The 121,896-nt window shown below is 39.6% G+C and overlaps 1 protein-coding gene, 1 long non-coding RNA gene and 1 pseudogene across 3 annotated transcripts; 2 read left to right on the top strand and 1 right to left on the bottom strand.

Annotated features, from left to right (window-relative positions):
* Positions 1–917: 917 nt before the first annotated feature.
* GUCY2C (guanylate cyclase 2C) lies at positions 918–83,049 on the top strand. The gene is made up of 27 exons (XM_030939149.1): positions 918–1,349; positions 9,263–9,375; positions 11,096–11,160; positions 14,368–14,583; positions 16,056–16,177; positions 17,787–17,883; positions 20,578–20,695; positions 22,788–22,923; positions 24,591–24,676; positions 27,785–27,896; positions 36,770–36,851; positions 41,539–41,644; positions 43,711–43,773; positions 44,675–44,746; positions 45,192–45,296; positions 51,472–51,558; positions 53,360–53,492; positions 56,145–56,282; positions 57,413–57,501; positions 67,546–67,637; positions 70,449–70,607; positions 73,591–73,783; positions 74,561–74,735; positions 76,445–76,543; positions 78,986–79,080; positions 80,778–80,854; positions 82,443–83,049. Exons 1-27 carry the CDS (start codon positions 1,133–1,135, stop codon positions 82,615–82,617), a joined length of 3,222 nt encoding a protein of 1,073 aa, XP_030795009.1. The 5' UTR covers positions 918–1,132; the 3' UTR covers positions 82,618–83,049.
* On the bottom strand, positions 79,127–87,701 carry LOC115899974. Its single transcript, XR_004059614.1, has 5 exons — positions 87,673–87,701; positions 83,264–83,345; positions 82,808–82,855; positions 81,158–81,217; positions 79,127–79,216 (listed from the first exon to the last, which is right to left on the bottom strand). It is a non-coding gene; the product is annotated as an uncharacterized LOC115899974 (long non-coding RNA).
* A 28,279-nt stretch (positions 87,702–115,980) lies between these two features.
* Positions 115,981–117,692, top strand: LOC104666382 (annotated as a pseudogene). Its single transcript, XR_748547.2, has one exon. The product of XR_748547.2 is annotated as a heterogeneous nuclear ribonucleoprotein K pseudogene (transcript).
* Positions 117,693–121,896: the final 4,204 nt, after the last annotated feature.

Raw genomic sequence — 121,896 nt, 5'->3', positions numbered from 1 at the left:
ATGTGGAGAAATAGGAAAACTTTTACACTGTTGGTGGGAGTGTAAATTAGTCCAACCATTGTGGAAGACAGTGTGGCAATTCCTCAACGATCTAGAACCAGAAATACCATTTGACCCAGAAATCCCATTACTGGCTATATACCCAAAGGATTATAAATCACTCTACTATAAAGACACATGCACACATATGTTTATTGCAGCACTATTCACAATAGTAAAGACTTGGAACCAACCCAAATGCCCATCAATAATAGACTGGATAAAGAAAATGTGGCATATATAGACCATGGAATTCTACGCAGCCATAAAAAAGGATGAGTTCATGTCCTTTGCAGGGACAGGGATGAAGCTGGAAACCATCATTCTCAGCAAACTAACACAAGAACAGAAAACCAAATATCACGTGTTCTCACTCATAAGTGGGAGCTGAACAAAGAGAACACATGGACACAGGGAGGGAAAAATCATACACCGGGGCCTGTTGGGGGGTGGGGGGCTAGGGGAGGGATAGCATTAGGAGAAATACCTAATGTAGATGGCCGGGTGATGGGTGCAGCAAACCACCATGACATGTGTATACCTACATAACAAATCTGCATGTTCTGCATATGTATCCCAGCAACTTACAGTTGCTGCTTGAGTGACTGAAACACAGCTCTTCCTAGTTAAGGATTTCGTTTTGACGTGCAGCTAAAACCTAAGCACTAATAGTCCATTGTAGCTGTGTTTTCCTAAAGCCCTTTGACCTTTATTTTCCATTTCACAAAGTTTGTTATGTATGTGATATATTGCCCTCTTTCTCTTTTCCCTCTTCCCAGTGATGCGTCAAAAATTATTGCATTTTTATTGGGTGAGGCCCAGGTAATCTCTGTTTATAGCTCTGACCTTTCTGGGTGCAAACACAAAGTGAACTTTGGTTTATCTCCTGCCATAATGTAGCTGCTAATTACTGGCAAGCAGGCTGTATTCCACGGCCCATGTGACCAGTTGGGTATGATCAGAGAGAAGCGTGGGGAAGAGTGGGCTGAGGGACTCCACTAGAGGCTGACCATCTGGATTCCCTGCCTCCCGAGGAGCCTAACACAGCAAAGCAAGTAGGCACAAGGAGTATGGTTCTAACGTGATCGGGGTCATGAAGACGTTGCTGTTGGACTTGGTTTTGTGGTCACTGCTCTTCCAGCCCGGGTGGCTGTCCTGGAGTTCCCAGGTGAGTCAGAACTGCCACAACGGCAGCTATGAAATCAGCGTCCTGATGATGGGCAACTCAGCCTTTGCAGAGCCCCTGGAAAACGTGGAAGATGCGGTGAATGAGGGGCTGGAAATAGTGAGAGGACGTCTGCAAAACGCTGGTAAGAAAATGTTAATAGAATCCTCCTCCACTCTGTTACTACCTCTGGGGACAAAATGTTGCTAAGCAAAGACCTTGTGTTCTTTGTCTGATCACACAACTTTCTCTAAGGGCTGTCCCTAAACCCCTTTCTATTTCATGACAGTAGATCCTTAGAGAGAAGAATTTGAACCCTATTATGCTGTGCTCACTCACACTTCATCTTGCTCTGGGACTAGCCCTGACTCAGGAAATGTAAAGTGTTCACGGCAGTGAAATGTCCCAGTTAAAACTGGGTTTAGGCCAGATGTTGTGGCTCACGTCTGTAATCCCAGCACTTTAGGAGGCCAAGGAAGGAGGGACACTGAGCCCAGGAGCTCAAGACCAGCCTGGGCAACATAGCGAGACTCCATCTCTTCAAAAAGAAAATAAATAAAAATAAATTCAGTTTATTGCCTAGTTCCAGGAAGGCATCATGTTTCCTTCTGTACACAGAGGTAAGATTTGGTCTAGACCTAAGATTTCACAGGGATACTAATCAAGAAGATGAATTCAGACAGTCAGTTTCACATAGACACCAAATCTTTCTTTGGGCCTTTTATCCAGAGAAAGACATTTGTCTCTAGACTGTTCACCTGTTGTTGTTTTTTTTTTTTTTTTTTTTGAGATGGACTCTCACTTTGTCACCCAGGCTGGAGTGCAGTGGCATGATCTCGGCTCATTGCAAGCTCCACCTCCCGGGTTCACGCCATTCTCCTGCCTCAGCCTCCCGAGTAGCTGGGACTATAGGTGCCTGCCACCACGCCTGGCTAATTTTTGTATTTTTAGTAGAGACAGGGTGGCCTGTTCACTCTTTACATTTCCTGTGGCTGTCATTACCAGACATAGTTAATACAAAACATTTGCAATCAAATTCATTGTTGTAGTTCTTCACTGTATCTTTTAGTTATAAAAATAAATTTTATAACATTACATAAAATGTGTAAAATAAAGGGTGAAAAAAGCATCCATGATTCCCAGCCACCTGGAGGTTTCCAGTCTGTTTTCATGTGCTTCTTAGTTTCCTGTTTTTAAGAATGTGGTTGGTGATCACTATGGCATAGAAACAATTTTGAATCCTTCTGGTTCACTTCACATTATTGCACAAGTGACTTTCCTAGAGCGGCATGGCCTTTCTAATCATCACGTGAATTGATGTGTAATATCCACTGGATATTATAATATCAAGTATGTATCATATCCACTGGATATAAATTACCTAATATGTTAATATATATAATAATTCTCTGATGTAGGATATTTCATTTGTTTTAAACTTCTCATTATTTTTATAATACTTCAACAAATATTTTCATGTAGTTTTTCTCCATTCCCTGAGATTAGATTACCAGAAATAGACTTACTGAGTCAGTAAGTATTTAATGCATCTTAATGGTTATTTGTGGTTTTAAGGATGGTATGTCTTAATTTTCTCTATTTAAAATTCTGTGGAAGTAGGGCAGCTGTTCAGATATGAATAATAAGTTACTTCTGTGCACATACAACATCTCTGCAATTCTGAAACTAGATTCACACATAAGTGAATGGATCTGATCTAGAGCCATAATGGAACAAGGAGGTCATTTAGTAAAATCCCCTTATTTACCAAGGCAATGTGGTGCAATGGAAAGAACACTTGATTTGTCCTTTGAGGACCCGGATTGGGATTCCTGCCCCAAAGTTTTCTCTCTCTGTGATCCTGGGGTTAGTCTCCCTGACCTTGGTTTCTTCAATTACTAAGTACCTGTCATGGGGTAGCTAAGTTCTAGGTACTTCAATTACATCACCTCTTTAATCACCACCGCTGTGACGTTAGCATGGTTGACACTGGTTTCACAGCAGGAGTTCAACAACTTTGCTAAGGTAATGTAGGTTGTCTGTTTGAAGTGAAATTCAGACCCACATCTGTCTGATCCCAGGGAGTACATGGGTCACTCTTTGGAATCCATCGTAATATCTTTATCCAGTGTGAACTTTCTAACTAAAACAAGGCAGTGGAACATTATGGTTAGAAGCAGATATTTGGAACCTGACAGATCTTGATTTATTTTCCAGCCAGAGCATTCTATGACAGGTATGACCTTAAGCAGCTAAATTTTTGGAACCTGAGTTCCTACACCTATAAATTAGATAAGTGGTAGTTACCTCATATGGATAGCATGTGGATTCAATCAGAAAACTCATATAAAGTACCTCCTTCAGTGACGGAAACATAGTAGGAACTCAATAAATGGTAGTTTTTGTTGTCGTTGTTGTTATTGTTGAGGACGTTAATGTAGTTGTTTTTATTGTTGCTGTGCTGTTGCTACTGCTAGAACACATTACCAAGCACCTAAAATAATGATATAGTATATTAGTTAGAGCCTTGGTCCCTGACTCATACAACCTGAATTTGAATTCCTACTCCATTATTTACAGCTGAGTGACATTGGGTGCGTTGTTTATCATCTCCAGGTTTCACTCATGTCATTTGTAAAATACAGTTATTAGTGGGCAGGTTGTTAAATGGATCATTTAAGTGGAGAGCTCTATGGAGATGAAGGAATGAGCTGTGATGCCGAGACTTTTACATCTGTTAATGCATTTTGTTGGATGGATATGCATGCATAGTAAACACAAAAGGTACAGGTTTTGGGGGGAAAGATAGCTCATGTTCTAAACATGTTGAGCATCATTATTTGGGAAAAATTCTAAGACAATATATCTGAGGATTACATTGAAGAAAAGTAAAAGTTCAGGCATTATAGGTGATGTTCCAAGGGGAAATGATCAGTATTTTTTCTAGGAATCAGAAAAGCTTTGAGGATCTCGAAGAACATTCAGGAGCTAACGGGAAAGAACATGAAAAAAAGAGATTCCTTCGACTTCATGACATCACCTCCCTGAGGATGTATGGTTCCAAGGCTAATCGCATGACCCATACCCTGGGTGTGCTCCCTCATGCTGAGCTGGTCCCACTCCTAGACCCTAGCACAGAGGTTTCAGCTTCATGTTGGTCCATGTTGGTCCAACCCCATCCTTAAAGCCTTAGATAGAAAGAGAGAGTTCTGAGCTCACCCCATATTGTTCAGCTTTCCTATCCTCCCAGGAATGAGATATCATTGTGGGACGGACAGTGCCGGTAGGATGAAAAGTCGCAGTAGGGAAAATAGCTTATTTTAAAAGTAAACCTTTGATGTGAAGTTATGTCATTGTCTGAAAAATGTTTAGTATTTTCTAGAGAAATCACTTGAGTTCTGCAGTGATAAAAAGGAAGATATTACCCCCACCAAATTAAAAATAAGAGAAAATAGTAGACATAAAAGTAAAATATTGAGAGGCAGCATATTATACTATGCTCCATAGAAGCCGTTCTCAAATATTTTGGTATTAGGACCTATTTGTTTATTTATTTATTTTTATTTATTATTATTATTTTTTGAGACGGAGTTTCATTCTTGTTGCCCAGGCTGGAATGCAGTGATGCGATCTCGGTTCACCACAACCTCCACCTCCCAGGTTCAAGCGATTCTCCTGCCTCAGCCTCCCGAGTAGCTGGGATTACAGGCATGCACCACCACACCCAGCTAATTTTTTGTATTTTTAGTACAGACCGGGTTTCTTCATGTTGGTCAGGCTGGTCTTGAACTCTCGACCTCAGATGATCCGCCCGCCTCAGCCTCCCAAAGTGCTGGGATTACAGGCTTGAGCCACCGCGCCTGGCCTAGGACCTCTTTAAACTCTTTAAAATTATTGAGGGTGCTGAAGAGTTATGTTTATGTGTTACATGTCAGTATTGATTGTATTGAAAATTAAAACTGAGAAACATTTTAAACATTTGTTTATAAATTCATCAAAAATAATAAATAAATACCTGTAAACATAAATAATATTTTTATTAAAGAAAATCTATATTTCTCAAGCCAAAAAAAAAAAAAAAACAAGCGGGTGAGAAGGCTGGTTTACACTTTTGCAAATGTCTTTAATGTCAAGCTTAATGGTAGATATCTGTATTCTCATATTGGCTTCTACATTCAATCTGTTGCAATAATATATGTCATATAGCCTCTGGAGAACCCTATCATATGCTCATCAGAGAAAGAGAGTGGAAAAAGTAAGGAATGTCTTAGTATAATTACAAAAATAACTTTGACCTCATGGATCCCCTGAAAGGGACTAAGGGTACCTCAGTGGCTCATACTTGGAGAACTGCTATTCTACAGCATATCAAGTTCTAGAATTAGACTTCCCTAAGTTCAAATCCCTGCCCTACTACTTATTAGCTGTGTAGCCTTAAACAAGTTAATCTACCTCTCCAGACCTCCACTGTCTCATGTTTAAATAAGGATGACAAAATATTACCTTGAAGGATTCAGAGAGGATTAAGTGAAAAAATACCTGTAAAAAATCATAGCCCAAAGCTAGGCATATAGTGAAAGAGACCACCTGGCTCTATTCTGTTAATAAGTGAATGAGGAACTGGGGCTTCAGTAGGGAAGACACTTATCTAAGGTCACACTCAACAGATGTTGGTTCCCTTTTTCCCAGGCACTGTGCCCGAGTTTCTACTTCAGTTTAGCTGTGTCAGTCATGGGCTGCCTGGAGCACTGGATTATTAAAGTGTCATTTTCACTGTCCCTCATGGTGGTAGGAGAGAACAGAGCCCTCATAGAGACAGGAGGTCAAGAGAGAGGAGCTGCAAGTGTGGCCATCTCCCTGTGACTGTGTGCTATCCTCCACGTCACTTTCTGAGTCCTCTTGCAGTGTTCCAAGACCCTCTCCAACCCTATTTTCTATAGTTCCTCACATGCCCTCTGCCATTCCTCCAGGTGCACTATGGTCTCATTCATTCTGTTCTCCTCATTTCAAATTATCTATATCCTCTCTATTGGCATGAGAATTAAAGAAAATAAAGGGCATAGGGGGCTTAGTACTGAAGCTGGCTCATGGTTACACTCAATTAAGTGTGAATTGCTATTAAACCCATCACTCCCCTCTTCTCTTCCATTAAATATCCCTGACTGGTCTAATTATATTGACGTCTCCTATTTGGCTAGTCCTACCAAAGTACTGGCATCTCTCATTAAGCTCTCTTATAAATAAAGTATCAGGGTTTTCAAACTTAAAAAAGCAAGGCACGACTTGCACCCTAGTTAGTAGACATCTCTCAAGTGGCTGTAGAAGTACAAAGACTCCTCCATTCTTTGAAAGAACAAGTCTCTACCTTTTAAAAATTCTTATTTGTTCAGAAGAACAACTTCTATTATAGACACGCTTTGCTCTTTTAAAGGAGATTAAAAATTATCCAATTTTACAAACTTGGTTTAAACCTCATTTTACATGCGAGAAACTAAGTCAGAGAAATTAAAATGGCTTGTACAAGAACACATAAGAAATCACTCATAATCCCGGACTGTGGACTGAGGTTTCCAGACTCCTTGTGGACTTGACAAACTTAAGAACATCCCTGCTTCGGAATCAGACATTTCTCCTGATTATTTTTTATTGGAAGGAACCAAAATGTAATAGACAGATTGAGGTCAAATGGTTCTGCTATTACCTTCTAAAACCTGGTACCTAGCAATCCCCAGGGATATCACCAGCAAGACCTTTGCTTTCATCTAAATATGGGAGTTCTCCATTATACAAAGACCCCAAGCCAGAATGAACATAATTCACTTTGGCTTTGGGAGTAGCCCACAGAGGAAATACCTAACACCAGGAATGGTGTTCTGGTCAGTAAGGCCAGCCATCCTTGTGATCAAACAGATATTTCAAAGAGAAACTTGTTTTCGATTTATAAGAGGAGAAATGTGTGAGTCAGAGTGAAATCCAAACAAAACTCTCATCTAATTTAAGATGCTAATGAACACATTTTTGTTTTCTTTATCCTTGATGAAAAACATTTTAAAGTAAGAGGACGTATTTTAAAGACAAAGGGGTTTTCTGAAAATTTTGTAATGTTACACAATCTCCTTCCCTGTCTACCAAGAAAGAAAACAGAATTTTGCAGCACCTTCTTTGGGAAAAATAGATGACACTTAGACTGTTAACCACGTTCATTTCACGTGCGAAGTGTGGCCACGGCTGCAGGGAACTTCCTGAGGGCATGCGGGAAGTATTTTTCTCATCGTCTATTTACTCTGTATCTTGAATGCTCCAGGAGAGACGGGGCTAAAGATTGTAATACAGCAAGATTCGTCGAGAACAAATAATCATACCCATTGATAAATTTTGGATTTAACGCTTTGATGCATCACTAAGCTGGTAAAAGGCCATTCCCTCATGCATGAGTTTTGATTTGAGATATCAAAAATGTATAATTGGTTTAGGATGAGACAAACATGGCTTCAATTTCAGATCCCACTGTTTACTGCATATGGGACTCTGGTAAGACAAACTCAATAAAGCTTTTGTCTCAGGCTTTGATTTGTAGAAAACTGACCAAGACACCCCTTTTGAGCAAGAATGGTAAATCTGAGACACAGATGTGACAGCTTTTTATCAATAAGTATGATTGCATTAATAACTATTTCTGATGGGTATATTTCAACTGCTTAGTGTCCTCTCTATCTGGAAGTGTGACAGGCATCTCACACCTGACTTGTCCACCTCCATCACCACACACACCACATTAGCAAACCTGCTCTTCCCATGTTCTTTCTCATCTTGGTCAATAGGAGTTCCCTTCACCCACTTGCTCAGGTCAAAAATATTGGCGTTATCCTGAGTCCTCTTTTTCTCATATTTCATATTGCATTTATTAGTTTCCTACCTTCAAAATACATCCTAAATGCAACCATCTTTCTCTACTTTTGCTCCAACTACTGTAGTCCAATCTAACCTAGGTTATGAAGAGCATCTTCACTAGTCTCCCTGCCTCTGTTTCTGTTCCCCACAATCTATTCTCTGCATCAAGATCCAGAGATATCCTTTAAAAATAATAGTCAGAAAATATCATTTCTCTACTCAAAGTCCTCCAAAACTCTTATCCTGGAATAAACTGAAAGCACTTACAAACGCCTACATGGTCATGCACGGTGTGGCCCTCACTCTGACCTCACATCTCACCCATACTACCTCTCACTTACTCTGTGAGGACCACACTGGCCTCCCTGTTCTCCCTGAAATGCCAAGAAGGGTCCCGCCTGGGATTTTTGCCCTTGCTGTTCCCTCTGACCAGAGAAACCATGTATCGCATGGCTCAGTCTTCACACAGGTCCCAGTTCCCCCTAGGGCTTTGGTGACCACCCTATCAGAAATGCATTATTCTGAGTAACGCCCAAAGAAAATGTAAGCCTCTTGAAAGCAGGAACTTTTGTTCAATGCCGTATCATGAGCACAAAGAAGAGCGCCTGGCACATAGCAGGAACTTAGTAACTGTTTGTTGACTGGATGGATAAAGATCAGAGACCAAGGAAGACTGCAGCCTCCTGAAAGTTGGCAGCAACAGCATCTGGGGACCATGAAAGAACAGGTTATCATAATGTCTATGTCTTTGCTTCCCAACACTCTCCAGTCCATACAGGAGACTTGCTGCATCTAGGGTTGTGAAAAGATGAAGAGGGCAGTGAACACAATGAAAATGTTCTAAAACTGGACCATGTGGATGGTTGCACAACTATATATATTTACTAAAAGTCATTGCATTGTAAACTCAACATGTATGATTTTTATGATGGATAAATTATACCTCAATAAAACTGTTGAGAGAGAGAGAGACACAGATGCAAAGACATAGAGAGACAGAGACACAGAGAGGAAAAAAGTGACCCGGAGTAAAACAAGGGCCCAGGATGTAAATATTCCTAGGCCTGAAAATAGATATCCACTTTTTCCCAGAATGAATCTCGTGGCTGGTATAAATGACTGAAAAATAACACTAGTGTTCTATTTTCCCTCATCTCTGGATGACAGGCCTAAATGTGACTGTGAATGCTTCTTTCATGTATTCGGATGGTCTGATTCATAACTCTGGCGACTGCCGGAGCAGCACCTGTGAAGGCCTCGACCTACTCAGGAAAATTTCAGTAAGTATTTGCTTTTGTGGATGCAGCTCATGGCCTACGGGCACCGGATAATCTTAGTGTGAAATGTAAGCACATAACCATGAAGCAGCTCTCCCATCATTTCTAGCCATATAGCTGAATGAGTGGCCAAGTACCAGGCAGGAGACTCTGGCTTTATCCCTACAGATTACCCAAATGACAGGGCCCTCCATGAATCCAGGAGAGTGAGGAGAGCCTTGGCTATGTACTGTGTGTACACTTTCAGTTGTAAGGAGAGGAATTCTTTTGTTTTAAATTGTTTTTAAAATTTTGCTTTGTTTTGTGTTTTGGGTTGTTTGTTTGTTTATTTGTTTCCTGAGACAGGGTCTCCCTCTGTTGCCCAGGCTGGAGTGCAGTGGCATAATCATGGCTCACTGCAGGTTGAGCTCCTGGGCTCAGGTGATTGTCCCATCTCAGCCTCCCAAGATCTGGGACTACAGGCATGTGCTACCATGCTCAGCAAATTTCTTATATTATTTTAGAGACAGGGTTTCACCATGTTGCTCAGGCTGGTCTCGAACTCCTGAGATTAAGTGATCTGCCCCCCTTGGCCTCCCAAAGTGCTGGAATTACAGGCATGAGCCACTGCACCCAGCCAGTTTTTAAGTTTCTTTATTTAATAGTATAAACTGGTTTGCCTTTGTGTCCCTCAAGAAATAACTGAGAAATCATGTTTAAAAACATATTTCAAGGCCCCACACCAGAAATCTCTGTTTCAAGTCATTGCCATATGTCAGATCATAGTTAATTGCTTAAGGGTTGAATCTGACACCTAACTTAACGTAGTAACTGCAATGTCAAAGGATGGAAATGGGAAGAGGGATATTCTTGCCTACTTCCTCCTCCGAATCACCAAACCCCAATCCCAACCAGAGCTTTATGGAGATAAAGAGTATTACAAGCTCTCTAGAGACAAACAGATGTGCAATGCACCCCCTTACTACAGAAACTAAAGAAAAGGCTGTCTGAGCAGCAGAGCACTGGGAGTAGAGCCATGGCTCTAAACTTTAATCAATAATATCACATCAACCAGGCAGGCCACACTCCCATCAGGAACAATGGCTACCACAGCAGTGATTCTCAATCTTGGGAAGGTAAGGTGTGCACAAGCATAGTTCGATAAACTCCACATCACAATTTCAGAAATTTATGCTGCTTTTCTCTGCCTCCACAGAGAGAGGTATAACCTGGTTCTCCAAAACCAGCGAGGAGATGGTCCCAACCAGATTCCCCTTAAAAAATAGGAGAAAATAAGATCAATAATCACTCAATCAATTGCATAGCATTTTACTCACTTCAGCCCTGTTTTATAGTTCTCTCTACAACTGAAACTTGCCCTCTCCCTTCAAAGCACCTCCAAATCTCATCTCACCACTATCTGACCTACAGACACTACTAATGCTACAGCCTCCCAGTCCCTCTTCTGCCTCTTCCCATCCTGCACTGAGAAGGAAGGATTCACCTCCAGTCAGCTCACCTTTGTAAAATACCTTCCCTCCCTGTAGCATCTTTTCCCTCTTGAACCTCTCCATGCCTCAGTTGATCATTGTCCAGCTCAAGGCACCCTATGCTGCTCTGAGTTTGAGCATCTTGGGAGGCCCCACTTTCTAAACCTCTGGGAGCCTTCCCCTTGCTACTTCTTTCCTGTCTACTGAGTACTTTTCTTAGTTTTAGGAATTCATTGTTGTTTTCTCTCCTACAGAATGCAAAACGGATGGGCTGTGTCCTCATGGGGCCCTCATGTACATACTCCACCTTCCAGATGTAGTAAGTAATACTACTGTGAACTGAAGTCAGGACATGATATTGCAACTTAAAGAAACAACAGTCTAGTCAAGGCAACACAATCAGAGGTGTTGAGGTCTAGTATTTTGCCATCTCTCCATAACTATCATTCTCTTATCCAGGTAACTTCCCTTGCTCAGCATGGAGTGAATGTCTGTAGCCGTCCAGGTTCAGTCATTAACGTCTGACCTTGAGAGAAAACATGGTATGGGTAAAAAGTCAGAATTTTGAGCAAAGCAGGAAAGATAGTGAAATTGGATAATTTGAGGAGTTTAATAAATAAAATATTCACAAAAGTATGGGTAGAGGGCTGGGAAACACAAAACAAAGTGCAGCACCCCAGGTTATTAGTAGAGTTCTGTTCTATCCTGTAGGTCTGTGAAAGTGGGGAAAATAACAATATATTTAGTTCATGGGGTTATTTGAGGATTATATAAATGAGATGTTAAAGTCCTCTGTACAGTGCCCTTACTATCTCAGAACAAAGCTCTCAATATATTCTAGAACGAATATATTTTTCTGGCTCTGGGAAAATTACCCTCATCTCTTTCATTCATTTTACACAATGTAATTATCACCAAAATATACTGTGTTCTGCTAATTACACCTCCCTAATCAAAATCCTGCACAAGTTCCTTTTTTGTACCTGTTCAATCTGACCCTGAATCAAGAATCACCCTTCATCTGCACAGAGAAAACTTTGCAGAGGATCACTTGCAATGGATTTTGGAGGGTAAACATTAGACCTCTGAAAATTCTGTTGCGAAGTTTGCTTTTGTCACCTCACACCCACCATTACAATCAGTCTCAGATGCTCAGGCTCACTGAGCACTTTTTCAGCTTCTCTTCCATACCAAAATGCAGACAGATCCAGAATCTTACTCTTCCTTGCATTTGTTCCCAATTGTCATCTAACCTGATCACTTACTATATTGCTATAGAGTATGCTCAAAAGGAAAGGAGGATTGGAAAAACTGATTCATCATTTATGAAGACCTTCTACATGCAAAGAAGCATTTTAGCTGTTTCAGAGTAGAGAGAATTAAGTAAAACACAGCCCCTGCCCACCCAAATAGAGAAGGTGACAAGGACTCTCCTGATCAATACAAGGCAGTGAGATCAATGCCACCAGGGAAATAGAAACAGGAAATTGCAGAGGGCAGGGATCAGTGGCACCTGCCTGTAATCCCAGGGCTTTGGGAGGTCGAAGCAGGAGGATCCCTTGAGCCCAGGAGTTTGAGACTAGCCTAGGCAACAGAGCGAGACCTTGCTCTACAGAAAATTTAAAAATAAAAAAAATTAGCCAGGTGTAGTCATGCATGCCCAGCAATGTGGCAGGCCAATATGGGAGGATCGCTTGAACTGAGGGGGTCAAGGCTCCAGTGATCCAGGATCACACCACTTCACGCCAGGCTGGGTGTCAGAGTGAGACCCTATAAAAGAGAAAGAGAGAAAGAGAGAGAGAAAGAGAAGGAGAGGAAGGAAGGAAGGAAGGAAGGAAGGAAGGAAGGAAGGAAGGAAGGAAGGAAGGAAGGAAGGAAGGAAGGAAGGAAGGAAGGAAGGAAGGAAGGAAGGAAGGAAAAAGAAAGAGAGAGGAAGGGGGAGAGAGAAAAGGGAAAAGAAAAGAGAAGCTATAGAGTGCACAGAAGGGAAGAGTCACCTCTGTTTGAGGGGACTAAGCTTCAATGGGGGGAAGAAACCTCATGAAGGAGATGCAATTGTTTGCATGTTGAAGAATGGGTAAAACTTTAATGGGTAGAGAGATGAGGAGATGAGCTTTCTAGCCAGGCAGAGGGAGAAGTACGTTTAAAAGCAAACAAGCAGGGAAATGAAGAACTCTGTATTAACCAGAGTTCAGGAAATGTATAGGGGAACAATAGAGATAAGACTAGCAAAATTAAGTAGGACCATATTTGGAAGTTCATGGAAGGAAAGTCCAGGTGAAGGAAGTTGCATTTAATGAAATTCGCATCAGAAATCACTAAGGTTTTAAGCTTGGGAATGCCAAGAGAAGCAGCCCAACTTTCAGAAGAATGATTGACCACAGTGTATAGGAAAGACACTGATGACAGGAAAGTCAGCAGAGAAGGAGGGCCTTGATTAGCAAGAAGGAAGTGGAGATGGAAAGGGAGAATAACTGCAAAGATATTTGAAGGTAGAATCAATCAATAGTATGATGCTGGGCTGAGAGATGGAAAGTAGTCAAAGAAGCCTTTACAATCTCAAAACACTAAAATAAATGAAAAAATCTCAAAACACTAAAATAAATGAAAAACAGTTTGGAGGAACAGAAATGAAAGAGAATGCTGACTGGGAACATTGTAGTTTGAGATGCAAGCAGGAAGCTCACTAAAACCTTTTGATGGAGCACTGAAGAAGGAAGGGGATGTTGTTTTCCTTCCTTCGTTAAATATATATTAAGCACCTACATATGAGCCTAGCTGACTGGAGACACCAAGGTGAACAAGCCAGGCATGACCCTGCTTTCAGGGAGCTTACAGTCTAGTGGTAGAAACAGATATTAAATAGATACTCACCCAAATAGTGACCTGGTCTTAGGTACCATGGAAAGTTTTCCTGATAGATAAAGAGATACGTAATCTAGGAGTTGAAGAATGAGTAAGAATCAGTCTGGCAAAGAGGCAGACGAACATCATTCCTGGCATTTGTCAAGGCCCTGATTGGGAATGAAGATTGATAAGTTTAAGTAACTATGAAATGGTCCAGGTGTTGAGCAAGGGAAGGAAAGCTCTCAAATCCCCAGCTGATGTCTCAAAGGCAGTTCATTGCAGAGCTGGGAAGAAGGCAATGCATGGCAAAGTGTAGATGGCATCTTTTTGGCTTTACAACGATGGTGGCTGTGGTGGTCCATCCTTTTTCTGAGTCCGACTTCCCTAGTATCGCAGCCCAGATATCGTGACAACTCACTTTAGAATAAATCAAAATAACCCAGTCGCATATTCACAAAATTGCCTACAGGGTGCTTAGAACACAGCATATGCTCAATAAGTGTTTTTAAACTCAGTTTTATGAGAAAGACTCCTATATACATGAGAAATCTGCTTTAATGACCTGATTTCATTCTTACCATTCATATATACATGCTGAAACAGGTTAAAGAGGGATCTTATTTGTGCTACTAAAGTTAATCCTGATAATGGTTTTTTTTCCCTCAACCTCTTGACACAGCCTTGACACGGAATTGAGCTACCCCATGATCTCAGCTGGAAGTTTTGGATTGTCATGTGACTATAAAGAAACCTTAACCAGGCTGATGTCTCCAGCTAGAAAGTTGACATACTTCTTGGTTAACTTTTGGAAAACCAATGATCTACCCTTCAAAACTTATTCCTGGAGCACTTCGTATGTTTACAAGAATGGTACGGAGTCCGAGGACTGTTTCTGGTAAGGAGGATCATTAAATTTCATTAGCACTTGCCATGGAAAGAAGCCATAGGATCATGGAGGCCACCTAGTTATTATCAGATACACTTTCCACTGGTAACAGCATTGGGTATAGACACCAGTTCACTTTCTCACACGTAAATAAAAGCAAAGGGGATCAAGTGAATATACAGTTGTAAAAATAATCAGTATAGTTTGCATCTACAACACTCTTTACTGTTTTGAAAGTACATTCACATCAGTTTTATTGATTTCCTACAGTACGTTATCTGAAGAAAATAAAACAAGTAATAGAATCCCTATTTTACAGATAAGGAAAATGAAAGCCAGGAGTTTATGTTTTCACACTCCTGTGTAAGAAACAATACCAGAGAACACGCATCTTGCCTATTCCTACAATTAATTAGAAAAAGATGATCTCACACTTCTTCAGAGAAACAAGAGGTGGGGGAGAAACAGGAATAATGGGTATTGTATTAATAATAGTTTGTTTTCATACTGCTATAAAGAACTGCTCGAGACTGGGTAACTGATGAAGGAAAAAAGGTTAATTGACTCACAGTTCAGCATGGCTGGGGAGGCGTCAGGAAACTTACAATCATGACAGAAGGTGAAGGACAAGCAAGGCACTTTCTTCAAAAGGCAGCAGGAGGGACAAGTGCTAAGTGAAGAGGGAAGAGCCCCTTATAAAACCATCAGAACTCATGAGAACTTACTTACTATCACAAGAACAGCACGGGGCAAACCACCCTCATGGTTCAATTACCTCCACCTGGTCTCTCCCTTGACACGTGAGGATTATTGAGATTATGGGGATAACAATTCAAGATGAGATCTGGGTGGGGCCACAAAGCCTAACCATATCAGGTATCACTACTAAAATAAAATGGAAAGATTCATTCAACTCCAACAAAGGTGGTAGAGGAAATCTTCTGGCTGGGTTGCTGCCTGTACTTCCAGGATTCTGCTTAATTCTGCAGTCTCTCTCCACCTAAGTATGCAAAAGACTAAGATGGGATACCACCAGTGGTGCGCATCTAGGGACCTACAGGAATCAACCCACAGTATCTAATGTGAGGTTTAAACAAAAGCAGAAATTATTCCTATCAACTTTGAATTTTTGTACAGTAGATTCAAGGGTTTCAACTTATCTATGATAATGGGACTAGCTGATAAAGCAGAGTAGAACCCTCTTCCTGCAAGCAGCTGGAAGCCATCACAAAGGACTCACCAAATGTCTACTATTTACATGTATACGTGAAGATCCCTAAAAGCTCCCCCATCCTTTCACTAATTTAGAGCTTCACAATCTAAACTAGTGGTATCATGGTGTGTGCTGTCTATTGTGTTAATAGCAGAAATGAATTTTAGATGAACGAATCTCAGGATAGATCTGCAACAAAGAAGTGAAAGGCATGAAAGGCCATGAGGGAACTAAGCTGCTTTCTTAGTTTCTCTTTTTCCTGTTCCAGGTACCTCAATGCTCTGGAGGCTAGTGTTTCCTATTTCTCCCTCGAACTCAGTTTTAAGTTGGTGTTAAGACAAGATAAGGAGTTTCAGGATATCTTAATGGACCACAACAGGAAAAGCAATGGTAAGAAGACATGAAGATAATTTTTTTTTTTTTTTTTTTTTTTTTTTGCTGACTTCTTCTTTATGACTACCACCTCCTTTTAAGTCATTTCAACAAATCCTCCACTGCAGAGCTATCATCATTACTCCTACATATTTTGTATATTTTGGGAGATCTATAATTGCATACAACTTCATTATATTGTTCCTTTCATTGACTAAAAACCTTATCCTCTGAGAGAAAATCCACAAGTATTACTGAGTAATTATATTAACATAATAATGATAATGCTAAAATCCAGCTTTTATAAACCTAAATGATATTATGACCCACTCTCAGCAAACTCTTTTTTAAAATTCACCTCAATCCAACATATTATTGGATTTGTGACTAATCTTCACACATTCTGAGCCCCAGTCCTCCTGGTGACCAAGAGGATGAATTTACTGATTATGTAGCTTCATGCAAAATTATAAGGTAAGCAAAGATTATCTCACTTTCCTAATCTTTCTGTATCTTACCTGCCTAGTGATCTACCAGCTAGAGACCAAGTATGAAAGCCTAACTGGATAAAATTTATCCACAGATAAAAGACCACACATTGGGTACAGTGTACACTGCTTGGGAGATGGGTGCACCAAAATGTTAGAAATCACCACTAAAGAACTTATTCATGTAACCAAACACCGCCTGTTCACCCAAAAACCTATTCAAATAAAAAAAAAAAAAAAACTCATCCTCACTAAGATATTAGGGGATTTGTTGCACTTTCCACAGAATTCTGTCTACAAACAAGAATGTATCAGGGGCAAAGGAATCAATTGTGAGAATTTTCTACAAGGGAAGATACTTGCTTGGTGGGTTCCCTGATATTCAAATTATCATTTGTTATATTAATGACCTACCAGTTGCAAAAACATTAACCAAGATATGGTGGGAAAGAAATATGTGAGTATTTATGTCTCTAAAGACTTTACAATTCAACAGGGCAGCATAATGGCACAGCATCTAAAAAGATCTAATGAAGTCTCCCCCAACTCTTCTCACTCATAGAACTGTGCATTCAGGATAGCTGGCAGAAATTAGTGGTAGACTTCAGATTGGACTCTGGCATTGGAGTTACTAAGATGAAGTTTTGAGTTAAGAGGCTACAGATAAAGCCTAAGTTGCTTAGGGAGACTTTATAAATTCTTCTCCGTTCTCACTTTTATAATATCTTTTTCAACCACTTTTACAAATGGTGAGGTATACTTCACTTATCTATGCCAACATATTCTGTAATTACTCCAGCCTGGCATAATGGAATAAGAACTGAACTTGACTGTCACAGCTATCTTTGTCATCTACTAGTTCTTTGACCCTTTGGCATCTTCGCTTCAGCCTCCTTAAATCTATAAAATTAAAAGAATGATGGACTAGATGATTTTTTTAAAAAGATCCCATTCAGCTCTATTCTGACTCTATAATTGTAAATGAAAAAAAAAAAAGAAAGGAGGAATTTAAGAAATTGGAGTTTATCTTTAAAAAATTTTACATTAACATACTGGGTTCATATTCAGGCAACTGGTTCCCTCTCTGTTTGTCTGTAGACTGTCATATATTTATCTCCCTGTCTTACCTTCTCCTCCAGTGATTGTTATGTGTGGTGGTCCAGAGTTCCTCTACAAGTTGAAGGGTGACCGAGCAGTGGCTGAAGACATTGTCATTATTCTAGTGGATCTTTTCAAGTAGGTATAATATTTTGAAAAACCCTCCTTTTTTTCAAAAAGGAAGTATTCCAAGGATTTCCAAAAGGCATATTCTCTTTTCTCTTGCTTTGTACAACCCCCTATGGGGTTAAGTATGATGATAATATTTGAACTCCGTCACACCCTCATTCTTAGTTACCTAATTGTGGCTTTAGCAGAGATGCATTCCTTTGACACCTTCATCCTTTGTAAACATATAAGGTTTACTATAGCCCCATTAAACCCACATATCCATTTATGACTGAGGCCTGCTCAGTCAACATAGAATCCTGGCTGGGTATGGTCGCTCACACCTGTAATCCCAGCACTTTGGGAGACCCAGGCAGGAGGATCGCTTGAGTCCAGGAGTTTCAGACCAGCCTGAGCAACACAGTGAGACTCCATCTCTATTAAAAAAAAAAAAAAAAAGAAGAAGAAGAAGAAGAAAGAAAAAATATACAACCCTGATCTCTAGCCAGATTTTAAAGTCTTTGTCCAGGAAATAATAAATCAACTAAAGACTCAATAATATTGTTCCTGGTAATGCCAGCCCCATTTTTTTCCTTCAGTTGCTAATGGCCTTTGGTCCTAGATTACTTTTCCTTCAGCCACCTCTGATAAGCTTGAAGTTTCAGTTATCTGAGTCTGATATACACAATTATTCCTCACCCTCTGTAGTGTAGTCACTAGGTGGTGCTCTTTTCCTCCACATTTCTCTGGGCCAAGGAGAAAAAATGCTGGAGAGTAGAAAGCACCTTTGATCACATCCCATCTTTTTTTTAATCGCTAATTATCTGATATGGTTGGAGACCCCACTGACAAGCTGTGTCAAGGTAATATTTGAATCAAGTTAGGCTTGAAGAAAGTGTCACTGCCATGCCCATGCCCCTTGTCTCCAGAAGCCAGATCACATGACTTCAGTTATCTGACTGGACCATTAATCATTACCTGTCTATATTCAGACAAGAGGCTGTTACTGTCTAGATCTTTCCCGTATTTGCCTGATCATTTCACCCACACTAACAATACTTCTCACAGCATGAATGGAAATGAAGTATAGGAACTGCAGGCTTGTTTGATGGCTAGACGTTCATGAAAGTAATTTAATTAACCAACTAGACTCTTAACTACAGGAGTACAGGGAAGAGGGCAGAGTTACCAATATTTCACTCCAAGAACCTCATTGATTTCAATAGCTGCTTTGCCCCTGGAAGGAGCCCTTAGTGTAGCCAGGTTGGTGTAATTTTACTTTCAGAAGTCCTCAATAAACCACCAAAGTGCTGGCATTCCTCTGTCACTATTCCCAAAGGACACCTGGCTATGTTTTGGAAAGCTCATGAGACTAAATTAGACATAATATGTTCACATTCTAATTCTGACATTTCTGGTTGTTTTGACTCTTGGATTTTTGTTAGCATTTTGAGATTAAATCTTCTCATTTGTAAAATGAGAATTAAAATGTCTTCTTCATGGGGTGCTTCTAGGATTAATGTGATAATAGGAGTAAAATATCCAATACAGTTCTTAACATATAGTAGATGTGTTCAAATATTAAATATGCTGGGCACAGTGGTGCATGCCTGTTGTCCCAGCTGCTTGGGAAGCTGAGGCGGCAGGATGGATAGCTTGAATCTAGGAGTTCACAAGACCAGCCTAGGTAACGTAGCAAGACCTTGTCTCCTAAAAAAAAATGTTTTTAAATAAAAACATTAAATAATGGTCAGCCTAATTACAGCAGTTCAAACATATCAGATTCTTTTCAAACTTCAAAATAATAGGAAGCTTAGAAACTATAGCATTTGAGGCTGGGCGTGGTGGCTCACACCTGTAATCCCAGCACTTTAGGAGAGGCAGGCAGTTCACCTGAGGTCAGGAGTTTAAGACTAGCCTGACCAAAATGCTGAAAACCCGTCTCTCCTAAAAATACAAAAAAAATAGCCAGGCGTGGTGGTGGGTGCCTGTAATCCCAGCTACTCGGGAGGCTGAGGCAGGAGAATCGCTTTAACCTGGGAGGTGGAGGTTGCAGTGAGCCGAGATCATGCCATTATACTCCAGCCTGGGCAATGAGAGCGAAACTCCGTCTAAAAATAAAATAAAATAAAAAGTAAAAGTAAAAATAAACCATAGCATTTGCACAGCAATCTTAGACAGTACTGAGAGTCTACAATGTGCCGGGCATTGTCTAGGAGTTGAGGGTACAAGAATCAATAAGCTAATGTTCCATATATCAAAAAGCTTACCATGTTAGAGGAGAGGTTTAGTCTTTTTATGCTTATGTTTCATCATCTAAAACATAAGTTTAGTGATAAAATTTCTCTCTACCATGTCTCAATATCTCTAAATTGTTAAAAGCACTTAAGGAAAAGAAAGTTTCTACCTATAAACCAAGCCTTAAAAGCAAGCATGAGCTCACATGTCCACAGCCCATCAAAATCTCAAAGAAATCAAGAAATATCTGTATTCTCGTTTTCTTTTCCTTTATGTATGTTAACCACAATTGCTTAAATTCTCTTATTTAACCTAGCAAGCACAGAAGAAAACAATTCTATCTGGGGAAAGTAGAAAGTTTTGCAGATTAATGAAAAAATATGTTTTAAACTATTTTCAAGGATGATGATATAGTTTGTGTGAACTGTAGAAGATACATCTCTATTTTTCCTAATTTTCATGAGGAACCTGTGCTTTTTATTACAGTGACCAGTACTTTGAGGACAATGTTACAGCCCCTGACTATATGAAAAATGTCCTTGTTCTGACGCTGTCTCCTGGGAATTCCCTTCTAAATAGCTCTTTCTCCAGGAATCTATCCCCAGTAAGCTATTATTTTATGTTATAGTATAAATTATATATTATTATTTTCTTTGTCAAGGGTAAGATACTTTTTCTCCATTTAGGACCCAAATTCTAAAATGAGCAATTATTTTTACTTGCTCCAATTCACTCAACAAATGTTAACTGAAACCAACTACATGTACAGCATTTTGAAACAGCAGGGTCCCTATCAAAGCTCTTAACTGTAGGTCACTCTGCTAGACTATAGAACAGTCCAACAGCGGACACATGTGCAACATTGGCATGAAAGTAACAATACGGAAAGACAGGAAGAAGCCCTGCTAATGAGGGTCAGTCTTACACTTATAAGAGGTACGCATTAAACAATGTAAAATAAAGCAAGGGTTACGGGAAAGTTCCCTACGTCCTAAAGCAAAATTTTCCTGTCACTGATATTAAAATCCTCCCATTAGAAATGTGTATTCCTAGGTTAAGACTTTGTCTTCCATTATAATTAAGTTGACCATTGTCCAAATTTGCCCGGGAGAGTTTTGGTGTATTCCTGTTATCCCCCTATGCCATCTGGTTTAGCATTTGTGCAGAAAAAAGAGCCTCCATTTGGACACTAAATCATGGCCACCTTATTATAATGCAGGGCTCCTGATTCTAATAGTATATTGGGCTTTGTCAGTCCCTGTACTTTCGTACGATTAAATCTATTAGATACATTCTGCCCACAGAGACAAACCTTTAAGAGCAGGGATGGGAGGAGGAGGAAGGGGCAATGATGATGACATTAAAACAACTTTGGGATGGCAAGTCAAGGGCCAGGCCCAAAAAGCTGCAAAGAAAGATGGATACCTCTGGGGTGTCACAGTTTTTCCCAGCTAGAAGTCCCCCCATTTACAACCGTGCCAAGATTAAAGACTGCATCCTCTTTTGGAGCTGGGTCTTAACTGGATTCTTTTTACCTCGTGAAATGATTTCAGCAAAAGAAACTGAAACCAATGAAAGGGTTTTATTTTTCCAGCAAACATAATTCTGAGTGTCATATCTGGATACCACTTGACCCTCTTCATGGTTCTAGCAAAAATATGATTCTTTGCAAATGGGCAGTTCAACATGCCCGAGGTAATGGAACCCACTTGGTCTCAGTTCAGCAAGGGCTTTTAATTCATCACTCAGCCCTGTGAGGGTCACCATTCTCCAGCTGCCGAGGCACAGCAGTTCTGACCCTCTCCATTATTTTTCCCAGGGCAGGCATTTGGGGCATGAAATAATACCCAATCAGAATTGTATTCAAAGCAAGTTCAGTGGTATCATCCAATCACAACTGCTCATGTTCCATTCAGAATACTGAAATGCAGGGATTGTTTTTGGTTTCTGATTTTTGGGTTTCTCTTTTGCACTTTAATAAAAACAATCAACTACAAGCCAACATTATTTCTATATAAAATCTTATAAGAATCATGAAAATGCTTCATGTTGCCTTTCCTGGTTGCGTTTGTGTTTTTCATCATGGGAATGAAGTATAACTGCTTATAGTTACTTCCCTCATTTTATTGATTCCAAGAGAAGACAGAATTATGACATGGGATCATAAAGAACACTGACCCAAAGAAGAGTTTTTTTTCTTTCTTTCTCTGTTTCTTTTGTTTTATTTTTTGTTTTTATTTTTGTTCTTGAGATGGAGTCTCACTCTGTCACCCAGGCTGGAGTGCAGTGGGATCTCGACTCACTGCAACCTCCACCTCCCAGGTTCAAGTGATTCTCCTACCTCAGTCTCCTGAGTAGCTGGAATTACAGGCGTGTGCCACCACAGCCTGCTAATTTTTTCATATTGTTATAGAGATGGGGTTTCTGCATGTTGGCCAGGCTGGTCTCGAACTCCTGACCTCAGGTGATCCACCCACCTTGGCCTCCCAAAGTGCTGGGTTTACAGACATGATCCGCCTCACCCGGCCTCCAAGGAAGAATTTTCTAAAAGTCTCATTAAATAACATCCCTTCAATTCCCCTGATATCCCTTTAACTTTCCAGTTACCTTGCTGATCCTAACAACCTTTTGTTCTAGGCTCAAGACCAGATTCTTTTCTGAAGGACCCGTTTTAATATTTTCATTTTTTTATTTAGACAAAACGAGACTTTGCTCTTGCCTATTTGAATGGAATCCTGCTCTTTGGACATATGCTGAAGATATTTCTCGAAAATGGAGAAAATATTACCACCCCCAAATTTGCTCATGCTTTCAGGAATCTCACTTTTGAAGGTACTGGTCTACAAAGAGCAAATAACCCCAAGGTGAAGAAATATGGGCTTTCTGTGTGGATTTGGGGCAACAAAGAGGGTTTAGCAATAGATGATTCCACAGCTAAATCCCTTTAAACTCAACAGGATGCAAACATCATTACATAAACTTTGAGGGTGCTGTTATTGATAAGTGAACCCCAGGTTATGCTTCAGTCTTTTAGAATCTTTGGATGTCACAGAAAGGGCAGGTAGCGCAGGTTCTGTGCTTATGAACCAAGCTCATCATAAGGCATTTTGAGCAGTGATGTCCTGACTATGCTTGGAGACTAACAAAAGACTAAATATTTGCAGTTTGATTTGGGTCCTTCCATATCTCCTTTTCTATCCTTCAAGGATCTGGGACCCTGTGTTAAACCTTTAGCTATCAAAACTCCACAAAATAATACCTTCCAAAACAACATGAATCTCCTGAACTGCATGGATCAACGTTGCCCTTTCCTAAAAGTCCCTAGTGAAACTCCCATCTTTCATTTCCCAGATCTCATCCTGAGACTATGAAGAAATTTTCCTCTAAATGTAATGTATACTAAGTCAAAGAAAAATTATAGTGGCCTTTTCTAACTTGCCTCAGAGTCTTACTCTATGAAACCTTTATTTTACTGCAGAGTAAGTGACTTTCTCTGTAGGCTTCAGAGGGCAGCAGATGCCCAGCATTAGGACTGAGGGCTGCACCAGTGGCTATGGTGTATGACAGAGGTGGGAAGAGATCACTTCTGCTTCACTGAAGATGCAGCGAGGGAGACACAGTAATTTGTTGGTCATCCCATGTGTCCCAGGTTCTACCAGGCACTTTATATGCATTCTTAATTTCCTCACTTCCATGACCATGGTTGAGCATTTTAATGGATTAGCATGGGCTTAACATTTGGCTTAATATTTAAGAAACAAATAAATGTTTGTTCCCACCACCTACCAGCTATATGACCCTTAATATCTCTGACTAAATAAATTATTTCTCATCAAATATAACAGAGATAATAATAGTTTCTATATCATGATATTCCAGGAAGAATAGTATGATAATGCATATAATCACTTAGCACAGAGCCTGGTATATTGTAAACAGGAAATAAATGTTCATTGTTACGTTGAATCATGTGAAGTTGCTAATTTGATCACTTTTTTTTTTTTTACCTAAATAGGTTTATCTTACATTGCTATTTCATAGATGACAAAACTGAAACTCAGAAAACTTAAGTAATTTTCTTCAATGTCTTCAACAAACAAGTGATAGTGAAAAAATTTTGATCTTCCTACAATCTATGTTAAGATTGTGCAGTGACCCTATACACCATGCTAGGAGTTCAGGAAATATTCTTAGCAAAAATGTATCACTAATAATTGAGGGACTTATTGACTCATTACATTTAGTATCACCCTAAATGCAATGAAAAGATTTTTTGTTTTTTCTAAATAAATACATCTCCCATAAAAAATGCCCTCCAGAGATCTCTGGGCCAAGAAGCCAATCCAGGTGCCATCTGATTAGACTATTAATGTCAACAGTGCTTTCAGTACATTTGAAACAGAGCTATTTGAACCCGTTTTACACTCTCTGTCATGATCCAACTTATCTGTCAGGCAAAGATCAACAATGGCCTCTAACATACTCTGATCTTGCCCTAGGGTATGACGGTCCAGTGACCTTGGATGACTGGGGGGATGTGGACAGTACGATGGTGCTTCTGTATACGTCTGTGGACACCAAGAAAGTATGTCTCACTGCTTATAAGAAAATGCAGGGTGCTGTGACTGGGTGAGGAGGGATAACTTGGAAGAGGAGCACTAGCAAAGGAATTAGAGAAATTATGTTTAGAATCTAAAGACAGTTCATTTCAACTTCACAATTACACCTCACTTAGGGTAGTATTCCTGAAGCATTTTGACCCACAAAACTTCTTACTCAGAATATCCACTATATTTACTATTAATATATCTATACCTCTATATCTGTATCCATATAGATAGGTAAAAATATCCACCCAGAATAAATTATATAATGTAACAACCAGACTCTTGGTGAGATAGCAATGAGAGGATCACAAGTCTTTCCTAATAATTTTTTACTCATTTTCACAACTAAAGATTTCAATGAAATATTCCCTGTTATCTCCATTTGAACTCTCAGGAAAATCATTAAATGGGTACATCTGAGCCCCAAATAAACAGCCCTATAATGCTATGCTTTTATTCATATTATATTCATTTTTTTTTCCTCACCTACATAGTAGGTTCTTGAAAGAAAAGAAGTGGTCTACTCACCTCTCCATCTCTTCAGTGCATGGCTTCTTATCTGGCACACCATTGATGGCTGGTCAGCATTTAATCACAAAAAACAAACAAACAAACAAAACACCTGTCTTCATGTCATCCAATGTTGTATTCATCCAAACTATAAAAGCCACTGTTCCAGCTAACCAAGTGGTCAGTAAAAAGGTTTATATAGGAGGTCAGGTCCTAACACAACATAAGATGTATTCATTTTTTTAAATTTTCCAATGCGAGTGTTATGATACCCTAAGTCATATACTAAATGTGTCTATCAACCCAGCTTTGTAAAAGATATCTGCAATGGAAAATGTGAAAAGCTAGAGAAAAGATGTACAGGTTGAGAAAGCTAAACCAGAAATTTGCTAGCAGCATTCCATAAATGTAATTCATAGTTTCTAGATCCTATATTGAACCTTTAATATAATGTTATGTTTAGCATACATTCCATAAGAATACCTTAACATAAGATCCCATCAATACTTCAGTTACTAATAGCGATTACAAAGGTACATGCATCCCTTTCTGAGTTATTCACATCTGGGATGGTGCCCATGACCTTCATACACAGAGGCAGGCAGAAACATGTGAGATCTAATGTCAGTCTCATAACTATACTTCTAAATGGAAAATGTTGCTCTGTGCATTTATTCTCTCTATAAGGAATTTTCAGTTGAATTTTTCAATAATGTAATACCATCAGTTGTGCTATATAACATGTATATTTGGGGAAATGGGATCTTCTCAAAATGTAAGGTTAAAAGGATGATAATCTATATCCAGGATAGGTCTCAAGAGAGATTCAATATGCCACATCCTAATATAAAGGAAAAAGAGAAAGAAAGAGTAAAGTTATGAAAATATAACATTGGCTCACCCCTGTAATCCCAGCACTTCTGGAGGCCGAGGCAAGTGGATTATTTGAGGTCAGGAGTTCCAGACCAGCCTGGCCAACATGGTAAAACCCCGTCTCTACTAAAAATACAAAAATTAGCCAGGCATGGTGGTGCATGCCTGTAATTCCAGCTATTTGGGAGGCTGAGACAGGAGAGTCACTTGAACCTGGGAGGCGGAGGTTGCAGTGAGCCAAGTTCACACTACTGCACTCCAGTCTCGGTGACAAAGCAAGACTCTGTCTCAAAAAAAAAAAAAAAAAAAAAAAAATAGAAAAAGAAAATATAACATTGTTGTCTAGAACATTTTGAGGGTACAGTGGTAAATTTAAAAGGATGGTCATTGATATGGTTTGGCTGTGTCCCCACCGAAATCTCAACTTGAGCTGTAGCTCCCAGAATTCCAATGTGTTGTGGCAGGGACCCAGGGAGGTAATTGAATCACGGGGGCCGGTCTTTCCCATGCTATTCTCGTGATAGTGAGTAAGTTCTCACGAGATCTGACAGGTTTATCAGGGGTTTCTGCTTTTGCTTCTTCCTCATTCTCTCTTGCTGCCACTATGTAAGAAGTGCCTTTCACCCTCCACCATGATTATGAGACCTCCCCAGTCATGTGGAACTGTAAGTCAAATTAAACCTCCTTTTCTTCCCCAAAGAAGAGAACAATTTTTTTTTTCCCCAGAGGTTTCATGGACTCACAGTTCCACATGGCTGGGGAGGCCCCACAATCATGGTGGAAGGCGAAAGGCACATCTTACATGGTAGCAGGCAAGAGAGAATAAGAGCCAGTGAAAGGGGAAACCTCTTATAAAACCATCAGATCTCGTGAGACTTATTCACTACCACAAGAATAGCAGGGGAAAGACCTGTCCTATAATTCAATTACCTCCCCTGGGTCCCTCCCACAACACATGGGAATTCTGGGAGATACAATTCAAGTTGAGATTTTGGTGGGGAAACAGCCAAACCATATCAAGTCATCTTTCAGATCTCCCTTACAAAATTGACTCAATATATACAGCAGTAATTTAAGAATATATTAATATTTCCATTGGCAAATTACTTGAAAATGAAATCCTTTATTTTAGAAACTAATTAGTGTCATGTAGAAGAAAAGTATATTAGAGCCAAGGAATAGAAGAGATTAGAAAATTAAGTAACTGATAGAAGTTAAGAAGTGTAGTTATTTCAGGGCCCCTTGACATGTATCAAAATGACATAATGGATTTTAGCTCTGCTGCATTTTCTTGAGAGCTTTTTTCAAAAGCAACTTAATATTGTGGAAAACACTAGTATTTCATTTGTCATGTGACTTGGAGCTAGCCATTTAATATTTCTTGGCCTCTAGTTTAACATTTGAAAAATGAAAGACTTGAACTGGTTCACTAAAGGCCCACAGAATCTGTGCTGGACAGACAGGAGTTAATGGTGTAGTGTATGGGCATAAAGAAATAGGAAACTAATCGGTGCATCTGAACTTATATCTATGTTCATGCTGGGAACCAATAAACGATCCTAACTAGCTGGTTAACAGTTGCCTTTTTTCACTGAGAAGTGTTATGTAAATCAAGTGTCATTAAGTAGAATCATTAATCTCACCAGAATTTGTTCTAAAATGATTTACTGTTCATCCTTTTCCTTTTTTGTGCCCTGACACAGTACAAGGTTCTTTTGACCTATGATACCCACGTAAATCAGACCTACCCTGTGGATATGAGCCCCACATTCACTTGGAAGAACTCTAAACTTCCTAATGATATTACAGGCCGCGGTAAGATATCCCTAATGAATTTTCTTTCCCTGACACTGTTTTCCTGGTAAGAAAAGTAAACTCTATTGTTTATGTAATTAGCCTGTGCTTTTTGCTGTGTTTTGTCTGCTATCCCAGTTTGATTTGCTGGGTTTGTAAATGTGGTCTTTACTTCCCTGCACAATGAATGATATTATAGTTCTGATTCAACACTGATTTCTGGCCAGACGTGGTGGCTTATGCCTGTAATCCCAGCACTTTGGGAAGCCAAGGAGGGAAGACTGCTTAAGCCTAGAAGTTTGAGACCAGCCTGGGCAACATGGTGAAACCCTGTCTCCACCAAAAATACTAAAAGAAAAAAAAATTATCCAGGCATAGTGGTGTGCACCTGAGGTCCCAGCTACTTGGGAGGCTGAGGTGGGAGGACCACTTGAGCCCCGGAAATCGAGGCTGCAATGAGCTATCTTTGTTCTACTGCACTCCAGCCTGGGCAACAGAGTGAGATCCTGTCTCAAAAAAAAAAAAAAAAGGGAAAGAAAGAAAATATTCTTATTCTAATTTAGCTATACTTCTCTTTAAAATATGTCTTGCCATTTGACATAAATTATTCCACAGAAAACCAGGTTTCACAACTGGCAAAAATGAGCACAGAGACATACATTCTTACTCCAGTTACATTTTACTGCAATAAGCTAAAAGGTTGTGTATTTCAGCAAGAAATACTTGACATATCAGGCTGAGGGGTGACCAGTGATCCTGGCCTTTATAGTCTCCCCTGTTCCCTCCCTGGACACATATTTGGGTTGCAGTGATAGTTACCCACCTAATTAAGATTAGGTCCTATCATGTCATGAATAGCCCTAACATGACTTGGCCAGCTTTCACCCATGCAAGCTGCACACTGACCATCAGTAGCAGGCAGGGCCAGTCAGGCTCTCCCGGGCAACGAGGTCTCAGGAAAATCTGTCCATGACTGGCTCGGCCAGGGCCTGCCATAATGAGCAGTAATTCCATGTGACTAGGAAAAAGTCTTTAGGAAAAAGTCTTAAATCTGGACAAATATTTAGTCCAAAGATTAAAAAAAAAAAAAAAAGTAGAAACATCATCAATAAAATTATTTAGAGCCAAGTGTGGTGGCTCACGATTGTGATCCCAGCACTTTGGGAGGCCAAGGTGGGAGGACTGCTTGAGGCCAGAAGTTAAAGATAGCCTGGGCAACACAGTGAGATCCCATCTCTACAAAAATTTATAAATTAAAGCTGGGAGTGGTGGCTCATGCCTGTAATCCCAGCACTTTGGGAGGCTGAAGTGGGCGGATAACGAGGTCAGGAGTTCAAGACCAGCCTGACCAACATGGTGAAACTCTGTCTCTACTAAAAATACAAAAATTAGCTGGGCATGATGGCACGTGCCTGTAATCCTAGCTACTCAGGAGACTGAGGCGGAAGAATCGCTTGAATCCAGGAGGCAGTGGTTGCCGTGAGCCGAGATCACACCACTGCACTCCAGGCTGGGGAAAAGAGCGAGACACCGTCTCAAAAAAAGGAAAAATTATAAATTAATAGACATAGTGGTGCATACCTGTGGTCCCAGCTACTCAGGAGGCTGAGGTGGGAGGATCACTTGAGCCCAGTAAGTCGGAGCAGAAGTGAGCCATGATTGTGTCACTGAACACCAGCCTGGATGACAGAGCAAGACCCTGCCTCAAAAAAAAAAAAAAATTATAAAATTATAATATATTCACAAATGGAGCATCAGGCAACCAATTAAAATAATTATTTACAAAAAATGTTAAATGACATGAGAAAACTTATGATGTAAAGTAATAGAAAAATACAGCTTCTTATTTAATGAGATTCTAACTTTGTAAAACAATGTATAGAAATAAGACTGAAAGAAATAAGAAATAGAAAGAAATATGTTAAACTGTTAAGAGTGGTGTCCTCTGAGTGATGGGATCCTGGAAGATATTTTTTTGCTTTATTCTATTTTTCTGAATTTTCCAAAATTTCCACAATGACTCTGTATTACTTTATTATTTTCAAAAAGTATTAAAAATTATAAGCTACAAATATTTTTATACCAGCTCCGCTCTACAGCCAGAAACTCTGAAAGTTTGATCTCACATAAAGGGAATGTTTCTGGTTTGAAGGGCTTGCTTGTGTCAGAGCTATACCTACATTTCTAGTTTTCTTTCACTCTGAGTCAAATTTAGTCCAAAATGATTCCTGTACGTTTATCCAACAGGCATTAGCAGCTGATTAATGCAATGAGGGAGGGGGGAATGAAGCATTCTTCTAGACAATAAGCAATACTGAGCTGATTTCAGATTTATTGCTATGATTGCTTTTTAAAGTCAAGTTTTATTTAATAAGCTTTTAAAACTATTTCTGGAACCATCTTCAAGCTTTCTTGTTTTAAACCAAACTTGACTTCTGAAATATATCTCTTTTCTCATGGGCTTCTGCAACTCTCAACTTCTTCCTTTTGTAACTTTTTGAGTTCAAATTATGTTTTCTTTCTTCTTAATTATAACCGTCAGTGACAATGTTAGGTTTGTGTTTTTAATATATTTCCTCAAGTTTTTTGGTATTTTGGTTATTCAACAGGTCTGTGATCTGTAAAGTGCTGAACTTCTCAAAAAGTATTTTTTGAGAGAGTTCTCCTTACTTAAAACAGATTACATTAAATATTCATACTATATCCTACAGGGATGTTATATTATCCTGAGCAACTTTACTTCAGCCTCAGTTAACTAACAACCTCAGTTAACCAGAGCTTTTCAGTACTTAACTGTTACTTACTACATTTAGCTCTAAACTTTACCAATGAAGCGATAATATAGGAGTTAAAAAGAAATTATTTAGGCAGGTAGCGAGGGTACTAGAGTCCTCAGTCAGTAAGTCTTTTTCTTTTCTTTTCTTTTCTTACTCTTCTTTTTTTTTGGAGACATTGTCTGGCTCTATCATCCAGGGTGGAGTACAGTGGTGCAATCTTGGCTCACTGCAACCTCTCCCTCCCGGATTCAAGCGATTCTCCTGCCTCAGCCTCCCCAGTAGCTGGAATTACAGGTGCTTGCCGCCATGCCCGGCTAATTTTTTGTATTTTTGGTAGAGATGGGGTTTCGCCATGTTGGGCAGGCTGGTCTTGAACTCCTGACCTCAGGTGATCCGCCTACCTCGGCCTCCCAAAGTGCTGAGATTACAGGTGTGAGCCACGGTGCCCAGCCAGGCTTTTTCTTTTAATTGAAAACAGCCTCCAAACCATTTCTTTTCTAGCAAAAAGCAGCCTGAAAAGCTGAGCTGCAATCATAAATAAGCAAGCTGGAAGTTCGCATAGATGAATGCCCGCAGCTGTACTAAAAGCCAGGTCCACCCAATATAGTGATTTCCCCTCCCTTTTCTTTGTAGCCATGTGTGGGGGGTGTCGTTGTGCCGGCCAAGTAAAGCCACATGTGTGGGTGTCATGGCGGCAGCCAGGCAGAGGCCACATTTGCACAATACAAGATTAGGGTGAAAGGGCCAGTTTCTTCGTGGGCTATGTTAATGGCACACTGGTCAAACTAATCCCCTGAGCCCTATATAAATCAGACACAGCCTCCTCAAGCATCTCTATATAACCTACTGCTTCCCACCGCAAGCAAGGATTTTTCCCTTCAGAGCCTTCCTACCTCTCTACCGGTGAGCTGTTCTCTTCTTTCCTGCCTATTACACTTTCCGCTCCTTACCCCGCTCCGTGTTTGTGTCTGTGTCCTTAACCTTCTCGTCACGAGATGACGAACCTTGGATATGTCCCCAGACAATGAAGCCGCTTCAGCAACTCAACCTTTGAAATAGTATAGAAATAAAATATGCATGACTAGAACTTTCATCTGTGTGCACACAGCTACTAACTAAGTAACAAAACATTTCACCAGGAGATTACGCCATCCCTGTTCTTTCATTTATTTAACAAAGATGTTTACTTAATGCCAGACAATGTTCTGAGCACCTGGGAAACAGCAATAGACAATGCAGATTTGGTGCCCGTCCTCATTTCCAAGTCCTCAGCATCTGCTTCCTGTATCACAATGACGTCCAACTGACTTCCTGCATTAGTCCTGCCCACTTCCATCCAACCCATCCTGCTACCAGAAAGAAAGCACAAGTCCAGTCATGTCACTGCCCTGTTGCTAACATTTCAATTGGCAACTCTGCTTTACCTACAGAATACAGTCTAAAATACTTAATACAGCACAAAGTGCCCGTAATCTCCCTACTTCTCCAGCTTTATCTTTTGCTCGTCTATGCCTTCCCCATGCCCTCAACCTCCTCCCTACTTCCTTAAAGGGTCGTGCAAATTTATGCCACTGTGTCCTTATATATGCTGCTTCCTGTGAATAGAATTTATCACATCTCCATAGAGGTGGGAAACATCTACTCATCCTCAAGATTTAACTTGAATCTCATCTTTCCTTAGCTTTTTTTTTTTTTTTTTTTGAGACGGAGTCTTGAGTGTTGCCCGGCCTGGAGTGCTGTGGCGCGATCTCGGCTCGCTGCAACTTCCGCCTCCCAGGTTCACGCCATTCTCCTGCCTCAGCCTTCTGAGTAGCTGGGATTGATTACAGGCACCTGCCACCATGGCTGGCTAATTTTTATATTTTCAGTAGAGACGGGGTTTCACCATGTTGGCCAGACTGGCCTCGATCTTCTGACCTCGTCGTGATCCACCCGCCTTGGCCTCCCAAAGTGCTGGGATTACAGGCATGAGCCACCGCGCACCCTCAGGGCTTATTCTTTATTCATATCTCCTTGCCCCAACACAGAGCCTTGGAATGAATAAATGAATGAATGAATGACAACGTGAGATAACGGAGTATATTTCTACTCTGAACTCCAGTACTCATCTATACTCTGTTAATTTCAGTCAATTTATTTCTCTTTTCTAAGTGTGAGTTTCTTCCCCTATTAAATCAAGAAGTTTATCAGGTTGCTTCCAACCGTAATGTCATTTGACCTGGAGGTTATACTCTCTCATTCATTGTGAGATGAGTTAGTTAGAATGCGATAACTACAGCAGCCACCAGAAGGCAGCAGAAGCTTAACCTTGGAATTTAGATGGCGATACTGCGTTTATCTAAAAGGCAAAACTAAAAAGCATGTTTAATTAAAAATGACTACATTTACATAGTATATTTAAATACTATATATAAATATTATAATTATATCTAGTACAGTGAGATGTTCATACTATAGGAGGCAGAGAATTGAGGTAGGCTGAGGAGTGGAGTCCCCTTATTCCCTCCAGTTTATACTCTAGTCTAGGGGATGTGCAAATTTCATAGAATTTGATAGACCAGTGAGTGTTGAAAATGTATTTCTTGTACTCACTTTTGTTTTCTGTCTGGGGTTTAGGGCGTGAGAATGGTGGTAGTGGCAATGGTGGTGATAGTGATGGAAGTGGTGATTGTAGTGACAAATAGAATTCACCAGTTAAATGTGCCCATAATGCAAGTTCAACTCCAAAGTATGAATTTACTTCTGCTCAGTTGAGAGTAGAAATCCAAAGTTCACATTTTCACCATTGAAGATTTCCCCTGAACACAAAACAAGGTAATAGAGGCAAAGTCACATGTTTGCAAAGCATAAACCCTTCAAATTCAGCCCTTACACAAAGGAGTATTTACCCCAAGCTAAACCATCTACTTCAGAAGGACATAATGTGATTAAACAAAAACAGTTTTAAAACACACGTGACATGAGACCCCTAATGGCACAGGAGTCTTTCTATATGAATTTATTTATGTATTTTAATGTCCAAGCACCTTCTCCTTGCCTCTTCTCAGGCAGTAAGATGACCAGGGCCAGGTTTTTCTTCTATTATTTTTTATTAGCCATTTTTATTGATACTTTACCACATACCAGGTCTTGTGCTGGGTGCCAAAGGTATAAGGATGAACAGGAATGAATAAGTAGGACATGGACTGTACCCCCAGGAGTTTAGATTACGGTGCCATGATAGAGAATACAGCGTGAGGGTTTAGGATGCTACTTTCATAAAGAGATCCTAATACCTCCTTTTCAGGGGCACCTACATCAATTATATTTTAGCACAGAAAAATTCACATATGCCTGGGCACAGTGGCTCACGCCTGTAATCCCAGCACTTTGGGAGACCAAAGTGGGCGTATCACCTGAGGTCAGGAATTCGAGACCAGCCTGGCCAACGTGGTGAAACCCCACCTCTACTAAAAATACAGAAAATTAGCTGGACATGGTGGCGTGTGCCTGTAATCCCAGCTACTTGGGAGGCTAACGCAGGAGAATCTGAATCTGGGGGAGCGAAGGTTGCAGTGAGCCGAGATCGTGCCATTGAACTCCAGCCTAGGCAAAAAGAGCGAAACTCTGTCTCAGAAAAAGAAAAATTCACACACATGATTTTAAAATCCAGTAGCAGATGTGTTTCTAATGGAAAGTGAATGTGCCTGATCCTGCCTCTGCGCATCTCCGCTCTCTCAGTCATTTCTGCTTTTCGTGTTTTGCATATCTAAATAAGATGCTTCTATTTCTTGATGTATAAGCTTTAGCAGTTATCTATTAATTTTTTGTATTGATACATGAAGATTTAGCTCATCTTCGCTAGCCCTCTTTCTCACTTCTTCCCATATAGTTATATCTCTTTTGTCAGTACAATTATTGAACACCTTTTTCATTTTAATTAATATGCATGAGCTTCTAGTGTTGCCCCATCAGTTGTATATAAAATATCTTGCCTCCCACTTTGTAAGATGAAGATGTTAGTGCCACAATTCTTTCTTCTACCTCCTTCCCATCTCCAAAATTCTCCTATATTTTTCTTTGCCAGGGTTGATAATATTTATTTGGTAACCAAAATAAAGACCTCTGTTCTTTACCTATAACTTGATTCTATAAGTTGAAAACAAGGAAACATTTTCATTATGTATACATGATAACATCTTTCTTTTTTTTTTTTTTTTTTTTTTTTTTTTAGATGGAGTCTCATTGTGTTGCCCAGGCTGGAGTGCAGTGGCACAATCTTGGCTCACTGCAACCTCCACTTCCTGGGTTTAAGCGATTCTCCTGCTTCAGCCTCCCAAACAGCTGGGATTACAGGCACCCACCACCACATCCAGATAATTTTTTGTTTTTTTAGTAGAGACGGGGTTTTGCCATGTTGGCCAGGCTGGTCTTGAACTCCTGACCTCAGGTGATCTGCCCCTCAGCCCCTCAAAGTGCTGGGATTACAGGTATGAGCCACCATGCCTGGCCAACATCTTTCTATATAGCCCCAATGTCTCCCTTTTGTACCACAAAGGAAAATTGATTTTCTCTCCTTTTTAAATACCTAATTCTCAAAGTCAGGGCACATTTTACTTTGTTTCACTTTTGGACTATGCCTTCCAGGAACATTTTTTCCTTAGAATTCCTGATTGGGTTTCTCTTTTTTTTCCTTGCTATATAAAGAAACATGTCTTCTTCACCATATTCCTAATCACTTCCCAGCTTCTTACACATTCTGTCTATTGCTTGGAATCTATTCCGTTTTTAATTCTCGAACCTACTGACTTCCTAATAGGGATTCATTGCGGCCTATATGAACCACGACTTTGCCATGCAGTCTTATTGTTGCTGTCCTTCTCTGTGTAGGAGTATTCCTTTGCATACTCAGACACTGCTTCAGTGCTTCCTTGGGTTGGATCCACATTTTCCTGGATTCCACTTACTCTTCTGACAGGCTGTCAACTTATTCCATCTATACAACTCCACCCACACACTAGTGTTCTAGTAAATAAAATCCCATTCTTCATTGACTTCCCTCACTAACCCAGGAGAGCTTAGAAAGAACCGGCATGCAACACTGTCACTTAATATTCTATACTGACTTACTTTTCTTCCAGTGTGTGCTCTGTATTTAAAAACAAGTTGTCTCAGTTGGGTGTGGTGGCTCACGCCTGTAATCCCAGCACTTTGGGAGACTGAGGTAGGCAGATCGCTTGAGGCCAGGAGTTCATGACCAGCAACATGGCGAAACCCCATTTCTACAAAAAATATAAAAATTAGCTTGGCGTGGTGGCACACGCCTGTAATCCCAGCTACTCTGGAGGCTGAAGCAGGAGACTCGCTTTAACCAGGGAGGCAGAGGTTGCAGTGAGCCAAGATTGTACCACTGCACTCCAGCCTGGGTGACAGTGAGACTCCGTCTCAAAAACAAAAAAAACAAAAACAAAAACATGTCTCATCCTCTATGAACCCTTCTTAGGTATATTGGTTTCAAGGACACCAGGTAGACTTCTACCACCAACATTTTTTTGTGTGCTATGAACTATTTTATGTTTGTGTAACGTTTGGTGATTGCTGTTAGAAAGAATAGAGATGTATATGCTGTCAGAATAGCCAAAATGAAGCCACTTTCCCTGACTGTTCAGAGAGTAGAGACACGGGACTTATGTTATCAGAGAGAAATTAATGAAAGATAATTTTTTTTTTTTTTTCAAACGGAGTCTCGCTCTGTCACCCAGGCTGGAGTACAGTGGCTCAATCTCAGCTCACTGCAAGCTCTGCTTCCCGGGTTCACATCATTCTCCTGCCTCAGCCTCCCGAGTAGCTGGGACTACAGGCACCCACCACCACGCCCGGCTAATTTTTTGTATTTTTAGTAGAGACAGGGGTTCACCGTGTTAGCCAGGATGGTCTCGATCTCCTGACCTCGTGATCCACCTGCCTCAGCCTCCCAAAGTGCTGGGATTACAGGTGTGAGCCACCGCGCCTGGCTAAAAGATCAATTTTTTTAAAGGGTTCTCTTTTCCCTTCCCCAAATTACATTGTACAGCTAGAATCTTGGAAATGCCTTTGCTCTCTTGACAAAAGTCCTTCCTAACGCATTTTCCTCCACAGGCCCTCAGATCCTGATGATTGCAGTCTTCACCCTCACCGGAGCTGTGGTGCTGCTCCTGCTTGTCGCTCTCCTGATGCTCAGGTACAGTCGTCTCTATCATGCCTGTGCTCAGTGTCCAGAGAGGCAAGGAGGGAAAGCAGGAGAGGCCTATTGTCTGCTGCTGCTGATGATGAATATTCACAAAGAGGCCTGTAGATAATGAAGACCTAAGATAATGAAGACATTCTGCATCAAAGACTATGTGAAGGGCAGAATATTATTGAGTGAATAGATTAGGGCTTTGGAGCCAGAGATGCCTGAACTCAAATCCCAGTTCTTTGAGTTACTAGTTCTGCGGTCTTAAGCATGTTACTTGGTGACTTAAACAGGTAACTTAGCTTCAATTTCTTCATCTGAGCTGTTGTAAGGATTAGAAATGGAACGTGTATACAAACTACCATATAATAAGCATATATAGATGAAAATAGTTATTTTTATTATGTTGGTATATCATGGGAGACATCAAACTCATTACATTGCATGCTATTTAGGCTGGGGGAGGTTTTAGAAATAATTTATTCCAAATCTCCTATTTTAGCCTGAGGAGAGAGAGCCCAGAAAGTCAAATGGCTTCTCTAGAGTCTTATCACCAGGTAGTGGGTGGGGCCAGAACTGGAACTCAAGCCTTCTCACCATCAGTTCCAAGATTTTTCTGCTCAACTTGGACCTACCAAATGCCTAGCCAGAGACATTGTCTGTACTAAGAAATATTTGTTGAATACATAAATGAGTGAGTAAATACCACACTACCTCCTAATTTGCATATGTTAAATGCCAAACTTATAATACCCTATTATACTACCAGGTTCACTTGCATTTCCTAGCTAAACAAGACAACAGTTTTATCTGTGTATTATACACTTTGGTCTGTGTGTCATTATTCTTTCTCATGTGACTGTCCAGCCTGCCGTACAACGGTTGATGTTTTCTCCAGAAAAGGAAGTAGACTATTTTCTTCAATCTGACAACAGTGCTTGGCTCCTGTAACTGTGTTGCTCAGAAATATAGGTGATGGTCTACAGTGTGTGGTGACCATTACCATTTAGTGAAGAGTGGGAATAAACCAAAACTTCCCCCCAAAAGCAAGTCTAAATGGGAATCAGTTTAAGATAGGGGTAAATCACAAGATCAAAGATAATAACAGGTGTTTCTCATTGTCTCTAAACACAGGAGGCAGAGATAGGGCTTCCTAATGGCCAGTGCAATGCTCTGCCCATGAGGGGGCCTGGCAGACAGGTGGTACACATGCAGTTTGCCATTACAACGGCCTATGCAAGAAAACTAGCAAACCATGTAAGAAATCCCCTAATTCAGTATGAATGACAGTTGGCTCTGCCGAGTCCCAAGAGTCTCCTGGGGTACAGAGGTGAGAGCCCAAGAGCCTTTAAGGTCTTGATAGTCATCCTACTTGCCTCCAGGTCTTAGGGTCAGTAATATGCTATTTTACATGCATTTACTCGAAGAATACTCAGACTTAGATGGAAGCATACGAAGAGAATAATCATTTCTGCTTAGGGGACATTAAGGAAGGCATGGCCTTGAGAAGGTGAGTATGAGTTTGTCAAATAACCAAAAAGCAAAGGCAAACTAGGGACAAAACAGGTCAATAGAAAAGAATATCAGTTCCAGAAACAAATACAAGCAAGAACTAATAATATGACAAAGATGACAGTATGTGTCAGCTAAGAAATGATGCTGGTGACCGGACACAGTGGCTCACGCCTGTAATCCCAGCATTTTGGAAGGCCGAGGCAGGCGAGTCATGAGGTCAGGAGTTCGAGAACAGCCTGGCCAATGTGGTAAAACCCTGTCTCTCCTAAAAATACAAAAAATCAGCTGGGCATGGTGGCAGGCACCTGTAATCCCAGCTTCTTGGGAGGCTGAGGCAGGAGAATCTTGAACACAGGAGGCAGAAGTTGCAGCGAGCCGAGATCTCACCACTGCACTCCAGCCTGGGCGACAGAGCGAGACTCCATCTCAAAAAAAAGAAAAAAGAAATGATGTTGGTAAAGTAGGCTTTCCACAATGTAAAAAGCAAAATTAAAACAGGTAACTTAGCTTCAATTTCTTCGTCTGAGCTGTTGTAGGGATTAGAAATGAAACATGCACACAAACTACCATATAATAAGCATTATATAAATGAAAATAGTTATTTTTATTATGTTGTATCATGTTATATTTTATTATTATTATATATCTAAAAGAATACACACAAGACATAGTTTATATGGAGTTTTAAATGTTAAAGCATAGTTTACGTGGAGTTTTAAATGTTTGATTATGTGAAAATCAAACTTCAAAACAGAATAAATTAATAAAAATGAGTTTTTAAAATTAAAATTATTTTTATTTTTTTGAGACTGAGTCTCACTCTGTCACTCAGGCTGGAGTGCAGTGGCGCCATCTTGGCTCACTGCAACCTCTGCCTCCTGGGTTCAAGCAATTCTCGTGCCTTGGCCTCAGTACCAGCTGCGGTTACAGGCGTGCACCACCACACCTGGCTAACTTTTATATTTTTAGTGGAGACGGGGTTTCACCATGTTGGCCAACCTGGTCTCAACTCTTGACCTCAAGTGATCCACCCACCTTGGCCTCCCAAAGTGCTGGGATTATAGGTGTGAGCTACTGTGCCTGTCCAATAAAAATGACTTTATGATGCCAGGTTAGGAAAGTACTTCTCAGTCAAGATAAAAAAGGAGACGTCAAAGAAAAAATATATAAATATGACCATAATAAAAATCAAAACTTTCTGGAAAACAAAGTTAAAAGAAGTAATAAACTATGAAAAGGTATTTGAAAAACAAAAAGACAAAGGATTTATTTCTCAAAATATATTAAGAACGTATGTAAGTTAACAAGCATAAGAAAAAGATACACACTAGGGAAAAATGAGCAAAATTATAAATACATAATTCTATATAATTCTGAGTCTATATATTCTACTAAATAGCTAGAAAATATTTGAAAGGGTCATCTCACTAGTAATCAGGAAAATGCAAAGTAAAGCAATAATGAAGCACTGCTTTGCTTACATCACAAAGGTTAAAAAAAGTGTATCAATACCAAATGTTGACAAGAACATAGAAAATGGGAATTCTCAAGATAAGAAGGTAAATTAATTGATAACCACTGCTTTGGGAAGCAATTTGGTGATATCTGTAAAGTTGAAAGTGTACATCCTCTACAGCCCAAGAATTCCGCTTCGTCTATACCCAGTCCCCAGTCTTTTGGCACCAGGGACCGGTTTCATGGAAAACCATTTTTTGGGGGTGGGGGGAGTTTCGGGATGTAACTGCTCCACCTCAGATCATCAGGCATTAGTTAGATTCTCATAAGGATAAGGAGTGCACAACCTGGATCCCTCCCATGTGCAGTTCTCAATAGGGTTCACGCTCCTATGAGAATCTAACGCCACTGCTGATGTGACAGGAGGTGGAGCTCAGGTGGTAATGCTGACCTCTCGACTCCAGCTGTGCAGCTTGGTTCCTAACAGGCCATGGACCGGTACCAGTCTACGGCCCAGGGGTTGGGGGCCTAATTCCCAGCCTACACTATCTGGGGACCGATACTATCTGAAGGAAACTATACATTCTTAACATTTTGTAGTTGAGATAGGTGTTGTTACATTTTCTCTGTACTTTTCCATTTTCTTTAAACATATTTTTTGAAAAGGCACAGATGGGTAAGAGGAACTGGCTTATTTAGAGATCTGGTGTATTCTCTGATGATTTAAGAAATAACATTTTTGCCTGTCAGCATTACCAACTTCACATTTTTTTCCTATATTTTTTCCTAACTCCTTCTATGTCATCAGTTTAAATGCTTTACTATCGTGAACGACTGCCTTAGTGAAAAACCTGGGAAAGTGAAGCGAAAAGAAAAGAAAGACTAGGAAACAGGAGTCCCCAATCCCCAGTCCATGGCCTGTTAGGAACTGACCACACAGCAGGAGGTTGAGCAGCGGGTGAGCGAGCATTACCTCCTGAGCAACCCTTCCTGTCAGATCAGTCAGGGCATTAGATTCTCATAGGAGCATGAACCCTATCATGAGCTGCACATGCAGGGGATCTAGGCTGCATGCTCCTTATGAGAATCTAATGCCTGATCTGAGGTGGAACAGTTTCATCCTGAAACCACCCCCTGCCACCTCCATGGAAACATTGTCTTCCAGGAAACCAGTCTCTGGTGTCAAAAAGGTTGAGGGCCACTGCTATAAAAGCCCATCAGAAACCCTTGCAGGTCCACTGGCAGTAAGCACTTTTCAGTTTGGAGAACATGGTGTTCTGTCATTGGGCTACCTTCCCCCACGCACATCTACCTGAGCATACCAGGGTTCTCAACTTCTCCCAGTCTTCAGAAGCTGAATGGCATGGATACTAAGAAAAACCTGGCCGGGCGCGGTGGCTCAAGCCTGTAATCCCAGCACTTTGGGAGGCCGAGACGGGCGGATCACGAGGTCAGGAGATCGAGACCATCCTGGCTAACATGGTGAAACCCCGTCTCTACTAAAAATACAAAAACTAGCCGGGCGAGGTGGCGGGCGCCTGTAGTCCCAGCTACTCGGGAGGCTGAGGCAGGAGAATGGCGTAAACCCGGGAGGCGGAGCTTGCAGTGAGCTGAGATCTGGCCACTGCACTCCAGACCGGGCGACAGAACGAGACTCCGCCTCAAAAAAAAAAAAAAGAAAAAAAAAAGAAAAACCTATTGACCGGTTTTATTCCTTTCACAGAAAATATAAAAAAGATTATGAACTTCGTCAGAAAAAATGGTCCCACATTCCTCCTGAAAATATCTTTCCTCTGGAGACCAATGAGACCAATCACGTTAGCCTGAAGGTAAAGCCTATCTTACTTGTTGAAGAAGGGGCGCAATTTGCCAGGTATTTGACAAGACTTAGCATTGCAGGATATGTGCCAAGTAGGGATAGTTGTTCTAGAAAGCAAGACTTAGATGCTTTCTAATTTCCAACTCTCTGCCTTCCCCTTGTTTCTGCATTCTCCTACATGTCAGCTAGTTAATCCAATGAGCACTCCCTGGAGGCTGAGATATGGTGTGTTCTCATTCTCAGCATCTGATCCAGAAGAGAAATACACATATAGGGAATTTGCCATGGAAGGGATGTAGGAATGGGCAGAGCATGTGAGTTCCCCTAAACTTTGGATGCTAATCTATCCATACTAAGGACCTATGACTTGTCTTACTCATTCCTGAAGAAAGAGGCCTCCTCTGCTTATATTTGCTCACATTCACCTTCAACCAGGAAATAGCAGCAGCCAATAATAACTTACTCCATTTAGCACAGTCAATGCAGGACCTATGCTGTCTCATCTACTCCTCACAGGAACCCAAAATTAAGCTTTATCATCATAATTCTGCTGATGAGGAAACTGAAGGACAAAAGATTAAGAAACAGTGCAGGGACACATGCAACTAATGAGTAAGATTACTGTAAGTAATAATAGCTAACACTTACTGAGCACTTATAATGCACCACATGCATTAACCCATTTCATCTTCTCCTGAGCACTGTGAAGAAGCAGGATGGAAATTCCAGGAACACAGCTACAATTTAAACCTAGTCTGTCTAACTGCAAAGCCTGAGATTGTACCACATTCCATATACCATATAATTATCCTAGTTTTTATACCAAAGCATATTAAGAGAATATGGAGAGCCAAGACCTCCACAGATGGGAATTCGTGGACTCCTTCAGACTAGGGCCAAACTGATAGGGTATAGTGGGATTTGAGATGCTTCCCTGCTTAAAATCAGCAGGAATATAATTGCATTTGGCTTAAGTTTGTCTCTGGAACCTCTCTACCAGTTCTTGACTCTCCTTCCCAAGTCCTGCGTGCTGCCCTCTAATGGCTCCGATCCCCACCTAGCTATCCAAGGACCAGGTCTTCCCTTTTTTCAGAAATGTGACATGCTCCAATGTGACCCTCCTCCTGCTGAACCTCCAACAGAAAAATTCTATTCACAAAGACCAATCTGTCTCAGCTAAGTGTCAGGATGAAATCAATTTAACAGTAATTCACAGTCAGGTATAAACAATCTTAAGACTACTGAATTTCCAAAGAGAGAATTTGTTGACCTAAATGACAAACTGGAAGTACCTAGTGTTAAAAGAAAAACTCTGGACAGACGAAATATAATTTATTTGAGCAAAAAGTGATTCATGAATTGTGTAGCACTCAAAACCAAAAGAGGTTCAGAAAGCTCCACCCCGCAGCACGGGCAGTGAGCTTTCATAGGTTGTACAAGGAGGTAAAGTCCACAAATAACTTGATTGGTTACAGCTAGGCATTTGCTTTATTTGGGCATGATCTGTTCAGTTAGCTGCCTGTGATTGGCTGAAACCCAGCCATTTGTTACAAAAATAGACTCCCAAATCAGTTTTCAGTTTGCCTACATACTAAGTTAGGTCTGCCGTTTATAGGAACTCATAATACAAAGACAGTCTCATGCCAATGGTCTCCTGTCTATTTAATATAACACTAGGAAGAGGAGAGGGGACTTTCAGAAGGAGCGTGTGCACCTCTGTCTCTGTACAGCACCCGATGGGCTCCCACACGAGCCACCTCTGCACAAGTCCAGCCTTAGTGTCATTCCTCAAGCACCCCCCCCCCACTGCCTCAAAACCCCATATTTCATATTTTCTCTTTTGGAGTAAGCCCAAAACATGTGTCTCTGTATGTTTCCTTAAAATATAAATATTCCTAGAAGTATAATTCATCCATTTCTTGTCAGTTTCTGTGCAAAATGTTTATGAGTACAGATTTTATTCGTTCATCAGAATGAATGAGTCACCTGGCTAAGGAAACAAGTCTTTGGGACAGTAAACTCAAAGGAGGGAAGAGATACGGAGTTTCTGGAATAATTAGCCTTTTCTTGTGCCAGATCGATGATGACAAAAGACGAGATACAATCCAGAGACTACGACAGTGCAAATACGACAAAAAGGTGACCTCTCCCACTTCTCTGAACTCTCCACTGGGGTATGCTCGGGGCCTTCTGACCCCTCGTTGCCCCGGCCCCTGATGTCAGTATCACAATGACGGGAGTGCCCACTCTGTTCCCAGGGGCTATCCTTAGAGCTTCACAGGGATGGCCAGGGCCCTGCTTCTAGGGTTACAAAACTCACAGTCCTGGGGAAAATGGAAGACAAATAGAATGTTGGGGAAGGGTGGAATGTAGGAAGAAAAATGAAATATAAAAGATATTCAGAGTAGTCCAGGGCAACCCTAGTATTATATTTTGGCTCATTGCTGAGAAATACAACAATCTCATATGAGAGCTTTGCATCTTATTTCCATCCTTCCTTCTTCCCTCCCTCCCTTCTGCCTGCCTTCCTTCCATTTAGTCATTCTTAAAGAAACATTCAAGACTGAACTTACCATATCCCAGGTACTAGGCACCAGGGATACAAACATCAATCAAGGCCCGGCACAATGGCTCATGTCTGTAATCCTAGGACTTTGGGAGGCTGAGGCGGGTGGATCATTTGAGGCCAGGAGTTCGAGACCAGCCTGGCCAATATGGCGAAACCCCGTTTCTCCTGAAAATACAAAAATTAGCCGGGGGCATGGTGGTGCATGCCTGTAGTCCCAGCTACTGGGGAGGCTGAGGCATGAGAATTGCTTGAACCCGGGAGGCGGAGGTTGAAGTGAACCAAGATTGCACCACTGCACTCCAACCTAGGCAACAGAGCAAGGCTCTGTCTTTAAAAAAAAAAAAATCAATCAAATACTGTCACTGCTCTCAAAAGTTTACAGTCTAGTGAGACACACAAACAAACTTTTATAATATGCATGTAACAAGTTACACCACAACAGTTTCTCCTAAATTTCATTGATTTTTGCAGCGAGTGATTCTCAAAGATCTCAAGCACAATGATGGTAATTTCACTGAAAAACAGAAGATAGAATTGAACAAGGTATGTAGCCCTTACTTCAAACTCTTGAGAAATAACTTCACTCCATTTCTTCTAATCACTAAGGTTGCTGGTGGAGTAAGAGGCTGACCGAGAAGCCCTCAGGCCAAGAAATGGTGACTATATTTCTTGTTGAAAATTCTACCAAGAGATATTGGAAAGTGAGGTTGATGGCGTAAAAAATTCTGGAAATCTAGTCTTTCCTAGAAAGTGGACCTGATACTATTTGAAAGTAAAGTTTGTACTCAAGGCCTCTTACTGACAAAGGAAAGGTTGTTGAATGAGATTAATATAATGTGTGATAAGCAATGGGTACTGACATTCAATTTGTTAAGAGCAACACATCTTCTCAAAGATCTAAAAGAAAACACATTTTATTGGCATATTAATTTTTACTTTGGCACCCTGTTCTGCCTAATTTGCTTTGTAAACAAACATGTTCTTCTAGTTGCTTCAGATTGACTATTACAACCTGACCAAGTTCTACGGCACCGTGAAACTTGATACCATGATCTTCGGGGTGATAGAATACTGTGAGAGAGGATCCCTCCGGGTAAGAAACCATGGTCATTTCCAATTTTCTAATCATACAAAAATATTCAGCAGGACTTTAAATAAAAATATTTATCTAGTAAAATAATATTAAAGAGTGATCATGGAAAGTTGGTGGGGTCACAAGTTTTCCAGACTTTTTCTGAGATTTTTTCAATCAGTCTTATGTTTTTATAAACAAGCCAAAAAAATTCAGGAAAAAGATAATAGATTTAGAGAGGGGAGTAAACAGAGAATGGAAGTGGAAAAATGAGTGATTACTTCCAAATACATTTTATTTTACATGAGTACTTGCTTTTGTATTAAAAGAGAAATGGATAATCATTATGATAGCACCAAATAAGCATTAGAAGACTTGGTCATCATTCTTGGTTCTGCTGCTGTCCAAATTATTACTCCACTCTTGGACTAAGGATCATCCAGGAGTTGCCAGATGAGGTCAGGTATTTGGACTGAGCAAGTCCAAAGCAAACAGAGAAACTAAGAAAAAAAGCAAGAATATTAGCTTTCACACTATCCAGTATAAACTCAAATCTACCCTCCAAGAAAAAATCTTAGGCCTAAATGTTACTATCTCTTTTAAAAATTCTTTCATGCTTGTTATTCTTACATCTGAGGTCTCTTTCTCTGGATTAATCCCTATGAAATGTAACAGTGGTATAAGGAAAAAGTGACACATTAAGCCATTAACTATATTTAGCACTTTGAGAATTCATTTGTTATATAGCAGAAGGGAAAGCAAGCCCATGAGGGACTAGTGTAATGGAATGTGGTAGAGAAATCTTGAGCAGGCAGCTGGCCAGGAGAATTAAGATCAAAGAGGAAAATGGTGCTAAGGTAGAAGTTCTTTAAAAATAATAAACAAGGCTGGGCACCGTGGCTCACACCTGTAATCCCTGCACTTTGGGAGGCCAAGGCGGGCGGATCATGAGGTCAGGAGATCGAGACCATCTTGGCCAACATGGTGAAACCCCATCTCTACTAAAAATACAAAAATTAGCTGGGCATGGTGGTGCGTGCCTGAAATTACAGCTACTTAGGAGGCTGAGGCAGAAGAATTGCCTGAACCAGGGAGTCAGAGGCTACAGTGAGCCTAATCGTGCCACCGCACTCCAGCCTGGGAACAGAGTGAGACTCCATTTCAAAAAAATAAAATAAAATAAATAATAACAATAACAAACAATTTACGTATCCAATGCAAAATTTAGAAGAATCACTATAACATAAGGAAAGGAGGCTATTAAATATCAATCATTATAAATCAAATAAAATAGGATAGGATTTTAAAATGCGCTTGCAACTTAAAAAACAAAATTATTAAAACACACAAGACTTTCGCTTCTAGTTATTATTTTTAAAACAAACATGCAAATACACAAAATCGAGAATAAAAAAAGCAGTGAAAAGATGTTTTAATTGTGAAAGAATACTTCACGACTATTAAATTATAATCTTTAAAAAGGGAAACTCTCAGAAGCGATATAATCATGAAATCTGTTTCAAAAAAAAAATTTAATTAGACCAATTCTGAATCAGTTTCAGGCAATAATAAGCCATGTGAAACCCTTTGACCAGGCTCTATTAATTGGTATTCTAAAATTTCTGTCTCATTGAAATTTAGAGTATGGTCTAGACCTCATGTGAAAAATATTTCTAATTTTGAAAGACCTGAAATAGTTATTGTTATTCCTAGAAATGTGTATTTATTTGATCAGTATCAATTAAAATGATCACTTTCATCATCCATTAAAACACTCGTGGTTTTTCGCCTATGACCTTTTGATTTGGTACAATAATATTGTTCCATTCATAGAATTAACCATATCCAATTGTTTGTGCTTTGCTTTTTGTATATACAACTGGCTTAGGATTTCTTTTATTTTATTATGTTTTTTCCTCTGTATTCACAACTATAGTTAGCCTTTGGTCAGATTTTAGTTTCAATCTCATGCTAACTTTGTTCAATGTTAAATGAGTTTGGAGTATGTTCATGTTTTTGTTTAACTTGAAAATAGTTTTTATATAGATAATGAGAATTACTCTTACTGAACTTCAACATTAGAAGAATTAAGCTGACTTTGGTATTTTCTCTATGGGAATTATCATTTCTTCTATGGCTATTAATGTAATATTGTGATATAGTAAAAAATATATTTTGTCTTCATTCTTGGTTCCTAAAACCCCTGTTGTTACTGGGTGGCGAGGGTGAGAAAAGCTCTTCTGTTATTTATAATAACCCCCTTTCAAACATACCTGAGTTATGCTACTTAAGATAAGATAGCCATGGAAGACTTCTCTGGCAAGATGACGTTAGAGTAAGACCTGCATGAAATGAAGCTGTGAAACCATAGCTCAGGGAAGAGGATACCAGGTTTAATATTTGCAACCTGTTCTCAACAAGGAAAACAACAATTAAATGGTGATATGCCACAGAATTCCCAGACCTCATTTCAGAAATAGTCCTAGGCTCCCCCATAATAACAACTCCTGTAGAGTCAGAAATAAAACAATACTTCCTTAACATTGCAAAGACTATCATAAAATAACAACTGACTTCATCTCTATTAATGCAAAGACTCCCCAGCCGCACCCTTTACTACTATTGGTTAACTTCTGAAATTCTAACCAAAGCACTAATGCATGAAACAGAAATAAGATATACAGTTATTGGAAGGTGTCAAGATAAATAACAAACAGAGAGTGGCTCTCTAAAAGAAAGATATTTATTTGGAAAAGAACACTGTAATGGGAATACGTATGCCATCATAAATTATGTGCCTATTCAGAGAGATAAAGGAAGACAAAGGATTTTAAGGGGGGAAAAAAAACAAAGAGGATTACATAATTGTTGTGTTACAAAGATCAGTAGCAAGGATGATGTCAGTCAGAGGTTGGACAGGCAGTTGTTGAGCAGATGTCCTTGTATAAGTATTTTTTGTGTGTGAGGTTGCGATGGCCTTTGTGGAAGGTTGAGGTTTCTGTAGAGTCTTTTGTGATAGTTTTTGTTATGAAGTACACAAGCATGACAACTGTTTTTCATGGCCTTTTCTGGCTGTAAGTGTCAGGATTTTTTTAACATTTGTGACTCCATTCTGATTTTGACAACTTTCACAAAAGCAATAGTTTTTTTTTTTTTTTTTAATTTAAAAACAAGGCCAGGTGTAGTGGCTCATGCCTGTAATCCCAGCACTTTAGGAGTCAGGGCAGGGGCGGGACATGAGGTCAGGAGTTCGAGACTAGCCTGGCCAACACAGTAAAACTTCATCTCCACTAAAAACACAAAAAATTAGTGGGGCATGATGGTGGCCACCTGTAATCCCAACTACTTGGAAGGTTGAGGTAGGAGAATTGCTTGAACCCAGGAGGTGGAGGTTGCAATGAGCTGAGAACCCGCCATTGCACTTCAGCCCGGGCAACAGTGCGAGTCTTCAGCTCAAATAAATAAATAAATAAATATAAAGATATGATTGTTTACCTAGAAAATGCAAAAGCCTCAAATACTAAAAATTATAAGAAATTTATATGATGACCAGAAACAAAATAAGTATATAGAAAATAATTTACATATATAATATGTATATCATGTAATTGGTCAGAATATACAACTCAAAAAATCCTCCTTAATATTTTTAACAAAAATATTTATTTGAAAATACTGAACGTGAAATGCAAAGAATCAGTTAAGAACACTGAAAGTTTTCTAAGACATTAAATAAATCTTAACAGAACTTAGTCAAGTTCTTAGATAGGAATCAATGATGTGCTGGAACTGGCTGGTACTAGCTCAGAGCTGACTGTTAAGTTATTCAAGAATTTGCCAGTCAGTGTTAAAGTTTTGGAAGCTGAAACCATTCAAGGTGGAAATATTTCACATCGTATTCAGCAAGTATATTATAAATCAGAGCTGTTGCTAACAGAGAGCCAGTTTACCGACACCCTATACCGACAAATTCACATTGAAAATGTATAAATTCTTCTGAAAACAACGAACTTGCAATCAAAGGCAAAGACTTTTCTTAATTAACAGAGATCATCAGAAATACATATATATACACACACACATATATATGAGCAATAATAACCAAAACAGTTTTGAAAAACAGAATGAAGAGGCCACTTGCTACAAAGTTATTATAATCAAGGCAGTGTAGTGACAGTTCATGAACAAGCAAATGATTTATGGAAGAAAAACATATGGGCCAGGAATACCATTAAGTATATGACAAATATAACTAAAGAAGAGTAATTTTAAAAATGGGTGCTGAGATAATAGGACCTTTTCATTCTCTCTTCCACAAAAGGTTCTTTTCCCTTGCTGTTCCCTCTTCCCAAAACACTTGGCTCCCTACTTCATTTGATCTCAGCTCATTTTGTATTTTTAGTAGAGACGGGGTTTCACTACATTGGCCAGGCTGATCTCGAACTCCTGGCCTCAAGCAGTCTGCTAGCCTCAGCCTCCCAAAGTGCTGGGATTACAGGCGCAAGCCATTTCCTGAAGGAAGCCATATTTAATCTTTATAACAAACCCCAGATTTTAGGGGTCAAATTCCCAGATTTTAGGCAATTTTTCATCGCACTTATCACAGTGACAATTTTATGTTTATTGGTCTGATTGTTTTATGAATGTCAGTTTCCTTCACCAGACTGTGCACACTTTAACAGGTCCCATATAATCCCAGCACTAACACAGTCCCTGCTCTAGAGATAACACTCAATAATTTTAAGAAACAAATATGCAGGTCATCTATTAAAATTGCTCAGAAAAAACATATAAATCTGCATATACATTACGATCCCACTTTTATAATATTTATTACATATACTTTCCATATCTACATTAAAGAAAACTAGAAGAAAATACCAAAATGAGAATAAATTAGATGGTGCAATTAGCCATAATTTTATATTCTTCCTTTTTATATTGTACAATTTTTTTCACATTTTGTATAGTAAACATGTATTCCTTTTATCATCAAAACAGAATAATATGCTTTTTACAATTTGGCAGATGAGAACAGGGTAGGATGGGTGAATGGTGAGCTAAAGGGAGAGAAAGCATAGAAAAGAGTCTGTCTGCCCATAACTCCCCTCCATCAACTTGGCCTGGTACCCACAGCCCAACCAGCCTTACCTGAAATGATTAAGGACTTCAGACCCCTCCTTGGAAATTCTTAGTACGGTGCCTGAGTTAAAATTAAAAATCAAATTGGGCTTTTTCCTAAAATAAGAAACTATTGCTATCAGTTAGAGTCCTGTTTAGAGTTCTACCGTGAAGAACAGTTACGTATTAGCTTAATTAAAATCCTGCAACTTTGTAGAACCATCATCATATTAAAATAGTGACTTCAAAATTCCAGGTATAGGTGGGGCGTGGTGGCTTGCGCCTGTAATCCCAGCACTTTGGGAGGCTGAGGCGAGCAGACTGCTTGAGGCCAGGAGTTCGAGATCAGCCTGGCCAATGTAGTGAAACCCCGTCTCTACTAAAAATACAAAAATTAGCTGGGCATAGTGGCATGCACCTGTAATCTCAGCTACTCAGGAGGCTAAGGCGGGAGAATCACTTGAACCCTGGAGGCAGAGGTTGCAATGAGCTGAGATTGTATGCCAGCCTGGGCAACAGAGCAAGATTCTGTCTCAAAAACAAACAAAAAAGAAAAAAAAGAAAAAAATCCCAGGTCATACAATTCACAAAAAAATCCAAGATCTCTCTTATTGACAGAGGACTTAGTAAACTCTAAAAAAAAAAAAAAAAAAAAAAAGCAATTAAGCCAATTTATGTAACTGATCATGTGAGTAAAAACACAAGCTTAATGAAGGAATTTTCTTATAGCAATTGCCTGTTTTAAAACATGGGTCCAATTTAGATGAGGCAGAACAGGCAGGGCAGTCACTTGTTAAACAGTCTCCCGGCCTGCTGCTTATTCCTCTACACCTGTCTGATGGAAGAACTGAAATTTGGGGTGCTATGGGTACCTCCTGCTCATATCCAGGTGGCAAAAACCACCCAATGCTTCTTATGCAGAAAACAAAAATAGGTTCATGAAAACCCAGACAGTGGAATTCCAATTTGTTCCTGATCCTAAGGTGTCATAATTTGAAGTTCACTATTTGTTTCATAATAGTCTCTCCATAATATCCTTTCTTGCAACAACTTTTCTTCTTTTTTTCGTATTCAGGAAGTTTTAAATGACACAATTTCCTACCCTGATGGCACATTCATGGATTGGGAGTTTAAGATCTCTGTCTTGTATGACATTGCTAAGGTAAGAGAAACACATACACAGAAAATATGAAAATTAAATATAAGAAAACAGATCTAACAAGTTATTCAACCTTCTGTGCATTGGTTTCTTCAACTGTAAAATGATGATAATAGCTATGTCATAGGGTTGTAGGATTTTAGGTTGTGAGGATTTTGTGAAATAATGCACATGCTTATAACAAGACCTGGTACAAGGAAATGTTCAATATACATCAGTTATTATTATGTTATTATATTCTTTGTAGTCTGGGTGTGGGGCACGCAGTTTCATAGATTTTCCAGAAATCGAAATCATATAAAACTACAAGAAGACAACTGGGCTGGGCGCAGTGGGTAATCCCAGCACTTTGGGAGGCTGAGGCAGGAGAATTGCTTGAACCCAGGAGATGGAGCCAAGATGGAGCCATTGCACTCCAGCCTGGGTGACGGAGTGAGACTCCATTTAAAAAATAAAAAAGACAACTGAATCCTCACTTTATAAGAGAAAATATTAAGTACAGGAAACCATCATGCAGGAATCAATAATAAATGTGGACATGTATATTTTCAGACGTGATAGGAAAACAGAAGTGGACATGAGTAACCAGTGCCTCATTCAAGAATGAAGAAAAGTTGGTTATGAGAAGGAGCTGTTTGATACAGTCTTAACTTACCTGAAAGTTATATGGGTGCAGAATCCGTTTGAAAAATGCATTACGAAAATCGATTTGCCACACACATTTCACTCCTATGATCCAGGCTGAAAACCAGCTTCAGCTGAGACACCCTCTAACCACCAGAGAGAAGCACATCAGCCAAAAACAGGCTTCCTCTTTTTTTCTTTTTTGAGACGGAGTCTCACTCTGTCCCCCAGGCTAGAGTACAGTGGCGTGATCTCAGCTCACTGCAACCTCGGCCTCCCAAGTTCAAGCGATTATCCTGCCTCAGCCTCCCGAGTAGCTCGGCCTCCCAAAGTGCTGGGATTACAGGCCTGAGCCATTGCAAGGGGCCAGGCTTCCCCTTTTGAAACAGAATGAATGAAACATTGTTTCAAAATAGGATGAAACCAATTCCACTTTAGGAAATAATCTAGCCTGGCACCCCTGCCCCTTTGGAAAGGCAAGGCACTATTATTTGTATGTTTATTTTTTTTTTTTTTTTTTTTTTTTTTTTTTTTTTTGAGGCGGAGTCTCGCTCTGTCTCCCAGGCTGGAGTGCAGTGGCCGGATCTCAGCTCACTGCAAGCTCCGCCTCCCGGGTTCACGCCATTCTCCTGCCTCAGCCTCCTGAGTAGCTGGGACTACAGGCGCCTGCGACCGCGCCCGGCTAATTTTTTGTATTTTTAGTAGAGACGGGGTTTCACCATGGTCTCGATCTCCTGACCTTGTGATCCGCCCGCCTCGGCCTCCCAAAGTGCTGGGATTACAGGCGTGAGCCACCGCGCCCGGCCCTGTATGTTTATTTTAAATCCATGTAAAAAAGGACCAGAGACCTACTCAGGGTCACAGACCAAATAAGTGGTAAGCAGAAACACTTAAAAAAAAAAATCAACTCTTTGCCTCATATTATATACAACTACTTAAGCAGAGATTTTAGACAATTCCCTTTTACTCTGTCATTTAAACAGACTTTGAAACTGGATATAATGTGTAGGCAAATATTAGGGCATCAGTAACGTTAAAGTAAAAATAGTGGGACTAAAATTAAAACCTGATGGTGTGACTGTCTGCTGAAATGGTTTCCAAATGTCACTTTTTTCTTTAAAATAATGAAGCAGCTGAAGTGTGTCACATTTCTGTTTTTCTATCATCTGAAAAATTACAGGGAATGTCATATCTGCACTCCAGTAAGACAGAAGTCCATGGTCGTCTGAAATCTACCAACTGCGTAGTGGACAGTAGAATGGTGGTGAAGATCACTGATTTTGGCTGCAATTCCATTTTACCTCCAAAAAAAGGTCTGTAATGAATGAAGTGTTCACTAGTTTCCTGATTTTTTTTTTCAAACCCACGTAGCATGGTCAGGAAATTGTAATACTGGTCAGAAGATAAGCACTTAAAGCCACAAGAGACAACAGCTGGCTCATTCTCCAGAACTTCCCACTTGTCAGTCAACAAGTATTTCCTGAGTTAAACAAATGTCCTCTGTGGATTTCCTTCATCCGTGTGTCCCTTGATATCACTGAGAAATCATGAATAACTTAATGGCTTGCAGGATTTGAACTAGGTGAAAAAAATACAGAAGGTTAGAGCAGGAAAAGACCTTAGACATCATCTAATTTAACCTTTTTTCTTTATGGAGGACAGCACTGAGACTCAGATTTGTCCAAGAAGGTAGAGTACAAACCAGAAGACCGACTTCCCATTTGAGACATCATTCATTTATCTGTGGCAATAAGAAATATTAAGGAAAAAACTCTAACCAGTAAAATATATTCTTACCTCTTTCAGGATTGTGGTGAGAGTCAAAAAAGATAACATAAAGAAAACAGATTTGTAAAGTATAAAAGGCTTTTCATGTTGAACATTTACTATGACTCACAGTTAAACAGACTCAGATATCTAGCACTCACGTTGCCTTGAAATACTACCTAGATCAACCGGGCATGGTGGCTCACGCCTGTAATCCCAGCACTTTGGGAGGCCGAGGCAGGTGGATCACCTGAGGTCGGGAGTTCAAGACCAGCCTGACCAACATGGAGAAACCCCGCCTCTACTAAAAATACAAAATTAGCCAGGGTGATGGCGCATGCCTGTAATCCCAGCTACTCGGGAGGCTGAGGCAGGAGAATCGCTTGAACCCTGGAGGTGGAGGTTGCGGTGAGCCGAGATCGCACCACTGCAACTCCAGCCTGGGCAAAAAGAGCGAAACTCTGTCTCTAAAAATGAAAAGAAACACTACCTAGATCCAAACACTAAATTATATTTCTAATTCAACTTTGCGATCCTTTCGTTTTTTCCTTAATAAAAGAAAAATTGCAATCCTGTCCCTACATCCACGTCATGTCAAGTATAATATGATATTGAACTCAATCCAGTAATTTCTTATTGAAGACCTGTGTGCCAAGCATGGTTCATGACATAGTAGTACAAATCATCATCAGATAATCCAACATGACAAAAATCAGATAAATTACAAGTCAAATCCTATCATCTTGAACAGCACTCGCTTATACCTACCTACCTATGGCATTGGTTACCTGAAATTTTAGCATAAGTAGATTTACTTACCTTTTCTACAACCCCTAACCTTTACGATCAACTGTGCATGAATCACGAGTCACAAAAATTCACAAGACATAAATTCAAAAAGGGGATGTACATTTGGACAGAGAACCAAATAAGGAAAATGCTGCATCATCATAAACATGTTACTGCACCTAACAACACGAATCTATACATGTTTCATTGAAACTGGTGAAGACAAGTCTGAGAAAGTTTCTAAGGAGTTAGGTGATTCTGAAAAATTTGCAAAGCGTGTTGAAGAAAAATTAATCGCATGCCCCTGTTATTACTAAATAAGGTGTGTAATAAGGATTCAAAACTTGAGTATCTATGGGAGCTAAATACAGCATTGCACTCATGTGAAGTGAGTGAACTAGATGTAGACACTAGGGAGTGGCAGGGACAGGAGTAAACTGTGAGTAAATTACGTGCATTACTTTTTTAAGAATACTGCAGGAACCAACAAAAACGCCATGTGGGCCCTAGCTGAGATGGAGGATGCCAGTATGTTATGCCTAGAAAATATCAGTCATAGTCTCTTTGTCTTAGTGTGCTGTCTTTATCTTCGTTTGGTAAATTTATATTTAAATATGTATATATACACAATAAATAATAAATTTTAATATTTAAATAAAATATATTTAGTATACATAATTTTTTTTTTTTTTGAGATGGAGTCTCGCTCTGTCACCCAGGCTGGAGTGCAGTGGCGCAATCTCAGCTCACTGCAACCTCCGCCTCCCGGGTTCACACCATTCTCCTGCCTCAGTCTCCTGAGTAGCTGGGACTACAGGCGCCCGCCACCATGCCTGGTTAATTTTTGTATTTTTAGTAGAGACGGGGTTTCACCATATTGGCCAGGCTGGTCTCAATCTCCTGACCTTGTGATCTGCCTGTCTCAACCTCCCAAAGTGCTGGGATTACAGGCGTGAGCCACCGCGCTGGGCCAAAATTTGTATTTTAAAGGATTTCATAGGTTCATTCCATATGTCCCATAAACTACTAAATTCTTCAACCTCTCATGTTCCACTGTATTCATTCAACATATATTTACTGAGCATTTACCACAGTCAGACCCCATTCCAGGTAAACCTTGAGAGTTTTCGAGACTGTGATCCTAGCAGTTTTAAATAACATAATGCCATAAGACCTCACCCAAATCCTAACATTTCATAGTTAGTCTAAAAGGTGTGTGTTCTCTCTTTGATCACTGGTATTTGCCAAAATTTTTCAAAAGCTTGGAATCATATCAGTTCAAGGCCACTCATAAGCCATCACCCATATTTAGAGTGGTTGGTGTAGGGAATTAGAGAGCGAAAGTAGGTTGGAGGCCTGTGAGCCACTCACCCCCCTCAACTTTGTAATCTCAATGTCTGCATTTACAGACCTGTGGACAGCTCCAGAGCACCTCCGCCAAGCCAATGTCTCTCAGAAAGGAGATGTGTACAGCTATGGGATCATCGCACAGGAGATCATCCTGCGGAAAGAAACCTTCTACACTTCGAGCTGTCGAGACCGGAATGGTACACCTAAACCCCTTCACGTGCCCCCTCTGGGAGTCAGCCAACCTGCTTTCTAGGCTTACTGAGACCCTAATCTGTTTGTAACCACATCACAATTCCTTCATCTGCAAAATTAATGACTTATCATCGGCATTACACATTTTGTAAGAGTATTAGGAAGATTAAATATTAGAGTGCACTGAAAAGCGTAAGACAACATACACTGCCAGGTGTTATTATTGTCGGTATTATTGTTAAGAACCTTCCTTTACAATTTTCTTCTTTCCTTTTGATTCCAATAAGAGAATGTACCTGCTTAACATCTAAACTAGATCACTCTAACAGGTTGACATACATATTTTAGTTCTCACTAAGAGTAGATCTATAGTTTTTGGCCACGTGTCCTCTCAGGGGAAAATGCTTCCTTCCATTCATTCAATTCTCACTTACTGAGCATTTATTATGTGCTAACTGTTAACTGTTTGGTGGGGAGTACGGTGACTAAGGGATGTAGAGAGGGTGGAGTCAAAGTATGAACAGAAGAAGCCTACTGAAGGCAGTGGTGCCCGAGCTGAGTTTTACAGGGTCAGCAGCATTTTTTTTTCTTTTTTTCTTTTCTTTCTTTCTTTTTTTTTTTTTTCAGACAGTGTCTTGCTCTGTCGCCCCCAGGCTGGAGTAAGTACAGTGGCATGATCTTGGCTCACTGCAACCTCTGCCTCCCAGGCTCAAGCAATCCTCCTGGCTCACCCTTCCAAGTAGCTGGGACGACAGCTGCACACCGCTATGCCTGGCTAACTTTTGTACTTTATGTAGAGACAGGGTTTCACCATGTTGCCCAGACTGAGCTCCTGAGCTGAAGTGATCCCCCAACCTCAGCCTCCAAAGTGCTGGGATTACAGGTGTGAAGCACTGTGCCCCACCCAGTAACCTATCCTTAAGGTAACCTTCTGGTTATAAGTGGGATGAGACCCTTTCACTGGGTGCCTCATCGAATTAACACCTGTCTACTGAGTGCTGGTCTAGGCTCTGCAGCACTCTCACTGAGCTAAGAGCCATCCAGGGGAGTGAACCAACTGGATTTCTGTTGAAATTCCTTCCATTTCTTCATGCTGTATTCTTCTTTGTAATTTAAAATTTTCTCACCCAACCAGAGAAGATATTCAGAGTGGAAAATTCCAATGGAATGAAACCCTTCCGCCCAGATTTATTCTTGGAAACAGCAGAGGAAAAGGAGCTAGAAGTGAGTATATCTTCCCATATTCGTTTTCTTGGCCTGCTATAAAAATTACCATAAATGTAATGGATTAAAACAACAAAAATTTATTCACTTACAGTTCTGGAGGCTAGAAGTCCGAAATCAAGTGCTCAGCAAGGCCACACTTCCTCCAGAAGAGCTAAGGGGCTAATCCATTCTGTACTTCTTCCAGAAGCTTCTGATGGCTGTTAACATTCCTTATCTTATGGCCACACAATTCAATCTCTGCCTCTTGGTCACAGCTTCTCTTCTGTCTATTCTCCCTCTATCTCCTTTCTATTAGGACACATGTGATTGCATTTGGGTCCACTCAGAAAATATAGAATAATCACCTCATCTCAATAATTTTAACTTAATTATATCTGCAAAAGCTTTTTTTCCAAATAAAGTAGCATTCATAGGATCCAGGGATTAGGACGCAGCATGTCTTTGGGAGCCAGCCTCAGCCTACCACACTCCCCATGCCCTTCCACCACTCTCCAACTCAGGAATGATCTGGCTTCTAAAGCACACATCTCATTCTCTAATTTTTTTTTTTTTCTTGAGACGGAGTCTTGCTCTGTCTCCCAAGCTTGAGTACAGTGGCAGGATCTTGGCTCACTGCAACCCCAGCCTCCCGGCTTCAAGCAATTCTTCTGCCTCAGCCTCCCAAGTAGCTGGGACTACAGGCACCTGCCATCATTCCCGGCTAATTTTTGTATTTTTAGTAGAGATGGGGTTTCACCATGTTGGCCAGGCTGGTCTCAAACTCCTGACCTCAAGAGATCCCACCTGCCTTGGCCTCCCAAAGCACTGGGATTACATAATAGGTGTGAGCCATTGTGCCTGACCTCATTCTCTATTTTTAAATTGATACATAATATTTGTACATATTTGTGGGGTACATGTGATATTTTGTCATATGCACAGAATGTGTAATGATCAAGTCATATATTTAGGGGATCCATCACCTTAAGTAGTTATCATTTCTATGTGTTGGGAACATTTCAAGTCCTCTCTTCTAGCTGTTTTGAAATACACAATACATTGTTGTTAACTGTAGTCACCCTACTCTGCTATCAAACATTATAACTTATTCCTTCTAACTATATGTTTGTACCCATTAACCTACCTCTCTTCATTCATCTCCTCCCCTACTTACACCCTTCCCAGTCTCTGGCTATCATTATTCTCTCCACCTCCATGAGATCAACTTTCTTAGCCCCTGCATGAGTGAGAACATGTGATATTTGTCTATCTGTGCCTTTCATTTTACATAGTGACCTCCCGTTCCATATGTGTTGCTGCAAATGACATGATTTCATTATTTTTACAGCTAAATAGTATTCTATTGTGTACACAGCCCGCATTTTCTTTTTCCATTCATCCATTGATGGACACTTAAGTTGATTCTGTATCTTTGCTATTGTGAATAGTGTTGCAATAAATGTGAGTGTGCAGGCATCCTTTGATACACTGATTTCTCTTCCTTTGGATACATACCCAGCAGGGGGATTGGTGGATCATATGGGTGTTCTATTTTTAGTGTTTTGAGAAATCTCTATCCTATTTTCCATAGTAGTTATACTAATTTACATTCCCATCAAATCAACAGTGTGTGAGGGTTCCCTTTTCTCTGCGTCCTTGCCAGCATCTGTTATTATTCGGCTTTTTAGTAATAACCATTCTAACTGGGGTAAGATGGTAGCTCGTTGTGGTTTTGACTTGCATTTCCCTGATGATTAGTGATGATGAGCATTTTTTCGTATTCCTGTTAGTCATTTATAAATCTTCTTTACAGAAATGTTTATTCATGAGTTTTGCCCACTTTTTAATGGAATTTTTTTTTAACTGCTGAGTTGTTTGAGTTCCTTGTGTATTCTGGAATATCACCCTTGTCAGATTGTTTGCAAATACTTTCTCCCATTCAACACGTTGTTTCTTCACTCTGTTGTTTTCCTTGCTGTGCAGAAGCCTTTTAGTCTAATATAGTCCCATTTGTCTATTTTTGGTTTGGTTGCCTGTGCTTTTGAGGTCTCAGCCATAAAGTCTTTGCCTAAACTAATGTCCTAAAGTCTTTTCTCTAAGTTTTCTTCTAATAGTTTCATAGTTTCCTGTCCTCTGTTTAAGTCTTAAATCTATCTTGAGTTGATTTTTGTATATGGGAAGAGATGAGGTGTCCTTTCCCCGTTGTATGTTCTTGGAGCCGTTGTTGAAAATCAGTTGGCTGTAAATGTGTGGATTTATTTCTGGGTTCTCTATTCTGTTCCATTTGTTTATGTGTCTGTTCCTTTGCCAGTAATAGGTTGTTTTGGTAACTGTAACTTTATAGAACATTTTGAAATCAGGTAATGTCATGTCTCCAGCTTTGTTCTTTTTGCTTGAGATTACTTTTGGCTATTTGTGTTCTTGTTTGGTTCCGTATGGATTTTAGGATTGTTTTTCCAATTTCTGTGAGAAAATGACTGTGGCATTTTGATAGGATTACATTGAAACTATAGGTTGCTTTGGGCAGTATAATCATTTTAGTGATATTAACTCTTCCAACCCATGAGCATGGGATATCTTTCCATTTATTTTTGTCCTCTTCAGTTTCATCAGTGTTTGTAGTTTTCCTTGCAGAGGTCTTTTACCTTCTTTGTTAAATTTATTCCTAGGTGGGGTTTTTTTCGTTTTTTTTTTTTTTTTTTTTTTTTTTTTTGTAGCTATTGTAAATGGGATTGTCTTCTTGATTTCTTTCCTGCTGAGTTTATTATTGGTGGTATATAAAAACACTACTGATTTTTGTATGTTAATTTTTTTTTTGAGACAGTCTCACTCTGTTGCCTAGGCTGGAGTGCAGTGGAGTGATCTCAGCTCACTGCAACCTCTGCCTCCCAGGTTCAAGCAATTCTACTGCCTCAGCCTCCCAAGTAGCAGGGATTACAGGCACCTGCCACCAAGCCCAGCTAATTTTTTTTTCATAAGTTTAGTAGAGACGGGGTTTCACCATGTTGTCCAAGCTTGTCTTGAACTCCTGAGCTCAGGCAATCTGCCCTCCTTGGCCTCCCAAAGTGCTAAGATTACAAGCATGAACCACCACACCCGGCCTGTATGTTAATTTTATATCCTTCAACTGTACTGAATTTATCATATCTAAGAGCTTTTTGGTGAAGTCTTTAGGTTTTCTAGATGTAAGATCATGTCATCTGCAAAGAGGGACAATTTGACTCCTGTTTTCCGATTTGGATGCCTTTTCTTTTTCTTGCCTAATTGCTTTAGCTAGTACTTTCAGTACTATGTTGAATAGGAGAGGTGAAATTGGGCATCCTTGTCTAGTTCCAGTTCTTAGAGGGAAAGCTTTCAGCTTTTCCTCATTCTGTGTGATACTTACAGGCTTGTAATATATGGCTTTTATTATTTTGTGGGTGTGTAATATATGGCTGGCCTTTATTATGTTGAGATATGTTCCTTCTATGTCTAGTTTTTTGAGAGTTTTTATTATGAAGGGATCTTGAATATTATCAATGCTTTTCCTGCATCAATCGAGAAGATCATATGGCTTTTGTTCTTCATTCTGCTGATGTAATGTATCATGTTTCTTGATTTGCATATGTTAAATCATCCTTGCTTCCTGGGGATAAATCCCACTTGATCATGGCATATTATCTTTTTGATGTGCTGTTAGATTCAGTTTGCTAGTATTTTTTTTTTTTTTTTTTTGAGGATTTTTGCATCTATGTTCATCAGGGATATTGACCCTTAGTTTTCCTTTTTTGTTGTGTCCTTGTCTGGTTTTGGTATGAGGGTAATGCTGGCCTTGTAGAATGAGGGAGAATTCCCTATTCTTCAATTTTTTTGAATAGTTTGAAGAGAATTAGTGTTAGTTCTTCTTTGGAAGTTTGGCATAATTCAGCAGTAAAGTCATCCAGTTCTGGACTTTTCTTTGTTGAGAGGCTTTTTATTAGAGATTCAGTCTCATTACTCATTGTTGGTCTGTTCATGTATTCTATGGTATTCTATTTTTTTCTAGTTCAGTCTATGTAGATTGCATTTATCCAGGAATTTCTCCACTTCCTCTATATTTTTCAGTTTGCTGGTATATAGTTGTTCATAATAGTCTCTGATAATCTTTCACATTTTTGTGCAATTAGTTTTTGTGTCTTTTTCTAATTTTTGATTTTGTGTATTTGGATCTTCTCTCATTTTTTTCTTGGTTAGTCCAGCTAATGGTTTATTGACTTTATTTATCTTTTCATAAAAACAACTTTTGGTTTCAATGATCCTTTGTGTATTTTTTCGATCTCTATTTTCTCTGGTTCTACTCTGACCTTTATTATTTCTTTCCCTCTACTAACTTTGGGTTTGGTTTGTTCTTGCTTTTCTAATTCCTTTAGGTGCCTTATTAGATTTGAAATTTTTCTATTTTTTTGATGCAGGCATTTATTGCTATAAACTTCTCTCTTAGCAGTACTTTTGCTGTATCCCATAGGTTGTGGTATGCTGTGTTTAAATTTTCATTTAATTTTTTTAAACTTCTCCTAATTCCTTTTTTGACTCAGTGGTCATTCAGAAGCATGTTGTTTAATTTTTATGTATTTGTGTAGTTTCCAAAGTTCCTCTTGGTATTGAGTTCTACTTTTATTCCATTGTGGCCTGAGAACATATTTGATATAACTCTGGTTCTTTATAAATATGTTGAGACTTGTTTTGTATCATAACATATGGTCTATCCTGGAGAATGTTCCATGTGCTGATCACAGGAATGTTTATTCTTTAGCTATTGAATGAAATGTTCTGTAAATGTTAGGTTCACTTGTTCTAATGTGCAGTTTAAATCCAATGTTTCTTTGTTAATTTTCTGTCTTTATGGTCTGTTTAATGCTGAGAGTGGAGTGTTGAAGTCCCCAATTATTATTAGATTGGAATCTACTTCTTCCTTTAGATCTAATAATATTTGCTTTAAATGTCTGTATGCTTCAATGTTGGGTGTGCATATGTTTAGAATTGCTATATCGTCTTGCTGAATTGAGTCCTTTATCATTATATAATGACCTTTATCTCTTTTTACAGTTTTTTACTTAAAATCTGTTTTATCTAATATAAGTATAGCTACTCTTGCTTACTTTTGGTTTCCATTTTCAGGGAATATCTTTCCATCCCTTTACTTTCAGTCTACATGTTTCTTTACAGACAAGATGAATTGCTTGTAGGCAGCCTATAGTTGGGTCATTTTTAAAAATCCATTCAACCAGTCTATATCTTTTAAGCAAAAATTTTGATCCATTTATATTCAAGGTTATTATTATGTAAGGGCTTATTCCTTTCATTTGATTAATTGATTTCTGGTTGTTTTATACATCCTTTGTTCCCTTCTTTCGCTTGTTTATCATTATAGTTTCTGGTTTTCTGTAGTGGTAACATTTGAGCCCTTCTCTTCCCTCTTTGTGTGACTGTTTTACTAGTGGGTTTCATACTTCCATGTGTTTTCATGGTGGTAGATGTCATCCTTTCACTTCCAGGCGTAGGACGCCCGGAAGTATTTCTTGTAAGGGAGGTCTAGTGGTGATAAATTTCCCTAGCTTTCACTTGTCTGGGACAGCCTTTATTTCTTCTTCATTTATGAAGGATAAGTTTGCTGGATATAGTATCCTTGACTGGAATTTGGTTTTTCTTTCAACACTTTGACTACATCATCCCTCTTCTCCTGGCCTGTAAGGTTTCTGCTGAAAAATTCACTGTTAATCTGATGGGGGTTTCCTTATAAGAAACCAGATGCTTTTTTTCTTGCTGTTTTTATAATTTTCTCTTTAACTTTTGACAATTTGACTATAATGTGCCATGGAGAAGAACTTTTTAAATTATATCTATTTGGGGATCTCTGAGTTTCCTGTATCTGAATGTCTAAATCTCTTGCTATTATTTTGTTAAATGGGTTTTGTATTCCTTTTATTTTCTCTTCACCTTTTGGAACACAAAAAAATTTAAATATTTAGCCACTTTATGGTATCTCATACATCATGTAGGCTTTGCTCATTCTTTTTTGTTTTTTTGTCGTTATTTTTGTCTTACTGGATTATTTCAAAAGACCTGTCTTCAAGTTCTGAAATTCTTCTGCTTGATCTAGCATATTGTTGAAGCTTTCTAATGTATTTTGTATTTTATTGAATGAATTCTTCAGTTCCAGAGTTTGTTTTATTCTTTTTTATGGTATCTATTTCTTTGGTAAATTGTCTCATTCATATCCTGAGGTTTTTTTTTTTATTTCTTTGTATTATTTTTCTTTATTCTCCTGTATCTCACTGAGCTCCTTTAATATTATTTTTAATTATTTTTCCAGAATTTTATTCATTTCCTTTTCATTGGAAATTGTTACTGCAGAACTACTGTGTTTCTTTGGAGATGTCATGTTTCCTCGCTTTTTCACACTTCTTGTGTCTTTATGTTGATATCTGTGCATCTGGTGTAACAATTACTTCTTCCAAATTTTAACATTTGCTTTCATAGGGGAGGACTTTTTTCCTGAAGATGTATCTATAGTACTGGTTGGGTGAGGCACTTTGGCTTTGATTCTGGGTGCATGCAGTAGTGTAGTCTCCACATAATTTACTTGTCTGTGAGCAGTGTCAGTGGGTCTGTTATTTCCCTAGTGGGTTAGGATGTCATTGTTAGTGGAGGCAGTGGTGACATTTTGTTGAAGACTGGAATGCCAGGTGGACTGGTCCTCAGGGCCCCTTGGAGGCACTGGTGCCAGCATAAGCTGTCCTTGGGCCCCAGGACAACTTATGCTGGTACCAATGTTAGTGGGTCTAGGCAGATCAATTATTTGGCCTCCAAGTAACTTCCTCAGGTGCCAGCAGTAGCAGCAGTGGCCTAGGCTGGTGGGTGGATTCCCGGGTTCCTGGGCAGCAGGCATGGCGTGAGTAATGGAAGTAGCCATGATAGGATAAGCTTCTGGTTCCCAAGCAGTCTGCACTGGTGTTGGTAGTGGCTGTGACAGGCTGGACAGGCCAGTCTGCAGGTCCACAAGTGGTATATGCTGGTGGGTACCAGCTGTGGTGGTAGCAGCAGGTTATGTGGCCCCCAGAAGGGGTACTCAGGTGCCAACAGTGGTGGACTGGGCTAGGAGATCTCTAGGGCCCCTACATGGTATGCTGAAGCACTGGGAGGGTGCAAGTGAGCCAGGTGAACCTGTCCTCAGACCTGTCTTCAGTCCCCACCCCGTGGTGTGTACAGGCACTGGCTTCAGTAGGCGGAGGTCATTCTTAATTTTTATAAGCTCAATGAACAAGGTGTCCATGTGGAATACTTACTAGACTTATAAAGACCATCTAATGATTTAAAAGGAAATATGCCAACATCTAGAAAGAATAGAGAAATGTACTTTCACTCATTTTATCCTTCCTCTGAAGGAAATGGAGCAAAAGCTCTTCACATTTGCTTGTTAAATAGTCCCTCAAAAAGGCCTTGAAGCCCTGTGAAAATTTTCTAATTATTTTTCTTTTTAGCATTTTACCTGAGCCTTAATAATCCAAGAAGATAGCGAGTAAAGTATTTTAAGATATTTATTTTTAAATAAAAACATCTTTTGTTCCTTGTGGGATAAAAATAGAAACATTTTCCTTCCATTTACAAAGACACTGCCAGATGAGTTTTATGGCCAGACTCTGCAGGGCATGAGTGTGCCATTTTTACCTCTCCCCTTCCCTTTCTTTTTCAATAGTAATAGTATGTTGAAATACAACTTTCTGAAATACAGCTGCTCCTAGCCTCATTCCTTTCCTCATTCCTTTCTTTCCTCCTGCTTTTCTGAATTCCAGGATTCCTCCACACAATCAGTATATCCTTTCTCAAGCCCCTTTTTTTCTAATCTGAGCGTATCCAACTTTTTAAAACCTTATTCATGAAAACAGCATCGTCTTTAATTCATTTGTGTAGTTGGACAGTTCTGGAATTAGAAATGAGGAATAAAATTTCATGTCAAGTAACTGATGCCAATAGAATACAGAGTCGAAACTAGATCACTCAGCAATGCCCCAGAAACACCGGGTAGAGTAGCCCCTCTGTCCATAGGGAATTGGTCCCAGGAACCCCTGTGGATACCAAAATCCACAGCGGCTTAAGGATCTGATATAAAAGGGCATATTATGTGCACATAACCTACATAAATTATCCTATGTACTTTAAATTATCTCTAGATTGCTTATAATACCTAATATGATGTAAATACTATGTAAATATCTGTGGTACTGTATTGTTTAGGGCATAATGACAAGAAAAAAAGGTCAGTACATGTTCAATACAGACACAACCATCCTGTTTTTTCCAAATATTTTCCATCCCCATTTGGTTGAATCCCGAATGCAGAATCCATGGAGAGAGAGGGCTGACAGTATTTCACTCTGTGGCACTGGATCGGCCCAGTTGTTTGTTGTGTCTGCCTATTCAGCGCTAAGGTAGTCAGCAGATGACTTACTAAGGCAGGAGCATCATCTAGTGGTGAATATTGGCAACCACAGGCTATACCGCGACTCTAGTTCCTTCCCAGGGAATTGTTCAGGCAAAGTACAGGGACGGGGATTGCATCTAGTGTCACTTACGATCTTGTTTTTAGACAGACTGAAAAACAAACTTTATTTAAAACAAATGGTTTTCACCACACATTTTGATACAAACAAAAAAAGCTGCAAACAGGTGGTAGCAGATAAGATGAGGTTTCCACAGGCTTCCTCCTGTCTCCCTACCTCTTCCTCCATACCTCCTTTTCTCCATGTCACTTCTCTACTGCAGCTGTGCATTATAATCACCTGAAGAGCTTAAAAATCTACGACTGCCCTTTGCCCATACAATATTTGGGACATACTTATACTAATGAATTATTCATCGTTTGTCTGAAATCCAAATTTAACTTGATGTCCTTTACTTTTACTTGCTAAATCTGGAAATCCTAGTAAGACCACTTCAAAATATATTAAATCAGAATGACTTAGGGTGGGGCTTAGGCATAAGAAATTGTGCAAATGTTCCCCAGGTGATACTATTGTTTGCTATAAGTTAGAACCATGGACAGTAGGGCTTTTATTCTCATTTGAAGCCATTTGCCTCATACTCACTGAGCCTTGGTTCCCCCACCAAACTGAGGGTTGGGCTCATATTTCTCATGGCCCAATAACAAGATGTAGATGAACTGAGGAGGAAGAGAGTTTTTATTTCTGTAACCAGTTACAGGGAGAAGGCCTGGAAATTATCACCAGACCAACTGAAAATTACAGTTTTTTTCAGAGCTTCTATACCTTCTATATGTCTACATGTAAGTATGCATTCATTTAAAGACATACGTGATTAACTTCTTTTAATCTATAACTAAGGTCTAAGTTCTGAAGACCTTCTTCTAGAGCCTCAGTAAGTTTACTTAATCTAAATCAGTCCAGGTGCTGGGATGATTACCCTTATCTTGTCTCCTGCTAAATCACAGAGGTTTAGGGAGTTCCTTCAGACCCCCAGTAAACTTCTCTGTGGAGGTCTGGGGAGTTTCTTCAGACCCCCAATAAAACTTATTCAATCCTAAACGGGTCCTGTTAAGAATTCCTTTGTTATTTTGTCATGCTTTAAGGCCCAAGAAAGGCCTACGCAAAACTCTTGGTGGACTTTTGTTACATTCCAGCCTTTGTATAAGGGCACTGGCTTTTAATATTTAAGTTCACCATGCAGTCAGTACTGAAACAGTTGTTATGGAGGCCTGCCACACTTTCACTATGTTTTTCTCTCTCCAACGTAAACCTTGCAAGCTCTTGTAAATTCACTTAGTCTCCCCTATCAACCTGGCCTCATCTAAATTGGTATCATATTTTTAATTAATTTCACCCAAGGGAATAACTGGATAAGATAATGCAGGTGGTCATGCCTGAGACAGAAACCAGAGAGCTGGGGATCTCTTGTCCGCATTGACAGACTTGAAGATATTTTTAAACTATTCCTTGCCGTAATCACTCCCATCAGTGAGAATAAGAATTCTCTCTTGATTTAGTTTACTATCCACTGAGCTAATTTGCCCATTTTTTTTTCTTCCAGGTGTACCTACTTGTAAAAAGCTGTTGGGAAGAAGATCCAGAAAAGAGACCAGATTTCAAAAAAATTGAGACTACACTTGCCAAGATATTTGGGTATTGCTGAAATGTTTAGTTTTATTCACTAATTTCAGGGTTTTAAAAAAGTTGTAGCTGACATTCAGTGGCACCTAAGAATGAGAATGTCTATTCCAGTGAAAAATTCCAGGTTGCAACCAACACCGTTTCATAAAAATGATATGGAGACTATCAGACCATTTTCCCAGGGAAATAATTACTTGAAAAGTTAAACACTCAAGGTCAAAACTTGTCTGATTAAAAAACAAACTTTAGCTGATTATAAATTTGTCTGTTAAAAATAGAGCTTCTGGGTCCTTCTGTGGGTAATTAGGATTTAGAAGTGTAGCATGAGTCCTGAGAATCTGTAAAGCTCCTAAACAATTATTAACGTCAGCATGTTCTTAGGATCTTAAAATCTTAAAATCTCCAGCTTTGGCCCTAGGTACTTAAAACACGTCATGAATCAGAGCATAATTCAAGGTGGGGGAGAAAAGTACATAATTATCTGGTGAGATTAATTTCTAGATAACCTATGTTTTCAGTTAATACACTGCAGAATGAGAAAAATAACACTGAATTAAGAGTTAGGAAATCCAATTTCTAGACTAAAATCTGATAAGAGTTTGCTGTGGGGCACTGGACAAAACACCTTCACTGGGTATCACTTTTCTTGTTAGAAAATTTGGATTGAACAAGATGATTTTTATGATTTTTTCCAGGTCTTTCTGTAGTTCTCATTAGGTCAAAAGATTCAGATACGTAATGAGAATAAAAGTCTAGAGCTGGAGGAGATGAGGTGGAGTGAAGTTAATGAACATGTGGTCATTAATTAGTAGAACTAAGCTGTCAGTTGTGGGAATGGAGCAGGAAATAATAATTAATTCTAGCCCCCCTTTTTTTTCTCCTTCGCTGTCCTGTCCAGATGAGACTTTATGTGTGACTGATAAAATGTATGCTCTTGAAGACACTGGGTCCTTAATACTCAGCCTTTAATGTGTGTGGTGGTTCTCAAACTTGGCTGCAGCTTAGAATCACCTGAGGAACTTTAAAAATACTGATACTGGGGTTTTACCCTAGAGAGGCTGATGTAATTGGTCTGGGGTACACACTGGTGTCAGGATTTTTAATAGCTCCCAGGTGATTAAAATATGCATTCAAAGGTGAGAAACTGTTTTAATCGAATCAATTCATCCTAGAGTAAGATTACCCAACTTCATCTCTTACACCTGCTCCCACATCCATTCTACCCAACTAGACGCTGTACTGGCAGTTGCAAGTAAAAATTCCCTGGGGAACTTGTTAAAAGATTCTGTTTCTTCATTCCAAGCCTAGCAATTTTCAGTCACATAGGTCTCGTGTAGCGCACAAAACTGTACTGGATTTTTAACAAACATCTCTCCCCATCCCAGAGGATGATGATGCAGGCCATCTTCTCCTGAGATCAGAAGTGATTGTTATTGTTGCAATAGTAAAATGATTGTGATTTATTCAGCACCTTCAATTGTGCCTTAGATGTTATGAACGTTCTCTCTGATCCTCACAATGCTAGGAGAACTCAATGTGTCTCCTCCCTGACCTCTGCACCAAGGTTTGTCATACCACCCACTGTCACACAAAGCTGGCGTCTCATCTAAGTCTCCTTGATCTGACAAAATAATCGAGAGTTAGGCCTCTGGTGTCAGGACCCTGGCTCTCTGTACTGAGGAGATAATATAAGGCTTGACTTGGCTTTTCTTAGTCCTTCTCCTACACTTTCATTTATCAATTCTAGACCAGCTTTCAAAAGATTTTCCTTTATTGCAAATTGTTTCTTTTATATTTTAGAAAATATAAATAAGCAAGCAAGAAAGTAAAACACCACCTGTTTCCCAATAGGTGACCACCAGTCTTCAAAAAATAAAATTGAGATTATAATTTTTGCTATTTTATAAACTGACTTTTTAACTTAATAATACAGAGGAGTCTTTCTGTGTATTCAACAATACTAATTTGTATTTTATGATACGAATTAGAATGTTAATGTTCCATTGTCCTATCATATTTTAACTACATTTTTGTTATACATTTAGATTATTTTAAAATGTTTGCTCTTGTAAAGAATACTGTGACTTTTTTTTTGTTGTTAACGCTAAACACATTCATGATTGTTTCCTTAGGATAATTCTCAGAAATAGAGTTATAAGCTGATTGGTATATGCATTGTTCAAGCTTGTGACAGACTTTTACCAAATTGTTCTTCAGGAAGGTTTTGTACTGTATGTATTTCCTCCTTCTCCTACACTGATTACCATCATTTTAACATTTGTTTTCCCTTTTTTAATCTTATTTTTGTCCTGAGGTTAAGTTGGTTTTTTTGTTTGTTTGTTTGAGACAGAGTCTCACTCTGTCACCCAGGCTGGAGTGCAGTGGCATGATCTCGACTCACTGCAACCTCCACCTCCCAGCTTCAAGCAATTCTGCCTCAGTCTCTGGAGTAGCTGGCACGATCTCGACTCACTGCAACCTCCACCTCCCAGGTTCAAGCAATTCTTCTGCCTCAGCCTCTGGAGTAGTGCCACCATGCCCGGCTTATTTTTGTATTTGTAGTAGAGACAGGGTTTCACCATGTTGGTCAGGCTGGTTTCAAACCCCTGACCTCAAGTGATCCTCTCACCTTGGACTCCCAAAGTTCTGGGATTACAGGTGTGAGCCACGGTGCCTGGATGAGGTTGAGTTTTTTTTGTTGTGCTTGTTGGCTTTTATTTTTCTTTGCTTAATTATCTGTTCATCATATTTGTCCATTGTTTTATTGGATGTTCATGTTTTCTTAATAATATATAAGGGCTCTTTATCTATCACTACCTACAGACTTTTTCATGACCAAAAAAATGAAAGCTATATGGATACCTTGATCCGACGTCTACAGCTATATTCTCGAAACCTGGAACATCTGGTAGAGGAAAGGACACAGCTGTACAAGGCAGAGAGGGACAGGGCTGACAGACTTAACTTTATGTTGCTTCCAAGGTAAGGCAAGTCTTGCTGATGTGGGGGCTGAAATATTCAGCATATCCTTCTAGCATTGCTTTTCATTGTGTTTATATAGGATTTGTTTCCTTTTATATATTCTTCAGTAGCTTATTGGTTTTAAAGTGCATGTATTTTGCTAAGCCTTGTTTCAGTTTGTACTCCACTAAGTAATGTCCTGAAGGTCACCCGTGAATGGCAGAGATGGGACTCTACGCAAGAGGCCCAAGCTGGAGTCCCTGATCTCCTTTAGCAACTCTGACCTCAAAATCTCAAACCTCTGAAAGTCAAATCACCTGCAAGAAAACTAGGAGGCGGATCACAGCTTGGGGGAAAGGAGTTGGAAGACACTTAGCAAGTGGTGTCTCAGTAACCTTGTGATAGAAGGGCAGAAACCATGAGCCCTCAGAGTCCCTGGGAACAGTAGGGAACCCTTCCTATTTGCTTCAAGGATGATACTTTCTATCAGAGCTCCATAAATGTTAGGTACATAATGCATAATTCCTTGCCTGGTCTTTTTTTTTTTTTTTTTTTTTTTTTCTGTTCTTTTTTTCTTTTTTTTTTTTTTTATTATACTTTAAGTTCTAGGGTACATGTGCATAACATGCAGGTTTGTTACATATGTATACTTATGCCATGTTGGTGTGCTGCACCCATCAACTCGTCAGCACCCCTCAATTCATCATTCATATCATTGCCTGGTCTTTAATGCTGAGTTGTGACAACAACAATATCCTGGTTATCTGGCTGCCTTCCCAGGGTTTCACTGGTGGTGGTTTTAACTAGTAATGTCACTCAAGTGATTTGAATCAGCTGGCTCACCATTTCAGCTTTTTTCCTAGCCTTAGTTCAATATGCCACTTGGACCACTAGTTGGTAGATGTTTTTATTGGATTTCCAAAGATTATATCACACAAGCCTCTTCAGGAGCTATAATACATCATGGTTTCAGCACAACTCACTTTGGTTATTCATGTAAATATTATATTTGCAAGATAAAACTAATAACATGCATGAGCAATAACTAGAAGAATCAAAAAGAAATATGTGTAGCAGAGGGCAAATAAACTTAAGACTGCATGTAGGAACCAGATATCACCTAAACATTTATTTGAACAGTACCCCTTGGGGTAAATACATTAAAATAGAAGTTTCTTCTTTTTAAATTATTTTAATTTTAATTTAATTTAATTTAATTTTTTTTGAGGTGGAGTTTTGCTCTTGTTGCTCAGGCTGGAGTGCAATGGCATGACCTCAGCTCACTGCAACCTCTGCCTCCTGGGTTCAAATGATTCTTCTGCCTCAGCCTCCTAAGTAGCTGGGATTACAGGTGCCTGCCACCACACCCAGCTAATTTTTGCATTTTTAGTAGAGAAAGGGTTTCACCATGTTGGCCAGACTGGTCTCAAACTCCTGACTTCAGGTAATCCACACGCCTCTGCCTCCAAAAGTGCTGGGATTACAGGCGTGAGCCACCATGCCTGGCCAGAAGTTTTTTCTTACGGGAAGACTTTCTAAGAGATCTCCTCTGTATACTAATTTTATCTATGTCAGCAACAACCTGTTATCAAAGCTCATCATGTTAAGTCCCAGCCTTTCCTTCATTTATTTACAACATGAGTTTCTCTCTCTGGACAACACACTATTTTCCAAGTGTAATAGTCTGTTCTCACCCTGCGATAAAGAGCTACCTGAGACTGGGTAATTTATAAAGAAAGCAGGTTTAATTGACTCACAGTTCCACAGGGTGTACAAGAAGCGTGGCTGGGGAGGCCTCAGGAAATTTACAATCATGGTGGAAGAGTGAAAGGGAAGCAATTCTTCACATGGCAGCGAGAGAGAGTGAGCAAAGGGCGAGGTGCCACACACGTTCAAACAACTAGATCTCATGAGAACTCACTAACATAAGAACGGCAATGGGGAAATCTGCACACATGATCCCATCACCTCCCGCCGGGTCCTCCCTTAACATTGGGGATTGCAATTCAACATGAGATTTGGGTGGGGACATGGAGCCAAACCATATCACCAAACTCATATGACTTTTCAGATATAAGCAGTACAATGAATTGCAAATATGGCAGAATATCCAATTTTGTCATTGCGTCTATGTAGCCTCCAAAATACTATGCACTTTATACAGGGCATGTCAAGAACAACCACTCCAGATGTGTCCCTAGGAATCCAAGCCACAGCAAAGGAATGTTTTTCAAAGGTTCCAAGTTTTGTCATTGCACCAATTAAAAAGCTTTCTCCAGATGCTCTGGAGGTTCTCCAAATGAGTGTTAGAAATCGTTGTGGTTGATCGGTTGTTTTCTTTCTGGGACAGCCCAGAATTTATTTACATGATTAATTTTGATTAATTTTGCTTTTTAAATGACCCAAATCTGGTTCAAAATGTATCAAATAAACTCTGGTTCTTTAAATGCATAGTAATTTTTCATAGTAATATTATTTCATAGTAATATTTCATATTAATTTCATAATTATTTCACAGTAATATTAAGCAATGCCGTGTTACATATTCCAGGAAAGTAAAACTATCAATTTTGTTGGGAAATTCAAATCTGATAGCTGTGGTGATTTAAGTAATACCACACTCTCCTCAGCCTCTGCATATAGAGCCATATCTGTAAGAAGTTGATTATCAATAGAGAACCAAAAAGTGGGCAAGTGTGTATATGTGAGAGTTTTGAGGCTATTGAAGTTCTCTGTTCATGTGTATTAGGGCTAATAATCAAACACTAAGTTAATGTTGAACCTCCTTATATTCATCTGTGTTCACAACATTTATTATATGTGTATGTGTGTAATATGTTCATGTATATGATGTAAACAACCTCTGTTTCCTATTCACTCAATTGACTGGAAGTCTCAAATTCTAGAATTTCTAGTAAACAATCACTACTATCTGAAAGATTTATGTGAAACAAGAAAAAAAATTGCTGAAGTTGAAGGCATTTTGTTTCCTTTGTTCATCTAGGCTAGTGGTAAAGTCTCTGAAGGAAAAAGGCTTTGTAGAGCCGGAACTATATGAGGAAGTTACAATCTACTTCAGTGACATTGTAGGTTTCACTACTATCTGCAAATACAGCACCCCCATGGAAGTGGTGGACATGCTTAATGACATCTATAAGAGTTTTGACCACATCGTTGATCATCATGATGTCTACAAGGTAACCGCGTCACCTAACAGGCTGAAACCATTAATTGTACAACCCGAGGTCATCAGAGCCTGAATTGGTTGTTTCTGTTACTACTCTTGTCCTCTCTAGTTTCACATTTAGTGAATTGGTGGTTGAATCTGAGCTAAAGGTGAAGAGAAGTAGAAGAGTTAGAGGAGTGAGAAGTCAAAATTACCATTTAAGAAACAGCACAAAAGGTACAACAGGAAGTTCAGCAGGAATGAATTTAAAGTACTAAATTTAGACAAAATGGCATACTCTTAAATCACCTCCAAGAAAATGGGCGGTGTTTAGGCTGACTGCAAATGAAGCAGAGAAGACACTTGGGTTATAACAAATAGAAAATCGTGCTACAAGAATGTGTACAATTACACATTACAAAATGTAATATTCTGTCAAATAGTACGCTGACATTTGCTAAAGGATTACTTTTCAGGTAACTAAGGGTGTTCCTCAAATTACATAAAACCATTCAGATTATTTATTTGAACATTTCTAGAACTGTCACCACATCTGGACAATTTATATACTTATGATTTTTAAATGGCTAAATTCCTTTATAGCTATTTTATCACCCATTAACTAGACTATAAAAACCCTGAAGAAATTGGCATAGAACTGATTGAACTGGCCCCAGAAAAAGTGTAAAGGGCTATGCTCACACTGTGTTTCCAAATCACTTTTTGTGTTTAATGTGATTAAGTACTTCTGTTTAATGTCTATTCTTTTCAAAGGGGCAGAGCCACTCATGAGAAACTGTTTCCACAGGTGGAAACCATTGGCGATGCCTACATGGTGGCTAGTGGTTTGCCTAAGAGAAATGGCAATCGACATGCAATAGACATTGCCAAGATGGCCTTGGAAATCCTCAGCTTCATGGGGACCTTTGAGCTGGAGCATCTTCCTGGCCTCCCAATCTGGATTCGCATTGGCGTTCACTCTGGTATGGAGTTGAGCATCTTAGCAAATTGGGAACCATATGTACTGCTGGGCACCAATTAAATCAGAAAGGATCAAAGGTCTTCAAGTGTGATTGACTTCACATGTTTACTCTTAAGTCTTTCTGCCAAATGTGAGGTCCCACTATGCATCCTGAGATACTTAGACCCAGTTCCTAGAGAGCTCTAAGAACAAGACCTTTGAGGGCACCACTGACTGCTGAAACGATAACATGTACAAAAACAAGAAGCTTTGGACTCCTATTTAAATCACTATACCTATGATTTCATTTGTCTCCTCCGCATTCCCTTTCTCCCCACCCCCAATTTCAATATATTTTCCCACTAAAATATTATAGTATCTTAAGTGGATTAGATTATCCACAAGGGAAAATAAAAAACAGCTGGTGAAATTTCTATACTATTTATACCCCCTCCCCTCCCTGCCGCTGCAGTAGTACAGAGTACATGAGTCGTTTTCAAAGACCATGAAAGTTACATAGCCTTGTTAAAAGAAAAGCTTTATGCATATTAAATTTAACACAGTTTGACTGAGCAAAGAACAATTTTCAAATCAGATGGCCCTTAGAACCAGAAGAGGTTCAGAGAGCTTCAATGGGCAAGGTGGGCAGGCAGTGTTTATAGACAGAAGTGAGGGACAGAAGCAACTTGATTGGTCACAGCTCTGTGTTTCCCTGATTTGGTCAAGGTCAGATCAGTTGACAGCCTGTGACTGGCTGAAGCTCAGCTACTACGACTGGCTGAGATTCAGCTCTCTGTAACATAAGTATACCCTAGTTAGGCTTTTAGTTTGTTTATGTGTCAAGCTAGGTTGCAGTTTGTTTTGTAGGGACCCCTAAGAGGCAGCCTCAGGCCAAACTTAATTTAATTCAACAGCTTTGAACGTCAAGATTTGAGATGAGTTACAGGTGTTATAGAAAAACATAGTAAGAGAGGAACTCAGAAGTCATCTAGATGAATCTTTGCAAAGCATTGCTTAAAACCCAGCTTTGCAGTTTCTGAGCTAATCTTTACATTCTAAAATTGTTAACTCCTTGCACTCAGTCATTCTATGCAAATGCTTGACTGAATAACCCTTATTTCCTACCTAATATGCCACAGTGCATAGTCTAGCCTGGGCTTTTGTTCTACTTGTTAGAACCTCCTTGTGCCACAGGCTTCCCCATCCAGCTGCATTTGCCTGGTCCATGAAATGCTTAAGGAAGGTTATGCCTTTGCCTTATCTTCTGTCTTCCATTGTCATGGCACCAATCCCAGAAATGCCACCTTAAAATAAAAATAAAACAAACTTGAGCCATTGAAGCTTCAAGTCTACAGTGCCCTCCAGCAGTGTGAAATTCAGGATTGTGTGGTTTGGCATAGTAAGCAAGCAGTGGGGCTCATCTTCATCCTTCCCGAGAGCCTTCTATTTAAAATCACCTTTGCGATCTGGATCTCTGGATGCCTTCCTATTTGCTGCAAATATTGTTTTCTTTGCGAGAGCAAAATACTTTATGATCGCATGCACTGAATAATGATGCTTCATTGGATTCATCCATTTAAAGCAAAAGTCCCAGCTCACACTTCACATCCTCAGCCACTTCTCCATGACAGGAAGCATTCAGATTGTGACCATGCAGAGAGGCTTACCTGTCTTCACTCTACTCTGCAATTTCTGTTGCCTCCACTTCCTGCTTTCTGTCCTTCGTTTCAGGTCCCTGCGCTGCTGGAGTTGTGGGAATCAAGATGCCTCGTTATTGTCTATTTGGAGATACAGTCAACACAGCCTCTAGGATGGAATCCACTGGCCTCCGTAAGAAGGGAGATTGTTTTTCTCAGAGGACAAATATTCTGTCTTCCAGCAGAGGGCAACTGTGAGATAAAATGCACAATAAGGAGATACAAAGTGCCAGTGAGATGTAGAATAATTCTTCACATTAGCTGAACACAAACCTGTGTCAAGCCAGCTTTTGCTACATTTGCTTTTGTTGTTGTTTACTGATAATTATTTTATTCTTCTACTTTTGCTCAGTTTTAGACTGCTTCTATATTTTTGGCTCATATACAATGAATCCGGGGATATTCTACCTAGAATAGTCACGGCATTTACCATAGAATCATGAAAGTTAAAATAAAAATCAGTAGGCAAGGTAAGAACTATACACCCTGGTTCACATTCTTGTTTCCCTCTTATTTTGCTTTTTTGTTTTTGTTGTTTAGAGATAGGCTCTCATTCTGTCACCCAGGCTGGAGTGCAGTGACACAATCATAGCTCACTGTAAACTTGAACTCCTGGCCTCCTCCTCCCAAGTAGCTGGGATTACAGGAACATACCAGCACATCCAGCTAATTATTAATAGAGACTGGGTCTCACCATGTTGCCCAGGCTGGTCTCAAACTCCTGACCTCAAGCAATCCTTCCACCTTGGCCTCCCAAAACATATTCGATTTTTCTGGAAATCGATTTTTGTGTATTTGTTTGAGATGGGATCTCACTCTGTCGCCTAGGCTTTGGTGCCATGGCACAATCACAGCTCACTGCATCCTTGACCTCATAGGCTCTAGTGATCCTCCCACCTCAGCCTCCTGAGTAGCTGGGACTACAGGCATGCCACCATGCACAGCTAAATTTTTAAGTTTTTCTGTAGAGGTGTGGTCTCCCTATGTTGTCTAGGCTGGTCACAGATTCCTGGGCTCAAGGAAGTCTCCTGCCTTGGTCCCCCAAAGTGTTGGAATTACAGGCAAGAGCCATCATGCCCAACCGAGAATTGATTTTAGTAAAGAAAAATCTAAGCATTTGTTATATTCAAAGGAATATATTGCATTTGTTTGGCAAGGTAGAGGCACAATGTGCTGCATGAAGTAGATGTTCAATAAATATTGATGACAGTGCTAGTAGTAGAAATATATAGAAGAGAGAAAAAAAGCATTGGTAGACATGGCTGGAGCTTACAAAACCACAGGAGGCAGAATGGTATTTTGGTAGTGTACTGACAATCTGACACTAGTTTGTCCTGCCAAATCATGCTGTCAAGGAAAAGGATAAGGTCGGGGTCAGACACACTTGGGTTACAATTGAAATTATGTTAATCATTGTAAGTATAAGTTGGGGAGAAAGCTACCTGATCCTTCTAGCCCTCAGAAAGATAAAGATATAAATTGAAAATGGAATATCAACCTTGCCAGGAGGGTTTCTGAAATCATTTGGGATGATGTCATGTTAAGCGTTCAGCAATCATGGTACATGGTAGGTATACAATTTGGGATTGTCATTATTCTTACTGCTGTTATTGTTCATGGTATTGCTATTAGGCCCCTATACTGGGAAAGGTGGTACACATCATGGACTTGTGAATGGGTGTGCCCTCACCACTTCTTTTGTCAAAGGATAACAATGTTCCAGAAGAAGGAAATTTGAGAAAATCAAGACCCCACGACTCTCCCGAATCTTCACCTTGCCCACAAGTCTTTAGCTATTTACTAGAACTTTTCCACAGGCACCCAAAGCCAAACTCCAACACCCAAGCTTGGCACTACCAGTCAAATCTAAAACGAGGTCCCTCAGGCTACTACTCTGAGCTGGAATGAGAATCTATGGAGCAAAACCTTGGGATCCCCATCACTCAGGGCCCTGAAAACTGATGCCAGGCCTTCTTTCTTCCTATGTGAAATTATATTTCTTGTGTGAGGCCATTCTTGCACTGCTATAAAGAAAAACCTGAGACTGAGTTATTTATAAGAAAAGAGGTTTAATTGGCTTATGGTTCTGCAGGCTGTACAGTACGAATAGTGCCTGCATCTGCTTCTGAGGAGGCCTCAGGAAGCTTTCACTCTTGGCAGAAGGCAAAGCCGGAGCAGGCACTTCATACGGTGAAAGCAACAGCAAGAGAGAGAGTGGCAGGGGGTGGGTGCCACACACTTTTAAATGACCAGATCTTGTGACAACTCACTATCGCAAAGACAGCACCAAGTCATGAGGGATCCATCCCTGTGACCCAGACACCTGGTGGGGGGGCAGAGCTCCAGCACTGGGGATTAAAATTCAACATGAGATTAGGGTGGGGACAAATATCCAAACTATACCATTTCTTATCTCTCTGATGTTATTTTTAAGTGTTCTTTCATTAAAATAGCCACAATTGTTTCTTCTTGATTTAGGATTCTTATCTCAGGTATTGTTGATATCATGAATCAATGGAAAACAAATAGGCCATGTAATGGTTGAGACTTTTATTTATCTATTTTGCATTTCCAGCTTTGAGAATTCATGTGAGTGGCTCCACCATAGCCATTCTGAAGAGAACTGAGTGCCAGTTCCTGTATGAAGTGAGAGGAGAAACGTACTTAAAGGTAAGGAGTCCACAGAGACAATACATGGAAAAAGCTCTCAGACACGCTTGGGCCACCTCCTTTGAGCCTTGGGCAGGAAAGTTGAGGAGCATGCTAATCCTTTTCTGTACTTGTCACAATGAGCACCCTCCAACTTCTGCAAGAGAAATGACCACCAAAAAATGTGAACGCAGAATTTTCCTCTACTCCAAAGAGCCCTTTTGACATTCTGAACTCTGCCACCATTTCCCCTGCCATATCCAGGTTTTCTCTCCAGTTCCTCCTCCAAACACAAGAGCTACATACTGTCTGGTCCAGGACTTATTTAATTTAAATCAAAACCTTTGTCCCCCCACTTACTTCCCTACTCTTACTACACAACGCTGCTATGATCTGAGGTCACCTCTCTTGCCAGTTGCTTTACTATTCCGACACTCTAGAATCACAAGGAGTGAATGACAAGGTGTGGCCCCATTCTCCTCCTCCTCCTCATCTGGAAGTTTGTTAAAATACAGATGTCTGGACATTCCACCAGGCCTGCTATGCAAGATTCTCTGTGGGTGTAGATCAGGAATCTATATTTTTAACAAGATGATGTGTTTTTTAACAAGATGACCACACTAATATTTGAGAATCACTACTCTAGCATCTTCATGCAGTTCCTCACATTTAAAACAGCTGCCTTCCAAAGCCATCAGATGTCTCCAGCTGCTTCTCAGGCTGCTTTTCCAAAGTTATTACAATCTTTTCACAACTGGCAAAGCAACTATTAACTGTAAGTTACCTGCCTCCAGTAGCCATAATGCTTCTGGCCTTTATATTTTGATTGCACCTTGGAAAAGTCTCCTTTTATGTAAGTGTCCTAACATCACACTTGCTTTTTGAGTCCTCCATAAATGCATTTTTTACAAAGAACATTTACCCCAAAATAGAACTGGTTTATGGATTACTATGGTCCAAACACAGCCAATGAACCACTCTCTTTTTAAATGAGTTTAATAATATATAACAATTACATATATATATATATATATATATATATCAATGGTTTTTAAATATTGATATATATTACAGATACATATTATTACACTCTTTTTTTTTTAATAATGATTCACTGGCTGTGTTTGGACAATATGTATTTTGTATCTCTTTTTCAAATACCAGCTTTAGCAAAAACAGTTTCCAGTAGTCCAATTTCCATACATTCCATAGCCTCCAGATGGACCCCACAAATGCCACTTAATGAGTTCTTAATTGTGATGTACATGTGTTTGTAATACGATAGGGAAACTGTACCAAAGTTTTGTGACAAAACTTTATTGCAAAAAAGGCTAGAAGGAAATATGGACAATGACAAGCAGTTGGATTTGTTGACGTAGCAGAATTGCAGATGAATTTTCTTCTTTTTTAAGTTAGAGTTCTTGTGATGTTGCTAGAGTGATATTTTAAAATGTCTTTTGGGAAAAAAAAGAAAACTCTACTTTGAGAAAAGGATATCTGCTGAATGAGAAACTTATTTTTAAAAAGGCACTTGGAAATAAAAATCTGTCTAGCGATAATGCAAATTGTAACAGGAATGTGTGATGTGCTTAAATATTGGCACTGATGAGAAATACGGAAGTGAAACGTGTCACAGAAACAGATCACTGTGGGAACAGTGGTCTACAACTTAACTGACTAATTGGCCTCCGTGGTACCTAACTCTTTTGTCTTACCAGGGAAGAGGAAATGAGACTACCTACTGGCTGACCGGGATGAAGGACCAGAAATTCAACCTGCCAACCCCTCCTACTGTGTAAGCTTCTGGGTGTGCCAGGGACAGGGAGGAAATCAGAGATCTTGGCTTTGTAAGTTACGCTACTTAAAGTCAATTTAAGTTGGCAAGTGCCTTACAAGTGGCATATATTGCATAAGAAGGGACCATACATGAGAAGGTTTAGAAACCTCCCTTCTTAGACTGCAAGAAGGGAATTATCCTGAAAGCCTGCATTTTCCTGAGACCTCAATGACAACAGGAAAGTATTTAGCCTTGGCTTCCCTGTCTGGAACATAGACCTTGCTTCCATGAATCAGATGTGTCATCTCAATACAAAACTACCTTTTTTTTTTTTTTTTTTTTTTAAGCTCTGGATCCTTTATCCCAAGAAGGAGCTTCCACCTGGAAAAGAGGAGGAATGAACAGACTATTTAGAACTTGAGGAGATTTTGTTATTTCATTTGTTTCGTTTTGTTTACTGGCTCTGTATTCGTGATATTTTTAACTGTCAAAATTATGTTTTAAATGCCTTATCTCCATTAAAGTATACTTATAGTTTATGCAGAAAATATACTATATATTAGACAAGAATGAGTTAAAAGTTTCCTGAGTCTGGGTAGGAGCTTCTACCTATTCTGCCCACTTTCCTAGACTGTATCAGTCATCATTTTGTCCCTGCTGAAAAACTGCCTATATTGCCCCGCGATAAAGCATGGCAAAGCTAGCATTGTGTTCCAGGCTTGCTCAGGAGAACAGAAGACACTTTAGAGTTCACCTCATGCGTGTCTGGTTCTCACAGGAGTGGAGCATACTGGGGGCAAAGAGGCTCTCTGCATTCCACTCCTGTCTTCATCTTTCTGTTGAGTTGCCTCACGAAAACAGGACCTGCCCCAGCCCCAAGACTGTGGTTCTGGGTCTTAACATGAAGTCTGTGTTCTCCCTGAGATGAGGAAGACAAAGTTTCAGGGTTAACTGACAGGTTTCAGTTCTCCTAAAGGTGACTCAAGTTGTCATCCGGTTGCCTATCAATACATGTTACTGCAACCATATGGCCATTTCCTTGGCTTTTGCTATGGTTGAGAAACTCTGTCTTGCAGAGGCCTAGATGGCAGACCCAGAGAGATGGCAAGCTTCTAGAAAAGCCAAAACAACCCAAATCTTCCCTGGGGCATGAGAAACCTAGCTCCTTACTTGGAGTGTTCCAGGTCCATTCTAAACTCGTGGCCCCCTCCACCATTCTAAGCCTTCCCCAAACAAGACTCACACTGTTAAGTATGTGTGGGACTAATGAGTTTTCAGGGTTGTGTGGCAGGGGGCGAGCATCCTCCCTGCTTCTTTTCCCCTTCCTGCAGTGGCATATGTAAACCTAGATCCTCCCAACCATGCCTCCCAATTCCAGCAGCATATTGTTTCACTTTGAAATTGAAGTCTAATTTCCTAGCAGAGATAATAGTTTTTTAAGCTCATCAAAGGCAGGGATCATTTTGTATTCTTTGGATTTCCTGTGTCTAGCACAGAAGAGGCATTCAAAGAGTAACTGAGTAGCTGAACTGATTATTCTGGAGCTAAGGAATATTCTGTATGAATTGCTGAGAAGTTCTATTTTCTCTTCCCACCCTGTTTGCAGGGAGAATCAACAGCGTTTGCAAGCAGAATTTTCAGACATGATTGCCAACTCTTTACAGAAAAGACAGGCGGCAGGGATAAGAAGCCAAAAACCCAGACGAGTAGCCAGCTATAAAAAAGGCACTCTGGAATACTTGCAACTGAATACCACAGACAAGGAGAGCACCTATTTTTAAACCTAAATGAGGTGTAAGGACTCACACAAATTAAAATACAGCTGCACTGAGGCAGCGACCTCAAGTGTCCTGAAAGCCTGCATTTTCCTGAGACCTCAATGAAGCAGAAATGTACTTAGGCTTGGCTGCCCTGTCTGGAACATGGACTTTCTTGCATGAATCAGATGTGTGTTCTCAGTGAAATACCTACCTTCCACTCTGGAGCCTCATTCCAGCAGTTGTTCCAGGGACCTTCCACCTGGAAAAGAAAAGAAATGAACAGACTATCTAGAACTTGAGAAGATTTTATTCTTATTTCATTTATTTTTTGTTTGTTTGTTTTTATTGTTTTTGTTTACTGGCTCTTTTTCCTTCTGTATTCATAAGATTTTTTAAATTGTCATAATTATATTTTAAATACCTTATCTTCATTAAAGTATATTTAACTCATAATTTTTGCAGAAAATATGCTATATATTAGGAAAGAATAAAAGCTAAAGGTTTCCCAAGACTGTGTATGCGTTTCTACCTATTTTGCCCATTTTCCTGGAATACATCAGTCACATCATCTTGCGCTTACTGAAAAACTGACTACATTCACTCACATTGAATTATGGCAAAGCTAGCATTGTTACTCGAGGGTGAGAACGTTGAAGGTTAGTATCACCTGCTACACGTGAGGGAATTTCTGACCTTCAAACAGAGGTGTTGCTTCAGCTTGTCCAATTAACAATGTGGATGGCAGTGATCTAAGTATGGGACCAAGGCAAAAGTCAAGTTCCTGTACCGTACTTTTCTAACTATAAAGTAATCCATGTCTCCAAGCTCCTGATCGTTCATCAGTAAATTATGAATCATAATACCCACTTCATTTTAGACTGCGCCACCCCAAGCTGGCGTAACACCACTCACAGATAATTTCCTTAGACCCACAGTTTACAAGGTAAAAGGAGAAAATTGGAGATGGAAGTTTGATCTCCCCACCAGTCTGAGCATCTTCACAAGAAGCTCACTCTGGTCCTGTCTCATGAACCACTGCGAGTACCAGGTGGGCTGAAACACCAGAGGTGAACTGGGGACGAAAAGCGGAGGTGCTGATTGCTGAAACTGACATGCAGACCTTGCAGCTGCTCTGCTCCAATCAGCAGAGATGCCACACTGAGAAAACTGGATGATGCAACAGTCTTACTAGAGGCAAAACCCACAGGAAAGCCTGAATCCCTGGTTAGATTTCCCACAAAGCCCAGTGCTAATGTGGAATCTTCTTCTCACTTGGAAACAACTAAAAGGTTTTTTCCTTTTAAACAACCTTTAAATTCTAGCACTCTAAGGCTTCCCCAGACCAGGAAGCAACAGCAGACCAGTGACTAAGTTACAATATTAAGCACTAAAGGTCTATCACCACCAAAGAATGACTGTAAAAGCTGGAAGAGGTGACCATCTCCTTAAATGTGTGGGCATCAGTGTAAAGACACAAGGATTGTGAAAACTCAGGAAATACGATACCATCAAAAGAAATCAACAAAGCTCCAGTAATAGACCCCAAATGATTGTAACATGTCTGACAGAATTCAGAAAAATCTTCTTAAAGAGTTCAGGGAAGCACAAGAGAGTATAGATTAAAAAATTAAATGAAATTTGAAAAACAATCCAGGAACAAAATGAGAAAATTGACAAAGGAAAAAAATGTAAAAACATACATAAAAATAGAAATCTTAGACATAAAGGATATAATAGCTAAACTGAAAAAGCTCATTATAAAGCCTCAATAGCATGTTTAATCAGTGGAAATAATCAACAGGCTTGAAGACAGGACATATGAAATTACCCATCAGAAAAGAAGAATTAAAAAGGAGTATAGGATACCATCAAGCAAACTAACCTTCATATAATAAGAATTCCTGAAGAAGATGAGAAAGGAAAGGGTCATATTTTTTAAATTATAGCTGAAAGATTTTCAAACTGAAGAAAGATGATAGCACTCAGGTACAGGAAGCTCAGAGGTCACCAGTCAAATTCAAAGAGGAATTCCCCAAATCATATCATAATAAAATTATCAAAAATCAAAGATAAAGAAGGAATATTCAAACCAGGAAGAGAAAAAAAAGCACACTCAATAGAGCTCCAATATAGCTTGCAGTAGATCTCTTAGCAGAAACTTTGCAGACTAGGAGAGAGTGAGATATATATTCAAAGTGTTGAGAAAAAGAAACTGTCAGCTAAGAATACTGTACCCAACAAAGCTGTCTTTCAAACATGAGGAACAGATAAAGACATTCCCAGACCGGGAAAAAAAAAAAAAGACCCTGAGGGAATTAATCAACATGAGGTTTGTCATACAAGAAATGCTAATGGGAGTCCAGCAGTCTGAAAGAGAAGGATGTTAACATGTAACAAGATGACATCTGAAGGTATAAAACTCACTGGTAAAAGTAAGAATAGAAATTCAGAATAATACTGTAATTATGGTATATAAACTGGTAATATCTTACTTATGAAGACTAAAACTTATTAAAGATGATAATAACTACAACAATTGGTTGAAAGGCAATATAAAGAGATGTAAACTAAAACATCAAAAAGTCAAAACATGGAGGGGGAATGATGTTAAAGTATAGTGTGTTTTGTTGCTTTGCTTTTCTTTGCAATCAAAGCTAAGTTCTTTTCAGTTTAAAATAACCTATTAAACTATAAAATGTTTTATGTAAGCCTCATATTAACCACAAAGAAAGAAATCTATAATAGAGCCACTGACAATAAATAGCACAGAATTAAAACATACTACTAGAGAAAATTACTTAACCACAGAGGAAGACAGTATGAGAGGAAGAAAATTTTTAAAATTACCAGAAAAATGCAAAAAAAACACTTAATGACAACAGAAAACATGTTCCTATCAATAATAACCTTGAATGTAAATGGATTATATTCTCCAATTAAAAGACATAGAGTAGGGCAGGTATAGTGGCTCAACGCCTGTAATCCCAGTACTTTGGGAGGCTGAGGCAGTTGGATCACTTGAGGCCAGGAGTTTGAAACCAGCCTGGCCAACATGGTGAAATTCCATCTCTACTAAAAATACAAAAATTAGCCAGCATGGTGGCACACACCTGTAATCCCAGCTATTCAGGTGGCTGAGGCACAAAAATCACTTGAACCCAGAAGGTGGAGGTTGCAGTGAGCCAAGATCATGCCACTGCACTCCAGCCTGGGCAACAGAGTGAGACTCTGTCTAAAAAAAAAAAAAAAAAAAAAAAAAAAAAAAAAAAGTAGCTGAATGAATTTTTTTAAAGAAAAATGGGACCTAACTACATGCTGTCTATAAGAAACTACACCTCTGAAGATATGTGCAGACTGAAATCAAAGGAATGGGAAAAGATATTCCATGCAAATGGAAACCAAAAAGATCAGGAGTAGCTGTACTTATATCATATAAAATAGACTCAGGTCAAGAATAGTATACAAACAATAAAGAAAGCTATTATATAAATATAAAGGTGTCAGTACAACAGGGGATGTAGTAATTGTAATATACATGAACCCAATACTAAGGTAAAATGTAAAGCAAATATGAATAGACCTGAAGGGAGAGATTGTCTATAATATAAAAGTAGTAGGGGACTTTAGCACCCCACTTTTAGCAATAGACATATCATCCAGACAGAAAATTAATAAACATGGAGGTTAAACTGTACTTTAGGCCAAATGAACCTAACAGACTTTTACAGAACATTCTACCTAACAACTACAAAATACATATTTTTCTCAAAAGTGCATGGAGCATTTGTCCAGACAGATAATATGTGAGGGCGTAAAACAAGTCTTAATAAATTTATAGTCAAAATTATATTAAGTATCTTTTCTGACCACAATAGAATAAAACTAGAAATCCATGACAGGAGAATTTGACACAGTGGGCATGGGCATGTGAGAAAAAAGAAGAAAGAAAAAAAAAAAAAAAAAAAAAAAACAGGGGCAAGCTGGAAACTCTACAAATACACAGAAATTAAATGACATGCTCCTGAATTACTATTAGGTCAAGGAAAAAATTAAGAAGGAAATTGACATTTTTCTTAAGACAACTGAAAATGGAAATAAAACATACAAAAATCTACGGAACACAGCAAAAGCAGTTCTAAGAAGGAAGTTCATAGCAATAAATGCCCACATTGAAAAAGAAGAAAAATGTCCAGCAAGATGACTTTGATCTCAAGAACTAGAAAAACAAGAACAAACTTAACCCAAAATTAGTAGAAAAAAGAATAGAATGGAATTAAATGAAATAGAGATTTTTAAAACAACACAAAAGATCAACAAAGCAAAACAAATTTTTTTTAATATAAACAAAACAACATGCCTTTAGCTACACTTACTAAGAGAAGACTCAAATAAATAAAATCAAAGATGATAAAGGAAACATGACAACTGATGCCACAGAAATACAAAGAATCATAACAGACTAGGAACAACTAAATAACAATAGATTAGAAAATCTATAAGAAATGTATAAATTTCTGAACACATACAACCTTTCAAAATTGAATCATAAAGAAATAGAAAACCCGAACAGAACAATAACAAGTAACAAGATTGATGTAGTAATAAAAACTCTCCCATCAAAGAAAAGTCCGGGACCCAATGGCTTTACTGCTTAATTCTACCAACATTTAAAGAAAAACTAATACCAATTCTACTCAAACTATTTCAAAAAGTTAAGCAGAAGGGAATACTTCCAAACTCATTGTCCAAGGCCAACATTATTCTGATTCCAAAACCAGGCAAGGACTTCAAACCAATACCACTGATGAACATACATGCAAAACCCCTCAACAATATACTAGCAAATAAAATTCAACAGTATATTGAAAAGATCATTCACCACCACCAAGTGGAATTCATCTCAGGGATGCAAGAATGGTTCAACATATACAAATTAATAAAGATGATACACCAAAGTAAAAAATCAAGGATAAATACCATAAAATCATTTTCATTGATGCTAAAAAAGCTTTTAATAAAATTCAGCCTGCCTTCATGACAAAAATTCTCAACAAATTGGACACAGAGGAAACATACTTCAACACAATAAAGGCCACAATGACAAACCCACAGCTAACATCATAGTGAACAAAGAAAAGTTGAAAACTTTTTCTGTAAGATTTGAAGGAAGACAAGGATACCCACATTTACCTCATAATTTCAACATAGTATTGAAAGTTCTAGCCACAGCAGTTATGCAAGAGAAAGAAATAGATGGCATCCAAACTGGAAAGAAGGAAGTCAAATTTTCCCTGTTGGTAGACAACATAAGCATATACAGAAAACCTAAAAGACTCCTCCAAAAACTGCTAGAACTAATAAATTTAGAAAAGTTGCAGGATACAAAACCAACATAGAAAAATCAGTAACATTTTTGTATTTCAATAGCAAACTAACTGGAAAAAAATCAAGAGAGCAATTCTGCTTACAATAGGTCCAAGAAAAAAAAATACCTAGGAAAAAACTTAATAAAGGAGTTAAATGAGCTCTACAATAAAACCTATAAAACACTGATTAAAGAAACTGAAGAGGACACAAACAAATGGAAAAGATTCCATGTTCATGAATTCAAAGAATTAAAATTATGAAAATGTTTATATTACCCAAAACAATGTAAAGATTTAATGCAATTCTCATCAAAATACTAATGGCATTCTTCACAGAAATAGAAAAAAAAATCCATATGGAAATCCAAAAGACCCCAGAAAGCCAAAGCAATTTTGAACAGAAAGAACAAAGCTGGAGGCATTTCACTACCTGATTTCAAAATGTACTATAAAATTGCAGTAACCAAAACCACAGGGTACTGGTATAAAAACAGACACATAGACCAATAGAATAGAATGGAGAACACAGAAATAAATTCATGTCTTTACATTCAACTGATTTTCAACAAAAACATCATGAACATGCTTTGGAGAAAAGACAATCTCTTCAATAAATGAGGGTAGGAAAACTATACATCCACATGCCAAAGAGTGAAACTAGACCCCATGTCTCACCATAAACAAAAATCAACTCTAAGTTGGTTAAAGACTTAAACATAAAACCCCAAATTATGAAAGTACTAGAAGAAAACACAGGGAAAACACTTCAAGACATTGGCTTAGGCAAACGTTTTATGGCTAAGACCTCAAAAGCATAGTCAAAAAACCCAAAATAGACAAATGGAACTATATTTAATTAAAAATCTCTGCAAAGTAAACAACCAACAGAGTGAAGAGACAACTTGCTTGAGTGCAACAAAATATTTGCAAACTATTCATCCAATGAATGACTAATATCCAAAATATATAAGTAACCCGAACAACTCAATAGCCAACACACACACACACACACACAATCCAAACTAAAATTTCAAAAATAAGCAAAATACCTGAATAGATATTTCTCAAAATAAGATATACCAAAGTTCAAGAGATATATGAAAAAATAAATGTTCAACAGGGAAATGCAAATCAAAACCATGGTAAGTTATCACTTCACCCCCACTTATACCTGTAAAGCTATTTAAATTTTTTAAAAATTAAAATAAAATAAAGATATCACCTCACCCTAGTTTAGAATGGCTATTATCAAAAAGACAAAAAATAACAAATGCTGGCAAGGATGTGAAGAATGGAATGCTTGTGCACTGTTGGTGGGAATGAAAATTAATACATCCATTATGAAAAACAGTATGAAGGTTTCTCAAGACATTAAAAATAATAAAAATTACACACAACTAATTTAAAAAAATCAATATACTTTAACACAGGAGTAAAAAATTATGCCAACTAATCAAAGGGAAAAAGAAGTGCATGAAACAAAACAGAGCTACTAAGAGCTGTGGGAGAATATCAAATGATCTCACATGTATGTGATTGGAATCCCAGCAGACAAAATAATTCAGAAGAAATATTTGAAAAAATAATGCCTAAATAAAGTTACAGTAACCAAAACCACATTATTGGCATAAAAAGACAGACCAATAGAAGAGAATAGAGAACACAGAAATAAATTCATGCCTTTAGATCCAACTGATTTTCAACAAAAGCACTACAAACATACATTGGAGAAGAGACAGTCTCTTCAATAAATAAGGGTAAGAAAACTATAGATCCATATGCTGAAGAATGAAAGAGTTTACCAAATGTAATGACAGCCACCAAATCAGAAGTTTAAGAATCTCAGAGAAATCCAGTTAGGAAAAATTCCCAAACCCTCATCTGGGCATATTATATTTAAACTGCTGAAAACCAAAAATAAAGAAAAAATTGTGAAGATAGCCAAAGGGGAAAAAAAGACATTGCCCACAGAAGGACAAAATTAAGAATTACTGCAGACTCATATTCTGAAACTATGCAAGCTAAAAGACAATGGAATGACATCTTTGAAATGCTGAGAGGAAAAAAAGAGAATTTTATACTCAGCAAAAAAACAAAAACAAAAAAACCCCACATATTTCAAAATAAAAAATAAAGATGTTCATGCCCCTAAAATGAATGTAAGGATTTATTGTCAGCAGACAAATTCTATAGTAAATTTTCAATAAGGTTCTTCAGGCAGAAGACATTCAATACCAGATACAGACTTGGATCCATACAAAGAAATGAATGGTACTGGAAATAGAATATATACAGGTAAAATGTTTTTATTTTTAATGTTTTAAAACTAGTCATGTATTTACCTTCTTGTTTTTGATTTCCTATTGAATTACACAGATTTAGAAAATTGTAGCTTTATTTCAGTTTCCTTTATGACACTTCACCCAAGGAGACATATAAATGCAAACATATATCTACATATACATATGTTCAACATCATTAGTCATTAGTCAAGTGTAATTAACACAACAAAAAGATAATACTACATACTTATTAAAATGGCTACAACTTGAAGTCTGACAATATGAAGTGCTGATGGGGATGCAGAGCAAGTGAAACTCTCATACATTGTTAACAGGTATTTAAAACAGTAAAGAAACTTTGGAAAATACTTTAGCCCTTTAAAATATGAATTAAATAGACACTTACAATAGGATCTAACACCACCACTCCAAAAAATTATGCAAATAAAATGAAAACTATGTTCATATGAATATGTTTCTGAATGTTTATATTAGTATTATTGATAAATTTTTAAAAACATATTTTTCAACAGATATACAAATAAAGTGACTATGGAGTACCCATACAATCACATGCCACTCAGCAGTAAAAAATAAACTATTGTTCATAAAACATCATGAGTGCAATAGGTCAATAAAAAAATTAAGAAAAAAAATTTTTTAAATTTTGAAACAAATAAAAATGGATATTCAACATACCAAAACCAATGAGATGCAGCAAAACCAGTACTAAGAGGACATTTTATAGCAATAAACACCTACATCAACAAAGTAGAGAAAGATTTCCAATAAACAACCTAATGATGCACCTTAAAGAACTATAAAATCAGTAACAACCTAAGCCCAAAACTAGTAGAAGGACAAAAAAATAAAGACTAGAGAAGAAATAAATGAAATTAAGACTAAAAACACAATATCAACAAAATGAAAAGTTGGTTTTTTGAAAACATAAACAAAATTGACAAATGCCTAAACTAATAAGGAAAAATATTCAAATAAAAATTTCAAAAATGAAAAAGGAGACATTACAACTGATACCACCAACAAAGGACAGTAGATACTATTATGAGCAACTATATGCCAATAAGTTGGAAAATGTAGAAGAAATGGAAAAATCCTAGACTGACACAACCTACCAAGATTGGATCATGAAGAAACAGAAAACCTGAACAGACTAATAATGAGAATGAGATAGAAATAGTAAAAGGTTTCCCATCAAAGAAAAGCCCAAGACCTGATGGCTTTACTGCTAAATTAAACCAAAATTTTAAAGAAGAATTAATATCAATTCTGCTCAAACTTTTGAAAATAATTGATGAGAAGGCATTCTCCCTAACTCATTCTATGAGGGTAGCACTACCTTGATTCCAAAACAAAGACACCACCACCACCACCACAACAAAAAGCTATAGGCCAATATCACTAATAAATATAAATGCAATAAACCTCAACAAAATACTGGCAAAATACTGGATTCAACAACATATTAAAAAGATGATTCATCATGATCAAGTGGGAATCATCCCAAGGATGCAAGGATGGTTCAGTATACGCACATTAATAAATGTAACACACCACGTTAACGTAATCAAAGACAAAAACCATAAGATTATTTCAATAGATCCAGAAAAAGCATTTGATAAAATTCACCATCCTTTCATGATAAAAACTCTCAGCAAATTAGACATGGAAGGAGCATACCTCAACACAATAAAGGCCATATATGACAAAGTCACAGCTAGCATCATACACAATGGGGGAAACTGGAAAGCTTTCCTCTAAGATGTGGAACAAGACATGGATGCCTACTTTTATTTAACATTAATATTGGAAATTCTAGCTAAGCAAATAGGCAAGAGAAAGAAAAGAAAGCATCCAAATTGAAAATAAGGAAATCAAATTGTCCCTGCTTCCAAGGGACATAATCTTATATATCCAAAACCCTACAGACACCACCAAAATACTGTTAGAACTAATGAACAAATTTAGTACAGTTGCAGAAAACAAAATAAACATACCAAAATCTGTAGTGTTTCTATATGCCAATAGTAAACAACCTAAAAAAAATGAAGGAAGCAATCTACAGATTTTGTGCAATCCCTATCAAAATACCAATGATATTCTTCATAGAAATAGAAAAAACAATCTTGAAATTTGTACAGAACCACAGAAGACCCCAAATAGCCAAAGCAATTTTAAACAGAAAGGACAAAGCTGGAGGCATCACACTACCTGACTTCAAAATATGCTACAAAGCTGTAATAATCAAAACAGTATGGTATTAACATAAAAACAGACACATAGACCAATGGAACAGAATAAAGAATACAGAAAGAAATTCATGCACTTACATCTAACTAATTTTTAGCAAAGACACCAAGAACACACATTGGGGAAAAAGATATTTTCAATAAATGGTGCTGGAACCGAATCCCTATCTCTTAATATATACAAAAACCAACTCAAAATGAATTAACTTAAATGTAAAAACAGAAACTAAAAAACTTCTAGAAGAAAACATAGGAAAAATGACTCAGGACATTGGTCTGGACAAGGACTTTTTGGGAAAGATCTCAAAAGCACAAACAAACCAAAGCAAAGATGGACAAATGAGAGTACATCAAACTAAAAAGCTTCTGCATAACAAAGGAAACCAATCGATGAAGTGAAGTGATAACCCAGAGAAAGGAGAAAATATGTGCAAATTACCAATCCAACATGGGATTAAGAACCAGAATATATAAGAAATTCAAGCAATTTAATAGCAAAAAATTATTAATCTAATTTAAAAATAGGCAAAAAGACCTCAAGAGACATTTCTTAAAAAACATAAAACATAGAAATGGCCCACGGGTATATAAAAAAAGTTCAATATCATTAATCATCAGATAAATGCAAAGCAAAACTATGCTGAGATATCATCTCACCCCAGTTGAAATGGCTTTTATTCAAAAGACAGGCAATAACAAATGTTAGTGAGGATGTAGAGAAAGAGGAACCCTTGTACACTGTTGGTGGGAATGCAATTTAGTACAGCCACTATAAAGAACATTATGATGGTTCCTCCCAAAACTAAAAATAGAACTACCGTATGACTCAGCAATCCCAATGCTGGGTATATAAGCAAGAGAAAGAAAATCAGGATATTGAAGAGATATCTGCATTCCCATGTCTATTGCAGCACTCTTCACAATAACCAAAATATGGAATCAACTTAAGTGATTACCAATGGATGACTAGCTAAAGAAAATGTGGTGTATATATATAATGAAATCTCATTCAACCATAAAAAAGGAAGAAATCCTGTCATTTACTGTAAGATGGATGGAACTGGAGGACATTATGGGTAGGTGAAATAAGCCAGGTGCAGAAAGACAAATATTGTGTGTTCTTACTCATGTGTGGGAGTTAAAATAAAAATTGATTTCATGGTGGTAGTAAATATAATGGTGTTTACCTAAGGCTAGAAAGGGTAGTGGAAAAGGGGGTGAAGAGGGATTGGTTAATGGATAAAAATATAGTTAGATAGAAGGAATAAAATTTAGTGTTTGGCAGCACAATAGAGTGCTTATGGCTAACAATAATTTATTGTATATTTCAAAGCTAGAAGAGAAGATCTGGGATGTTCCTAATACAAAGAAATGATAAATGTTTGAGGTAATGGGTATCCCAATTACCCATATTTGATTATTACACATTGTGTGCATATATCTAAATATCATATGTAATACATAAACATGTACAACTATTATGTATCCATAGAAAATAATAAATAACAAAATTAAATGTTAAAAAGCCAATATAGATGATTCCTTAAACACAATTCTCTAAGAGAAACCAGAACCCAAAGACTATATATTGCATGATTTCATTTAAATGACTTTTTGGCAAAGGAAAAATTCTAGAAATGGAAACCAGGTCAGTGATTTATAGGAATTATGAGCTGGAAGAAATTGATTACAAAAAGACAGAACAAGTCCAGGTGCCGTGGCTCACACCTGTAATCCCAGCACTTTGGGAGGATGAGGCAAGCAGATTGCTTGAGCTCAGGAGTTCAAGACCAGCCTGGGCAACATGGTGAGACCCCATCTCTACCAAAAATAAAGAAAAAAACAGCTGAGTGTGGTGGTGTGTGCCCATGTTCCCAGCTACTTGGGAGGCTGAGGTGGGAGGATCATTTGAGCCTGGAGAGCAGAGATTGCAGCAAGCTGAGATTGTGCCACTGCACCCCAGTCTGGGTGACAGAGAGAGAACCTGTCTCAAAAAAAAAGAAGAAGAAGAAGAAGAAGAAGAAGAAGAAGAAGAAGAAGAAGAAGAAGAAGGAGGAGGAGGAGGAGGAGGAGGAGGAGGAGGAGGAGGAGGAGAAGGAGAAGAAGAAGAAAATGATAGAACAAATGAATGTTGGAGGTAATGTAATTGTCTTGTATGGTACTGTGATGGTAAACACATGACCATGCATCTCTCAAAATTTCATAACTGTATACCACAAAGGAAAACTTTCACTGTAGGCAATTCTTTGTAAAGCAATCAGATGTAGATGGAACCCAATATGGAATATAGACTGAAAAATAAATCTAACTTTATTATACAGAACGGCATACCCTCATTGAAGAGGGTGGTAAAGAAAGGAGCTGACATAAGATACTTTGGAAAACAGCATTTTTAGTGCATATTGTAAGGTTAAAAAAAGCACTGTACAAAACATTGTAGTCTAATTGATAAATCTGGTTTTCAGAAGTGTGTAAGTTAGAATTGAAACTACTTTAAATGTAGACTAGGTTAATTAGATAAATGTATTTTAGATATGAGCAACAGGTTTCTCATTGTCAGAGAAAAAAGTTATAAATAAACAAAAAAGGAATGCCAGAATTAACCTTGAAGAGTTAGACTGGATCAGTGTAACATTATGAATCTTGTTGATTTTTAGTAGATAGCTAGAGAAATAAATGTATATGTGTGTATATACGAACTCACTGAGAAGACCTAGAATTAGTGATACTCCCAATAGTAATGAACACAACTAGTCTCCAGATTGTGGTTTCTAAATACCATTTTTTTTATATAGGGTCTTGCTCTGCCATCCAGGCTGTGGAGTGCAGTATTGCAACCATGGCTCACTGCAGTCACAACTTCCCAGGTTCAAGCAATCCTCCTACCTCAGCCTCCCGAGTAGCTGGCATGTGCACCATGCCCAGTTTTGTTGTTATTTACTTTTTGTAGAGATGGGGCCTCACTATTTTGCCCAGGCTGGTCTCAAATTCCTGGCCTCAAGCAATCCTCCTGCCTCGGCCTTCCAAAGTGCTGGGATTACAGGCATAAGCCACAATACCCAGCCCCTAGATATCATTCTTAAAAAGAACCAGGACTCCTTAGGGAAGTGATTGATTTCAAGGCTGTGACAGGAAAAATACAAAATAAGACTGGATCATCTCACATTGCCAGAAAGTAATGAGGTGCAAAAAAAAAAAACCACCAAAAAACAAAAAACAGAGGCTTGTCAAAATGTCATGGAAGTTAATTTTAAAAAGCTCCCAGTGACCAAAGCTGAAAAAAATAAAATAAAATAAAGTACTGAATTATAATCTAAAGAATAAAGTAAATATCCATGACTCCATACAGATATAAATAAATGATTAACCATAAATAACTGATAGAGAAGAGAGAACTCCACCTTACAGAAAGATTGTATTAATAAGTAGAAAAATGAAGAAAATTTAAAAATAAATATTAGAACACTACTATAATCATTGCTACTGGCAAAGTCCACCAATTAATGCTAATATTTGTGAGTGAAAGTTTAAGAAGAAAGAAGATATTTGCATAGTTTCAAAGTACCTTCCTTCAAATATGTATTGTTACACAGAAAACATAGTAACTTAAAGTGGAGAAGCCTTCAGATACCACAGTAACCAGATAATTAGGGTTAATTTGACAAGTAATGACATATTAACATCATGTTATGCACTGGGAGAGTTCTAATACCTCTGTAATATTCTTCCTTAAAATGAATAACCTCGGGAGAAAGAAAGATGGCTGACTAGACATAGCCAGGGGGAGCAGCTGCTACTGAGAGACCAACACAACTAGTACACTCCTAACAGACCTTCAGAAGAAAAGCACTGAGAGTGGATGGAGGGAAGACACAGAAGCTGGACTGAAGCAGGAAGAATCTGGGAATCCTGCATGGGACTATTGTGCACTGGGATTTGTTTCTGGCCCCCATTGACTCCAGGGAAATGGGTGAGTTGAACTGTCAAGGAGTAAGGGTTCTGAACCAGGCTGAGATGGCTGAAATGACAGAAATAGAATTCAGAATATGGGACAGGTGTGGTGGCTCATGCCTGTAATCCCAGCACTATGGGAGTCTGAGGTGGGTGGATCACCTGAGGCCAGGAGTTTGAGACCAGCCTGGCCAACACGGTGAAAGGCCAACATGGTGAAACCCCATCTCTACTAAAAGTACAAAAAGTAGCCGGGCATGGTGGTGCACACCTGTAATCCCAGCTACTTGAGAGGCTGGGGTGGGAGGATCACTTGAACCTGGGAGGCAGAGGTTGCAGTTAGCCAAGATCATGCCACTACACTCCAGTATGGGCAACAGAGTGAGACTCTCCTTCAAAAAAAAAAAAAAAAAAAAAAAAAAAAAAAAATCAGAAAATGGAGAGTAATGAAGATCATTGAGATGCAGGAGTACATTGAAACCCAATCCAAGGAAGCTAAGAATCACAATACAATGATTCAGAAACTGACAGGTAAAATAGCCAGTATAGGAAGACCATAACTGACCTCACAGAGCTGAAAAACACACTACAAGAATTTAATAATGTAATCACAAGTTTTAATAGCAGAATAGACCAAGCAGAGGAAAGAATCTCAGAGCTAGAAGACTGGCTTTCTGATATAAGACAGTAACACAAGAATAGAGAAAAAAAGAATGAAAAGGAATGAACCAAATCTCTGAGAAATATGGGATAATGTAAAGAGACCATATCTATGATTCACTGATGCCCCTGAAAGAGATTAGGACAGTGTAAGCAATTTGGGAAACACATTTTAGGATATCATCCATGAGAATTTCCCCAACCTAGCTAGAGAGGCTGACCCTCAAATTCAGGAAATGCAGAGAACCCCAATAAGATGCTTTACAAGAAGATCATCTCCAAGAAACACAATCATCAGATTCTCCAAGGTTGAAATAAAAGAAACAATGTTAAAGGCAGCTAGAAATATCAGGTCACCTACAAAGGGAAGCCCATCAGACAAATAATGGACCTCTCAGAAGAAACTCTATAAGACAGAAGAGTTTGGGGTATAATATTCAACATTCTTAAAGAAAAAAATTCCAACCCAGGATTTCATAATCGGCTAAACTAAGCTTCAAAACCAAAGGAGAAATAAGATCCTTTTTAGACAAGCAGATGCTCAGGGAATTCATTACTACTAGACCTGACTTACAAGAGCTCCTGAAGGAAGGACTAAATATGAAAAGATTGTTACCAGCCACTATGAAAACACAATGAAGTACACAGACCAGTGACACTAGAAAGCACTCACATAAACAAGTCTGCATAATAACTGGCTAACATCATGATGACAGGATCAAATCCACACATATCAATACTAACTTTGAATGTAAATGGACTAAATGCTCCCAATCAAAAGGCGCAGAGTGGCAATCTGGATAAAGAACCAAGACCCATTGGTATGTGGCTTTCAAGAGACCCATTTCACATGCAATGACACCCACAGGCTCAAAATAAAGGAATGTAGAAATATCTACCAAGCAAATGGAAAACAGAATAAAGCAGAGGTTACAATCCTAATTTCAGACAAAACAGACTTTAAATCAATAAAGATCAAAAAAGACAATGACAGGCATTAAAAATGGGAAAGGGTTCAATTCGACAAGAAGACCTATTTCTCCTAAATATATATGCACTCAACACAGGAGCACCCAGATTCATAAAACAAGTTCTTAGAGACCTTCAAAGAGACATAGACTCCCACACGATAATATCTGGAGACTTCAACACCCACTGAGTATTTAGACAGATCACCTAGGCAGAAAATTAACAAAGACATCTAGGACCTGAACTCAGCACTGGACCTGACAGACATCTACAGAAATCTGCACCCAAAAGCAACAGAATATGCATTCTTCACATTACCACATGACACTTACTCTAAAATTGATCACATTATTGAACACAAAATACTCCTCTGCAAATGTAAAAGAATTGAAATCATAACAACCAGTCTTTCAGACCACAGCACAATCATACTAGAAATCAAGGCTAGGAAATCTGCTCAAAACCATACAATTACCTGGAAGTTGAACAATCTGCTCCTGAATGACTTTTGGGTAAATAATGAAACTGAGGCAGAAATTAAGATGTTCTTTGAAACTAATGAGAACAAAGATCCAACATACCAGAATCTCTGGAACACAGCTAAGGGAGTGTTAAGAGAGAAATTTCCAACACTAAATGGCCACATCAATAAGTTAGAAAGAACTTAATTTAACAACCTAGCATCATAACTAAAAGAACTAAAGAACCAAGAGAAAACCAACCCCAAAGCTAGAAGACAAGAAATAACTAAACTCAGAGCTGAACTGAAGGAGATTGAGACATGAAAAAACACTCAAAAGATCAGCAAATCCAAGAAGTGGTTTTCTGGAAAAATTAATGAACTAGATAGACGACTAGCTAGAGTAATAAAGAAAAAAAGAGAGAAGATCCAAATAAACATAATTAGAAATAATAAAGGGGATATTGTCACTAACTCTACAGAAATACAAATAACCATCAAATAACATTATAAACACTTCTATGCACATAAGCAAGGAAATATAAAAGAAATGAACAAATTTCTGGACACATACACCCTCCCAAGACTGAGCCAGAAGAAGCTAAATCCCTGAACAGGCCAAAAATATGCTCCAAAATTGAATCAGTAATAAATAGCTTACCAAAAAAAAAAAAAGAAAAAAGCCCAGGACCAGACAGATTCAAGCCAAATTCTACCAAATGTACAAAGAAGAGTTGGTACTATTTCTACTGAAACTATTCCAAAAAACTTAGGAGGAGGGACTCCTCCCTAACTCATTCTATGAGGCCAGCATCATTCTGATGCCAAAACCTGGCAAAGATACAACAACAACAAAAAAAGGAAACTTCAGGCCAATCCCTTGATGAACATTGATGCAAATATCCTCTAACAAAACATTGGCAAACCAAATCCACCAGCACATCAAAAAGCTCATCAACCATAATCAAGTAGGCTTTATCCCTGGGACGCAAGTTTGGATCAACATACACAAATCAATAAATGTGATTCATCACATGACCAGAACTAAAGATTGATTATCTCAATAGATGCAGAAAAGGCTTTCAATAAAATCAAACATCACTTCATGTTAAAAACTCTCAGTAAACTAGGTATTGAAGGAACATGCCTCAAAATAATAAGAGCCATCTATGACAAACCCACAGCCAACATCATACTGAATAGACAAAAGCTGGAAGCATTCCCTTTGAAAACTGGCACAAGACAAGGATGCCCTCTCTCATCACTCCTATTTAACATCATATTGGAAGTCCTGGCCAGAGCAATCAGGCAAGAGAAAGAAACAAATAAAGTGCATCCAAATAGGACAAGAGGAAGTCAAACTATCCCTGTTTGTAGACAATATGATCCTGTATCATAAAAAAAATAATAATAATAATAATCTCAACTTTAAAGCTCCTTAAACTTATAAAAAACTTCAGCAAAGTCTCAGGATACAAAACAAATGTACAAAATTACTAGCATTCCTATACACCAAAAACAGTCAAGCTGACAGCCAAATCAGAAATGCAATCCTATTCACAATTGCCACAAAAAGAATACAATACTGAGGAATACAGCTAACCAGGGAGGTGAAAGAGCTCTGCAAGGAGTACTACAAAACACTGCTCAAAGTAACCAGAGATGGCTAGGCGTGGTGACTCACACCTGTAATCCCAGCACTTTAGGAGATCAAGGCAGGTGAACTACCGGAGGTCAGGAGTTTTGAGACCAGCCTGGTCAACATGGCAAAACCCCATCTCTACTAAAAATACAAAAATTAGCTGTGCATGGTGGCACGTGCCTGTAATCCCAGCTACTTGGGAGGCTGAGGCACGAGAATTGCTTGAACCTGGGAGGCGGAGGTTGCAGTGAGCCAAGATCACTCGACTGCACTCCAGGCTGGGTGACAGAGTGAAACTGTGTCAAAAAGAAAGAAAGAGAGAGAAAGAGAAAGAGAGAAAAGGAAGGAAGGAAGGAAGGAAGGAAGGAAGGAAGGAAGGAAGGAAGGAAGGAAGGAAGGAAGGAAGGAAGGAAGGAAGGAAGGAAGGAAGGAAGGAAGGAAGGAAGGAAGGAAGGAAGGAAGGAGAAAAGAAAAGAAAAGAAAAGAAAAGAAAAGAAAAGAAAAGAAAAGAAAAGAAAAGAAAAAAGAAATCAGAGATGACACAAACAAATGGGAAAACATTCCATGCTCATGGACAGGAGGAATTAATATTGTATAAAGTAGCCATACTCTATACAAAGCAATGTATAGATTCAGTGCTATTCCTATTAAATTACCAGTGACATTCTTCACAGAACTAGAAAAAACTATTTTAAAAATTGTATGGAACCAGAAAGGAGCCCAAATAGCCAAGGCAATCCTAAGCATAAAGAAAAAAGCTGGAAGCATCACACCACCTGACTTCAAACTACACAATAGAGCTACAGTAACCAAAACAGCATGGTACTGGTACAGAAACAATCACATGGACCAATGGAACAGAATAGAGAGCCCAGAAATAATGCCATATACCTACATACATGTCTGCAGGTGATGCCACATCGGATCTTTGACAAAGCTAACAAACACAAGCAATGGGAAAGGACTCTCTATTCAATAAATGATGCTGGATAACTGGCTAGTCATATGCAGAAGATTGAAATGGAACTCCTTCCTTATACCATATACAAAAATTGACTCAGGATGGGTTAAAGACTTAATTAATTAATTAATTAATTTTATATATATATATTTTTGGACGGAGTCTCCCTCTGTCACCCAGGCTGGAGTGCAGTGGCATGAACTCGGCTTGCTGCAACCTCTGCATCCCGAGTTCAAGTAATTCTCCTGCTTCAGCCTCCCAAGTAGCTGGGATTACAGGCACACACCACCATGCCCAGCTAATTCGTCTATTTTTTTTAGTAGAGACTGGATTTCTCCATGTTGGCCAGGCTGGTCTCCAACTCCTGGCCTCAGATGATTGGTTCACCTCAGCCTCCCAAAGTGCTAGAATTACAGGCGTGATCCACCGTACCCAGCCTTAAAGACTTAATTTAAACGTACAACCCAAAACTATAAAAACCCTGGAAGACAACCTAGGCAATACCATTCGGGACACAGGAACAGGCATAGATTTCATGATGAAGACCCCAAAAGCAATTGCAACAAAAGCAAAAATTGACAAATAGGACCTAATTAAACTAAAGGCTTCTGCACAGCAAAAGAAACTATCAACAGAGTAAGCAGACATCCTACAGAATGGGAGAAAATATTTATAAACTATGCATCTGACAAAGATCTAATATACAGCATCTATAAGGAACTAAAACAAATGTATAGGAAAAAAAACAAAAAGTAGTCAAAGAACAAGAACAGACAATTTTCAAAAGAAGACATATATGCAGTCAACAAACATATGAAAAAAAGCTTAATATCACTGATCATTAGAGAAGTGCAAATCAAAACCACAGTGAGATACCATCTCATTCAAGTCAGAATGGCAATTAAAAAGTCAAAATAGGCCCAGCACAGTGGCTCACACCTGTAATCCCAGCACTTTGGGAAGCTAAGGTGAGCAGATCACCTGAGGTCAGGAGTTTGAGACCAGCCTGGCCAACATGGCAAAATCCCGTCTCTACGAAAAATACACAAATTAGCCGGGCATAGTGGCAAGTACCTGTAATCCCAGCTACTTGGGAGGCTGAGGCAGGAGAATTGCTTGAGCCCAAGAAGTGGAGGTTGCAGTGAGCTGAGATCACGTTGCTACACTCCAGCCTGGGCGACAGAGCAAGACTCCGTCTCAAAAACAAAAACAAAAACAAAAAAAACAGATGCTGGCAAGGTTGTAGAGAAAAGGGAATGTTTATATACTGTTGGTGGGAGTGTAAATTAGCTCAACCATTGTGGAAAACATTGTAGTGATTCCTCAAAGGACTAAGAACAAATCTATTATTCAGCTCAGCAATCCCATCACTGGGTATATACCCAAAGGAATATAAATCATTCTAACCATAAAGACACACGCGTGTGTACGTTCATTTACACGGGAACAGAAAACCAAATACCACATATTCTCACTTACAAGTGTGAGAGCTAAATAATGAGAACAAATGGACACACAGAAGGGAATAATACACAGTGGGGCCTATCAGAATGTGGAGGCTGGGAGGCGGATCAGGAACAATAACTATTGGGTAATAGGCTTAACACCTGGGTGACAAAATAATCTGTATGACAAACTCCTATGACACATGTTATCCTATATAACAAACCTGCACATGTAGTCCTGAACTTAAAATAAAAGTTAAACAAAATGAATAACCTTAATGTAATCGTGGGAAAACATCAGGCAAACTCAAATGGAAGAACATTCTATTAAATACTTAGCCAGTTCTAAAACAATAGAGGAAATAGTGGGACCCTAAGAGGAATTGCTTTTATAAGCTTCTTGGGTCAAAGGACTAAGAAATGAAATAAATGTAAAGTTACAGAGACAACCAGTGGAGGAACTGATACCATTGATAATGGAAGAGGCTAGATAGAGAATAAGACTAAGAGCATTGCAAGTGAGCTGACTCTTCATCTATCATAGTAGGAAATCAGTCATATAATGTCTCAGCTAGTAAAACAATTGTTTAACTGTAAAGGCATATTGTTGCAATTTATGGTAACAATCTTCAGAAGATGCAAAGGCAGGAAAAGTAAAAAGGGTCAACCCCAGAGACGTGGGACTAGCGGAAGAGAAATGTCAGCTGGGTGACTTGCTTTTTATTACATTAATGATATTTTTACTTTTTAGTCATCTGCATTTATTACTTAGATTATTTGTAAGAAACAAATATTTTGTCATAAAAATTGAGGATGATTATATTTTTTAAAGATTCAGAATTTTCTTTAAAATTTATTGTTTCGCATGTGTACAAAATGGCACTCAATTATAGAAGGAAAAATTAACCCAAACAAATTTTTTTCAGGAACCTAACCATTTGCACAAAATGTAGTATTCCTGTCTTTCTGAGAGTATATTTGAATGATCATCTAGTCTGCTTTTATGACTAAAAAAAGAACAACAACAAAAATGATGTGGGAAATTGCTCCTTTTATGCCTGAGTCCCATGATTTTATTCAGCCAGCACATGGCAGGCCAGCTGTTGAATGATATATTCCAAAACGTTCTTGTTCTAATGGCAGTGATAAGCATTATAAAAATATAATAATATCCATTTTATAATTCCCCTGGAGAAAGGCTTTGTATTTGCAGCAACAGCACATTGTTTCATGTTTGCTAAAAATGTCATCATCAATTTTCCATGCTTTTATGGAACGTAAAACTTTATGTATGTGTATGCACATACAAAGACACCATACAGTGCAATCCCAGTTAAAATACATTGTATCTTGCACCTTTAAATAACTGCAATTTGGCACTGTGTAGATTACTCCAGTGTCAAATCATTTTATGTATTAACCTAACCCCAGGGTAGATAGAGTACATGGCAAAGAAAGCAGTGACATTGTCCTGTCTCAAATGTGTCCTAATATTTGGACAGATTTATGATTTACTATTCATGTTTGTTGTAAAAAAAAGTTATCACTTTCAGTTCTATATTTCTTTGGAAATAAGTCCTGCCTTGTCATTTATACAAGTACAGGTGTTTTGTAAGAGTGTAAATTGCACAGGAGCCTTCTGCAGCTTCTACACAGATTGTAGCTTGCCCAGTGGCTCACTCAGCTCAAGAACAAAAGCAGTGGCCGGGCGCAGTGGCTCACACCTGTAATCCCAGCACTTTGAGAGGCCGAGGCGGGTGGATCATGAGGTCAGGAGATCGAGACCATCCTGGCTGACAGAGTGAAACCCCATCTCTACTAAAAATACAAAAAATTACCAGGCATGGTGGCATACGCCTGTAGTCCCAGTTACTCGGGAGGCTGAGGCAGGAGAATCGCTTAAACCCAGGAGGCAGAGGTTGCAGTGAGCTGAGATTGTACCACTGCATTCCAGCCTGGGTGACAGAGCGAGACTCTGTCTCAAAAAAGAAAAAAAAAAAAAAGCACTAGAGAGCCAGTGCTTCTCAGTCTGTGATGAAGGGGTCTTTTGCCTTTTTTCCATTTCAAATCTGTCTCAGAATAATACTTTTACAAACCACAAAAATTACATGCTTGCATGTTGTGACAATATCCAACTGCCGTAAAAGTTTCCAGACGCTTACCCTCACAAAGCCAGGATAATCCAGAAATGATACCTAGTCACAATAGAGAACTATTTCGGAAAAACACCACAGCAGCCACTGCTTGGCACCGATACCATGAGAGACTGTATGCTGGAAACTGCACCACAGCTGCCCTGGAAGAACTAGTCGCCTCTGCCACCTGCCTGCCAAAAATACCATCTCCCAGAACATGGCGGCCTCTTCACATTACTCTAAGGGTTCCACCTCTTTGCAGCTAGGACTCTGTACGGGATCTAGCTTCTGCCTGGCAGAGTCCTAGCTGCAAAGAAGTCTGAGAAACGGTGTTAAGCTTTCAAGGAGCCAAACTAGAAAATGATTAAAAAGGGAACCAATTTTCTGTGTCTGCTTCAAGTTCTCTTGTATTAATAGAAATCTTTAGGTGCTCAGATCCTCTGTGTAAACAACCCCTCACCTAACCCCTGCCAAAAGGTGAAACAGCCCTCTCCTGTTTGAATGAACAGCTGTAAATACGCTCCCCTGGTCACAGCTGACTGGGATAAAAAAGTAAACCACTAACCCCTGCAGGGCCAATTCTATTTTCTAGGAAATGCGGCAGGAAGTCACAAGTCAATCAGAGTTGAGTGATGAAGACGGCAGGTCATGTAGAGCTATGGCTGAAAACTAAAAAAAAGTTTCGTTTTTGAGATGGAGCTCTGTTGCCCAGGCTGGAGTGCATCGGTGGAATCTCCGCTCACTGCAACCTCTACCTCCCAGGTTCAAGCAATCCTCCTGCCTCAGCCTCCCAAGTAGATGGGATTACAAGCGCCCACCACCAGGCCCAGCTAATTTTTGTATTTTTTGTAGAGACGGGGTTTCACCACATTGGTCAGGCTGGTCTCGAGCTCCTGGCCTCAGGTGATCCACCTGCCTCGACCTCCCAGAGTGGAGCTGAAATATTTCTACCAAGTGCAGATGGAAGAGAAAGAAGCCAATCAGCGAGTAGTCCAAGAAGCATAAAGCAAATACCCTAAGCAAAGCAAGGAGGAGAGACTGCACCACCTCTGAGAGAGTTTATCCTCACTCCCTAAGTGCCAGAGTAGGCCTGGGCTTCCTGCTCTTGGGATTCAAGCGCAACCCTGGTGTCTTCCTTCAGCAGAACTCCTCCAACCAGAAATGAACAGGTTTTGATGGCAGTGGCTGCTGCCATCACGCTGGCTGCAGCAAGGAAGCACGCGGGGTTGGGGCTGCACACTACATGGAGCCAGGGGGAGCCCCGCCCCTTCTGAGTTACGTCGGGAGCTCCCCGAGTGCCGCTGCAGTGCAGACCCAGGCCTCCCGCTCCACGGAGCAGGCAGAAGCCCTGCTCTCCTGGGCGGGGCTGCAACCGCCCAAACTGCTGCTGTGGATCTGAGCCTCCCTGTGTTCTTGGGGGGCCCAGGAGCAGGCAGAATCTCTGCCATAGACCCACGGCTGCAGACCTGGGCCTACCAGACTCTACAGAGCAGGCAGGCAGGAGCCTGAGACAAGCAGAAGCTCCACGCCTTCCGAGTCACACCCTTCAGAGTTAGCGCAGGACCCGAGAGTCTTCGTAGCCTGCACCCCTGGGGCCCTTCGGTGCCCCCAGACCCTGTCCCTGCAGGCTTGGGGGTGTTTGCTCTCCCTGCCTGGCCTCTCTCCACTCCCTGTGCCCACTCTGATCTGGGAGCAGGGTTGAGGCCAGGCCCTGGGGCCAAGAATGGCAGCAGGAAGCAGATTCCTGGGTGGAAGGGGACAGGTCCCGGTGAGGCCCCACCTTCGGGCCAGGGAGGAACCCATGTAGTCCTAACAAAAGGACTTGAAGGCCTGTGGGCTGCCGGTCCTGCTGACGTGAGTGGGGACTCATGGAGCTTCTTCTGGCTGCCCATGGCTGCCCATGGACCAATCAGCCTGCACTTTCTCCCCTCTTAAGTCCATAAAAGCCCCGGGCTCAGTCAGAACAGGGCAGAGGATGGAGAGGACTCAGAGAGGGAGAACCAATGGAGTGGGACGACCCTCTGCAGACAGAAGCAACCTTCTTCAGGGCCTCCTTTCTGCTGAGAGCAACAGACATTGGGAAGACCAGCAGCAGAGAGGAGCAACCCTCTCCAGGGCCTCTGTTCCACTGAGAGCTGAACACTCCACAGACAACCTACCTACAGAGAGGAGCTTCCCACTGCGGCTCTCCTCTGAGCTGTTCTAACACTTACTAAAGATCCTCTTTGTCTTATTCACCCTTCACTTGTCTGTGTACCTCATTCTTATTGGATGTAGGACAAGAACTCAGGCAAAGGCACCCCCGCCACAGAGGTTTCCAGCCAGAAAACTGACACCCCAGAGATCCTGTAACAGTTTCTGTGTTTGAAGTGTTCGCTGTTGTTGCTGCTTTTTTTTTTTTTTTTTTTTCTACTTTAGCAAAGACATGTTAGAATTATGATCATGGTCAGGAGGATGGCATAACTAACATACAAAAGTATTTGCTTAAGGATGGTTGAATATAGCGGCTCACACTTTTAATCCCAGCACTTTGGGAGGCTGAGGTGGAAGGATCCCTTGAGGTCAGGAGTTTGAGACCAGTATGGGCAACATGGCCAGACCTAACTTCTAGTCTAAATTAAAAAAAAAAAAAAAAAAATTAAGTAAACAGGGCAAGGTAGCTCATGCCTGTAATCCCAACCCTTTGGGAGGCCAAGACAGGCGAATCGCTTGAGCTCAGGAGTTGGAGACCAGCCTAGGCAAATTGTTGAAATCCTATCTCTATAAAAAGTACAAAAATTAACCAGACATGGTGGCATGCTTGTGGTCCCAGCTACTCTGGAGGCTGAGGTGGGAAAATTGCTGGAGCCTGGGAGGTTGAGGGTGCAGTGAGTTAGGATCACACCATTGCACTCCAATCTGGGTGACAGAGTGAGGCCTTGTCTGAAAAAATAATAATTTGGTAAAAAGAAATTTGAGAAAAATAAGAAGGGACAGGTAAGAGGTATGCAGAGGCGTCAAGGATGGAAAATTATCCTGTTTCTAGGTGAATAACTGGTGAAAGAACCCTATCCTAATAGCTTGTTAACTGATGGGATGTAGTCTGCAGGTGGCCAGGGCCTGTGGAAAGAGCAGAGGACTTCTGTGACAGGGCATAATGCCAGTGCCCAGGGCAGTGCCTGGACTGCTCACACCAAGAGGTTCCCTCTGGAGGCTCCACTCCGTTGTTGGCTACTTGCCTGATTCCATGCCTAAAGAGTACAGAAGGGGTTGCTGGGAACCCGCTGCTATCATAAAGCAATTGGAGGGCTTGGTGGCACATGCTGGTAGTCCCAACTACTCAGGAGGCTGAGGCATGAGAATTGCTTGAACCAGGGAGGTGGAGGTTGCAGTGAGCCAAGATCATGCCCCTGTACTCCAGCCTGGGCGACAGAGAGATACTCTGTCTTAAAAAAAATAAAAATAAAAATAAAGCACTTGGAGAAGAACTAGAGTACCCATACTCTGGGAATGGAGCTGGGCACACTGGAACAGGCCAAGCTAGGGAGGAAGGAGGGGCACACCCCTCTTACACTTCAGTGCCTTCTCCTTTTGGCTTGAGCTTGTTCATATCTGTTCCTGTGCCTTCCTTCCTCCTAACTAAATATGATCTGTCTTTTGGACTCAGCTTGAATTCCACCTCGTCTAAGAGCCCCTTCAGACTAGAACAGATGTCTTCTTCCCCTAACTTCCTGGGGCATTTATTGGTATTATTATCACTGGACACTTATCTGTGGAAGCTCTGTTTTGTTTTTGTTTTGTTTTATTTTGGTTTTTTGAGACGGAGTCTCACTCTGTCACCCAGGCTGGAGGGCAGTGGTGCAATCTTGGCTCACTGCAACCTCCGCCTCCCAGGTTCAAGCAATTCTTGGGTCTCAGTCTCTGAGTAGCTGGGATTACAGGCACACACCACCATGCCCAGCTAATTTGTGTACAATTTGTAGAGATGGGATTTCATCATGTTGCCCAGGCTGGTCTTGAATTCCTGAGCTCAAGCGATCCACCTGCCTCAGCCTCCCAAAGTGCTGGGATTACAGGTGTGAGCCACCATACCCAGCCAGTGGAAGCTTTGTTTTCATGTGTGCATGACATATGCCACCAACTACTCTGTGAGTGCTCATTTAAGAAAGAAACCATGTAGTCCTAAACAAAAATACAAAACTAACCATAAACAGAAAGTTCATCTCATAGCATTTTATATACATTCTGTATATATAAAATTATGTATATGTATATATATAAAATATGTGTGTATATATGAATATGAGTATATATTCATATATATTCACATATGTGAATATATAAATATAAAGATTCATGTGTGTGTGTATATATATTCACGAAGGATTGGTTCCAGAACCCCTCATATACCAAAATTCATAAATTCTCAAGTCCCTTATATAAAATGGGGTAGTATTTGCATATAGTCTATACACATACTACACATACTCACAAATACTTTAAATCATCTCTACATTATTTGCAATACCTAATGCAATGTAAATGCTATGTAAATAGTTGTTATATTGTATTGCTTATATTATTTTTATTGTTCTATTTGTTAATATTTTCATTCATCAACTGGTTAAATCTGAAGATGCAAAACCTGCAGATATGGAAAGCCAATTATATAAACAGTCATGAACATAACATTTTGGTCAATGAAGAACCACATATGTGATTATAAGATTATAATGGAGCTGAACAATTCCTGTTGCTCAGTGACTTTGTAGGCATCATAAGGTAACGTGCAATGCGTTACTCATGGATTCATGGTGATGCTAGTGTAAAGAAACATACTGCACTGCTAGTTACATGGAAGTATAAGCACATACAATTACGTACAGTTATGTATTAATACTTGATAATAATTGACTTTGTGACTGGTTTATGTATTTACTATACTTTTATTGCTATTTTAGAGTTTGCTCCTACTTATAAAAGAAAGTACTATACAACGGTAAGCTGGGCGGGCGGTGGCTCACGCCTGTAATCTCAGCACTTTGGGAGCGGAGGTGGGTGGATCACCTGAGGTCAGGAGTTCAGGCCTACTGCCTGAGAAGGACCTTTGCCCAGGCTATTGCTGCAAAAGAGGAAGACTTGGAAAAGACATTGATACAATTCTGGAAAGACTACACTATCTGTGACTGCATCCAGAACCCTCCTTGAGCTCTGGGCGATGTCATCAAATATTGTGTGAATGGCTTCTAGAAGAAGACACTCAAGATCTTTGTCCATAACTTCAAAGGATTTCCCAAGGATGAGAACACTGAAAAATTAAGACTGTGGTTGAGATGGCAAACAACTCTTTAACATGGGTGTGGATGAGGATGACACTGAGAAGCTCTTAGAGGTGGTTCCCAAGGAATTGACTAATGAGGAGTTGTTGAAACTAGAACAGGAAAGCGTAGCTAAAGAAGAGCCAAGAGAAAAAAAAAAAAAGAAACTGCAGGAAAAGAAAAAGAAAAACCCTCTCCCCAAGAAAATTCACAATGAAAAGTTTAGAGGAAGCTTTTGCACACCTCATCAAACTCCTTTAAAAGTTTGAAAACAGACCTGGCCAGGCACAGTGGCTCACACCTGTAATCCCAGCACTTTGGGAGGCCGAGGTGGGCGGATCACTTGAGGTCAGGAGTTCAAGACCAGCCTGGCCAACATGGTGAAACCCTGTCTCTACTAAAAATACAAAAATTAGCCAGGCGTGGTGGCAGGCACCTGTACTCGAGGGGACCGAGGCAGGAGAATCGCTTGAACCCGGGAGGCAGAGGTTGCAGTGAGCCGAGATGGCGCCATCGCACTCCAGCTTGGGGGACAAGAGTGAGACTTTGTCTCAAAAACAAAAACAAATTTAAAAAAATGTTTGAAAACGGGCCCAAACGCCAAAAGGTTTCCATGACCAGAGAAGACTGTTCATGTTGTATTATCTTTTTACAAGCTAACCTATGATGATGGAAAAAACAAACAAACAAAAAGCAAACCATCTTGGTCATGTTTCTGAAGAGTGGCAGCATGGAGGAAGACCTCAGGCAGGTGCTTCAGTAGGCACTCCCAAAGAAGGCATTGTTATCACAGGAGATGACAGCTCCATGCCTGCTATTGCCCCCGAATACCTTACAGTAGGACAAGATATGGAGGCGGAAAACAGTGGCACTGATAATCCTGACACTGTGTAGGCCTCAAATTTTAAAACAGGAAAAAGCTTATAGAATAAGCATATAAAAAAGAAAATATTTTTGTATGGCTGTACAATGTATTTGTGTTTAAAGCTAAGTGTTATTAAAAAAGAGTCAAAAAGTAAAAAATAAAAAGTTTATAAAAGGAAAAAAGTTATAGTAAGCTAAGGTTAATATATTCTTGAAGAAGAAAAGTTTTTATTTAGTTAGTTATTTTTATTTTTATTTTTGAGATGGAATCTTGCTCTGTCGCCCAGGTTGGAGTGCAGTGGTGTGATCTTGGCTCACTGCAACCTCCGCCTCCTGGGTTCAAGAGATTCTCCTGCCTCAGCCTCCCTAGTAGCAGGGATTACAGGTGCCCGCCACTGTGCCCAACTAATGTTTTGTATTTTTAGTAGAGACAGGGTTTCACCATGTTGGCCAGGCTGGTCTTGAATTCCTGGCCTCAAGTGATCCACATGCCTGGGCCTCCCAAAGTGCAAGGATTACAGGAGTGAGCCACCGCGCCTGGCCAAAGAAGGAATGTTTTTAAAAATGTTTGGTGTAGCCTACATGTACAGTCTTTATAAACTCCACGGTAGCATATAGTAACGTCTTAGGCCTTTGCATTTACCTGCCACTCACTCACTGACTCACCCAGAGCAACTTCCAGTCCTGCTTCCTCCACTCATGGAAAGTGCCCTATACAGGTGTAACATTTTTTATCTTTTATACCATGTTTTTACTGTGCCTTTTCTATGTTTAGATATGGTTAGATACACAAATTTTTACCATTGTGTTACAATTACCTATAGGATTTAGTACAGTGACATGCTGCATAGGTTTGCAACCTAAGAGTGATAGGCTATACCATACAGCCTAGGTGCGTAGTAGGCTATACCATTCAGCTTTGTGTAAGTCATCTCTATGATGTTCACACAATGGTGAAATCACCTAATGACACATTTATTGGAACATATCTTCATTGTCAAGCCATGCATGACTGTATATAGGAGGTAATCAATAATTCAGGTTAATGATTTTGTTGCTGATGCTGACAATGACTTTGCTTATGCTGCAGAATCTCTTCCACATTCTTCTCTTATGCTTTGGGATTCATCTCAACCATCACCTCCTCTTGCAGGACTTCTGTGGCCTCTCACTTCCCATCTGTGCTGAGTGCTCATCCTCTGTGCCCCTCAAAGCACCCACAGCTACTACCACACTGTGTTGAAATGAGCTACTTTCCTTCTAGGCCTCTTCAAACCATTAATCTCTCAGAGGCAAAAGCTATAATTCATTTATCTCCATATCCACAAAGCTTAGCATAGTGCCTGGAATATAGTAGGCACTTTACACATCCTTATTGGAATAAAACTATGATTAAATTAATTTTTAACTATCTTTTGGCTTAAGGTAAATTAGACCTCAGATTTGTCAGGAGCTCAGCTGAGCTGAGAGAGAGCTGAACTGCCAGATATCAGCATAACAGGTTAAAACAACAAGCCAAAAATGAAAGAAGAAAACCTCTAGCTACTGTGATGGTATAAGGAAGACTTTAAAGCCAGGAAAAATGCCAACTCCCCTGGAAAGTTTTAAAGAGTGAAATAATTCATTTTTTTTCTTTATTTAAGGATCCCAGCTTGGCTTGGTGGCTCACGCCTGTAATTCCAGCACTATGGGAGCCCAAGGCAGGTGGATCATTTGAGGTCAGGAGTTTGAGACCAGCCTGACCAACATGGTGAAACCCATCTCTACTAAAAACACAAAAATTAGGCCAGGCACTGTAGCTCATTCCTATAATCCCAGCGCTTTGAGAGGCCAAGGCGGGTGGATCACTTGAGGTGAGGAGTTCGAGACCACCCTGGCCAACAAGGTGAAACCCCTTTTCTACTAAAAATACAAAATTAGCCAGGTGTGGTGGTGCCTGCCTGTAATCCCAGCTACTCAGGAGGCTGAGGCAGGAGAATCGCTTCAACCCGGAAGGAAGATGTTGCAGTAAGCCAAGATCACTCCACTGCACTCCAGCCTGGGTGACAGACAGAGGGAAACTATCTCAAAAAAAAAAAAAAAAAAAAAATTAGCTAGGCATGGTGGTGTTCGCCTCTAATGCCTCTAATCCCAGCTATTCGGAGGCTGAGGCACAAGAATCTCTTGAACCCGGGAGGCAGAGGTTGGTGAGCCCAGATCATGCCACTGCACTCCAGCCTGGGTGACAGAGCAAGACTCTGTCAAAAAAAAAAAAAGGAAGGTCGAGGTAGGTTGATCGCTTGAGGTCAGGAGTTTGAGACTAGCCTGGCCAACATGGTGAGCCTGTCTCTACTAAAAATACAAAAATTAGCTGGGCGTGCTGGCGAGTGCCTGTAATCCCAGCTACTTAGGAGGCTGAAGCAGGAGAATCGCTTGAACCCGGGAGGCAGAAGTTGCAGTGAGCCGAGATTGCGCCACTGCACTCTAGCCTGGGCGACAAAGCAAGACCCTGTCTCAAAAAAAAAAAAACCAAAAAAACAAAAAACAAAACAAAAAAAAAACTTGTGGGGGATCCCCCTGACTGGTGTATATTGTGTGACTGGTGTATATTGAGTGGATTGTGAGTGGGGAAGGCAGGGTCTCACTCTGTTGCCCAGGCTGGAGTAGAGTAACAGCTCACTGCAGCCTTGAACTCCTGGGCTCAAGCGATCCTCCAGCCTCATCCTCCCAAGTAGCTGGGACTGCAGGCACACACCAACATGCCCAACTTAGGATACTCTAATGATAGTCCAGATGAGACCATTTGTGGCTTAGCCTTGTATGGTAGCAGTGGGGAGTGAGAAGTGATCAGACTGGGCATGTTTTGAAGGCAATCCAACAGGACTGACAGTTTAGACATGAAAATACAAGATGTCAAGGCCAGCTCTAAAGCATTTGGCTTGAGCAATTGGATGAAAGGAGCTACCATTTACAAACATGAGGAAGGCTGAGGGAGAAGCATTTTGAAGCTGGGAAGGAATCAAAAGAGGTGAATAGTGGTACTTGACACTGAAAAGGAAGAATGAATGGGTCAAATCATGAAAGGTATTGAGTTCCAGATTCATGGATTTGGCCTATTTCTTTTAAAGCTGTGAAAGGTCATAGAGAAGAATTATACATTGAAGCCTGTGATTTAGGAAGATCTATCTAACTAATGGAGAATGAAATAAAATGGCCCTGGAATAAAAACTTTTTTCTCATTTTAGGCATCTAGCTGACTTGTAGGAGTCTAGGCATGAGATGACATGTACCTCATATGGTAGCAGTGAATATTTGAGAATCCAAATAGAGAACTGGCAGAAGTTTAATGACTGATTAGAACTGGAGTAGAAGGAAATAGGAAAAGTCAAATAAAACTCTAAGATTTTGCAGCATATAAGTGAAAGAATGTGAGACTTTTGATGGAATATAAAAGTTACGAGGTGGGACTCTGAGCTGGTGAGTAGTACCATGTTCTATTCAACTAGGTACGCTGGTCACATGGTAGGAAGCCAATGTGTTTATTAAATATTTTTTAATGAATAAATGAATTAGGTGATGATGAAACATATGCATGGAAATGTTTCACAGATAGAAATGAATGCAAGAGTGGGAATGATATCAAGACTCTTAATACAGATTTAGAAGTAATATATACCCAGGGAATAGTTGAGGTCATTAAAATAGATGAAATCTCTGAGGAAAATGGAGGACAGAATGATGAGGGTGGAAATGAGGTGTCCCATCTGCAGAAGGCAGAAAGCAATAAAAGATCAATGGAAAGGCCGGGCATGGTGGCTCAAGCCTGTAATCCCAGCACTTTGGGAGGCCGAGACGGGCGGATCACGAGGTCAGGTGATCGAGACCATCCTGGCTAACACGGTGAAACCCTGTCTCTACTTAAAAATACAGAAAACTAGCCAGGCGAGGTGGCGGGCACCTGTAGTCCCAGCTACTCAGGAGGCTGAGGCAGGAGAATGGTGGGAACCCAGGAGGCAGAGCTTGCAGTGAGCCGAGATCGTGCCACTGCACTGCAGCCTGGGCAACAGAGCGAGACTCCGTCTCAAAAAAAAAAAAAAAAAAGATCAATGGAAATATGTGAAAGAAAACAAGAGTTGGCATAATAAATGTTAAGAAAAGAGGATGTTTGAAAATAGGGACTGTCATCTGAGCCAAGTGCTGTAGAGGCAAAAGATAACCCAGATTTAATTTTTTTAGACTATCAATGGTATAACAATTAGGAGTAGAAGTGGGAATTTTATGAAATGTCTGGAGAATTGCAGCTGGGCATGGTGGCTCACGCCTGTAATCCCAGCACCTTGAGAGGCCAAGACGGGCAGACCACTTGAGGTCGGGAGTTCAAGACCAGCCTGGTTAACATGGTAAAACCCTGTCTCTACTAAAAATACAAAAATTAGCCAAGTGTGGTGGCGTGTGCCTGTAATCCCAGCTACTGAGGAGGCTGAGGCAGGAGAATCACTTGAAGCTCGGAGGTGGAGGCTGCAGTGAGCCAAGATCACACCACTGCACTCCAGCCTGGGTGACAGAATGAGACTCTGTCTCAAAAAAAGAAGAAGAGGAGGGAAGAGGAGGGGAGGGTGGGGGAGGAGAGGGGAGGAGAGGGTAGGAGATGGGAGGAGGAGGGGGGAGGAGAGGGGAGGGGGAAAAGAAAAGAAAAGAAAGAAGGGAGGAAGGGAGGGAGGGAGGCAGGCAGGCAGGCAGGCAGGCAGGGAGGCAGGGAGGGAGGGAGAAATTTCTGGAGAATTGAAGGGAAAACTTCATATCTGACCAGAGGAGACTCCTGCTTGTCCTGAGTGAATCCTTAAAATCATCAATTCAATTTTAGCAAATAATTCCTCTTATAAATGCCTACGGTGAGCCCCGCCTCACCTTGGGTCTCCCGGCCTGGGGTCGTAGCTGGAGCGGCAGGGATGGAACAGTCAGGACTGCCTCGGTGGCTTTGTCGCGGACGGTGGGGAGAGGATGCGGGGGATGAGACCTCGGTACCGCGCGGTGGGTGGAGGAGGGGTCAGCGCTCGGCTCCACCTGGTAGCACGTAGTTGCCATTACACGGGCCGCCATTTCCTGTGGGATCCGGGCTACTGCCGCAGTGGGCTGTCAGTTGTTGGTGTGCTCCAGAATGCTTCAGTTCTGCTCTGCAAGGATCTATAATAACTGATTGGTGTGCCCATTTAATAAAAGAATATGGAAACTGAACAGCCAGAAGAAACCTTCCCTAACACTAAAACCAATGGTGAATTTGGTAAACGACCTGCAGAAGATATGGAAGAGGAACAAGCATTTAAAAGATCTAGAAACACTGATGAGATGGTTGAATTACACATTCTGCTTCAGAGCAAGAATGCTGGGGCAGTGATTGGAAAAGGAGGCAAGAATATTAAGGCTCTCCATACAGAATACAGTGCCAATGTTTCAGTCCCAGACAGCAGTGGCCCCAAGCGCATATTGAGTATCAGTGCTGATATTGAAACAATTGGAGAAATTCTGAAGAAAATCATCCTTACCTTGGAAGAGGGCTTGCAGTTGCCATCACCCATTGCAACCAGCCAGCTCCTGCTAGAATCTGATGCTGTGGAATGCTTAAATTACCAGTACTATAAAGGAAGTGACTTTCCAAGTTGAGGCTGTTGATTCATCAGAGTCTAGCAGGAGAAATTATTGGGGTCAAAGGTGCTAAAATCAAAGAAGTTCGAGAAAACACTCAAACCACCATCAAGCTTTTCCAGGAATGCTGTCCTTATTCCACTGACAGAGTTGTTCTTATTGGAGGAAAATCCAATAGGGTTGTAGAGTGCATAAAGATCATCCTTGATCTTATATCTGAGTCTCCCATCAAAGGACGTGCACAGCCTTATGGTCCCAATTTTTACGATGAAACCTATGATTATGGTGATTTTACAATGATGTTTGATGACCGCCGTGGACGCCCAGTGGGATTTCCCATGGGGGGAAGAGGTGGTTTTGACAGAATGCCTCCTGGTGGGGGTGGGCGTCTGATGCCTCCATCTAGAAGAGATTATGATGATATGAGCCCTCATCGAGGACCACCTCCCCCTCCTCCTGGACTAGGCGGCTGGGGTGGTAGCAGAGCTCGGAATTTTCTTCTTCCTCCACCACCACCACCTAGAGGGGGAGACCTCATGGCCTGACAGAAGAGGGAGACCTGGAGACCGTCAAGTCGGCATGATTGGTTTCAGTGCTGATGAAACTTGGGACTCTGCAATAGATACATGGAGCCCATCGGAATGGCAGATGGCTTATGAACCACAGGGTGGCTCTGGATATGAGTATTCCTGTGCAGGCGGTCGTGGCTCCTATGGTGATCTTGGTGGACCTGTTATTACTACACAAGTAACTATTCCCAAAGATTTGGCTGGATTTATTATTGGCAAAGGTGGTCAGCAGATTAAACAAATCCATCTTGAGTCCGGAGCTTCAATCAAAATTGATGAGCCTTTAGAAGGATCCGAAGATCGGATCATTACCATTACGGGAACACAGGACCAGATACAGAATTCACAGTATTTGCTGCAGAACAGTGTGAAGCAATATGCAGATGTTGAAGGATTCTAATGCAAGGTATTTTTTTCTTTTTTATAGTATGAAGCAGTATTCTGGAAAGTTTTTCTAAGACTAATGAAGAACTGAAGGAGTCCTGCATCTTTTTTTTTTTAATCTGCTTCTGTTTAAAAAGCCAACATTCCTCTGCTTCATAGGTGTTCTGCATTTGAGGTGTAGTGAAATCTTTGCTGTTCACCAGATGTAATGTTTTAGCTCCTTAGGAACAGGGTTGTGGGGGGAAGGGTGCGCAAAAACTAACATTGAAAGTTTGAAACAGCAGCAGAGTGAGTGGATTTTATTTTTTGTTATTGTTGGTGGTTTAAAAACATTCCCCCCATGTAATTGTGAACACCTTGCTTTGTGGTCACTGTAACATTTTGGGGGTGGGACAGGGAGGAAAAGTAACAATAGTCCACATGTCCCTGGCATCTGTTCAGAGCAATGTGCAGAATGTAATGCTCTTTTGTAAGAAAAGTTTTATGATTTTAAAAATAAATTTAGTGAACCTATTTTTGGTGGCCTTTTTTTTTTTAAGACAGTTATTTTGAAATGGTGGCTGAATTTCCCAACTCACCCCCAAACTAAGTTTGATTTTCAGCTCCTCTGTTGGACATATAAGTGCATCTCTTGTTGGACATAGGGAAAATAACTTGGCAAACTTAGTTCTGGTGATTTCTTGATGGTTTGGAAGTCTATTGCTGGGAAGAAATTCCATCATACATATTCATGATTCTAATACGCTGGGGATTTTTTGTTGTTGCAAATGCTTGCCCCTACTTTTCAACAATTTTTTATGTTAGTAGTTGTGAAGAACTAAGGTGGGGAGCAGTACTACAAGCTGAGTAATGGTATGAGTATATCATAATATATATATACCAATCAGAATTCTGATTGGCAGCAAGTTTTATTAATCAGAATAACACTTGGTTATGGAAGTGACTAATGCTGAAAAAAATGATTATTTTTATTAGATAATTTCTCACCTATAGACTTAAACTGCCAACTTGCTCTAGTGTCTTATTAAACTTTGTAAAATATATATATACTTGTTTTTCCATTGTATGCAAATTGAAAGAAAAAGATGTACCATTTCTCTGTTGTATGTTGGATTATGTAGGAAATGTTTGTGTACAATTAAGAAAAAAAAGATGAAAAAAATAAAATAAAATAAATGCCCACAAAGAGAATTACAAAGTCATGTTGTGAGGCTAGGATTGTTGGGCACTGGCTGACCCCATCCCGCTTGATTTGTACTTTGTGCCTGAGGGAAACTCCTAATGGCCACATGTCATAGATACTTGTGTTTTCTCTTCCATAATTTAAATTACGATTTTTGAATCCACAAATGGCAGAGGTCTTCTGAATACCAAGGGAAACCACTCTGGATTCTCATAATTAAGATGTAGCACGGATTGGATAAGGGCTTTGGCCACATGCCCAACAAATCTAATTAAATTAATAATTCCTTAACTTTAATTAGATTTCCAAGTCCAGCTATAGATATTCTGATGCAGTAGAAGCCAGGTGTCTACATATTTAATAAGGCTTTCAGGTGATTCTGATGCTAGTGGTTGTTAGAAAGAACCATTATATGTGAAACAATTAGCACTCATTGCTGGTGTCTACTATTTAAATAAAAACAATTCCTTGAGAGGATAGTGTCTAAGTCTTTGTGTTCTTGCTCTAATTTAGACGTTATTCCAATGACTATTTTTTACTGTGTCCTACAGCATCCTCTTTTATACAAGAGAACTGAATTGTCTTCACTTAGCTCCAAATCAGAGTGAGGATTTGGAGTGAGGGACACAGGGTGGCCCAGGCCAAGGAGAAATGCCCAGGCATGAGCTCAAGGACACACTATGTGAGCCCAGGGTCTGGATCTCTCACACATGGTCACATGGCCACCTACTTCTTCATAGAGATGAAGATGCCCTGAGGCTGAACCCAGGCATGGAGGCCCAGAAGGACCAGTGCAGGTTCCCTTTCACTATCGGGACAGTGTCTCGCAGACCTTTGTAACTTAGGTTTCTCATCTAAACCACAGAACGCCAAAAATTACTCAAGTGACTATTTTCTTAATTTCTCTGTTAGTTATATACTAATATAACTTGTTTTATATGTTAATTATATTATGTAGTACATAACCAGTTATATTAGTATATAACCAACTCCCTTCCAGATACATAAGAGAGAAGTTAACTCATTACGTATAAAGGATACCTTTGGGCCTGGCTCACGCCTGTGATCCCAGCACTTTGGGAGGCCAAGGTGGGCGGATCACCTGAGGTCAGGAGTTCAAGATCAGCCTGGTTAACATGGCAAAACCCTGTCTCTACTAAAAATACAAAAATTAGCCAGGCATGGTGGTGCAGCTTGTAGTCCCAGCTACTTGGGAGGCTGAGGCAGGAGAATCGCCTGAACCCAGGAGGCAGAGGTTGCAATGAGCGGAGATAGTGCTGGTGTACTCCAGTCTCAGCAACAGAGCAAGACTCCATCTCAGAAAAAAAACAAAATGAAATTAAATTTAAAAATAGAGGATACTTTTGGGCTTAAGAACTCAATTTTCTCAATAAATTCTGTTAAAGTCTAGGAGGTGTCCAAGATACAACCCTACTCACTCCCCTTGAACAGATTTCTGGCTTAGTCCATTTTGTGCTGCTATAACAGAATACTGAGACTGAGTAGTTTATAAAGAAAAAAATATATATTTCTCATAGTTCTGAAGCCCTCATGACCTAAACACCTTCCATTAGGCCTCACCTCCCTAAAGTAACAGTATGGATTATGATTCAACATGAATTTGAGAGGGAAGAAAAACATCTAGACCACAGTGTTATGGTTTGAATGTGTCACCTAAAGTTTATGTTTGAAAACTTAATCCCCAATGTGACAATGTTGAGAGGTAAGACCTTTAACAAGTGATTAGACCATAGGGGCTCTGCCTTCATGAAGAAACTAATGTCGTTATCATGGGAGTGGGATAGTGACTGAGGGAGTGGCTTCTTTATAAAAGGATGAATTTGGCCTCCTTCTCTTTCTCTCTCTCTCTTCCTTTCTGCCATGAAATGACTCAGCAAGAAGGCCCTTGCCAGATACCAGCTTTTTGATCTTGGACTTCCCAGCCTCGAGTACTGTGTGAAATACATTTGTTTATTATGAATTACCTTGTCAGTGGTATTCTGTTATAGCAGCATAAAACAAACTAAGACAAAGTGGCGTTCCTTGGCCACTGCAGCCATAGTTCAAGCTGACCCAGGTGCATCTTGGGCCACCACTCTAGAAGGTATGCCATTACTGCAGGAATGGGTTCTTTATAAAAGAATGAGTTTGCCGCCCTTCCCTCTTTCTCTTGCCCTCTCTTTGCCCTTCCACATGGGATGACAGAGCAAAAAGTCCCTTGCAAGATGCTGGTCCTTCAATCTTTGACTTTCCAGCCTCCAGAACTGTGAGAAATAAATTTCTGTTTATTTGCCCAGTTGGTGGTATTCTGTTGTAGCACAAAACAAAGATACATGGCAACTTCTTTATTATTATTATTTCAATAGATTTTGGGTGAACAGGTGATGTTTGGCTACATGGATAAGTTCTTTAGTGGTGATTTCTGAGATTTTGGTGCACCTGTCACCCAAGCAGTATACACTGTACCCAAATTTCTAAGATTTTGATGCACTTGTCACCTAAGCAGCACTGTACACTGCAGTCTTTATTCCTCACTCCCCTTCCACCCTTCTCCCCAAGTCCACAGAGTTCATTATATCATTCTTAGGTGTTTGCATTCTCATAGCTTCGCTCCCACATAGCAATTTCTAAACTCCTTAGAAGTGAGTCCTAAAAGAAGATTCATTTACTCCACCCTTAGCCCAAATAAAAAACTGTAACAGTCACATAAATCATATAACTTTTAAATGAAATCAGAATCTAACATCAGTAACTGGCCCTTACAAATGTATTCTTAATTTGAGAAAGTAATATATATTGGCTCCACTTTGTATATAAATATAAATTATATAAAAAATAAAAATGGGCCTGGCGTGGTGGCTCATGCCTGTAATCTCAGCACTTTGGGAGGCTGAGGCAGGAATTCAAGACCAGCCTGGCCAACATGGTGAAACCCTGTCTCTACTAAAAATACAAAAAAAAAAAATTAGCTAGGCATGGTGGTGGATGCCTGTAATCCCTGCTACTTGGGAGGCTGAGGCAGGAGAATTGCTTGAATCCAAAAGGCAGAGGTTGCAGTGACCCAAGATCGTGCCATTGCACTCCAGCCTGGGCGACAAGAGCAAAACTCCATCTCAAAAATAAATGAATAAATGAAATAACATAAATATAAAAATTATATGGCCTAAGTAAAATGCCTGGCACACTTTGGAAGTCCCTCCCCATAACTTTCCCAAGGGAAACGCATGCATAGATAATGAA

Source organism: Rhinopithecus roxellana, chromosome 10 (assembly GCF_007565055.1).
Source record: "Rhinopithecus roxellana isolate Shanxi Qingling chromosome 10, ASM756505v1, whole genome shotgun sequence".
In the NCBI taxonomy this organism is placed as follows: domain Eukaryota; kingdom Metazoa; phylum Chordata; class Mammalia; order Primates; family Cercopithecidae; genus Rhinopithecus; species Rhinopithecus roxellana.
The sequence above is the reverse complement of the archived record's forward strand: the minus strand, read 5'-3'. Positions and strand labels throughout refer to the sequence as shown.

Bases quoted from the DNA above. Each gene is read 5' to 3' on its own strand.
- GUCY2C (XM_030939149.1), top strand. From the start codon at position 1,133: ATGAAGACGTTGCTGTTGGACTTGGTTTTGTGGTCACTGCTCTTCCAG. The intron at 53,493-56,144 runs GTCTGTAATGAA...CTGCATTTACAG, and splicing joins CATTTTACCTCCAAAAAAAG to ACCTGTGGACAGCTCCAGAG. The intron at 79,081-80,777 runs GTAAGGAGTCCA...TTGTCTTACCAG, and splicing joins GAGGAGAAACGTACTTAAAG to GGAAGAGGAAATGAGACTAC.